Source organism: Centropristis striata, chromosome 15 (genome assembly GCF_030273125.1).
Source record: "Centropristis striata isolate RG_2023a ecotype Rhode Island chromosome 15, C.striata_1.0, whole genome shotgun sequence".
Classification (NCBI taxonomy): Eukaryota; Metazoa; Chordata; class Actinopteri; order Perciformes; family Serranidae; genus Centropristis; species Centropristis striata.
Window position 1 is genome coordinate 25931952 of NC_081531.1, and position 144179 is coordinate 26076130.

Genomic DNA, 144179 nt, shown 5'->3' on the forward strand with positions numbered 1-144179 from the left:
GAAAAGCAAAGTGAGCCAACACATTCTTTCCAAATTACCACAGAGTATGTGTCACATAGTATGTCCAAAATATGAAGACATTTTAGTATGTCCAAAAATCCTGAAAAAAAGTACTATGTACTACACTGCCTAACTGCAGTAACTACGCAAAGAGTAAAACTGAGAAAAACTGCTTTAAAGTTTTTTTTAACGTTTTTTAACTGGCCAGCCAAATGTGTTATAGGTAGGTCAGTGATATGACACTTATTTCTACATGTAATGATGATATAATTTTTATGCTCAAAAATCATGATGATTTAATTGACCTTTGACCCCAAAAATGTAGTTACTGCACTCTGGTTTTGCTGTAAAAGCTTCTAATAGTAATGATAAACAGAGCTTTTATATTTTGTTTTCAGTGAATTAACATTTTAAAATTGATTTTGTTATAAGTGTATTTAAAAGTGTTTAACAACTCTATTCAAAGATGTGCGTATTTTAGACTAATTATAGAGAAATAATATTTTTATCTCACTTTTTCTCACTTAATCACTATGTAGATAATAATTGCACTTTCAAATAAACTTATTATTTCTATTATTTTTATGTTTATTATTTTTTTATTTAAATTAGTATATATATATCCAAAGCAGACCGTGGTAAGTGCAATTACTGCTTGGTTGTGAGTTGGATTTTGTGGTTTTTGTATCATTATTTCTCTGAAATAAAGCAAAATATAAATCTAAAACTTTGTCACAAAATAAAACAGACATCAAGGAGTTCATTTTTAGTTATAACTCAATTTCGACCAAAAGTGTAGATACTGCAGTTAGACTTTGTAGGGCAGTATAGTATGTCAAAAAAAATGTCAAAAAAAAATGTTTTAAAATAGTTTGCGGATCATGTTAATAATATTTTACATCCAAGATTATTTTAAAAACAACCGTATTTTAGTATGTCCAAAAATCTGGGGGAAAAGTCATACATATATATATATATTTAATATGTTGAAAATGTCCAAAAATGGTCATTGTGTCCTTCGTCCAAAAATGCCTAAATATGCTTCAAAATAGCATGGTGGTCATGTTAATAGTAATAAGTAATATATTTTTAGAAATATATCAAAAACAATGATATTTTAGTTTGACCAAAAATATTGAAGACATACTATATATAGTATGTTGAAAAATGTAGTTCGTCCAAAAAGGACTAAATACGCTTTAGAATAGTACACTGATAATGGTAATAGTATGATTCGTCCAAAAAAAACAACCCAAAAAAACAATGATATCTTAGTATGTACAAAAATCTGGGGGAAAAGTCATACTATAGCATGTAGAAAAATGTCCAAAAATGGTCATTGTGTCTTTTGTCCAAAAACTCCTAAACATGGGGGTTTGGGTTCTCAGAGTTGTTTTTTCTGTAGGTGAGAACGCAGTCTGATCCAAAGGAAGGAAGAAATGTGAGAATCAACAGCAGCACGGTAGCAGCAGGATGAAAAATGTCTCTAGTGATGAAGTAAAGAGTCTCCAAATATGGTCAGACGATCACAGAACACACACAGAAACAACAATGTCTGAACAGTGATTTAGCCACAGAACGGTGGCTGATGGATCAAAAACTCACCAACAATACATTAAATTACTGAATTTCCCCTCGGGGATGAATAAAGTAATTTTGATTGATTTGATTGATTAATCAAAAAGGAAAGGTCAAAGGTCACCACACAAAAAACATACTTACGAGAAAGAAAAATAACATTAACAAAAAAAACCCTCATATTTATGAGAAAAAAAACTCTACAAAAGACATTTACAAAAAATCCTCACAAGTTATGTAGTAAAAAATCACAGACCCCCCCCCACCCCCCCCACACACACACACACACACACAAATTCACAATAAAATAAATTATGAGAAATATAACACATTTACGAGGGAAAAATCATCGAAATTACAAGAAAAAAACTCATATTTGCGATAAAAAACTCACAAATTCACAAGAAACAAATACAGATTTACCAGAAAAAACTCCAAAATTTATGAGAAAACAACTGTCATTCAGCAAGTCAGCTCCAGAAGTATTAGTAATAGTTGGTTCCATTTAGTTAAAAGGCTGCAGTTTGGTTAAGTTTACACTACAAAAACTCTTGTTTTAACACAGAATACAAATGTAAAAAAATGGCTAAATATGGGAGATAAAAAAGTCATATAGTACTATATGAGTAAAGTACTATAGTAGGTAGCCCGCGTCTTTTATTTATCTTTAATTTATCTTTAATTTACTTAACAAATACTTACAGAAATATAGAGAAAAGTGTTTTTTTATCAGGAAAGCAACATTTTTATAATTTTATAATAAAACTGTGTTGTAGTTCTGCCTCATCACATCTCTTCTTAAAGCTTTATAATAAATAATTATAGTTAAACTACCACATATTTGTTGCCTTAGGAAGCGTTTGCAGCTCACAGTTTATCTGCTTTACACAACTTTACGGTGTGTCAGTCAGTGAGGTTAAAGAATCTGTGATAACCCGGCTGATGCTTTTGGAGTCTGTATCAGGCACCTGTTGGACTTTCAGCTTCCTGTCAGCTTCACGTGTTCCTGCTGGAAAGAGAAGTTGACATTCAGATGTTCTGTCAGTAGCATTTCTAAAAGAACAATGGGCTTTTTTGACCTTTTACTTTTTTATTCAAGCTTGTTCCTCGTCCATAGTGTACATCACTGATTTACTTCACATTCAGACACTCCAACACAGAGATACAAATGATTCATTCCTCCTTTCATTTTATTTTTCATGCTGTGGAACAACTTAAGTGATTATTATTTTTAGTAGACTAGTTTTTAGCTCTTTATGCTGTGACGGTCCCCGTCTAGAAAATGATGCTAGAAGAAGAAGAAGAAAAAGTTGCATTAGAAACATTGTGTGGATAGTGTTTAATAGTTATTTTAAGGAAAACTCGACTGGACATTGAATAGAATAAAAAAATATGCACTCATCCACCAATTCTCTTTATTTCTCCGAGTTGGCCTGTACACCCTTAAAAACAAAGTTCAAACCGAAAGTGGTTCTTCATGGTGATGTCATTGGAGAAAAGAAAAGAACAAAGTAGTGATTCTTCAAAGAACTCAGTGAAAAAAGATTCTTTCTAAAACCTTAAAAGGTTCTCCATTTAACCCTGTTGAGTCTTGGGCTATTTTGTCCGCTTTTGAAATGTTTGCAATGCCATGTTGGTATATTTTTTTTCAGCACAATCTCACCTATATGACCGTATAATTATTTTTTCACTTCGACTTACTTTGTCAACATTTTGAACAGCAAAAAACACACAAAAAGCACACTTTCAAAGCATAACCATGCTCCATGAAGCATTTTAAATGGTGGTAAATACAACATATAAGACGTAAAATAAGGATAACATCTAGTTCTATATTTTTATACTAAATATATTCAACTTTATCTCTGGTTTTACTTGGCCTATAATCATCAAACAAAAACTGGCATGGAGTTTCAAGCCAGTACTTTAACGGGAAGTTAACGGCAGGGCTTCGTTTTTATATTGTGATGACATGAAAAAGTCATGTAATTTGATAATGCTGGTTGGATCTGTGACTCCAGAGGGCTAAAAAACGAATGTTTTTTGTTAATAAATGTTTGAAGCCCTAATACAATCCGCATGAGGAACCATCCATCCATCCATTTTCATCCACAGGGTCGCGGGGGCAGCAGGCTAATCAGGGTAATCCAGGCACCCCTCTCCCCAGCCACAACGTCCAGCTCCTCCTGGAGGACCACGAGGCATCCCAGGCCAGGCCACAGATCTAATCCCTCCACCGTGTTCTTGGTCTTTCCTGGGACCTCCTGGCAGTTGGACGTGCCCTTCACCACAATGGTCCGGTACAACGCCCACATCACTGCTGACGCCGCACCAAACTGCCTGTCCATCTCACGCTCCGTTCTACCCTCACTGCTGAACAAGACCCCGAGATACTGGAACTCCTTTGCTTGAGGCAGTACCTCTCTCCCCACCCAGAGGGGGCAGTCCACTTTTGTTTCAAACTTGAACCTTTATTCATTTAAGGCCCTGTTTACATGAGGTCGCTTGCGGGTGAAAACAACAAAATATTTTATGTGAAGTGCCTTTCGTTTAGATGGTGATGTTTTTGGGGCTTAAAAACGTAAAAATCTAAAACCAGCCTCCAGAGTGTAAAACTGTAATCCGCTCCGCCGTAGCGTGTCCGTCTACACTGCCAAGACACAAAACTCTGATCAGATCTGCTCACGTCACGTACGCGTTTACGTCACATTTTTTTTGTGTGCTCTTTTTACATTTTACTCACTGTGTCCTTGTATTTCACTGCAACAGCTCAAACAGGTGTTGCAGTGGAACAGCTCAAAAAGGTGTTGTTTGAAGTACAACACAGTTTTTAAATGTTTTAAAAGAGAAGTAGAAGAAAGTGATTTTGACAGAAATATCAAAATTTTAAGTTAAATTTACTTTTGGTTACATTTTCTTTCTGTACAAGGACCGTTGGAAAGTTCAAATTCCAACAATAATGCTTGTTTTCACTGTTCCTTTTGAAAATAAACAGTGTCATTTTGGTGATGTTTTAAAGAAAACATACTTTTTTAAACACGCTGACTGGTTCAGAGAGCATGTTGATCATGGTAATGGTACATGTCCAAAAATATGAAAAACAAATTAAAAAAAATATTTTAGTCATACTATAGTATGTCAAAACATGTCAAAAATCTGTCATAGCGTTGTTTGTCCAAAAATCCCTAAAAGAGTAAAAGAACCCCTTTGTGTGTTCAGTATTCAGCATATAAGATTAGATAGATTATTCAACAGCACATAATACTGCAGCACCTAACCTCAATAATTTCTCCATTAAAAAGCATCAAAAGTTCTTTAGAGGACCTTTCAAGAACCCGTTTTTCTCACAGTGTATCATGCATCCCCCTGGCCTCCGTCTCATGCCATCGCTATGGTGACAGCTCTCAGCGTGCTTTGTCCCAGCAGACACGTCTCCCATAGCAATGAATGTTTGGAGACGCAACGATGGGAGGCCAGGCTCTCCCAGCCCACAGACTGATGCTTTGTTTTTATCTTCCCGGATATGAGGAGCCAAAAGTCTTCTGCACTGATCACAAAACTAATGGTGATAGAGCAGAACAGGACAGACAGACAGACAGACAGACAGACAGACTGAGGGGTTAGATAAAACAAGAAACTGACATATGGTTTATAGTTTTCTAATAGCTCCTTTGGGACTCTTGTGCCTGTGTGACCAATGAATGCCTCAAATTAGTCATAAAGATTAATAAATTAATATTGAGTTGTACATGCAGTGTTATAAAATTCACAGCTGATAAGATCCATACAACTCAACCTACAAAGTGTGAAAATGAGGTGTTGAGACCAGGCAAAGAAGAATAAACCATTTTACATACACTGTAAAAAAAAAAAAAAAAAGAACTGTTGTTTTTACAGTAAAAAAACGGCAGCTGTGGTTGCCAGAACTTTACCATAATAAATACGGTGCAACTTTTTCTAATATTACGGTAAAATGATACTCTTGATTTAACGTTTAAGATTGCCATTTTAGTCCATATTTTACTGTAAAAAATAAAAAAAAGTTTTCCCATCAAAAGAAACGCTGTTCTGCCATATGATTGACAAGAAAATACTTTATAAATGATGCATAAATTTGAATTTCACCATTAAATATTAGAGTATATTTTTGTTAGAGATATGATGTTTAGTACATTTAACAGTGAGAAAAAGCATTTTTACAAAAAATAAATGCAAAAATTAAAGTCATGGCTTGTATTACAGTATATTTTTTGTTACAAACACGGTGCCAGAGTATTTTACAGTGGAGTGTGTTTTGGCTGATATAAACATTTAGGTGTTTCATTGTTACTGAAACTGAATTAACCCATTTATCATTTTCGGTCTTTTACTGTCATGGTTTAGCAGTTTTTTACCGTAAAATCTACAGACATTTTATTTACAGTGTATAATTAAAGAACATGTCAGACTTGTTTTACAAAGGATAGAAGCACTGTCACACACACACACACACACACACACACACACACACCTACAGTTACAAGATAAATACAGAAAAGTCACAAAATACAATAGGCAGTATAGGGCTGAACTTTAGGAACCAGAACTTTAGGAATTGTCTGAACATTTAATACCCAAGGGGTAAATCTCATCAGTGTCAGTGAGCAGATCAGCATGCGGCTTGCTGGTACCAAGATCTAATAATGCTGATGATTGGCTGCAGCATGGACGAAAACACCAGGCATTATTATAAGAGACTTGACTACAGTAGTTGCATCAGCTGTTTTCACAGTAGGAGCAGCGTTTCAGTAAGGAAGTCATTTTGTTGAGGTGAGAAGCTGGAGCCTATATTGTATCGCTGTGGCGCCACCTAGTGGCTAAACAGAGCAGTGTGCAGGCTGTACTTGTTTCTTCTGAGTGCAAATAATTGTAATAATAATACAATATATAGTATATAATATGTAATAATAAATAAATAGTAACAATATAAAATAAAATTAAATAATTATAAATAAAATAATATGATATATAATATATAAATATATAATAATAGTAATAGTAATAATAATAATAAATAAGGCCGGTATAATAATAATAATAGTAGTATATTAAAGTATATAGTAACAATAATAGTAAAGTCAGCAACAGTATATATAATAATAATATAATTTATCCAAAAATGCCTAAAACAATTTCACATTCGCACGTTGATCATATTAACAGTAAAATACGACCAGAAATATTTTAAGAACAATGATATTTTGTGATGTCCAAAATCTTTAAAATAGCATGTTGATGATAGCAATAGTATAATATGTCCAAAAATATTTTAATAACAACGATATTTTAGTTTGCCCAAAAATCCTGAAAAATGTCAAAAATCAGTCATAGTGTCTTTTGTCCCAAAATGCCTAAACATGCTTTTAAATAGCATGTTGCTCAAGTTAATAGTATAATACGTTTATTATATATATTATTATATTTAAATGCCGAACCATGATCCATGGGGATGATGATAGTAGATAGTGATAGTAGTATGTCATTATAAAAAATGTATTCCATCAAAATGTTGTAAAAAAAGAAAAGAAAAAAAGGTCAAAGTATAGTATGTCATCATACTTTCGTGAAAAAAGTAATGTCATGAAAAAGGTCATAGTATAGTATATCGTCATACTTTCGTGAGAAAAAAAGTCGTAGTATAGAATATAGTATGTCTTTCAAATTTCATTATGAAAGTCATAGTATAGTGTGATGTCCAAATTTCATTTAAAAAGTCACCAAAAAAGTCATATTATAATATCTTGTCATGCTTTCGTGAAAAAAAAGTCGTAGTACAGTATGTATGTCTTCAAATTTCACCAAAAAAGTCAGAGGATAACATGTTCATAAATTCCATAAAAAGTCATATTATATATCCTCCAAATTTTGTGAAAAAAGTCATAGTAAAGTATGTCGTCCAAATTTCGTTTAAAAAGTCATAGTAAAGCATGTCGTCAAAATAAAAGTCATAGTATGGTATGATGTCCAAATTTCATAATAAAAGTCATAGTATGGTATGATGTCCAAATTTCATAATAAAAGTCATAGTATAGTATGATGTCCAAATTTCACCAAAAAGTATGCCGTTCAATTTTTTGGGGAAAAAGTCTGTATAATCTGTTGAAAAAAAGGAACTCATTTCGAATAAAGAAAGAAACAAATCCAGAGCCGGAGCCTGGGAGACTGAACCCAGGGACGGAACACAGCTTTTCACCGTACGTTTTACGTCATGACGCAGCATCAGCTGTTGACAGGCTCCCTTCACTCTCGACCTCCGTAGCTCAGTGCATGCACATTCACCGGACCTCCGTTGTCATTGTGGCCGTTTTTGAACGCACATGCCGTTTGATGACCGCCCGGTAACGGAGCCTATGCTGCCATGAGTGCTTTGTGTCGCCTGATCCAGAGAGGACTGCTCGGCGGCCGGCCGTCGTGTCGTTTATTCCCCGGACAGCGGGACGCTCCCCCGGTGCGGACCGCAAGCTCCTCCAGCAGGTAGCTCCCCGGCTAACCGATGCCCTCTGTCCGCCTCAGCTGTAGCGAGCCGAGGTGCTGCTGCCGAGACACGACAGCTTCAGATCTAGAACCAGCAGTTATTTAACTGTTGGGACTGTAACCGTTCTGTTTCAACCGTTAACTTTAAAATGAATGACATTCACACGTCTGGTTAGCAAGAAACGGCAGTTTAGCTGCTATCAAAGAGGATTTTAGATATATAGGGTCTCAGATTATATCTTATTTTAGCTAATTAAACCATAATGTATATTTACGGTATGCTATGCTATGCTATGCTACATGCACGTCAAATTACCAGATTGTAAGCCAGCTAAAATGAATGCTTTCCAATACAACACTCCCTTTAAAAAAACACAAATTTATGAATATGACACCGTTGGGTTTTTATTGAAACTGAAAAATAAATAAATAGGTTTTGTTTTACTGAGAGGTGTGCATCTAATGTTCAGTATTACATTACATTACATGTCATTTAGCAGACGCTTTTGTCAGTATGAAGGTAATATTTATTGCAGGGCTTTTGTACTAGAGTTCAATAGATTTAGCTAAATTTTATCTAATGCAATAGATTTATTATCCATTAATTCTAAATCCATGAAGTGTGTAGTAGAATAAGTTGATTTATAATTTATATTAATGTTTGCTGCTTCCAGCTTTTCAAATGTGAATATTGTATGGTTTTCTCTGGTTTTAGGACATGTAGAAAAAAATGACCAACTTTTTTTTCACCTTTTAAGGCAACTCATGACCAACACATTGATATATAATTTTCATATTTTTTTCATTATTATTGGTCAATTTTAGACAAATACACAAAATTAGGCCTCATTTCAAGAGAAAAAAATGGGATGGGAATGTACAGAGTAGGTTGTGTCAGCTTTTAGTGAAACTTATGTTTTGAAAACATTGTTCATTTTTATTCTATGGAAGTTAATCTTTATGTTCAAAATGATTTGGGGTCAAAAAAGACCCCAGGAGTACAGGAGGGTTAAATTGATTATTTCTGAGTTTTAGGCCCCTGGCCGAACAAAATAAGTCAGTTGAGACTGTGATAGGTTTTTACCCTATTTTGACATATTTTAAAGAATGATCAAATTAACAGATTAATCAATAATGAAAATATTTGTTGGTTCCAGTGTTCAGTTTTTGTTGAAATTGATATAAATAGGGATTGTTTCAACTTAATAGCTGTAAAATGACTTTATACTGAGGTGTTTGCATATTTTGATTTATTGCAGAGCTGTTTTATTAAAAATAATTTGATTTAGCTAATGCAATCTAATATATTAACCCCCAAATCTATAAGAAGTATAGGGTTGTTGTTGTTGTTGTTTTTTAAAGATAGAGAAATATTCTATGGCTGCAACTAACGATGATTTTCATTATCGATTAATCTGTTGATTATTTAAACGATTAATGGATTAGTTGTTTGATCAATAAAATTTTGTTTCCCAAACCACAAGATGACGTCCTCAAATCTCTTGCTTTGTCCACAAACCAAAGAGATATTCAGTTTATTGTCATAAAGGAATAAAGAAACCAGAAATATTCACTTTGAAGAAGCTGAAATCAGAGAATTTGGACTTATTGCCTCTAAACAATTGTTGCAGCTCTGAAATAATCGATATAATCATAGTGTGGTCAAGTTAGTCAATATATAAGATGTTGACATTAACATCATATCATACATTAACATCTGCAGTTGTAAATTTACATTTACTTTGTTTTTATATAAACCATTGTTTAAACTTAATCTGCACGTGTACTTAATGCACCAGCAGATGGAAGCAGAACAGAACAATACTGCCAGTATTCCCTATGAATAATATCCTCTGATATTCTGTTTGAAATTGAAGTTTTATTTCTTGTTATTTCTTAATGTACCTTCAACAGTATTCTCACCCCAAACATGACCTGTAACTACTGTTGAGAAATACATTGAGGAAACCTTTAAAATTAAATTATCTGACTCCAGCACAAATCCTCACCTATTTCTCTGCGCTGATCGTTTGATGGGGAATGATGAGCAGGAGACGTCTGAGTTCTCAGTTTAACTTCACTTTATTACAATACGTCAAGAAATGTGCAGTTTACAGAGTCTCTGGGTTCAAACTACACTTCCCTGATTACACATTAGGCTGATCAGTTCATGAAGTCTGGACCAGTCTACTTTCCCTAAACCCAGTTTTCAAATTTATAAGAATGTAGGTAGATCTCTCCAGAAGTCGCCTCCTTTCAATCTGGTGATTTGTCATTTTATTCAATACGTGGACACGTCATGTTACCAAGCAGAGAAGACAGTTATCTTTCTGCTCAGCACATCATGTCTGTGACCTGACCTGAACACAAACTCCTGCCTTGATATGACCTGCAGAGATATTATCGGAGACACAGATTTTGCAATAAACAATAAAACATAAAATATATATTTTTGTGATTATAGAATCGTACTCTAAGTAGGACAGAGAAAGTAAATGTATTTAGTTTAATCATAGTTTAACAACAATATTAGCACATGATCATTGTATCAAAGCATCTTGCATGATTAATCTATAAATGCACAGAGAGAGGATACATACACAGTTAGTTTATTACGCAGATAGTGACCTACGTCAATCAGATAGTGACCCCCATCCACAGAGACAGACAACAGAGAGAGAATAACAGATCATTCTAACACTACTCAACATGTTTGTTTTTTATTCCCCAGTCCAGTCAGCCTGACCTACGATGTCTTCGATGGGAAGGGAGAGAGCACCCCCCTGGTGTTCCTGCACGGCCTCTTTGGCAGCAAATCTAACTTCCACTCGATAGCGAAGTCGTTGGTGCAGCGCACAGGTCGAAAGGTAATGCAGTGATGAAGACATCACACCTGTCACACCCAAAACACTTCACCTGTATGCTCTTTGTTCTCAGCTGCCCTTTTTTTTTTTTTTTTTTACAAAGGCAGACAACTAACTAGTGTGCTGCCAGTCATTTGATACAACTCAGCTGTAATAAACACTGAGATAATCTGTGTGAAGACAACTCATCACCTCATGAGCACAATGCAGTCTCTGTTAGTGTTGTCACTTTCCTGAGCCGGAGCCAAAAAAAACAAAATGCTACAGCTGACATAAGAGTTGTCTTGTTTCAGCTCTGTCGGTTCCCACCATTCCCAGTGTCCTCTAACTGTCCTTTGTCCAGTTAGGTGCTGACTGTAGATGCCCGTAACCACGGCAACAGCCCTCACAGCCCGGTGCTGACCTACGAGGCGATGGCCGACGACCTGAAGCATCTCCTCGCCAAGCTGCGCATCGAGAAGTGCGTCCTCATCGGCCACAGCATGGGAGGGAAGACGGCCATGACCACGGCCCTGACGCAGGTCAGACACCGACCATTATCACTTCACTCACGGGAACTCACACTTTCAATCAGACTTAATTTGTATAGCACTTTTCATACAAGAGAGATGCAACACACAGTGCTTTACATAAAAAAGGAGAACGTAATAATCATAATAATAATAACAAAACATAGAAACATGCAAACACCCTCCGCCCATCCCCAACCCTCCACCCTGACCCTCCATCCACCATCCTATTAAAAACAAAGCACAAACTGAAGAAGCTCCATCTCAACATGGAGCAGTGAGGAAACGCTGGAGGCAGCTTAGAAATGAATTCGATAAAATAAAAAAATAAAAAGTAAGTTAAGATAAAATCAAATAAAAAATAAAAGTAAATAATAATGACAATAAAATGAATTAAAAAATACAATAAAAAGTTAAGAAAAAAGAAAAGCTTGATAAAACGATGAATAATTAAGAAGCAGAGCATGATAAAAGAGGTGTTATAACACTAAGATGCACGGGCAGAAAATCTCTAAAAATGGTTCAGGTAAAAGCCAAATTAAAAAGACAAGTCACTGTCACAAATGTTTTTATGACGGTAATAAGTTCACATAAATATATATTTAGCAATTGGATTATTTTAATTGCTGTTTTCTCCCTCCATATGTTGGACATTCTTTAGGAAAATGCTCGAGTTTATTTCCTCTAAATTCTTCTTTAAAAAAAAAAAAAAAAAAGAAGCAGCTTAATCCATATATTAGACATTCTTTACAAAAACGGAGTTAAAAATGCATTTTTTAGAATTAGAATTTCTTTACAAAAAAGAAAAACATAGAATATATTTCCATATATTAGACTTTTGCCAAAACAAAAAATAAACAAAAATTGTTTAGGTAGAAATGTAATCTATTTTTATTAGCTCCATATTTTAAAAATCCTTTACAAAAACAAGAAAAACACATATTTAACATTTAAATAATCTATGTGATAGGAAGTAAAACTAACCTTAAAAATATTTAATTTAATTTAAACCTCACAGATTACTGTAAATGACTTTATGTACACATAAGTTTTCCGGTTCTATCCGGAGCTTCTTCATTAGCTCTATATTTTAGATTTTCTAAACTGCCATAAATCGCCTCGACAGGTAATAGAATAAATCAGGTTGGATCCAGTGCTGACATATTTGGGTAAACTTAAGGTTGTGCCCACTTAAAGCCACTTAGCAGCCCTCTAGCATTTGAATTTACACTTGACATTCATTCATGTGAACTGTAGTGTGTAGTACACGACATCAGCAATGGTGAGCCTAGGTTGTTTTTTTTGTGTGTGTTGTTTTTCCTTACTTTAAGTATTATTATTGTTATTGCAATGCATACAGTATCCTACATGTTTTGTTTAGGTTTTGTTTGTTTCTTTTTTTTGGGGGGGGGGGGGGGGGGGGGATTCATACAAAAAACAAAAAATGATGTGAGCATTGGTCCAAAGTTTTCTTTTGTGAATGTTGTATTTTTGTACATGTCCTGTACTATCAGCGCTCAATAAAAATAAATGTAAAAAAAAAAGAATAAATCAGTTTTCTGGTACAGATCGGTTAGTGAAACTAATGAAACTTAAAATTCCTCTGCACCTTGCCGTCCTGTTCTCATTTTATCATAGCTTTTTTACCCTCTTTCCCCCTGTTCACCCCGCTCTGTATGCAGTCTGGTTTAGTGGAGCGGCTGGTGGTGGTGGACATCAGCCCGGCTCAGACCAGCACACGCACCAACTTCCGCTACTACATCCAGGCCATGCAGGACATGAAGATCTCCAGCGACATCCCTCGCTCCACCGCCAGGAGGATGGCCGAGGATCAGCTGCGCTCTTTGGTCAAGGTCAGGACTGCTCTTTGATTTCAAACTGTTCACCGTTTGAAGTAAGAATATGATACATACAGTGGCTTGCAAAAGTATTCACCCCCCTTAGATGTTTCACCCTTTTGTTGCTTTTACACATGAAATCATGGTAGATATAATTTGGCCTTTTTAAAAAGAATTTTCAAAAAAACCCTCTTTAATATCAAAGTGAAAACAGATTTTCACAAAATAATGTCAATTAATTAAAAAATATATAAGGTAAAATAAATGATTGTATAAGTATTCATCTTTCCCCTTTAAAGTAACTGACCTAATTCAACAGAGTTCCAGCTAGTTGATGCAGCAGTGTCTCAGGCCACGTTTATACATAGCATGGTATTTAGAGAAACAAATATCTCCCCCCCTCCGTTTTCAAAAAAGTGGTCATTTACATCAACCAGCATAAATACACCGTCGAGCGCCATTATAACTATGCCAAACCTAGGGGCGGCGGTGTAGGGAGAAGGATAAAGCCATGCAAGCCAATCAGAATCCTCAGAATCAACAACAATGAATAACACAAGCCACTTCCTGTTCCTTTCAAAACAACTAGATAGAATGAGCGTGAGAACCTTAAACCCTGTTTCTCCCAGTTGACGACAACACATAACCGGAGTTTTCCAAATTCTCCACTTTTTTTAGTTTTTAGGAATAATCGTTTTCTGTGATAAAAACGGGGTTTTCGTGTAAATGAGAGGCCAAACCGCATGGAAATATTTGCGTTTTCCCTTCTTGTAAACGGGGCCTCAGTTAGTGAAATGGAGATCACGTGAGTACAGTTGATGTGTGTCAAGTGATTATAGTATAAAAACGTGTGTCTGGGAGGTCCAGTCTCTGGTTCATCACTATTCCTGCTACAATCACAACATGAAGACAAAAGACATGTTGCAGTTGTAGCAGGAATAGTGATGAACCAGAGACTGGACCTCCCAGACACACATGTTTTTATACTATAATCATCAACCGTACTCAGGTGATCTCTATTTCACTAACTGTGACTCTGCTGCATCAACTAGCTGGAACTCTGTTGAATTAGATCAGTTACTTTAAAGGGGATGAATACTTATGCAATCATTTATTTGACCTTATATATTTTTAATTAATTGACATTATTTTGTAAAAATCTGTTTTCACTTTGATATTAAAGAGGTTTTTTCTGCAAATTCTTTTTAAAAAGGCCAAATTATAGCGACCATGATTTCATGTGTAAAAGCAACAAAAGGGTGAAACATCCAAGGGGGGGTGAATACTTTTGCAAGCCACTGTATATATCAACAATTCTTGAGAAGTGAAACAAATTATGTCCACAAAAATTTACAAGTAGTACTTCTAAACTTCTAAACCTGCGCTGTGCCAGAAAACACCTTTGTCCCAGACTGAATTTCATAACTTTAAACAATAAAAAAATGTCTTAAAATTCTTCAAAATCTTAAACTAACAACCTACATGTGTAAACTTTTACTATTATAATAATTATTGTTTTCAAATTTATTTTTGGGCTTCATGGTGGTTAGAACTAGTCAGCATGGGTTCTCTCCGGGTCCAAAAACATGCACTCAGGTTTAATTGGTGACTCTAAATTGCCCGTAGGAGTGAATGAGAGCGTGGTTGTCTGTATCTATATGTCAGCCCTGTGATAGTCTAGAGTGCGGATAATTGGTTAAGGATAATGAATGAATGAATGAATGTATGTATGTATGTATGTGTGTGTATTTTTATAGCCCATTAAAGTTGTGTTCCAGATTTTTATTAACTACCTAAAATTTTTACACAAACATGATATATTCCGATATAAAGGGTTATCTATATCCTAAGTCTCCACTGAAAGAAACCGCTTCTCATAAGTAGTCTTGTGATTCACTTTTAATATAAGAACATTTTAAGTCAAACTCTGAGCCTAGAAATGAATGAGTGTGTAAATCTGTCCCCCCCCCCCCCCCCTCAGGAGCGCTCAGTGCGTCAGTTCCTGCTCACTAACCTGGTGGAGCAGAACGGTCACTACGCCTGGAGGGTGAACCTGGAGGCCATCTCTGCACACCTCGAGCACATCATGAGCTTCCCCACCTTCAACACCACCTTTGATGGACCCACACTGTTTTTAGGTGGAGCCAGTTCTGCTTATATCAGGTATGAAACACTGTCGACTAATGGTCGACCGATACAGGGTTTTTAAGGCCGATACCGATTATTAGTTTTAACCGATCCCTGATATGTGCTGCTGATTTTCTTGGGCCGATTCTTGAAGCCGATATTGCCTTTTCTCCCTCTATTTACATGATAAAAAAGACACAATGATAGCAAATGTTACACAAGTCTCAATTTAAAAAAAAAAAAGAAGCATTTATTAACAAAACAAACATGTTAACAGTTGGACAGCAAACAATGTGTATGTTGTTCTAGGCCTGGAGGTGGTGGCGCCTCAGATGTAGGTAGAATATCCCTGAGAGAGTAAATAGCAGCTTACCTGTAATGCTTGTTTCTAAGTAAGCTTTTCATGTTTCTCTCTGGATATAGGGCTAAGAATGAGCAACAGAACTCAGTCTAAAAACAACCTGTAGCTATTTCACTTAATGTTGTTACATACCTCGTCATGTCGGCCCTGATCCATATCCTTGAGTTAGAACTTAATTTTAATTTTCTGTTGCCCCTTGTCTCTTAATCAAAACGACATGAGGAAGAGTTTGATGACATTGTGAAGTAGTGTTGAATCATGGGAGTTGAGATGTTAGTGTAGTAGTATGGCATTAAATGTGAAAATGAAAAAAAGAAAAAGGCATAGTATAATATGGCATAAAAAATATAAGAGAAAAGGTTTCGTTCAGTATGCCACAGAAATGCAAAACAAAAAAGAAAAAAAGAAAAAACATAGTAGAAAAGATAGCATGTGGCAATAAGTCACAATATTGTATGCCATGAAAATGTAAAAACAAAATGAAAAATAGTATGCCATAAAATGTAAAAAAGAAAAAAAGGTATAGTATGCCATATTTTTTCTTAAAGAAAAAAATCATAGTATAGTATGCCAAAAAACAAAACCAGTGTTACTACGCATATCAATTAATGAACTTCTTTTTTATTCAATCTTTATTTAACCAGGAAGTCCCATTAAGATTCAGAACCTCTTTTTCAAGAGAGACCTGGCCAAAAATAGCAGTCAAAACTCAACACAAGTGTCAAAAAATTAACATTTACAATAAAACAAGTGCAATATAACACAATATTAAAACATAATGAGCCTTATAAGCCTTATTGTAAGTCGCTTTGGACAAAAGCGTCTGCTAAATGACATGTAATGTAATGTAATGTTATAAAGAAAAACATGCACATGTCTCTATCACCAGTCTTGATGGTAGCTTTAAATTCATTGATTGATATCAGACTTTCTAGTTGAAGCTTTTTCTGTAGATTGTTCCATTCCCAGGGTGCTGAGTAAGACAATGCCATTTTTCCCAGTTCTGTTGTTATATTAAAGCCCTCCCTCTCCTCCTGTTCTCTCCTGGTCCAGCTCTGATGATTACCCAGAGATCCAGAGGCTGTTCCCGTACGCTGATATCCAGTACATCCCTGACGCCAGCCACTGGATCCACGCAGACAAACCTCTAGACTTCATCAGCTCCATCAGCTCCTTCCTCCAGTCCTAGCTGCTCCGGCCTGCACTCAGAACTCTTTAAAGCTCAGCAGCCCTGACAAACATGACGGTTAGTGTTCAGCAGCTTCAGCCAGAGCCAGCGGAGCCAGTAATGATGCTAATATTCGCCAACACTGGACCAAACTCACCCTTTTACAGCAGTCAGTGGTTTTAACAACATTAGTGTAGTGTCTTTTTCTTTTGTTTAGTCTGTGCCAGACAGGTAGTGCTGCTAGATTGGCTGGTTTTTATTGATTTTAGAGGTAGAAAATATAACGGGGCTGTTTTGGAGGTGATGTACTAATCCAAAGAAACTCATTTGCACAGTGCTTACTTTGTTAAAAACATTTATGCCAGTATAATATAAAAGTGGCGTTAGCGGCTGTTGAAGTGGACCAGCAGTGAGATGGTTTGGACAGCACTGGAATGAATCAAATACTGGAAATCTGAGTGAAAAACGTGCTAAGGAACAGCCTGCACAAGGCAGTTTGGTGTTTTCTATCCGGAGGGTGGAGCTCTGTAAGGACGCTGCAGACTTTAGGTGTACAGATGGTTTGTTGTAGAATCTAATTTAATGTTGATGATAGTGATATATTACATATTTAAAACGTTATTCCTCACGTCCTCTCCTCTGTGTACCCGCTGTATGTCAGAGAGACGAGCATTTACAGGTCAGTGACGCACACGTCACAACTCGAGGTCATCGAGTGCGCTGGTCATATTTTTATGGCAACATAAATCATGTTTAAAAACCAAGCTGAAACCCTCAAATGCAGTACTGTCACAATCACAATCTGTTTCCTGAATATCTCAGGTTACACGATGATATGCTAATGGTTAAACTCTTCTTATTCTGCTGTCTGTCTGGCAATAAGCTGTGGTAATGTTGTTGTGTCTTTGTATTTGGACAGTCCGATCAGTGTTTTGATGATTTATCTTTATGACTAAGGTGCAAGGCTCTATGGGTATCTCACAAATATATGCTGCAGCAATGTATCTTGTTACCTAACTGTAATAGTGTTAATATATTTTCCGTTCCCATGGGTTTGTATGGTCCAGTAGTGAAACTGCCATCTGTATGAATAAGCAGGGTGTTGTAAATGTGTGCCTCTTTTGTCCAGAGCTCCTTCTGTAAAACTTGATTAAAAAAAACCCAACTTTTATTCTACAATAATAACTATTAGATTGGCAGCTGGGTTGCCAGTTCTGACAGATGAGGGTGTAATCCCCCTTCGTGGCGCTAGATGTTTACAGCAATCAGTGTTTTATGTTTGTTTGATGTGAAATGCAGAAGTCTAAAAAGGCTTTAAACTATCAGAATTTAGTTTTTGTTCTTTTTCTAAAGCTCTGTTTAGTGGAGAAGCACGCCCTCGTCCTCTTCAACCACAGGACACATTAGTCCTGGAGCACAAGATGAATAGATTGTTGGGGGGAGGAGGAGGAGGGTGTCCCTGACATTTGAATGCAAGCCCTTCTTCAGCTTGTGTAGTGTTGCAGCGGGACAGGAGGAGGGGAACTCTGTGTCACAGGGCTGCACCCAATAGTTCCAAGCTTCATTTTAATGTTTGAATATGAAATAAAGACGGGCCTCAGAAGTAAATTACTTAGTCAAAAGCAACTTTATTTGAACAGAAGTGAACTGGAGGCAAATATTCTGCAATTAAATTAGCATTTGTTTGGCTGCAGCCTGACAAGTGAAGTAGATAACGCCATCTGCTGTTTAAAAAGAGAATCGCGATTCATTTTTAATTTCAGCGATTTGTATCATGCATGAACTGGCTCTATCCCAATGTCAAGGATCCTTCCTTGGTAGGATCCTTCCTTCAGAGTCTGGTCCTCCAGAGACGAGGCCAGAGTCCTTCCTTTCACTGTAATAACGCACAAATGAAACAGCCTTCAGAGTGTGTAGCTGTGCGTCATTGCGTAATTGGACGTCCTGCTTATATTCAGCACTGCAGTTTCAAAACCAGTTCAGACATGGATGTGGTTTTGGCATCAGCACTCTGACATATAATTGTGGAACTTTAAGAAGATGCTTTAAGGTTGAATCTCTACGATTTACCAAGTAAAAGCCACAAAGTGGATCAAACCTGAATATTTCACTGATCCTGGCTGAATTTGGCCGCTACTTAGTTTCATAACAGCAGCGGAGCATAAATATCATGGAGATGTTCTGTGATTTTTTTTTTAATTTTTAATTTTACAGTACAGTACAATAACAGTTATTTATAAATAACAATAAAGGATAATAGCCGACTGTCGGTCTGTTAATACAATAAACAAATGTATAACTTTCTGAATGGCATAGCTACATATACTTTACACATAGTACATCATCGTCTGATTCATATCAATTAATTAACAATAACTTTAGCGACTGAGACGGCATTAATTAACTTAACTGGCAACGTACCAAGATTACGTTTATCATCTTTTAGCTAAATATTCTGTCATTTGTATGTTTTTGCTTGACTTTGAACACAAGTTTTGTAAGTGATGTGATAAGAAATATTTAGTGTAAACTGAAAATACTTATATTATATCTATAAATACTTATATATATTTAAATGCATATTATGCCGCCGGCGTCGCAGTTTCTTCGCTTGCCACTTTTAAATCTTCTGGTAGACCAGTGTGCGCAACACACATGCATCCTTGGAATTTGGGCAGAAGAAGGACTCTGTCCTCTGGAGGATCCTGGACTTTGGGACAGTCCTTCAGCGGGTGTTGATGACGTAGTATCCTTCAAATTCAGCCGTTTGGGGATCCTTCCTTGACTTTGGGATACAGCGACTGTCTCCTACCTGTATTAACAGACCAGCAATCTAACAGCACCGTAAATTACATTCATATAACCAAAATAACAGTAATCCGATGAATCACTTTAAAACATGACAACAGATAATGAAGCTTCAGATATAATATAATATAATAAAGCCATTGGGTGTGGCTCTGGTGTAGAGGTGAACAGCTGTTTGAAGACATTGATCATGTTAAAGATTGTATATTGTTTCACTATGAGCATGCCTTCTCTCTCGTCATCAGGTGTAACTTTTCCGTGCTTATATACGTCTGTTTGTTCAACATGCTGCCTACAGGTGGCGCTCATTCTAAATAACTGCATATATACATTTTAAATTTGGGCAACAAGCATATGAGTGGATTATATATTATTGAAAATGTACAAACTGATATTATTATACAATAAAATGTTAAATCTAACACTGTTTACGCTGTTTTTTCTCTCTTGAAAATGCAACAAAACTGCAGACATTGAAGGATTTAAAGTGTTGACTCATTTATTTTTTATTTACAACAATATTTAGAGAAATGAAGTGTAAAAGCATTTAAGTGTTACATTACATGGCTCATTTATGATCAGTTATATTACATACATAAAGATCCAAAGCAGGTTTTCCCCAAAAACTCATGAAAGACCCTGCAGATGTTTTAAGACGTGAGAAATAATCTGCTTGGAATAATAATTTAAGGTTTTTCCATAAAGAGGTTCATAATAACTATGAATATGTAAATGTTGTTCATGTCAGAAGTTTATCTGCCGGAGTCAAGATGTCCCGATCTGAGACTCAGATTAACTAATTAATCAATTGTTTTTTCTTAGTTAAGAACATTTACCTTCTAGCAAAAAGATCCATCAGATTAAACAATAAATCAACTGATTAATTGATTGCTTGGGTAATTTATCAATTGATTAATTAATGGTCTTGAACGATCTTGATAAAAAAAAAAAGTCCATGCTGTGAGTTAGTTTCCCTTGCACAAATTTAGCCTAACTTTTTTTTAAATTTCAAAATAGTTTGTTATTAAATTCTTCCCAATAACATATCACAACATGTTTGGTACCAATGGATTTGAAAAAAAAGTCATCATAAAAAATGTGGTAGGAAATAGAAAAAGATCCGTTCGGATGCAGAGAACAGAACTATTCTGTTGGACTGATTTTAATGTAGGGCTGCAACTAACTATTATTTTCATTATCGATTAATCTGTCGATTATTTAAACGATTAATCGATTAGTTGTTTGGTCAAACAAATGTTGAAAAATATCAATCAGAGTTTCCCAAACCACAAGATGACGTCCTCAAATCTCTTGTTTTGTCCACAAACCAAAGAGATATTCAGTTTGTCATAAAAGGAACAAAGAAACCAGAAATATTCACATTGAAGAAGCTGAAATCAGAGAATTTGGATTTAAGTCTTTTTTTAAAAACTGCTAAACCAATTAATGATTATCAAAATAGTTGGTGATTAATTCAATAATTGATTATTATTGTTGCAGCTCTATCTTAGTCATTTTAATGCACTTGAAGTGTCCACAGTGCAGTTAAACTGTCTATAAAAAAGAAGTATCTGATGGTGACTGGTTGGGATCAGGACATCCCTGCTGCAGTGACAAGTCTCAGTGTTTGTGCAGCGGAGTTCTCAGGTTTCCACCTCACACTCGTTTACATTGCATTCTGGGCCATGTGCACGTGTGAAACAGCATCAAGTGTCAAACATGAATGCTGTGCATGTGAATAAACGTTCTCAGTGCAATTTGATGTGTTCAGTCGAGCGATATGACCTGGAAGCCGTCTGGTTCGGTCCCCACTGCGTCCTGCTCCTCCTGCCGCCCGGTCCTCCTCCTCAGCTTGTCCCTCCAGTTGCTTTTGGTCCCGGTGGAGGGAGGCGTGCCGGGAGTCGGGGGGGCGGCGGCTGCAGATCGGGGGACAAAGATCTGGTTGGAGTTGGTGGTGGGAGCGGCGGGCGTGGGCGGCCGCTGGACGGACGGCTTGTTTCTCCGGAGGATCCCCAGACGGGACGGCTTCCTCTGAGCCTGCTCCGCCTGCTGCTGCTGCTGCAGCTGCTGCTGGATGATCAGCTGGACGTCCTCCTGAGGACATAAACTCACTGTTAGACACACTGACTAAAAAAAAAATCTCAAACTTAAAATCTACAAGCAGAGATCAGACATTTGAAAAAGAGAGGCAAGAAAAATGTGAGGATAAGTATTTTAAATCTGTGAAAGAGAGATCTTTGTTTTCATTTGTCTTTTAAAAAATTGAGAAAAATGTTCTTTCTGCCTTTGTGATGAAAAAAATAATAATTTAAGTTATTATGATGAGGAACTTTCTCTTAACCTGACTTTACAAACATTTTTAGGTCAGAAAAGTAAGGACAGTAATGGATTTTTAGAGAATTTTATATTCAATTGAACCCAAAATCTACATTCCTCTCCACCTACATGGCCGACGTGTCCGTGATGAGAAACACAAAACATTGAAATTGAATGAATGAATCCAGAACTTTGTTGAGAAGTTATTCTACTTTAGTCCTTTATTCTCTTATTTATCTTTTTATAATAAGAGTGGCTGGAATATTCATAATTTAATGTTTGCCCTAAATGTACCAACTCTAGTGGTTTTTTTTTGGTGACTATTGAAAAAAAAAAAAAAAAAGGGTTATATTGCATTCCTCCACTAGAGGTCAAGGGAACTGTGTTCATTTATTTATTTTAGGCAAAATTGTCCTGATGAAGGTCTAGCAATAACTGTCCGTTTTGCAAAGACAGAAAAAACAGCTGCAGCTGCACTGTAAAAAAAAGTTATTTTACAGAAATGTTCTGTTTTGTTTGTTTTTCCTGTTTTTGTGCAAATGCCATAAAAAGGTTAATTACTTTTATTTCCATAGAATAACCATAATCATAAAATAAAAGTTGAAATCTGTACATTGATATAATGGGACATTATAGATAAACATTTTTCACAGTATTATTAATTTGCATAATGGTCTTGAATGTAAAATTACAGTGAATTCACTATAAAAATAAAAAAATTACAGTAAACTTTAAATTGAATGTTTAACCCTCTGGAGTTCATGAAAGCGCCGGAGAGCCCTGCTGTCAGCTTCTCTCTAAAGTTCTGGCTTTTCCAGAAGTTTCCATGTCCGCTTTAACCGAGTCAACTCTTTTTCAGCAAAGGTTAAAACCACCTCGACCAAATTTAACAGGATTCTACATTTTGCAGAGATTTTGCAGTCTGCATTCAGCATTTCAATGCATTTTATGCAGTCTTTTGTGTGTTTATTGCAATTTTTGTATTTTCTTGTTTTTTGTCATTTTTTGTATAATTTTTATGTGTGATTTTTGTCTTTTTTGTGTGTTTTTTTGTCATTTTATTGTGTTTTTGTGTTCAAAATGTTGATCCAGTAAGTCAAAATGAAAAAATAATAATCAGGTCATATAGGTGAGGTTGTGCTGAAAACAATGATACCAACGTGACATGGTGAACACTTTTTAGATTGTTTGTGCAGGCAGAATGAAAAGGAGTCAAAAACCAACAGAATAGCCCCAAACTCCAAAGGGTTAAAAATATGTAAAAACACTCACTGTCATATTAAAGTTTATATATATATATATATATATATATATATATATATATATCTCACACACTCTCTGTCACACACACACACACACACACACTCTGCATGTGCTCAATAACGTGTGTACATTTAATTATAACGTGTTTGTTGTAGCTGAACACTAAGTAATGTGTGATTACTGTGTCTTGCATTATAATTGTCTGTTATAATTGTGTCTGTTTTGCTCAGGGCGACTCCACATGTCTCGTGTGATTGTTAAAAGCTGAAGTGTTACCTTCCAGGACTCCAGCTCCAGCGACAGCTCCAGGCGTTTCTGCACGGCCTCCAGCAGCTGGTTGTTCAGCAGCATCAGCTCCGTTTTGCTCCGCAGCAGCTCGGCCTCCATCGCCTTCTTCCTGCACGAACAACCACACACTCTTTAAAATACATTCACGTCCGTCCGCTTCCTTCTTCTTCCTCAGAAATCCTGATTCATGCGTTATTTAGACACTACTCACTTCTCTATGGCGTCATCTCGGTCCCGTAGCGCCTGCTGCAGGACGCCACTGTCCACCGCTCCTTTCCCTGATTTGGACTTTTGGTTGAAGCAGAAAAGGAGGCAGGTTATTGACTTGCTCTCAGATACAGCAGAAACCAAAAAGATGTGATAGTCATGTGTAAACCTGTCTAACCACATATCAGGAGAACACGTGGGCCTCCTGCGTGATATCTTTGTGCTGGCTCACAGTATTTTAACTGCCTTAGTGACGATTTAAATTCCTCACTGTGCTGCCAAAGAATGCATGAAGAAGTCTTCAGGTATTTGATAAACTTTAAACTGGGTGGGTGCTATGACTAATATCACTTTAAAGGAACACTTCCACTTAAAATGACACTTATTCACCCTGTGTAACCTGGAATTATTGATGAAATCTTTGTTTTTCTCACATGCCTTCAAGTAGTGTTGGGACAATGAAGGTTCGTGAAGCATTTATTTTTACATTTATTTTTGACCCCACCAGATGGCGGTCCTGGTTTTAAAGAAAAGGCTTCAGCAATGATAATTGTGTGTTTTCACCTTTGTTAAACAAAGAGCGCCATCTCAGGCTCTGCTCACAAAGCATTGTTGTCCCAACACTAGCTTCAAGGTTTATTTATTTTTGTTTATTTATTTCAGGCGATAAATGTATTTCTTGTATGTTGCACGAGGTGTCTCTAAAAACAAGATAAAAACAGTAAATCTGAGGGAAATGATCTTGCTGCATGGATAGATAATTTCACTTGACAAGATTTCTTAAATTAAGATTATTAAATCTAGAAATAAGCATGTTGAACGCTTAAAATAAGAAATGAACTCTTAAAACAAGAGAAATTAAAGCTGCAAGCAGCGATGAACTGTCCCAGTACTGACAATTATTTGTTTCTTACCAAGATAAAAAAAAAGTTTCGAATTAGAAGTGTTACATAATTTATCTTGTTTCCTCTTTTGATCTTTATCTGTAAAATGAATGTGCAAAGTTTTTCCTCTTTAGAGCTTCTGTTACTCACCCTGTGCAACCCTGAATTCTTGATGTAATCTTTGCTTTTCTCTCACACTTGAAGGAGGATAAATAATACAAAAAACGAAGGACATTCTTTATGGATTAAAGTAAATGGGGGCCATGTTTAACATCAGCAAAACTATATAGAAATATTAACTTACAAGCTCTAACAGGACTTGTCCAGTAAAGTCTCATTTATGCAGTCGTTTGCTCAGTGTTCCCAAACAATTTCTGCAAAAACCTTACTATTTAAAACACCTCTACCACAGGTGCACTGAGTCTATGAGGAAGCGTGAATACATTTTGACATTTTAAGTTTCTGCAAACCACAGATAACCTCAAATATCCATATTTTTAAACCAAATGTATGCTTAATATGAACTTTTTTGAACCACTGCTGCTATTGTAATTGTGACACGTGACTGCAGTCGTTAAAACTTTCTGCAAACACGTGGCAGCTGCAGTTTTAAACACTGAAGAGACTCTGTAAGAAGTTATGTCTGTAATAAAGTCTAATTCTGTTTAAATAACCTTAACTTAGTGGTTTTGGTGGCTAACTTTACTTTAAATAACCTTAACTTAGTGGTTTTGGTGGCTAACTTTACTTTAAATAACCTTAACTTAGTGGTTTTGGTGGCTAACTTTACTTTAAATAACCTTAACTTAGTGGTTTTGGTGGCTAACTTTACTTTAAATAACCTTAACTTAGTGGTTTTGGTGGCTAACTTTACTTAAAGAGACAGAAAACCAGCATCCAAACACCCTTTGGCCGAGTCACTGATCCTCGTAAAACTTAATTTTATAAATCCTGATTTTAATCTCTTGGTCTTTTGTGTACTTTAAATTATGTTTTCGTCAATCAAACTGCTTGTATCTGAGTTTTTAAAAGTTCTTCATAAATAAAGATTATTATAGTTATTATTAATATTGTTATTATTATTATAGTTGAGACTTGGATGATACTCCTCGAGCATGAGAGTTTTTAGAACGGGTGTTTTGATTTAGTTTTGCTGATGTTTAATGCAGCTTATTTAGTTCAGTACATTAACAGTCTACAGCATTTTAAGAATCTCAGTTCCCTGTGGAGGAATGCAAGAAAAACAAAGTTTTCTTTAAGACTTCAAGGGAACACAGGGTGTCTTATTAATGTACAAATGTTTCCTAACTGTTCCTGTAATACACTTGTGATTTCTGTTGTAAATAATGAGTGACCTCTGTCACCTCTCTGGCTGTTGTGTGCAGAGCAAACATCTTTTGTGGCTTCAACACTAAACTGTGCTGACTGCGGCTGATAAGCAGCGTTATGTGAGCGGGCGTGGTCCTCACCTGTATGGTGTGGTTGATGGCCAACTCTCGGGCCACGTTCTGCAGCTGGCCCAGCGCTGCGTCCAGGTGCTTCCCCCCCAGAGACGGAGATGGAGACGGGGGGCTCGACTCCGACTCGGTCAGCGGGCGCAGCAGCCGCAGCACGGACAGAACCTCCTCCGTCACCTGACAGGGAAATAATCATACCCAAAACAAGAAATAAATAGAAAAAGAGATCCAAGAGACTGCAATATATATATATTATATATATATATATATCTTTATACAGTCTATGATATATATATATATATATATAAATATAATCTGTATATTATATATATATATATATATATATATATATATCCATTTAAGATATGTTTTTCAATAATAATTTAAAGTAAAACAATATTATAAAGTAAAACAATTATTGTTTATATTTTTAATAAAAGTAATTTACTTTTATTACGGTATTTGCACTTAATATAGAAAAAAAACTCCAAGAAAAATCATGTAGAATTATACAGTAAATTTTTGAGAAATATTTTTTTCTACACAGTAAAAAAACAGAAAAAATTTTGGCAGCAAAAGTTGCTTGGGGGGGATTTTTTTTTTTTAAATTCACTGTAATATTTTACAGGGTTATCTACACAAGTCCAAATGCCATAATATGCCATAATAAGGATGAAAAAATATATAAAATATAAATATCTGGTAACACTTTACAATAACCAACTAAGTGATGTTTAACCATTTACAAAGTGCGATACATATTTAATCTTTAAATGTTTTCAACCAATTTCTTAAATGTATATGTACAATTTCAAAATTATTAACATACTTGGAATGGAATTAAAAATGTTAAAATGAGTGCAACTAAAACTATTAATAAACTATTAATTACATATAATTGTTTGTTAATGGTAAAGTAACTATAAACTTACATTAATATACCATCTATTTGTGATTTATAAATAATGTAGTTAGTTAAACATTAATAAATCATGTATTCACCATTCTAAATGGCCTATATACGGTTTATAAATGATGATAAAACATTAACTATAAACTGTTTACCATTTATAAATGATGGTTATTGTAAAGTGTTACCAAATATTTATATTCTAAAAATAAAAATACTTGATTCATACTGCTGATGTTTACCTAATTGACTGAAAAGCATCTATAATGTTTCATTTGTTTATATACGTTATAGTTTTTTTTTTACAGTATAATTTAATTAATTAATGTCTGAATGATTAATTACAGTGAATTCTATGAAAATATACAAAAAATACTCACACACAATCATATTGCTGAATGTAAAATTAAGGGAACTTTGTTACACTTGCCATTATATTAAAGTAAAAAAAAAAATTATTATTTTTCATTCATTACATTTTATTTTTATTTTTATTTTTATTTTTATTTTCAATACAGATATTTACTGTATATTATCTGGATTTTTAAGGGAAAAAAAATCTGAAATTTACTGTATAATTCTACATGATTTTTCTTGGAGTTTTTTTTTTTTATTAAGTGTAAATACCGTAATAAAAGTAAATTACTTTTATTAAAAATATAAACAATAAAATTAAGGCAACTTTCTGCTACACTTGCCATTATATTAAAGTAAAAAATAAAATATTATTCATTACATTTTTATTTTTATTTTCAATACAGATATTTACTGTATATTATCTGGATTTTTACAGAAATGATCTGTAACACAACAGTTGTTCATTGGTATTTAACAATAAGTGTTTGTTACTGTTTTTTCATGATATTTTTGACTATTTTTGATGATTTTTTCCCAGTGTGTGTGTGTGTGTTTACCCTCTCTCTGTCCTGGCTCCAGCCCGCTCCGTCTCGTTTCTCCTGCAGTTTGTCCACCTGAGCTTTGAGCTTGATGCTGCGTCTGCGGGACAGCTCCACCTCTCTGCGCACTTCTTTAAGCTGCAGACAACAAACAATATCAGCTCATCTTCTCTCTGCTCAGCACATAATTGCACACTGTGACATTTTCACACAGTGTAAACAGAAACTGCTATTCTAGATTCCTGAGTGAAACTGTAGACAAGAAATCCAGTCGTACCGGCTGCAAACATGCATGCACAAATCATCTTTAAACACTCAAAAACATTCACACTCATAACCACAAATCAAACTGTGTTATCTTCAGCTGTAAAATCGTGAAAGTGTTTATTGACATCAAACTCAAAAGAGGGAGAAGTAATCAGATTACTTCACTGCAGTAAAAATAGTAGTATCACACTCTGAAATGACTCCACTACAGGAAAAGTCCTGCGTTCAAAACTTGTTAAATATTCTTTAATAAAAACATTTTATTTTAAAAAGCAGCCATCTGAGTTCCTCTTTTATTTTCATTCCAGCTCAGAAACTCTTTAAGGGCTCATTTTAACTACTTAATATGCTATTTTGAGTTATAATTTATAACTTTTATAATTTTTTTTCATGTTAAATCTCGACCCTGAAAAGTAACATAAAGTAAAGTTGTCAGCTAAATGTAGCGGAGTAAAAAGTACAATATCTGCCTGTAAAATGTGGTGGAGTAGAACTATAAAGTTACATAAAATGGAAATACTCAAGTAAAGTACATGTGCTTAAATCTTAAATGATTTAAAAGAAAGCAGTAAATCCTCACACATGAGAATCTCCTAATGGAAAGCTTTTGCATTAAAAACAACAAACAATTAAAAAGATGCTTGTTAATTTTCTGAGATGTTTTGTTTGCAAAAATCTTCTTTTGCAAAGTAACTAAAACTGTGTAGTGGAATAAAGTACAATAAGTACAATATTTACCACTAAAATGTAGTGTAGTAGAAGTATAAAGTTAGTAAAACCAAGTGCAGAACTTGAGTAAATGTACTTAGTTACATTCCACCACTAAAAAAACTTTCATTTAAGGTTATTTTGCAGCAGTTAGTGATTTCTTTGCTTCTTTATTTTGTGTTTTAAACGGTCCTGAGTGACAGTTAGGATGGCCTCCTCCCTGAATTACAGGTTTTTTCTGTTTGGCTGGCCTGTTTGCAGCAGCAGAAAGATGACACCAACAACAAAAAATGTTAAAACGTGACAAGTAAAAAGGGATGTGTTACCGTGTCTGAGACGTGTCCCACCGTCCTGCGTCTGCTGAGCGGCCGGCCGCTGTTGATCAGGTCTGGTAGAGACGTCCTGGTGATGTAGCTCGTCTGGTAGGAGCTCCCATCGTCTCCATCCATGGCGTCGGAGCCTGAGGCCTCCCCGCTCCTCTGAGAGGACAGCTCCCCTGGAGTGTCCTTCTCCTCGGACGAGGACACGCTCCTGTCTTCATCCGCCAGCTCCTCTCCTCCAAAATCCTTTAAATTTAACTCGGTGATGAGGCATGAGTGGCTCCTCAAGTCAGAGCAGCTTCCCTCATCCGAGACCAAGTCCTCCGGCTCCGAGTCGTCCTCAGGTTCTGTAATGGTCTCGGAGACTTCAGGTTCTGGTTCAGGTTCAGGCAGGACCGTGCCTCTGTAAGGTGTGGACCTGGTCCGGAGCGAGCCCAGCTGTCTGTCCTCCAGCCGGGTCAGGGAGGAGTAGAGCTGCTCGCTGGTGGTGAACTGAGGTCTCAGCCTGTCGTTGAGCACAGAGAACGGCTGGCTGAAGTCCATGATGGCTCACTGGAAGTGTCAAGAAGAAGAAGAAGAAGAGTCGATTAAAGCATCTGGAGACTGTCAGGACAAATATAGACAGCACAGAGCTAGACTGAAAGAAAAGAAGGGAGGGAGACAAAAACAGAAGAATGTCTCCAAACTGGTTTTTCCTGAGTGGCGTGCGTCCTCACAGGGAGGCGACATGACATGATTTGATGTCACAGGAGGCCGTGGCTTCGTGTGGCTTCGTGCGCCTTCTTGTGGGTTTCTCTTCCTCCTTTCAGCTGCTGTACAAACACATGACGTGCAAACATACCAGAGCTGCAGGGGACAAAGGGAGGAGCCGACGGGCCTCTCACACAGACACATTGTTCACATCTGACGCAGTACTCCTGATTTCACCTGCTGCTTCATCACACGCAGCAGATATACACAGTAAATAAACAGACAGGGAGTAAACACAGAGCAGAGCAGAGACTGTAAGCACAGAAAACAACTCAACAAGTTTTCATCAATAAGTCCAGTCTGACTGATTTATTGGCCTCTTATAAACTAGGGTTGTCAAAAGTATCGATACTCAAAAAAGTATCGGTGTATCCGGATACAATACTCATTTTCAAAAGTATCAAGTATCTGAAGCTTTTTATCATAGTTGCAGTTTCTTTTTGCACAACTGTTTTTTACTATAAATATTTAACCTGTGGTTCTGTTCATTTTTACATGTTGCATTTTTCTTGTTAATAAGAATATTTCTGTTAAATTTTGGGGTCTTTGTTTTTATCCTTGTGGAATCGAAAATGGTATCGAGTATCGAATATTTTCCTGAGTATCTGTATCGAGTTGAAAATTTTAGTATGAGACAACCCTATTATAAACACATTCATGTTTTTCTTCTGCACATATAATGCAGAAAAGGACTTGAGGTGATTTAGAAAAGGTGTTTATATTATTTTTATTTATTCTTTAATTAAATGATTAAATAAAGCATACTGAACACACTAAATTGTTTTTTATTTTATTATTACATTTTCCTTTGGCTCATATGGCTGATATTTACTTAGCCATTTTGATCTATTTATTTAAATAATCAGAAACTGATAAAAAATATTTATTTTTTATTTTTTTTAAATTATCTCAACAATTGACTTGTGAACAAAAATGACCGGTGTTTATTTAGCTATTTATTTATTTTTATTTAATCTATAATACTAAATACTGAAAAACATACACTGATGTTTAATTATATATATATATATATATATATATATATATATATATATATATATATATATATATATATATATATATATATATATATATATATATACACACACATATATATATTCATTTATTTTTTATTTCAATCTTCAGCAACTGACTGATTCTGAATGTACAGTTCTGGTGTTGATTTAGCTATTTATTTTTCATTTTTTTACTATTAAAATGGTTTGCAATCCCTGAAAAAATAGTTCTGATTCTTATTTAGATTTTTTTAATTCTTATTTTTCCAGAATTGCTTGACAATGTGCTACATTGTATGTATAATAATGTTAAATATTCTTTAATACAATTATTTAATTTTAAAAAGCAGCCGTCTGAGTTCCTCCTTCCTTCCTTTATGGAACCTTGTTTTGTTGATCAGTAAATGTTTCCAGTCGAGCTCAGCTCACACGGGTTATTTCCTTCCAGTCATTCATTTATTTTTGGAAATTAAAATGTTTGGGGAAAACACCAGTTTCAGTAATTCTGTGGAGGAGTGAGCAGTTAGTGACACATCACCACGTCCTGTTTCATAACTCCACACGCTGAAGTCTGTGCTGCAGAAAAAGGAAGTTTAGATTTTTAATTCATGCACTTTGATTTAAAGGTTGCAGCCAATAAACTGCACACCATTTATCAGTGATTTCACTGTCAAATAAACAAACATTTCCAGTTTATTTCCTTGTTTCAGAGCTCCACATGCTGCTCTCAGCCTTACATTTCATCACGTTTAATTTTAATTTATGTCACGTTTTTCTCTCTGCTGTTTATCATCTCATTAAACTTTAATTATAGTGATTTTACTTAGAGCTGAGCAGAAGTAGGTCACAGCTTATTAAAGTGGGTGGAGCTTCAGAGGAAGACTGTTGTTGTTCTCCTTATTGTAAACAGGTCCAACTTTATGAGATTGTGTGGTTAACTTTCTCTGCAGTGTTTATAGATCAGGTGATCAGGTTTTTAGTCTCATATTCAGCCTGCAAGACTTTTTTATTAACACAGAAAGATTATTGTTTCATTGTTGTCTCGACTCTTGTGCAGAAAGTTTTCAGTTGTTTCAGTAAGATTTTAGGAAAAACTGTTATTAACTGAATCCAAAAATATCTCATATACTAATATCCTAAAATAGTTTGAGGCGGACGTGTGGACAGGTGGAGGGAGACATGTGGACAGGGGGAAGTGTGGACAAGGGGAAGTGTGGACAAGGGGTGATGTGGACAGGGGGACGTGAGGACTTTTATACATTTCTAACCACTTTTAAGCAGTGCCACGACTTCACAATGTTTCTGTTGTTTCATTAACTTTTCAAGGAAAAGGGTTATTTAAAAGAATAAAAAATGCAAAGAAAATGTATAAAGAAGAGAATAAATTCCAATAAATCAAAATAGGTTGATTTATATTCAATATGGGAGAAATATTGTTACACTTTTGGCAAAACTCTCCACCATGAAGCAAATATTACGGGTCCTGCACCTTTTCAAGCACTTTTCAAGCTTTTCCAGCATTTTCCAGCTGTAATGTTCAGTGTTTAGAGTAAGTTAGAAAAGAGGAGAAAAATTATATTAATTATAAAAATGGAATTTGGACACTTATTTTGCCTCCTACACTGATTGATATTGCAGTTATTTCTGTTGTTTCAGGGATTATAGCCATTAACAAGATTGAAAAAAGTTACATTATTGAAAGAAAATATTTCATGAAGAGAACTAATTCTTAACATTTGTCGGAGCAGGTTGGTTTATCGACTAAACTCTGCACCAGAAAGTGAATCATTTCAACTTTTGGACTCAGTTTTTCCAGTGTGGGCCGATCTAAAAGTCTCTAAGCATCCAGATTATGAATCCCTGCAAACTGTTGTGTAACACATGCAAATCTGCCCGTCCTGTTTACATCACAACACAAACTAGCAGCAAACTGGAGTTGTGATACAAACAGTTTGTAACAGAATGAGTGAATGAGCCGAGAGAGAAAACAACAAGACAAAGAGCGGATTAAACCAGACTCATTCACTCTCCGCTCACAGAAAATACTCGAAAGAAAGAAAGAAAGAAAGAAGGAAGAAGGAAGAAGAAGAAGAAGATTTTTAAACAGCAGTTGGCACATAACAAAACAAACAGTTACTTATTCAAAAAATCAGTTTAAAAATTATTCCAGTTCTCCACTGATCACCCAGTACAAAAGCTCTTTACGAGTCTGTCCCTACGAATCAGGTAGATTGATATTTTGGCTTCTCCAATTAAAAAGTTTAGGAGTTGACACGTTTCTCTTTCTGTCTTTTTTTGTCTAACTCCACAAATAAAACCAGGGATAGTGAAAATGACACCAAATAGGTTAAAAACATGATTTAAAACATTAAATTCCTGTCAATCTCCTGCACTCAGTAAAAACATTAAAAAAAATTTTCGGTCAGACTACAGAAAGGGCATTTATTTAACACACTGTGATTAAAAAGGTATAAAGGCATTGGTTGCAATGGTGCCATGTAAAATTCTCCATTGGAGAACTAACTCTCTTTTTAAAGGAGGTTTGTACCAGGGTTATTATAGTTAACGAAAACTAACGAAATCTAGAATTGAAATTTTTTTTTTGTTAACTGGAATAAAAATAAAAACAAGAGTTTTAAAAAAAAAACGATAACTAACTGAAACTGTATTGTGTGGTTGCAAAACTAACTAAAATGATAGTGAAAATGTCCTTCGTAGAAGCAGAAGAAGAACTTCATACTTACTTAGTCAGCAAGTGTCTTCATTCAAGCTGTAAAGTTATCTTCAGTAAAATGTGCATAACTAACTTACAGAAAAAACACTAACAAGGAACTTTCATTCTTTTAAAAAAAAGTTTATTTCTTGGATGTTAGTTATTAGTAAGTTTGTGTTTATTCTTTAAATTCTCCACAGGAGAAATTCAGCTTCAGTCATCAAAGTTCATCGTTAGTAAATTACAAACTTGGTCCCTTTTTGGTGGTTTAAAAATACATTATTGTATTTTTCAGTGCAGAGAAGATAATTTTTTCTGCTGACTGATACTGTCACAATATTTTGGTGACAATTCCATTCATGTGCTGCGATTTTTGCAAATAAGGCGATTCAATATTGTGACTTTTATGCAATTTTTTGTTACATTTTCAACTCTAGAGCATGTAAAGATTGACACATATTTTCAAAAATAATGCACATAACACATCTGACTTATTCTGACTAGGGCTGGGCATATATCCATATAAAAGATATATCGATATCATTTTAAATGTGATATGGAATTAGACCATATCGCATATATCGATATAGTTCAACTTTGCACTGTGATCCTTGCTCCAGGCAAGCTGTGGCTTTTATTTAAGATATTTTTTTATTTAAATGTGCACTTTATGGAGCTTGGATTTAAACAGTTATATATATATACAGTATTTATGTTCACTTAAACAAACAGTTTCAATAAAACTACTTGTGACATGTCATATTTGACTTTGACTGAACATTTGCTCCCACTTTGCGATATCGGGATATATATTGTATATGGATATTCAGCCTAACTATATCGGGATATGACTTTTGGTCCATATCGCCCAGCCCTAATTCTGACTTATTTCAGCAGCATCAAGAATAAACTGCAGAGAAAAGTAGAAATAAAATGAAGATACTTTTTGAAGTAAAGTTCTCATCAGTGTTTTCATCCATTGAATTTTTTTTGTTGCAAAAAATATCACCCAGACAGCCACATATTGACCTTCTATTATTATTATTATTAATTACTATTCAAAATGAGTAAAATCCTATTCAATTGTAGAGTCGTGTTTCTCTGAACATTCTGAAGATTCTCACGAGAAAAGATTGATGGAGACGATCTTCCTGTGATGAAAGTTTTCTCTTGAATTTAAACCAACGTCTGATTCTTTCTGCAATCGACCAGCTGCACAATCATGTGTGACGAGTTGATACCAGTTTATATTTCTCACTTCTTGTTTTTTCCTCTACAGCTCAGTGTTGTGCTTGTTCTTCCCTCCGTGTCCTTCGCTGGCAGCACACCTGAAGCCCAGGTTATCAGAGGCCGAGTCAGGAGTGTTTCCCATCCTGCAGACAGTGTTTCACATGTTTAGTCTGATTAATAAATCAACATGTGTGGTCATATAAACCAGTCGACTTCAAATTTAACCAAATATTTAAATTTTTAATCCTAAAATAGTTTGAGGTGGACGTGTGGACAGGGGGACGTGTGGACAGGTGGACAAGGGGACATGTGGATGGGGGACATGTGGGCAGGGGGACGTTTGGACAGGGGAAGTGTGGGCAGGGGGACGTGCGGGCAGGCACTTCCTGATTTGCCACCTTGCTCAGACCCGGAGGTTGCCGCCTGGTGTAGACAAGGGGACGTGTGGACAGGTGGATGTGTGGACAGAGGGACGTGTGGACAGGGGGACGTGTGGACAGGGTGACATGTGGGGAGGGGGACGTGTGGACAGGCACTCCCTGATTTGCCACCTTGCTCAGACCTGGAGGTTGCCGCCTGGTGTAGACAAGGGGACGTGTGGACAGGTGGATGTGTGGACAGGGGGACGTGTGGACAGTCACTGTGAGGACCCAGACTGCAGAATCAGCTTACCTGGTTGTGATTCGAGCCTTGTGATTGGCCGAGCCGTCCACCGTGTCGATCCAGGAGCCGCCACGCAGCACGAACATCGTCTGAGCTGCAGGAAACGGCGAGGACGTCCACTCCCACGTGTTCCCCAGCAGGTCATACAGGCCTGCAGGAGGAACCACTGATTATATTCCACATAGAGTTTTCTTTCCACCTGATAGGATGAATGAAATGTTCCTCTCTTTGGTTTAACATGTCTGTCTGTTAATCCCAATAAAAGACATCTCAATTATCATGCAGCACGCTTCATCTTATGTCATCTCTTGATGAAGTTACCGTAGCTGTTCTGTGGAGGGAATGCTGTGACAGGAGAGACTCCGTGGTATCCGTCCTCTGCTGTGTCTCCATCTGGAAACGATCCCTACAACACACACAACATTCACTCATTACAAAGCCTTGTTTTATTTTAGACATTATGCATTAGAGTTGAAGTCTGACCTGCCACAGGTTGGTTCTGCTGCTCTGGAACTTGTTTCCCCACGGATACGTCCGACCTGCAACCAAAGAAGCAAGACGGAAAGAAAAACATTTAATTATACAGCAAAGGTCATGAAAACGAGTCTGTATTTACTCTTTAAGTCGTGTAGAGATGATGCAAATTAAGACACAGTTCAACTGTTGGATGGATGTCAGACAAGAGTAGATGTGGAAGAAGAAAGTAAAAAACTCTCTCATAATGTTGGCAGTATTTATTCATGTGTTCAGTGTCTAATAATAATAATAAATTGTATCAATATAGCGCTTAAAAAGGAACTCAAAGACAAAACAAAAAAAATAAACAGAGGAAACAAAAATGGTCTTAAAAAACAGTTGTAACAGCTGCAGGCAGTAAAAGTAACAATATAAAGCTACGAAAGGAGACCAGGGGCCGGATTCACAAAGCATTCTTAAGATTAAAAAAATGCTTCTTAAGTGCCACTTTTTTCTTGACCTTGCTCTCAAGACAAAATTTAAGAAGAGTTGGTATTCATGAAGAAATTTTCATCTTTTCTTTAATCGTTTTCTCAACTTTCTTCTTAAGTTTTTTTCCTAAGATAGAACTTGAGAACAAATGAGATGCTTGAAAACAAAGTTCTTAGATTTCTTCTCAACTTTAAGAGACTTTAAGAGAAGCCCTCAGCAGCCTTAAAACAGCTACAGTGAAAAGAGAAGTCTTGATATGGATTTACTTGAACAAATTTGTGTGACATTTATTTGATTTCTTTAATATTTAGTTTAGACAATGTGTTAACAACTTTTGCTCATTGAAGTTGGTCAGAGTAGTTTTTTTTATGAATGTGTCACATAAAGATTATTTTGGCAGTTGACATATAATTGATGTCCTTTCAGTCTGTGTGACATCCTAGATTACACTACAATGTACTCTTAGTAAATCACAGTGTTCATCACAGTAAATCACAGTTGTTGTAGTCGATACTACTAAATTAATCACTATGAACATATAATTTAAGTAGGCCAAGTTACTGAAACCACGCGAGTGATCTTAAGTTAAAAATATAAGAACATCCTGAGTGAGAAAACTAAGATGTTCCTAAGACATACGACAAATCTCAAGAAAAAAATGGTGAATAGCATTTAAGAACATTATTAGGAACATTCTAGTTTCTTTGTTAAGAATTTTCTTAAGTGTTATCTTAAGAACAATTTTTTGTGAACAATTTCTGGGACTAACGGAGGACGGCCTGTACCTTGCAGCCCTCCTCGTGCAGCCCACTCCCACTCCTCCTCAGTGGGAAGTCTCTTGCTCTTCCAGCTGCAGAACGCCTGAGCGTCGTTCCAGCTCACCTGAACCACCGGGAAGCCCAGGCGCTCCCGGATCCCTGAGCCAGGTCCTGCAGGCTGAGCACAGAGCGGCAGAGAAGGAAACACAGGCGGGAAGTGAAGGAATGTTGGGAGAGAAACAAATAAAATATATAAAGACTGAGACTCACCTGCCTCCAAGACACTCGCTCCACAGGCAGCCACCAGGGAGCAGACTGCAGGACAGGAGAGGAACTAATTATTCACAAGTGGTAATAATTAATATTCATAACGTGTGTTTTATTGAGAAGTGGTTACAGAATGAAGGACATGAGAACAAATAACTGCACATACAACAAGTCGTGTCAGTATAAACAAAGAGGCAAAAAAATGGAAAGCACCAGAAAATGGTAAATGTACTGAATTTCCATTTGTTTTTTGAGGTTTAAATTGATTTTATTTAAGGTTTACACCCAGTTTCTTTTCAGAATTGAATTTTATAAATCCAATTACATGTGAAAGACAAACAAACAAATCTTTCAAGAGCCAAGAAATATTGTTAGTGAGTAGAAACAGAAAAACGTAATTTATCCTCCTAATAAATAATCCTTTAATATTGAACTGATAGACAAATAACAATTATGTTGTGATTAATTTTCTTAAATATGAATTAAAAAACCTTTACCTCGATCCTCTGTGTGACTTTGCTTTTCAGCTCCTCCGGCACAAAGTCCTGAAACACGAAACTCCAACCAAACGTCTCGGCTTCAGTTTTGTATTTCTTGGCTCTGACAAAGTCTCTGTGGTGAACAAAGAGTCAGCTTTATGGCTTCATATTTATTTTCAAACACTCCTAAAAACTCTCTGAACCCGGGTTTGTAAAGTACTAAAAAGATCAACGTTGAGTTTGAATTCTCTGACTTTCCTTGATGGATCATAAGTAACCAAAACAAAGCTTAAAATAGTGATATTTCTGTCAGAATCACTTTATTCCACATGTGTCATTTAAAATGTGTCCAAAAATAAAGGATCCTCACGAACCGGATCCTGATAAAAACATTAAATTCTGCTCCTCGGAGACACTGTGAAGACATGATTGATTCTGCCGAGATCACGGTCTCGGCAGAACGGTCACGTGACAAATATTCACTAAAAATAAGTTTACACAGAGCAGAGAGGAGAGGACAGGAGCGGCTGAAACATGACAATACTTCAATGTGTACAATATGTGGAGAAACTGTTTTTGGTCATTTTATGTATTTTTTTTGTGGTCATTTTGTGTCTTTTTGGTGATGTTACATCTTTTTGGTAATTTTGTCTTTTTTTTTTTTACAATGTTCTTTTCTTCTCTTTTATTCATGAAACTTGTGGGCACTTGGAAAATAATTGCATATAAAAATCACTTTTTTCCCCCCAATGTATTCCATTTGATTTATTAAAAAAAATATTTATCAGATAAATTCAACTTGTGTTTTTTCTTTTCAGGAATCAGAAATAGTTTATTGATCCTGGGGAAAATTGCTTTCCTTACAGTTGCTGCTGTAAATAGAAATAGAAATAAGTAAGAATACAAACAAAATAAAGATTAAAAAAGTGCACCGTACAAAATATAAAACAACAATATGAAATACAAACGAAACAAGTCTTAAGTAAATAGAGGTATGTAGAAATAGAAATAAAAATAACTTCCTGTTTCTTTATCTTGTATGTGAACATGTTTAAAAACAAAAACAGATAAAAGCAAACAGGCCTTAAGCACAATGATGTAATGAACATAAGAAAGAAAAACCTTGATGTCAGTCAAGGCGCTTAAATCTAAAGAGTTCATGTTTGAAAAGGAAGACATTTGAAGTTAAAAGAGATATGTACAAATATATGTATTTCTAGAACAGTGTAACTAAGTGTGATATATATTTAAAGATTTTATGATATCATTATAACATTATAACTTCTCGCCATGATTGTGCTGATTCTAGGACTTATAGATTTTATATACTGTAGTGAATTACAAGGACACAGTGAGTAAAATGTGCTAAAAAAAAAAAAAAAAACACAAAAAAGGCCCTAAATCTGCTTGTTGGGGTTCAGAGCAGAGGAAAATATAAGTATAAGTTCATAAAATGAATTTTATATTCAGTAGGCTATTCAGTTTCATGATCCTAAAAACCCAGAGTGTCCCCCATACCAGGATGGTTGGACCCAACCTGTCATATGCCACCTGGCATTTTTACTACATTAGTTTGAATCACTACATTTTAGTGATGAGAAATATCTGCATTAACCCTTAATAGGGCACTCATTGAAATACTTGCAAATTCCTAATTTCAACCCTAGAGAATATTATAAGATATTACATACAGCCAGAATGTGTAAAAAAAAAACAAAAACAAAAAAACATACGGACCGGGGGAGGGGCGTAATATTTGAGAAAAAAATTACAAATTTGTAAGAAAAAAATCTCAAATTAATGGTAAAAAAGTTTACAAGATTAAAGTGGCAAATCTACGAGAAAAAATTTTGCCGATTTATGAGATTTAAAGTGGTGAATCTGCGAGAAAAAAGTTGTTGTTTTTTCACTTTTTTCTCATAAATCTGTGACTTTTTTCACACAGATTTGCCACTTTTAATCTCTTAAATCTGCAACTTTTTTTCTTGTAAATTTGCCACTTTAATCCAGTAACGTAGCCTGATCTTTGCTGATTAGCTGAAAGAAATCCATGTGGTTCTACGACCTCACAGAGAGACATGGGGACCACATTTAGATATCCACTGAAGTTACCAAATATAGTTCTTCGCCCGATAAAGGGTTAAATTTAGTCATGGATTATTAACATTTAAAATGTTTGAAATAGGTTTTTTTTTTCAAATGTTTGAATTTTGTATTTGTTTATCAGTTCCAAAGTTTAATAAATCAGACACTGATGGCACAGCGCTCTGTTTTTAACCCATGAGAACCCAGACAGTTATCCTAGTGGCAACCTCTGCCTGGAAGCTCCTTTGTTTCATTGGCTTTGGGACACTAGGTAGTTTACAGTCATGGCAGTAGATCAACCATGCATTAACAAGACCTAACACGATTGTAACACATGCATCAAGGAGGTCTACCCCACCCATGAAAGTGTTGTACTTGGCCTGTTGACCTCCACAAATGTCTTGTCTGATTTACTCCAGCGTTGAGCTTTGTCCTCAATTGCACAGTAGGAGGAGATCAGGCTAATATATATATTATATTATATATTTGTTTTATATTAATTTGGTCAGGAAATTTGGTCAGAACAGGTTAAATGCAATATATGGGTCATTGACAAATAAGGGTTGGCAAGATGTCAAATGGTTTAACCACAAAAAATGATAAATATTAAATAATTCATCCACCTACATTGTATTTAAGTGGACTTATACATAGGATTACTTAATTTTAAAAAACATCAAATGAAATTTATATTTTTTATTATTTCTACATTTACACATTTCGTAAATACTGAGTAGAACATATTCTGAATACAACCATTTTTTTCAAAAGTTTTGACAAATTATGTAAAAAAAATATACCATAGTGTTGCAATGTAAACGTGGATTGTATTTTTTCTCATATTGGTTCACATTTATTTCCCTGTATATAATCAGATTTTTATCGGAAAAAAATTACTGGTTCACGTCATTGACCCATATGACACCTTATTAATGGATAAGAATTGTGAAATGGGTTTTGAAATTAGCTACTTTTTCACATTTCTGTTTCCAGTCACAGCCACATTTTGGAGAAGTCACTTCTTGTCACAGTCACATGACCACCACACCAGGGTGTTGAGTATGTGTCGCTTTGGGATTTAATAAGTTTATGTCATTACATTACATTACATGTCATTTAGCAGACGCTTTTGTCCAAAGCGACTTACAATAAGTGCATTCAACCTGAAGGTACTAGACATAGACCACAGGAATCAAGTATGTACATAACTTTAAGAGCTAACTGTCATCGCTAAAGGAGTGCTATATGTTAAAGACGAAAAGAAGAGAAAAGAATAAGAGCTTTTTTTTTTTTTTTTTTATATATATATGTTAGGTGACCATGACATAACCGAGGTATTGTTGGAAGAGATAGGTCTTCAAGCATAAAGCTGAATATGGGAGATTCTAGAACATTTAAAATGTTTGTTACACAGGTGTCACCATGGGTTCTTATGGGTTAAGTCTTTTTTTTTTTTCAACCAAAAATGCTTTGCCCTGGTTAGGGGGTACTTGGCTGAAAACATATTTCACAGGGGGAACATCACTGAACCAGTGGTTCTCAACCTTTTTTCAGAGGGTTAATTGAATATTTTAAGTTATATTTACCTGAATTCAGCATTAGTAACGGGGTATTTATCCATTTCAAAGGGCTGAACTTTGACCTCCCTGCTGGGTGATTCTCCATCTCTCCCATCAGCTGCACTGGTTCCCATTAACATCCTCCCTCCTGGGATATTCACCATCTCATCTGCTGCTGGGAGAGCAAGGAATTCATCTTTATTCAACATTTAATGGGCCTTATATTTGGTAAAATGTATGTTTTGGTATTTTAACATAAAATGTGTTTTCTTACCTGCCACTGCCAGTAAAAACAGCACAAACGTCACAGAAGTCTTTTTAAAGGTCATATTTCTAACAAGGTGGTTTAAACTAACATTAATCTAACATTACGTGCATTTATTAAGCGTTATGCGAACACAAATTTGAGAGTTAACGAGCAAAAAAACTTCTCAAACTTCGATTCAATCAACGGGTACATTTCTTTGTCGGACACATTTCACTGTGGCAACAGAAATTTGTTCAGCCGATACAGCTTCCGTGCAGAAACGGGAATAGAAACGTTCCGCTTTATGTAAATCTTTTTTGTTAAACTATCTTTCACAACTCTTTTTACTCAAAACATATTCATTATGAAGTGTGGTAAAAACAGACAAAAATGATATATAGTAACTCTTGATGTATGCATAAATGATAAGAAAAAATAATATTAACATATAAAAATATTTTTGTTATTGGAACCTTAAGTGGTAATCGGTAATACTAATGTTTAATGTTTCATACAATTATATAAATAAATAAATAAATAAAAGATAAAATATATCTCAGGAGGTTTAAACTCTTAGGTATATGTTTTACATAAATTGGTGGTTTTGTTTTACAACGTTGATTTAAGCTCATATTAATTTTATATTTCGCATATTAATTTAGCGTAATACGAAAACAAATAAGAAAGTTACACTTTTACACAAATTACACCTATTTTAAAGTCTGCATTGGCTACCTGTGCGTTTCAGAATCGATTTTAAGATTCTTTTACTGGTTTATGAAACTCTTAATGGTCTTAGTCCAGCCTATTTATCTGATTGACTTTTATCCTATGGACCCTGGAGGACCCTCAGGTCTTCTGGGAGTCTTTTAATATAACCAAAAGTAAGAACTAAAACCCACGGTGAGGCGTCATTTTCTCACTGTGGTCCATGTTTGTGGAACAGCCTCCTGAAGACCTGAGGCCATCAGAGAGGCTTCAGATCTTTAACAGCAAACTTAACTTATCTTTTTAATTTGGCTTTTACTTGAACCATTTTTAGAGATTTTTCTGCACATAATATTTTAGTGTTATAACATATTTTTTTATTTACTCGCTACTATTTATTAGTATATATATACTGCTCAAAAAATAAAGGTGACACTAAAAATAACACATCCTAGATCTGAATGAACAAAATATTATTAAATACTTTATCAAAAGAATTATCAATGGAAATCAAATGTATTAACCCATGGAGGTCTGGATTTGGAGTCACACTCAAAATTAAAGTGGAAAAACACACTTCAGGCTGATCCAACTTCGATGTAGCCCTTAAAACAAGTCAAAATGAGGCTCAGTAGTGTGTGTGGCCTCCACGTGCCTGTATGACCCCTACAACGCCTGGGCATGCTCCTGATGAGGTGGTGATGGTCTCCTGAGGGATCTCCTCCCAGAGCTGGACTAAAGCATCCGCCAACTCCTGGACAGTCTGTGGTGCAACGTGGAGTTGACCATTGGCTGAGCCTTTGCCATTCTGATTATTCTTCCATCCATTTTGATGGTTTTCTTCCGTTTTCTGCCACATGTCTCTGGTTTTACTCTCCATTTTAAAGCATTGGAGATGATTTTAGCTGAACAGACTATAATTGTTTGCACCTCTCCAATCAACTTTTTAATCAAAGTACGCTGTTCTTCTGAACAATGTCTTGCGACCCATTTTCCTCAGGCTTTCAAAGAGAAATGCATGTTCAACAAGTGCTGGCTTCATCCTTAAATAGAGGCCACCTGATTCACACCTGTTTTTTCACAAAATTGATGACCTCACTGATTGAATGCCACACTATTTTTTTTAACACACCCCTTTTAATTGCCCAATTGCACAACCTTAAGAGCTGCATATCACGAATGCTGGGTCTTGTTGGTTTTTTGAGAATCTACTTTATTGGTACCTTGTTTGCCATGCAGCAATACAAAATATACTAAAAACCTGGATTAATCTGGTTAGTCACATTGGACTGCTATTATTTGGAACACTACTATATATATGCACACACACATACATATATATGTACACATATGCATATACGTATATACACATGCATATATATGTACACATATGCATATACGTATATACACATATGCATATATATGTACATACACATATTATATATATACATACATATGCATATATATGTACACACACATGCATATATGTACACACACACATATGTAGTATGTGTATATATACATATACACACACATTATACAGCTTGTATTGGAGTAAAATCAGCATTAAGAAGCAGCAGAAAATGGAAATGCTCCAAGAGCACCAAAAGAATGGTACTAAAGTTATATTCCACCTGTGGTTGTTTAGGATGTTTCATGATATTTATTCACTCTTCCAAGCAGGTAAAGGGTTTTCTCTCTGGAATTTTATTAAATTGATCTGATCAAAGAAAACAAACCAAATGTTTCAAGAGCCAAGAAATCTTTTAATGGGTAGAAACAGAACTGAGTGGTAGAGGTCAGTGCTTTTAACAAAATCTCATAAATAAACCAATCAGAGGGACGCGTTGACAAATCCATGAAAAAAAACAAAAACAAACCCATGAGTAGCATGAACGATGTTTCTGACAGATGCTGTGATGATGGCGGGGTGAACAGCGGGCCGTCCGTCAGACTGGGGGGCTTCAGAGTTCCTGAACCGGAACAATCCCCGCAAGAGTGACAACTGCTGCGGCTTCTTCAGGGTCATTTAACCTTTCAGAGAAGACATTCCAGCTCGCATGATCTCATCCACTAGCAGGATGTTGCTGGCAATGACCGTGCTGTGAAGGAGAACGAGGAGTTAAAGCACAAGGAGAATTTTAAATATTTAATTTGTGTTGTGCAGTTTAGAAAAGTGAGATCTCACCATGAATGCAGAAGCTGTTTCTTTACGCTGTAATTATCCCAAACTCCTGCTTCTCCTGCCACCATGGGCTCCCCTGAACAACAACAAGACTCAAATCAGTAACAGGATCGGGAAAAAAGTGCTTTTTAAAGAACTCTGATGAAGTGGAAACACACTGTAAAAGGGTCAAAGTTCATTAAAACATTTTGAAATTAAAAGAGATAACGAGCAGCAAAACTTATTCCTCTGTCGGACATATTTTACTGTTGCAATGGAAAAAACATAAGTTTCTCTTTGTGTAAAAAAAATTAACATGCAACGAGTGTTCATTTCTTGCACTATGTTATACATTTGACAGAAATTTGTATAGTTTAAAAATAATCTAATTATATCCATGGTTGATTTGAAAAAGGACACATATCAACATCAAAACGTCTCATCTAGCCAGAAATAAGATTACTTTTACTCAAATTAGTATAAAAAAAACACTTGACTATTTAATATCTGACATTATGAAAAAATATAAGGACAATTAGACAATCTTCACATTTGAGAAGTGGAAAAATTAAAAGAAACTTTTTGATAATTGTCACAATTCAATTTAAAAAGTTGCCCCAATAGTAAAGCTCATGTTTTCTGTGCAAAAATGTAATTATTTAGTAAAAGCTTTCATAAAAGTTCACTTCAAAACATCTTGTTCAGTGTTTGTTTGGCATCGACTGTCCCTTGTGCTGAAGATTTATCTCGGATCAGTTCTGCACATGCACTTGTTGCAAAAAAGGAAAACAGAGTTCACAAACCAAGAGCAATTTTTATACTGCGTTTCACACTAAAGCACTGTAACAAGCTCTATAATATTTTATGATAACCTTTACGATCCAGCTGGGTATTTGGGGGGAAAAAAAAAAAATCTAGGTCGCTGTAACTATGTACACTTGTTCAAATGTGCAGGAACAATTAATTAATCAAATAATAATCAAATTATTACATTTTAGTCCCCATCCTGTGTCAAATGTCATTGCTATCGAATCATATTTAAGAGTGATCACTAAATACCGTTTCTGATTGGAGGAAATTATTTTAATTGCCCCTCATTAACATCATCAGATGAAACTGAGATGAAGACATTTTTCTTTATACATTTAAGCAATTCTTTGGTTCTGTCAAAGGTATTTTTGGATGTTGAGATCTTCGGTTAACATTAAAATGACACGGACGTCGTCACAACATTATGTGTTTGTAATGGAAAAAAACAACAAAAAAACAGTTCTTGAACATATTTCATCCTAGTTTTTGTTAAAGACAACCGGCTCTGACCTGTGCTGAGGTCAACTCCAACAAGCAGCCCGCAGTCTTTGTACTCTGTTTGCAGCTTCAGCAGAGTCTCCTGAGGGTCGTAGCCAGAGTTCGAGGCCAAAACCTGCAAAACAAAAATCAAGATCAAAATCAGCGAGGGTTGATACAGTAAGAGTTTTTTTTACCTTTTTGTCTGTCTAATATATATATATATATAATATATATTATCAGTACCATAAGATGTTTCTGTAACTAGGCTGGTACCAAATAATTTGAATTTTCATTAATAACAGTGAAATTGGAATTCAAGCTTCACGCAGCTTATTAAAGTGAAATTCAAGCACTTTAACAACATTTACTATACCTAAAGTTTGGCATACACTGTACGATTTAAGAAATGTTTAATGTTTTATTCCAACTCATACTGTACGAGTAAAAGTCAAATTTATTGTTTGTTATTAATCATCAATTCTGACAATCCCTGTGAATCCTACAATATTCAAAAGCTGCAGACCATATTTATTTATTTTAATGTTATTTATTCTGTTTACAGCTCTGCATTTCTACAAAGTTGAAGGTCGAGGGACACAATTACAGTGTACATACAAAAATACTTCAGTTAAATTTAATTCCTTTTTTAATACCTTCACAATATTTTTTAATACCAACATAACATTGATCTGCAACTGTAGCAGCAATCTTTCCAACTTCAGTGTTTGGGCTAACTAACTCTAAAGTAGCAGAAGACCAGAATTTAATACCATGTCAGATGACGTTTATTACTTTTTAATAGAATTATTTTTGGCTAATTTCATTTACTACCTTTTAAAACCCCACAGACACTGATACTATTTGTATTCTGCCACTTGTAGCCACAAACATATCAGGTAATTTTATTTAAATTTAAAGACTTCTTTTGAGGGCATTTAAAGCAGTCAAACCTCAACAGAAATGTAGAAAAAAAAGGGTTAGAGTGCTCTTCAGAACACAGAGAGAAGCAGTGAAAGCCTGGAGAGAAGGAGAAGACTTTTACCTTGGGGATGACCAGCAGAGCATCAGCGAATGCCTGGACTCCCAGCTGAGCTCTGCCCTTCACGTTGGGCTTGTGTTTCACCAGTGCGTCAGCCACCGCCACCTCAAACGCTCCTGCGCCGGACACAACGCTGCCTGAAGTGACAGAGAAAAGGAAAACACAGGTATAAGCACTTTGAATCAATATAGGCGAGAACGCTGGAATAAATGGAGGGACTACATATACGAGAGGTGATTTCGATTTATGGAGCTCATAAAAATTGATCAAATCATGTGCATATATCACACAATGTCACCAGTTTTGTTTTCATTCCCGTTTGTTTACAGAATAATTTTAGCCATGATGACAGAAGAAAGAGCAGGATTTGTAACCAGAATTTTAAGACTGGTGCTTTTTCACAGCACAGATAAACAGAAAAAACACAGCTGAGGTTTACAAATGTCCTAACTATGAGGAACTGGATTTGCAGTACATCACCTAAGTTTGTTCTGATCCGCTGAATACATGTAGGGGAGGAAGGAGCTCCTCTAATGCAGAGGTACAGATCAGAGTTACTGTAGCACAGATACAAGAGCAGGGGGAGCTACAGTAGCACCCCTGGGTGTTCTCTGTGCATATTCTGTGTGGGAAAATTTGTATTTTTTAAAAATGTATTTTTATTATTGTATTTTTCCCCTGGGTCAGGAGCGTTTCTCCCCTAGTATAAATATTAGGGCCGGGACTCGATTTAAAAAAAATAAATTATCTAATTAGAGGCTTTGTAATTAATTAATAAAAATTTATCGCATTTTAATTGCATATAAATATTTGACCTGAGAACAGTGAGAAGTAATTTTTTAAGCTTAAGCAACAAAAATATTGTTTACTTTTGTTCAAGTCCAACAGACCAGTGCAATTTTTGCCATCAAGTGTAGCAATAGCATATTTAGAAATATAGTACATTTCAGAAATTCAGGTAGCCTATAGGTAGGTAGACCTTCTGTAAACTATAATACTTTGGTTTTTTAAGTAAAACACAATACTTTCAAGTACATTCAGAACATTGGAAACCCTGACTATTTGAGGCTCGATGTGCTGCGGTGATATGTGAATTCCTTGTTGCATAGCAACACAACCATGCTCTTATCGACGCTTCCATCCGTTAGTTTTTGTAACAAAATGTCCCATCATCCTCGGGGCCAACCAAAGCGTCTCATCAGCTTCTTCCTTCATGTTCACTGTGGTTTGTTGTTGTCTGAACTCATGAACGCTAGTTGGTGCTCCAGTATAATCGGTCCGCCTGAAACTCATCCAGTGAGAAACGTTCCGCGGTGCAAAAATAAGTGCGATTAAAATGCGTCAATTTTTTAACGCGTTCATTTTTGTGTAATTAATCTTAATTAACACGTTAAAGTCCCGGCCCTAATAAATATATATATTCCATTTCCGCTTGTTATGTTTTTTTTTGTTTTGTCAGTGGGAAGCACTGATCACTTTTTCTTTAATAAATCACATTTCAGTAAAACAAAGAGTCAAATCGTACCGTCTTCAATTGCATTCTTGACCGCCCGCAGACCGTCCCTGACGGCGTCTTTGATCTGTGTGAGGGTGTGTTTGTTGGGTCCTTTCACCAGCAGGGTGACGGAGCGAGGGTTCCCACACTTCTCGATGAACGTGAACTTTTCCTCTCCCTGCAAACACGATTCAAGGTTAAAAATCAACTCTGCTTCACCATCTAAAGGCCTACATAAATATATAAATAAAGATCCAGATAACCACTCACCAGTGTGTGTTCATAAACCAGCCCAGCGAATCCCAAGCAGTCAGGTGTGAGGTCATCCACTGAGTTCATGGCGATGCCACCGCAGGCCAGAGTGAGCCTGCAGAAAAAAAACACTGAATGTGAACCGTGATTTATGAGGGAAAATATGACGCAGCTGTGATGACTCAGCACTGTGAAACAAGCAGCCTCTTCTGCACTTACTATAAATCAGTGCAAAATGTTAATTTGAACACATTTCAGAAAGAGACTGAAACTAAACATTTAATTTACACAAATTTAAGAAATATTTGCTTAATAGGCCTGCAGGGTGGAGAGGTTCCATGCCATACCCTGACAACATTTAGAATATCTGATAAAAAGAGATAAGATGCAGAAGCCAATGACACGTTATACAGATCATAATAAATCCCTGCACATCTTTGATGCAGGGATCCCTCTAGTGGAAAAGCGAAGCACGAGCATTGTGATGTTGACATTTGAATGGGCAGATTTTTCCCCTCACTCCACTTAAATTTGGCATTTCTGCAATTCATATTGATTAAAGGAAGTTGATTTAATATACATTTCAATGAATCCAATGAATCACAAATTACGTCTTTATAGAGATATCACGTCAAAATACTAGTCAATAAAAAACTTTGGTGAAACGATAAGGTTTTATAATGCACAAAGATAACTTTACACTTGAAGTTGCTGTGACACTGTAATTTCCTGTAAACGATTAATCAAGTATCTATATATCTATATCCATCTATGCCCAAATTAATAAATGTTTAGTTGGTTTTTTTATAGAGTATAGATCTTAAAGCCTTTTTGTTTGTTTGTTTTTTTCCCCTTCTTGTAATAAAATGCAGTAAATTCTACTTTCACACAGCTGCTCACAACAAAAAAAATCCCAGTGCATAATTAATATTGATGGCACAGAAAAGAGCAGTTATATTTGTAACAGAGAAAGAATGTTAGTTTCTCACCTCTCCATATTCCTCCTCTTCGCCCTGCGCAGAGCGACGATGCCCTCCTTGGCGAGAGCGTCGAGGGAGAACGGGTCGATACCCTGCATATAACGCACAAAACATCAACATCCATTCAAGGAATAATTCAGTGTGTAAGTTTGTTCTGATCCGCTGAATACATGTAGGGGAGGAAGGAGCTCCTCTAATGCAGAGGTACAGATCAGAGTTACTGTAGCACAGATACAAGAGCAGGGGGAGCTACAGTAGCACCCCTGGGTGTTCTCTGTGCACTGAACAGGACTGATTACACATTGATTTTCACTTAATAAGATGACTCAAATATCCTTAGTTCATATAAAAATTTTCGTTAAAGTTTCAAATCATATGCAACTTGCAAAACCCCTGATTTTAGCTCCTTTTCTGCAGGATGTCGAAGGTAATAAAGAGACAAATTAAACAGGAAAACTTGATGAGATGATCTCAGTTCATAGTTGTGATTTGTGAACTATCATCTACACATTATTCAGGTGTGACAACTTGCTGGAAACTTCCACCATTTACTTGAGGAAACTGAATGCTGAACTATAAACAGATTAGTACCTTAAAAAACAGATTGGTGGCTCGTTTCCTGTCATCCTTCACTATTTTACATGACTTCTTAATCACCTTGTGTGGTATTATTTAGCTTCATATTGCCTGTTTTTTAACACTGGAACAGGACAGTCTAACAGATCTTTTTTTTTTTTATTTTTTTTTTTTAATAATGCAAATAACTGTTTAAACAAAAAGTACCTTGCATTAAAGTGGATTTTTTTTTGGAGGCTAGGAGGCATTAAAATAAAAACCTGCAAGATTTCTGAGCATTTCTGACCTTATGTCGAATATTGTAAGCTACAAATAAGTTGCATTTTAGTATTAAATTTGTGCATGCAGTTGCAGGAAAAAACTCCATGTACATAAAAATATTTTAACATAAATTGGCTTGGGGTAGAGAAGAAGTTGCTGACCCTGCTCTTTGCTCTGTGATATTTTGTTTGTCATTATTGCAAGCAATTTCAAATAAATGCATTAATAATGTGCTTGTGAAGATGACAGTTTGTAGCGGGCGGTAGAATCTTGCTCTCTTTGCAGAGACAAAGAGTTAAAGTTCTACTGCACGAGTGGTCTCGGAGCGTACCTTCTGGTTGATGACGACGAAGCCCTTCTCCCCGCTGGGACACACTGTGTTCTTGAAGTTGATGATCTTCTGCACGCGGTCCTCAATGAACTTCCTCTCCGCGGCCACAAGCTTCTCCCGCTCCCCGGCGCTCTTGTAGAAGAAGCCGGAGTTGACCTCCGTCTTTTCGTACTCCAGAGAGACGTTGCAGGTCAGTACGTAGGCGTCCTCCACCCTCTTCTTCATGTCTGGGTGTCGGGCGCCGTGGTCCAACACCAACCCTCTGATCAGCCTGAGGGAGAGGGAAAGAAACAACGTTTTAGATGTCTGAGGTTCACCTCTGCATCACCATCTGTAACAATTAATAAATGGATGAATTTCCTCTTGTTCACAGTCTTAAACTCACTGTGTGTCACAGTCCGTCTTGTGCTTCATCTCCATGATTTCCACCATGTAAAGGTCAATGGGCTCGTTGGGTTTAGCGATGGCCAGCACAGCGTCTACTACAGCCTGCAGACAGACATATCACACACCTGTCACAATAATCACAATTTCGACTTATGGAGCTCATAAAAATTAAAAATTATCATATATCACACAGTGTCACTAGTTTTGTTTTCATTCCTGTTTGTTTACAGAAGAATTTTAGCCATGATGACAGAAGAAAGAGCAGGATTTGTAACCAGAATTTTAAGACTTGGGTGCTTTTTCACAGCACAAATAAACAGAAAAAACACAGCTGAGGTTTACAAATGTCCTAACTATGAGGAACTGGATTTGCAGTACATCACCCAAGTTTGTTCTGATCCGCTGAATACATGTAGGGGAGGAAGGAGCTCCTCTAATGCAGAGGTACAGATCAGAGTTACTGTAGCACAGATACAAGAGCAGGGGGAGCTACAGTAGCACCCCTGGGTGTTCTCTGTGCACTGAACAGGACTGATTACACATTGATTTTCACTTAATAAGATGACTCATAAATATCCTTAGTTCATATAGAAATTAAAGTATTAAACCATATGTGACTTGACCAGCAGAACCCCGATTTTATCTCCGAAGAACGTTAGCAGACATGATGACAGAAGGGCAGGATTTTAACCCAGAATTTTACGACTTGGCTGTTTTTCACAGCACAAATAAACAGCAAAAACACAGCTGAGGTTTACAAATGTCCTAACTATGAGGAACTGTATTTGCAGTACATCACCTATTAAAGAATGAATAACTCTCTATACCCTTGTGCAAAATATTCAATATTTATTTAAGTGCATTTTTTTGGCTAATTTGACGTATTGTTTTAGTTGTTTAGTTTTATTTTATCAGCTTTGTTTATATAGAATACTTTAAAACTTAAAACATTCCAATTTCATCCTCTGAATTTTACTAATTAAAAGTTAATTCCTCTTTGACAGGCTGAACTTCCATTTTTTGCTTTGTTTTACAAAATCCAACTGAGAAACTATCATGAGAGGATTATATCATCCCAGCCTTTAAAGAATTTTTTTTTTTTAGCTTGAAATGTAACTTCTGCAGCTTCTCAGCTGATATCTACGTCCAGATGTATAGAGTTAAAAGTCATCAGTCCCTTAGTAGAAATGTCAGTTAGTGTTTAAAATGTCTCTTTGACCGCTCAAAGAGTATTAAACATGCTGGTAACAGCAAAAGAAATGGTTTGGTTCCGTCAGCTCCATCCCATCGTGTCTCACCTCAGTGAGCAGGTCTGCCAGCTCTGCGTAGACCTTGGTCCTGAGGGAGGTGCGTGCGACGTTGATGAGGGTCTCTCTGTCCATCTCCCGGGTCACCTTCATCTCCTCCAAAACAGCCAGAGCTTTCTCTTTCGCCGCCTCAAAGCCCTCCGCGATGATTCTGGGATGCAGACCCTGCAGGACGAAATCAAACGGGGTGATGGGAGGAAAATATATGCAGTTCTAAACGCTGGATATCGATCTGTATTCCTAAGAGAGCCACCTTCCAATTTAGATAAAAATTACCTCTGACACGTAGAGGTCGGCCTGCTTCAGCAGTTCACCGATGATGAGGACATTCGAAGTGGTTCCGTCTCCCGTGATGTCATCCTGCGCCGTGGCCACCTTCGCAATGAGCGACGCTGTCGGGTGCTGAATTTGCTAAAAAGTGGAACATAAAAATAAAGTCAACATGTAAAACCCATCACAGATTACAGATAATTTCAAAAAGTATTTTAATATCAGAACGAGTTATTGTGGCAGATTTTCCAAGAGTCCATTGGAGCTGCTGTGCATTTATAGAAACTTGGAAATCAAAGAAAGCGTGACAATACATTTCAGATAGAAGCAGCAAGTTTGTGATGCAAAGCCTTTGAAGACAAGTGCATAGGATTTAGTGAAGAAAACTTTTTTCATCAATATATTCAATGTGATAAATAGGTGGTTTTGTGCAAGATTTAGGTAAATTTCTTGTTGTACCCTCTAAAAACTGAGTTGTCATTTTAATAATCATAATTGTATATGCCTTCCTTTGATCTGTTGGAGATATTAAGGTATTTGCAAATAAACTAGTCTCAAAGTCCACCATGGAATTTGAGATTTTCTACCATGGAATCCTGGGGGGGCGTGTCTAATATTGCCAAAATCATGTTTTCAGTAGTGGCCTGTTCTTCATTTGCTGATGTAAATTTTTTGGATAAAGCGGATGGCCAATGGCAGATGTCGATTATCTGAAAATGGCCCTAATTTATCGATCAACCACTAGTTTTCAGTTTCCTATTTCGTAAAACAAAATGAATCATTTCTTTCCTGCAGAGAATATAACAATAACATGTGGTATGGATATATGCAAAACTGGATTTGAATCAACAGATTAGCATAAAGAAGAGAGACAGTCTTACAAACCGCAACATTGGGATCAATATGACGGGATGATAAAGGTTAAATGCATGAATCAATAAATCAAAAGGTATGATAAGAGAATGTAGAGTGACCTGAATTAAAAAAAATATATATATATTTGACTGCTGGCTGCAATAATTAACAACTTTCAGACATTACTTTGCAATTAATATGGATGTTTATGCCAATATTTGTATGTAGTACATATTTATCCCCACTGCCCAGATTGTAAGGAGGTGAGGCCCATGAACTACAGTCACTGTGGCAGACCATTAGGCCAGTGATGTCCACTGAAAAGAACACACTGAATTTGACAAGTCTGCAAAACAAGATTAGTCCTCCATCAATGTGTTAGGGGTGTCACATTACATCAATCTGGATCTATATACAGGGGTAGAATGGGAATCAACAACAGGTTCTTTTGTTAAAACTGGCTCCCAGTAATTCGATTCCAAGGAATTGTTTGTCTGCCTAGTTTATGATCCAGCTTATTGGTTCCTCCTACGTCTGTAAGACAGTCAGCAGCCACTTCATTTGCAGAGTGGACGCTAAGAGGTTAACATCTCCTGCTCTCTGACTGCTGCGGGAGGACTGGGACATTTGATTGATTTGGGACGGGAGAGAGGCCCACGCTTTTTTTTTTTTTTTTTTTTTTTTTTTTTAAATAAAGAGACCCTAGAGCAGGCATGTCCAAACTATTCCACAAAGGGCCGTGTGGCTGCAGGTTTTCGTTTCAACCAAGCAAAAGCACACAGTTTGACCAATCAACTGTCTGAAGACTGAGATCAGTTGATTAACTGAGTCAAGTCTGGTGTGCTGCTGCTTGGTTGGAACAAAAACCTGCAGCCACACAGCCCTTTGTGGAATAGTTTGGACATGCCTGCCCGAGAGTAATGTGAAAAAGTCGTTAAATTAGCAACAATGGGTAGCTCTCGCGCACCTTCAGCAACCCCTTTCATCAAGCAGGGAAGAGTAAAATGACAGGGGAGAGGAAAAAGCGAATGTCACAGAGCAGTGACCAGATCTGTGGTGAAGGGTTTACACCCTTTTGCCACAGCAGATGCCTCTGAATTTCAGTAGGTTAATTTACTGCATATTTTCTGGTAATCTGCTCAATTGAAGCATAGAATTGTAAAAGTTGCATGTTGTTTTAACCAGTGTAGTTGAAAAGTGCAGTTGTATTTTTGTTTAATATGTTCATTTTTAAAGAAGCATTTGTTTTATGTCCAAATTATTTTGTGATCAAGTTGAATGCAAAGCACTTTATTTTTCTTACTTTATTATTCCCAAATGTCAGTAGCCAAAGTGTATTATATTGTATCTTGTTGTTGTTGTTGTTGTAGTATCAGTTGGACTTAAAAAAACCCAAATTGTATTTTCTCTGGACCAATAAGAGTGGAACTTAGCCTTTATTAGTGCATGCTGGATATGCTGTATCTTCTGTCTAAAGATGAAAATATTGAAGAATTAATGCAAACTAACCCCTTTGTATTATTTAATTCCTCACCCATTGAGAATTGATAATAAAGCCGATAAGGAATCGTATTGATAAGCAGTATTGATAATGGAATAGGATCGCTAATTTTTTTTACAATTCCCGAGCTTTAAAAGTAGGTATACAGTACGGATTATTCCAGAATTATAAGAGCGGTGCAAAGATTAATTTTATACTGGAATTCAGTTAATTAGTTACAAACATTACTATTTTTACAGGAAATTTTTGCTGATAAAGACCGTGTCAGATTATGCATGTGTCCACACCACACTCTACTAGCGGAGTGTGTGAATGCCTGTTTTGAACATATGGGGGTTTAATATATTTATTATTGACCTGTTTGTATCAACAATAAAATGTGTTTTGTGCACACGGTTTAAAAAATATATCTTATATATATATATATATATATATATATACACATACATACATACATATATAGAACACGCACACACACACACACACACACAAACTTACCAGCAATGCAATATTTTTGCTAAGGGAAACATTTGATACATAACATCTTTGAGACATGTAATAACATTTTCTTGAGCAGAAAGTGGTGAATCTGTACCCACACAGCCTTTGTACTATCAGCAAATATCGTTTTTTGTCCAATATACCAGACTGTGCTAAATATATTTACAGAGGCTGAAACAGCTCCTACATAAATGAGGGGTGTGGTCGCTCCAACAACAAAGACGGATGCACAATAAAGTTTAAACACATCCGGACCGAACATACACAGTTTCACAGATAAACAGATACATTTCTTACCATCTCGTGTAACAAGACGTTTCCATCTTTGGTCAGCTTGATGTCTCCTGCACCAGAAACCAGCCTACACACACACACACACACACACACACACACACACACACACACACACACAAAGAGTTAAAAGACCTGAACCACAACCGGCTCTATCTATTAGTATGAGTCAACAAATAGTCAGGAGAAGTTAAAGTTTCTAGGTAGCCATTAATAAATCTGCTCACTAACTGACAGATGGTTAGCTCGCTAAATAAACTTCCTGAATCCTCCTGACGCTGAACAAAAAGTACCGTTAACTCAGCTATTAAGTATTAAACTCGTTCATTAAAACTACTCATTAAAAATAAGGCCACATAAACGGACTTTTGGTCCAAACATGAGTGAGTTTTATCGCGAAGATGTAAGCGTTGGCTTTATGAGATAACCGGCTGTTGCTAAAATGCTAATATTGGTATGCTAAGCTTATGCTAAGATGCTAATATTGGGATGCTAAGCTGATGCTAAGATGCTAATGCTAAGATGCTATCGTTAGCCCGCTGGTTGTCAGAGCGGGTCGTGACGATGACTGGGCAGGGCAACGTGCGCCACGAAAATCCGTTATTAGTGCAGCCAGTGGAGGCCTAAACTGGCACAAATGGTGGATAACGTACTTTCAGTTAGTATTGGGTGCTTATAATGTTCAAATAAATGTATAATAAGGTGTCGGCAGAGTGGTTTTAGTGCGATATGCGCAGACATTCTGCCGGTGAATTGTCGCTAGCGTTAGCCCCTTAGCTTAGTTAGCTTCAGCACGCATGCTGCACAAAGAGCCACACTCACATCTTCATGGTCCCCTTCGGTCCCAAGTTACTCCGCAGCACGTCCTGCAGCCCCCGGGCGGCACTGATATTGACCGCCAGCGCGGCCTGGGCCCGGGCGACCTCTGCTTTGGGGTTCAGAGCTTTGACGGCAGCCATGGCGAAGCAGCCTCTAACCAGCGAAGTCAAAGTAAAAGGAGCCGCCGGTGAGGAGTCCGCTTTGCTCGGACGCTCTGGAAAGAGAGAAGGCTCCAGAAAACTCCAACACGTGTTCTCAGTGCTGCGTTCAGGGAGCCTGTCTGGGCTCGGACGTCACCATCCCCACCTTCACATTACAAAATCAATCCTGCCAGATAGGATTATAAGTGATCGTACCCAGTGTTGGAAAAATAGGAGAGCAGATGACGACGGTTAGCCAAGATTTTAACCCTCATGTTGTGTTTTGACCGATTTAAAAGTTTTATCTCTGAAAAATGTAGTTAATTGGATCCCATTGACCTAAGATTTCATGACTTTGTCTACAACAAGGATTTTGTGAGAAATAATCTTTTATTCTGTCTCTTATTTTGTCTCTGTTGTCTGTCTGTGTGACGAACGCCACTATCTATGCATGCGTAATTCACTATATGTGTGTGTGTGTGTGTGTGTGTATATGTGTATGTGTGTGTATGTGCCTCTCTGTGCACACAACATGAGGGTCATCCTCTTACCTGTGCCAATCGAGGTCATAGATATGGAGCTAAATCAGAGCTAAAAGTTCTGTTCATTTGAAAGAAATGAAGAAACTAGTTTGAAACTGAGAATGTACGTTTTAAAAGGTATTTGATGCCTTATTTTTTTCTTCTGATGGTTTTCTGTTTTAATATGAGATCCTGAAATATGTAAAAAAATAAATAAATAATAATAATAAAGTAGTAACAATAGTAAGATCTGACATCAAATATCAAAACATGTATGAAAGGAAAAAAATGACATTCATTCAAAAGAATACATTTTCAGTTCAGACTCGCCTTATTTTAAAAAAAAATGTTTTTTGATTTTACATTGTTTATTTTTTATTATTTACGATGGAGTGTTAGGGCCACATTTAGAAAAAAAAAATAATTATGAGAATAAAGTCGTAAATATTGAATAAATTACGAGAAAAAAGTCAAATATTTAATTAATTACGAGAATAAAGTCAAAATATTTAATTAATTACAAGAATGAAATGTTTTTAACTTTATTCTAATGATTACATTTTTTTCCCCTTATTATGGCCTTAATACTCGTCGTTATTATTTTATTGCAAAAAGTATTCTCCTGTTCAAAGTTTTTTTCAAATAATTTAGTTAGTTTACATTATTATAATTTTGTATTTTTTTCATGATCAGAATCCATGTTAACCTGTTTATTAGGGCTGCAGGATTTGGGGCGAAACAATCTAATTGTGATTATTTTTTTTACTTATATTGTTATTACAATATGTTTCACAATATTGAAGGGAATAATAATTTTTGCATCTTATTCTAATTTTCATTGAAAAATATATTTAAATGATAATGTTGTGTATTTTGCAACGATATCTACCAAAGAAAAACATCTTTTGATATTTATATCAATTTATATTTCGATCTTGGGGACACAAACTGCCTTTCCCAAGTGTAATACACCAAAAAACGTTTTGCAATGATCACAAGCTTATTAGAGACGCCCATTGTGTGCTGAAAAGGGTTCTTTTGATTTCCGACATACAGTGAAGGCAGCACAAGTCACACCCAAGACGACGCGCAGACTGGGCTCGTTACGTCACCTTTTGTACCCGTTGACACTTGGTTTCCAAAATTGTACTTAACTCAATGGAGTTTTGGGCTATTTGGTCCATGTTTGAATCCTTTTCATCCTGCCTGTATACACCACTTAAAAATGTTTAAATGCCATGTTGGTATATTTTTTTCAGCTCAACCTCACATATACGACCAAATAATAATTTATTTTTTATTCTGACTTACTGGATCAACATTTTGAACCAAAAAGAAACAAAGAAACAAAACAACATAAATGTGATCTTGTGATTGTGTGTGATCCTGTCATCCAACTCTGGTTTTTATTCTAGTGTCACTCTATTTTATGTGTCTTGTGTGTTTAGCGTAACAATTTTGGTCATTTTGTGTATTTTTTAGTCATTGTGTATCTTTTTTGGTCATTTTGTGTCTTTTGTCGTGTCTTATTTAGTCATTTTGGGTTTGTTTTGTTGGTCATTTTGTCTCCTCATTTTGTGTCTTTTTTGTTATTCTGTGTATTTTTTGGTCATTTTGTGTCTTTTTTTTGTTATTTTGTGTCTTTTTTTTGTCCTTTTGTGTCTTTTTTAGTCATTTTTATGTCTTCTGTGGGTTTTTTTTGGTCATTTTGTCTCCTCATTTTGTGTCTTTTTTTGGTCATTTAGTGTCTTTTTTAGTCCTTTCGTCCAACATAAAATGTGATTTTGAATCTTTTTTACTTTCAAAAACACTATCATGCTCAATAAAGAATTTTAATGTTGCAAATGTGAACAAAGGTTGCAACATATAAGAGGGTTACATCCAGTTCTATAATTTTATTTTTATTTTTCCAAAAAATATAATAGAATATATTTCACTGTTTCCAGATGTTAACAAATGTAGAAATGAAATACATGTTTTATGATTGCCCATATTTTACTAGTTTTTGGAAACTTAATTATATATAAAATTATAATTATGTAACTAGTTATTTCAATTACCCATTTTTGACAGTAAAAAATGTCAATTTATGCACTATTTTTTACCTTTGTATCTTATAGGATCCTTTCCATAAAACTGAATTTCTTAAATGTACCCCATAATTAAAATTGTTATTTTAGTTGAAATTATTTTGACTACCTTGATTTTAATTTTAAAAAAGTGTCAGTTGCTAGAACTCACATGTTAAGTCCTTCACCAAATTAATTCTAAATAAAACAACAAAAAATACATTTTTTTTTAACTTCTCAATCTTTTTTTGTTTCACTTACTAATCCTTTGTACCATTGTGCTCGTACCATCATTTCCCAAATAAATAATGAAAAGAGTCAGGTGGGTTTTTTTAAATTTTAATCAGAAGTTTAATTCAATATGTACAACTAATCTTATTAAAGCACTGCAATTCACATGAGATGTTACTCCTTTCCTTTCTACTTTTTTTTTTTTTTTTTTTTTTAAATCAACAGATAGTTGAGAACACCAAACTTCATTTACAAATACAGGACCGATATATCTCTGTCTCGGTCAATAAACGCACTATGTATATCTACAATGTGACTGTTAATAAAAAAACATTAATCTCATTTAGAGCACACAATCAGCTGGTTGGCATTCATTGATCGATAGAGGGAACAGATCAAACTAGTCAGTGTACAGCAGTGTGTAGATAATCATTAGTTGTGCAGAAATTAATTAAGGAAAATGTAATTATTTGTATCATCTTGTCCCCCTCTCCACAGCTGGAAGAGCCAGATGTGTCATGATGTTAAAGTCAGAAAAGTAAAAATAAAGATGTGGTCAGTTTATCAGTTTTAGTGACTGTTTTTGTTGGATTCAAGAACTAAAGAAGAACTGGACTTTAATTTCTGTACGTCTCCATAACCGTAACGTTATGAATCCTTTCATCCAGCCAAATTATTTTTCTGGCTGGATCAAAACCGTGTAAACATTAAGCCACATTTTTTTGTTGACTTTAAACCTTTAATGATTATATCTCCAACCCTCAGATATAATGTCCGTTTAAATACTGATTTGTAAACATCTTGCTCTTTTTGTAAAATCACCTGGAATATTTAAAGATATTTTCTAACTGGCAGTGAGCTCTGCAGCACTTTTTCTGTTTCTGTTGTTGTATTAGTTATTAATAATAGTGCAAGAAGTCATTTTTCATTAAGACAATTTTTTCAGACATTTTGAGCCCGTGACCAGCACCAGAACTGTTAAATGTTTGATCTCCTCCTGGTACCTGAACACTCAAACACTGATCATGATGAAGAAATAAATGAAAATCTGACCCTTTAAAATATTTGAAGAGAAGGGGGCGTGTCAGATTATATTTATCTACACAAAGCATTTCATGGATCAGTAACACAGTGACTGCTGTAACAGAGAACCGTTTAAAACCTCATCATCTGAAATAAGACTCTCTAGGCCCACACAGAAAACTGGATTAAAGAAACAGAGAAGAAGAAAAGAAAAACCGACACAACACGTCCCCGGCAGTGCACGCTTTGATGGGTGGCGATCCGTGGAGAGATTCCCTCGCTGCTCGTCGTTACTTCAGGGGCGAATTCTTCATGGGAATCATTATTCTGGATTCCATGTGCTGAATAAGAGGGACTGCAGGGTGAGGGAGAAACAAGGGTGTTACAAACACTTCTCTCTCATGCAGTTTTGTTTACACACAACCAAGGTTATTATGGTTAACGAAATAACGAAAACTAGAATTCCCCCAAAAAATTTAGGTAACTGAAAGAAAAGGAAAAACGAGATTTTAAAAAAAACGATAACTAACTGAAACTGTATTATGTGGTTACAAAACTAACTAAAACTAACTGAAATTATAGTGAAAATGTCCCTCGTTTTCGTCAACTTTTTTCATACGTAAACGTTTTTGGTTGATATGGATAAATTCAATCTATCTGGTTTTATGACTTAATAAACGTATTGGGGCTGAGGTGGATCAGACAAAGGAAATAAAGGCAACATTTATTGTGACTTTTTTTAATCTGGCACCCAACAAATCCCCCATTACAAAAAAACTAAAAGTAACACTAAAACTAACAAAAACTAAACTAAAACTTAGCATTTTCCCAAAAATACAGACAGAAGACAGAGATTGACCTGTGTAATAAACGACCTCGTCCCAGCCTTCACGCCGCCAGGCCGAGTTTCTGGTGTCTTCTCTGGACTGAAGGTCTTTGTACGCTGAAAGAGAAAAGATATTGTTAGGTTTTTGTACTCTATAACCCAGTAGTTCTCAACCTTTATGAGTCGCGACCCCCAATTTAACATGCACGTTGTCCGCGACCCCCGCACACTGAACAGAATCTCACACGCACAGTTCAGATCACCCAAAAAAGAAACAAAATGACCAAAAACAGGAAACAAAATGACCAAAAAACATACAAATTGACCACAAAATGACCAAAAAAAGACACAAAATGACCAAAAGAGACACAAAATTACCCAAAAAAAGAAACAAAATTACCAAAAAGACACAAAGTGACCACAAAATGACAAAAAAAAGACACAAAATGACAAAAAAAAGACACAAAATGACTAAAACACATTAACACTTTAACACAGTGGAGACAGAGCTGACTTCCAAAATGATTTGGCGACCCCCAGAAATCATCTCGCGACCCCAATTGGGGTCCCGACCCCAAGGTCGAGAATAGCTGCTTTGACCCACTGAATTCATAAAGATTTGAATTAAGTAATACTGATTGACTTAGAAAGACTTACACATTCTTGTGGAGAAAATGCCCAATACAGAAGGGATACTCAAACTGACAGGTCAGTTAATGACCAAACAATAATAATAAGAGCTTCACCAGTCTAACACATCTATTTTTGCATCATTATCCTCATTTTCATTAAAAATATATTTAAATGATCATGGTGTGATTCTTTAATGCTGCAATTTCTGTAAAATTAATTTCAATTAACTGTGCAACCCTATGAATATTATTTATCAGACAAAATCAATAAACCTTGGAAGGCCCAAACAGATCAGGGGCCGGATTCACAAAAGTGTTCTTAAGATAAAATTTAATAAAATTCTTAAGAAAAAAATAGGATGTTCCTAAGAACGTTCTTAAACGCTATTCACCATTTTTTCCCCCTTAAGAATTGTCGTATGTCTTAGGAACTCCTTAGCTTTTCTCAGTTAGGACCTTCTTAGATTTTTATCTTAAGATCACTAGATCATTAATGAAGTAGTATCAAATACAACAACTGCCTCTGTGATTTACTAAGAGTACATTGTAGTGTCAACTAGGTATACAGACTGAAAGGACATTTCAATTATATGTCAACTGCCAAAATAAGACTTGATAAATTCACAAAAAAATACTCTGACCAACTTCAATGAACAATATTTGTTAACACATTGTCTAGGGCTAAACTAAATATTATCACTGTAGCTGTTTTAAGACTGCTGAGGGCTTCTCTTAAAGTCTCTTAAAGTTGAGAAGAAATGTAAGAACTTTGTTTTCAAGAATCTCATTTGTTCTCAAGTTCTATCTTAGGAAAAAACTTAAGAAGAAAGTTGAGAAAAAAACTAAAGAAAAGATGAGAATTTTTTCCATGAATATCAAATCTTCTTAAATTTTGGAGACAGTGCAAAGTTAAGAAAAAAGTGGCAATTAAGAAGCATTTTTTTCTCAAGAATGCTTTGTGAATCTGGCCCCAGGTCTAAGCAGGGGTATATCCAGGATTTTTTCCATAAGCAAGCTCTATTTTTACACTTTTGTAAAGTCTGTATAAATTTTGCTCACCCCATAAGTGGTGCACCGTGTACAGACTTCCAATCTGGGAGAAAAAGCCTCCAACCGCCTCCTGGTTGTGCTGACGAAACTCGATGGCCCGCGCCCTGCAGAGCAGCACACAGTTTGGTTACAGAAAAATCATTTTTTTAAAAACACCAACAATAAAACAATAAAAGTGTTGCATCAATTAAACCGTCGGTGCAAATTTGCAGGTTTTTTAAATAATAAATCTGACATTCACAAAAAATCCCAACCGTCCAAAACATAAAATTTTGATCCCAGAATTGTTTTAAGGATTGTTTAGTTTGTATTATTGTTGAAACAGGCACATTTTCCAATCGTCATAACCAATTTAGATTTGTATGTATATTAAATACAGGGTCAATTATGCTTGAGATTTGCAAACAATGTGCGATTTATCTTTCGTCATGCTTTAAGGAGTCATGCATACATTAAAAAGTACCGTCGACTCATCTGCTACAATCTGTGAAACCAATAAAATAGTAGTGAGGGAATGTTTGAATGATCATAACAATAATAATAATAATAATAATAATAATAATAACAATGGTAGCTCTGTAATAACAGCAATATAGGGAGAAAGTTTAAGAGCTTCTCAGGCTTTCTAATAATACATTTAACAAAAGTTATGTCTTACCAGTAGTTCCCCCACTCGATCATGGTTCCTGGCTGAAATAAAAATGTAAAGAGCGGAGAGAAAAGGGTCAAATATGTTGCACACATTTATGCACAATGGGAGGAAGCTGGTTCTCTGTAGTTACCCTGAGCTGGTACGACCGGAGCTCGTAGATGTTGGGTCCTGGACGCGGGACCGGCTCGTTCCAGAAGCTGAACTCCAGCAGCAGCTGGTTCCTACGAGACAGCAGCATCTTCCCGCGCTCTCTCCTGTAGTCTGTAAACTCCTACAGCAACGACAAACAACAGCAGCACAGCACTCAGTGAGTCTGCAAACATATTCAACTCTGGTCAGATACAACCATTAAGAAGACAGTAAGTCAGCTGCGCTGGTTGAAGAATGTTTAGGTGCATCTATGTTTTTAACACCTGGATCAGTAAGAGAACACTCAAAACTCTTTCATCTGTTGTGAGAGGTTAGCATCCAGTACCAACACACACACAAAAGGCTCTTTTATTATCAGATATTGTCATTTTAGGTGGAATTTGTGTGAATTGAGATTGTGATTAATTCTGCCATTACATCTCAAGTAATCTGGGTTACTTTTGTTGGAGCATGATTAGTTTTTTTGGCATCATTGAGAAAGTTTTGATAACCACCTTTTAGGATGTTCTAACTAAACCCAAAATGTATGGCAATTATGGCTATTTAAAAATATAATATATATAATATATTTGAGCTCATTTTCATTTCATTCATGTTGCGTTTTTAAAGTTTAGAAAAGTTATTCTTTGGAAGGACTTCAGACTAAAATCAACACAAATAAACAATAAAAAACTCTCCCAACATCTTAAGATTATACAACATGTATGAGGCTTGATTGTATCCGATAACTGCACTTACCTTGTTTACAGTATAAAACTGCATTTCTGTAAATAAACTTTAAAGATTACTGCACCAAAATTACAAACACACCAAACAGCTGGAACATCACACATAAAGACGGTGAAATAAAAAGGGTGGACAAATGTTCTGAGGGTCTAAGTTGAGGGTGCATTTCCAGAAAAAGTGGCCTACAGGTCACAAACTGCCAGTAAACTGAACTAACCCGAGCACCCGTTACCTTATTCTGTTTGAGTTTGTTCATGACATCGGTGAGAGCCGGGTATCCTCCCCGATATCTCCACAGGTGAACTAGAATAGAAGGAGAGGAAGAGCCAAAAATAATGCAGCCCTCGAATATATAAATATATATTCTTGCTGTGTCTGTATTATTTTAAATCAGCAACTGCAGTTTAATAATTACTCTGGCTAGAACACCTGTGATCTGAGCGGTTATGATGAGTTTGAGTGCAGCAAACATGAAGTCAACTTAACAGGAAATCATCTTACCACCACAATTACAGCGGGTAAAATGGAAGTTTCTGACTGGCTGCTTCAATGTAGATTAACATATTCATGGGGCAAAATTTCTTCCTATCATGTAGAAAAGTGTTTACTCTTCTATGCCACGACATAGTGGTATGATAGGATTCAGCTACACCAGAGGGCTGTACCAAAGATGCTTTACTGCCGATTTCAACTTGAAACAAAAACATGGTGATCTAGTCCGGTTAAAAAACAGAACCTCGAAACAGGAAACTGACTGTGGTAATGAGAAAACATAAATAATTCAGAAATCTTTCAAAAGCTTGTTTAAAACTAAAATGTTATTGTGATTTTTTTGGCACATAACAAAGTGAATTCACCTTTTTATAGCCCGATGTGAGCCGGCTCACTGGGCTTCTCTGAGAAGTCAGAAATTAATCAAGCAGAACATTTAACCACTAGAACTAATTTTTCTGTTCAGAAATGTAAGTAAATCACTATAATCTGACATCTTAATCAAGAAATATGTGTTTTACTATTTTTACAGTTGTTTTGTAAAACAGTAAATTTGAAAATTCATGGATAACAATAATAATTATATCTAGCATTAAAATAGAATTTAGTTTGAAGAGCTTCTACATACTGCTGTATTAACCATTACAGAAAGATAAAAAAATATTTTTGTAATTACTAATGCTGTCAATTTAGGACGGCTGTGGCATAAACCAGTGGGCTAATACATTTGTTAAGCACTGTACATTGTTAACACACCTTGCTTCATGGTACAGCCCTCAGATCAACACCACAATGCAGGGTGATAATGTACTGGAACCAAGGTGAAAAATACACCAACAACTTAAAACTGCTCATTTCTCAGACCAGGGACATACAGGTAAGAAACAGATAGCATCCTATCAGAGAGCAAGAAAACCAGGTTTCCTACAGTTTGAAACAAAATCCCTCAGAACGTAATACTGTTTATCATTTCCCCACTGCTCACAGTGCAAAAGTGTTTTATTTATGCAGCCTTTAACCTCTGCTAATATTACTGTGCTGTAACATTAGAGGCGGATCATGACTGAGGAATGGAAAACGCCACACCACACGGACAAAATGGACGGCAGCCAAGAACAGTGAAATACAGTCAAAGCTATAATTAACTAAAATATAAAAGTCAAAAGTGCATTTTTTACATCCTTATTGTGAAACATGAAGAAGAAATAGTAATATTTTTCATTCTATTCCCCAGCAGCTGCAGCAGCAGCAGCAAACTGAGAGAAAAAAGTAGTTTGCAGCTCAATGAGACATATTTTTCAAGAAACTTTTTGGAACTTTTACGTTTTTAAATATTAAATTTACAATGATACAGAACAGAAAGCAGCAACAGATTCTGTGTGATTATTGTTGTTGGTTATTTCTCTGTTGCGAAGTTAATCAACTGATACTTTGAGCACTAACGTCTGTGTCTTTTAATTGTAGTTATAATACGTTTTCTCTCTTGGAAAGGAAGTTTGAGTTTCATTTAGACTACCTGCTTGAACCAATTAATCAGTCGAATCTAAATGTACACACAGGTTTATGACTTGCACATGTGTAGTGACCTTGAAACGTGATGGCGCTCGATGCATGATGTTACCTGCTTGATCCTGCTCTCCGTACCACGTATTCCAGGTGCCCACGAGCTCACAGGGGTATTCAGGGTCAGCATGAATGGAAGGCAAGACATCCGCACTGAAGATGCACAAACATGTACAAAAAAATGTGTTTTAAAAAAACTACTGCTTACCGAACTATCTGCCAGACAAGACTTTAAATGAACGTAGAAAAGAAATGCACATCAAGAATTTTGATGAGGTCTGATCACTGGAAGTTGCACACTCTGGCTCCATATACATTTCTCTATTTATATGATATCGCTTCGGCCCAACAACCAAGTTATGTTTGGACAAAACAGGTGTGAATGAAATGTGATTGAAAAAACACAGACAGTAGTGATAAAAGGATCAGTTGATTTATCAATAAATAAAGAATGAATTCACAACAATAATCATGCATTTACATGAAAAAGCTGCTTCCAGCTTCTTAAATTAGAGAACTTGTTGCTGCTTTCTGTTCTGTATGAACTTGAATATTTCTGGGCTTTCAACTTATCTTTGGACAAAACACAGAGAACTGTACTGTACACTCTGAACTGAACTTTTCAATATCTTCATACACACATTAATAAATAATAAGTACTTTCTAAATAATATAAGTAAATAAATGAATAAATATTCAGCAGATTAAGTGATAATGACATTTGTTGGTAGTTCAAAACCAAAATATTATCAAATAAAAATAGAAAGGCATATAGACCTAGAGTGTGCAACCCTTTTCTTCTACTTTCAAGACCTCTAAATAATTATAATAATTTAGATGTTAAAAAGTGAAGACAAAATCTGGGTAAAATTAATACAAGGAAATGAAGATGCAAAATCATAGCAGACAGCATAGCAAATGCACAAGTAATATTTATCAGGAAAATAAAGAAATAAATCTGTATTCACAAACACAGAAATTCAAATAAATAGGTAGAAGCAATATAGACAATAATACAATAAAAAGATGATAAAAGAGGAGACGACATCACATAAAAGTCAGATAGGAGACTCACCAGAGTTCATTGTAATCATCGAGGCACTCAGGCTTCACATTGTGAACTGCAAGAAAACCACAAAACATGAGTCAATAACACACAATCTAACCAATTATTAATGAGATTATTCAAGGAAAAATACATGAGAAACATTTAGTAAGGGTTTTTTTTCACCAGAAAAACACAGCAAGTCACAAGCAATACATTACACTGTATTTTGTACAGGTTGTTGTCTTCCTTCTTGGCGAGCAGGTGGGAGTGTGCGTCTTTTCGGGGGTCAACCTTTCTGACAAAAAGGGACTTGAACCAGCTGTCCTCACGGAAAGCTGACAGGCTCCTGAAACAAAACACAAACAGTCTGACCTCTTCTTTTGCTACACAGGGAAGAAATAAGCGTCAACAACAACAGAAAACCTCACCAAGTAGTGCAGCATATAATTATGTTGCCTGAACAACTGTAATTATAGAAAGATCTTTATGGTTTGGCTCCTCAGTACACTTCTGCTCAGCTCACTGACAAAAGGAGAATAAACTAGGCCCTTCACGATAACCATATTTTGTTGGATATTTTGTCCCAGAAATAATTGCAATAAACAATATTATTATCATTTTAAGACTATTTAATGCTACTTATATAATGATAATACGATAGCAAAGTCCAATGATGGGAAAAAACCCTAAACTTACTTCATGAGTCTCCATCTTTGTCTATAACTAAAATGAGACTTAAAAGTGCTTTGATCATAAAGATTTCATATGGAATAAATGCAATTTCCTGCTGATGTTATATGATATTTATTTATTTGATTTTTTTTATAAATTAGTGCTGTGGTGTTTATTACAAATGCAAATTCATGTTCATAGCTAATTTGTCTATTTTCTATTCTCTAATCTTATTTTATTTATATGTATGCATATATATATATATACACTTTTCATAACTTTTAGTTGACCCTTTTAGATAAACCTGTATTTTATGCATGTATGTTTTGTTTTTATTTACTTTTTCCATGCCTAAATTTAACCTATGAATAATTGCCCTATGATAAACCTGAATTTAAATGAAAATATTGGCTAAAATATTAAACATTTGTAGAGAAATTTTACTTTAACTGGGAAATTACACATTGCAGGAAATTAAATAAAGTGCAGATAAATTAAACATTTGCAAAAAATAGTGCAAAAGAATAGTACAAAACAGAGAATGAAATTGCCCATTGTCTATTGTCCTCACTGCCCTGACTGAGAGCTATTGTACAGTCAGATGGCTAGGAGGACAAAATAGTTTTTTTTAGTAATAAGTCAATACAGCCTTTTTAATTTCACAGTGTGGTATTAGTACTTTTACTGAAGTAAAGGATCTGAATTCTTCTTCCACCACTAGACTTGTAGAGGTATGACTTTAATGTAGGGCTGCAGCTAACGACTATTTTCATTATCAATTCATCTGTAGATTATTTAAATGATTAATCGATTAGTTGTTTGGTCAATAAAATGTTGAAAAATATCAGTGTTTCCCAAACTACAAAATTACGTCCTTAAATCTCTTGTTTTGTCCACAAACCAAAGAGATATTCAGTTTATTGTCATAAAGGAACAAAGAAACCAGAAATATTCACACTGAAGAAGCTGAAATCAGAGAATTTGGACTTATTGTCTTTAAAATAACTGCTCAAACCAATATTTCGATTATCAAAATAGTTAATGATTAATTTAATAATTGATTCATCGAATAATTGTTGCAGCTGTACTTTAATGTAAAGCATTAAAAGTTGAACTTTTGATTTAATGTGCTATATAAATAAAGCTGCATTGTGCCTCTTAATAAGACTGGAGAACAGTGTAAACAACAAGGTTATGTTGCATATTAGTATGCAATGTCTGCAGCAAACTAAGTACTTTGCACAAATATCTTAAGGCTGTCAAACTCATTCATTGCAAACGAAGCTGCAGCTCAGAGGCAACAGAGAAGGCTTTAAGCTGAACATACTTCACATAACCACAGGATTAGTCTGCATGGACTCTGAGCAGCCTTCACACAGGAACAGCAATTGATTTTCTGATAATGATCAGAATTTAAAAGTGGCAACAAGCAGCCCATGCTGTGTTGTTTATCAAGAAGCTGAGAGTTTGCCAACTGACGCAAACACAGATATTAGTTTACCCAGATCATTAAACGCTGTTATATTTCTGCTAAACCATGTTACTATTGTGAGATATAATCACAACATTTCAAACGTTTATACACAGCTCGGCGTAGCACACAAACACCTGAGGCAAAAAGAAACTGGGTCATCCACTAATCAAAACAAGTTGTGCAGCGATTCATTACATGTTGACCTTGAAGTTTGGGACTGACAGAAAACTCTGTTTTATACTTTATGTACGTGGCAACAGTTCGTCCACAAACTGACTTATTAAGCTGGCAACATAACCCACTAACTCAACTTGTTTCACAACTTTCTAACGCTGCAGGGTGATAATTAGCCTTAGCATAAAGTTAGCAAGTTTGGAGCTAACAGGCTAATGCTAACTACGTAAACGTAGCCAACGTCCTTACGTTAGCGTTAGCTTAGCCACTTAGCATACCAGAGTTTTACCGTCGGTGTCAAACTCTGCAGACGCTTAAATGATTTAAATAGCAACTTTTTTTTACAGGTGTGTTAGCAGATACCACTTTTAAAAGTCTAACCTTACGATAACCGTGACCTGTCCGTTCGTCTGAAGCCCGTTTTTCGACTGTTTAAGTCCATTGCCGACTCTTTGAAGGACTCGGGTCGCCATCTTTTCCCTTGAAAGCTGTTAGCTCCTGGAGGCGCTAGACTGGCTGATCCCGGTGCAGCTGACGCTACCTACACTAACGTAACCCCGTGTTAACTTTATGTACCGGAATCAGTCAACGCTGGGCTGTTAGTGTGTTAACCGGCGGGGCAGGTTAGAGTGTGAACGCAGTGGTTTCATGGGTTAATGAAGCAGAGACATAACTTTTTATTTTCCACCTGCTCTTCATTAACCTGCTCATCCTGAGCTGGGGATGTTCAGACAGCAGATCACAGTGATAGATGACTGGAACCTGAAGATTAATCTGAGATGCAGCTCAGCACTGTGTCAGACACGACCAACGACAGAATAGTATATTTTTAATGGTAATAGGATAGTTTGTCCTTTCTTTACTGCACTGTAAATAAAAGGTTTTTTTTTTTTCAGAAATGGAAAATTGGAAATTATAATAAATTAAATTATTTTACAGGGTTATTTTTTCTACATTAAGTGAAAACGCAATTTAAAAAAGGTAAATTACTTTCATTACAAATATTAACCATAAAATACAAGTTGAAATCTGTAAATTGATATAATGGGACATTATAGATTTTTTTTACAGTATTATTTAATTGCTTATTGGTCTTGAATGTTGATGAAAATTCAGGTAACTTTTTTTAGTAAAACTTAAAATTGAATGTTAAAAAAAAACGTAAAAAGTCATAAAAAAGTAAAAAGTCTGGCAGCAAAAGTTGCCAAACACTTACTGTAATATTAAAGTAAAAAAAATTTTTTAGTTATTTTACAGATATAAATGAATAAAAGCTATTGACAAATAAAAGTGCATAAAACAAAAGTTGAAATCTGCAAATTAATATATATATATCTATGAAAAACTTAATATCATGGTATGTCCCAAAGTTGAAAAAAATCAAACATGTATTTCCACACATTATACTACTACTTCACTACATTTTAGAGGTAAATATTGTACTTTTTACTCCACTTCATTTAGTTGACAGCTTGTTACTTTTTACAATTTAAAATAATTACAAATTTTTATAAATTAACCCTCATCACAGCATATTATTGATAAGTGATCCCTACCTTGACGACAGTAAAACACTGCTTATGTAAATGCATCAATAATAATAACCAAATAATATATTTGTCATATGTAAAACAATCCTGGTATTGCCATTCTGCATAACACATACTTTTACTTTTTACACTTTAAGTACATTTTCTGACACTTTTGTACTTTTACTTCAGTAAGTTTTGAATGCAGGACTTTTCCTTGTCGTGGACTAATTTCATAGTGTGGTATTAGTAAGTAAGGGATCTGAATATTTCTTCCACCACTGGTCAAAAAGTAAAAAAAATTGTCTTACTCTAATTTGTCCAAAATTGCCAAAAAGCACTGGAGAATAGTACATTGAAAATGGTAAAGTAAAATATGTCAAAAAACGTTAGCATTTTCATAGTCAAAAAAAAAAGTTTGTCAATGTTAGGCTTCCTGAAGTCCATTCTCATGCTCAACTAGTTCTTATAAGCAATTTCTGGGTTGATAACATTTATTATACAGATTTGGGGCTAACTTGTACCTTTTTGTTTACTCAAAAATCAATTAAAGTGTTGAAAAATCCATTGAGGATCCCACAATCAGACACCGAGACCTTTAGAACAGCACAGAAAAATCCATGCTGTGGTTTGGTTTCAGAAACTTTGACATTTAGTAGATTTCTGTATTTTGTGCAATTGTATGTTGAGCACTTGTGTTGTGTTGCCTGCTGAGAAAGCACCTTATTGTCAATATAATGTGGAAAGCCATCTATCCTCTGAATGCTCTAGGTCTCTAGTTTGTGGTTGAGTCTGTGATTATCCTAGAGCAGGGATTCCCAAAGTGTGGTGCGTGGACCCCTGGGGGTGCGCGAGAGAAATGTAATGGCGGTTTGATAATTACATAATTAAATTTTTTCCCCCACACACAATAAAGCAGTGAAAATAAACATTTCCCTTGCAAAATGTAAAATCAAAAACTGTAATATTAAATAAATAAATGCAGGCTATTCAAAATGCAATTCATCTTAAAATGAAGCGTAGGAGTTATCTTCTTCCATTTTTTTAACCAGTGTTATGATGACGGCGTTGTGTTAGCTCCACGCTCATTTAAATTTGCTGCAATTTTTGTTCAACGCAGCTCAAAATATAACATTTTCCCAACTTATGTGCTTTCTGCCTCTGATCCTGAGCCTGTCATCATCCTCTTTGCTCTTAAAAGTGGAAGCTTGTGCATAGCTTTGTTGCATTATATTGAAACTGTCTTACAATGGGGCTACACGGTGGTGTAGTGGTCTACGCCTCACAGCTAGAGGGTCGCCTCCCGCCTGCAGCTCTTCTGTGTGGAGTTTGCATGTTGTTTCCCATGTCAGCGGGTTTAATTGGTGACTCTAAATTGCCCGTAGGTGTGAATGAGTGTCTGTCTCTATGTGTTAGCCGTGACCCGAATGCAGATAAGCGGTTAATGAATGAATGTCTTACAATGTTTCAGATTAATTCAAATGTGAGAGCTCATTGTTGTGAAAGTGATTATTTTATTATATGGGTGAGCTAATATGGCTATAAAACATTTTGGGTTTTTTGAAGGTGTGGGGGATTGGGGGTTTGTCAACCCGGTTGGGACATAGAAGGGGGTGCACGGCTAAAAAAGTTTGGGAACCGCTGTCCTAGAGGTGTCAGCAGCTCATTTTATACACTGAGCTAAAGTTTAAAAAAAAAAAAAAAAACGCTCACATTAATTGATTTATATTGAAATGTATATTTACATTAACACCTGAAACATACATGCAGAGACATTTAACATTACTGCAGAAAAAGAAATGCAGATTTCCATCATGATGTGTGAGTTTGTGGTGCTGAATCAGCTGCAGCAGAGATGTTTAGCTCCTGCAGTTTCTCTGTTAACGTGGCTTCCTCTCCCAGGTCGGTCTGCAGGTCAGCCAGCGGCTCCATGAACTCCATTCCTTCAACTCGCTTCCCCGTCAGCGGGTCAACCACCCGGCCCACTTTGTGCACTATCTCGGACAGTTCGTGCTTCACATGCTTGGTCCGACGCTCCGGCAGCGCCTTGAGGAGGACGATGTCTCCCATAGTGCACTGCTGCAGAGCATCATGGGCAAAGTAGGTCTTCCTCTTATTGTAGTACTGCAGAGAAGAAAAGACAACATGAGACTTATTGAAATATGGCAATACACTGCAGAAATAAATCATAGATGAGGTTTATCATGTCCTACATGAAGCTATGGGGAGTGAATTTATTATTTGTGCAGAATCTTTAACTACTGTCAAATTATTTAGCAAAGTGTGCAAATCAATATAAGATTTATCTATCCCGCAGTGGATAAATTCAGTCATCACAGCAGCTTAACCCATTGAAGCCTGGAAAGCGGATATGTCGTTTTGTAGTATTTGTATAAGCTCTCAAATACTTTGTGAATTTAATTTCTATCTGCTACAGAGGCTGAAAAATCTATTATTTAGTAGAAGCGTTGACACTTCTGTTGAATTTCCAGAAAAACTTCAGGTTTTAGGGGCTGATTTTAAAATCGCCCAGAGGTTTTACAGACAGTTTCAGGCGTCAATGGGTTACAGATACAGACAGAGGAGTTTAGAAGATATAAAAATAAAAAATAAAAGATTAGACATGTACACACACATAATATACATACATCATATGCACATTATATATATACTTAAAATACTTATATGGCTGATATTGGACATTTATTTGGACATGTGTTTTCAATATTGCACATAGGGTTTTTTTGTTTAGTTTGTTTTTTTTCCTTACAGTATTTTGTATTTCACAAGATATTGCACATTAAAGAAAAATGTTATGTTTAAATGTTAAATACATTTTTGTGTCGTATGTTGTAAAATGAACAATAAATGAAAAATATATAATTATATCTAAATATAGATACACTGCAAAAAAGGCTGTAATAATACGTTGATAATGGTCTATATAGAATGTCCAAAAACATTTTTTTTTTTAAAAACACCGTATGATTGGGATTTTGGGATTTCCAAAAATTGAAAAAAAAATATATATTATAGTTTGTCCAAATAATATGTATATATATATATATATATATACATACTATTTTATCTCTAAGAACAACAACAACCTAGTATATTGTTTCGATTATTATACTATGACCGAATAGAACAACAACAACAACAACAACAACAACAACAACACCCTAGTATATTATTTAGAAAAGTCAGTCGTATAATTTGACCAAAATTGCCCAAAATAAAAATGCTGTAGAATCGTGTGTTCATAATGGAAATAGTATACAATGTCCATAAATACATATATTTCAAAAAGAAAAACCATGTTATAGTAGGTCAGAAAAAAAATCATAGAATGGCACACCAATAATGGTCAAAGTATAGTGTGTCCAAAATAAAAATAAGACTATAATATGTAGAAAAACGTAAATAGAAAAGGGTCATATTTCTCAGATGCTTTTGAAAAATTAAAAAAACACTCCAAATTTTAAGAGAAAAAAACAACGAAAAATAAAAAATATTTTATGTTGGTGGCTAAACTGTAAAGAAAAACATTTCTAACATTCTGCTGGACATGATACAGAAAGATCTTCTTCTGTATACTCTCTTCTTTGCAAAGAAAACTACATGAGATCCACCTGTTCAACTCAGCAGTGTTTTAACAGGCTCACCTTGAGCAGGTACGGGTCCAGCACCAGCCGCGTCACTCTCACTTTAACAGTTTTAATCATTTTGGTCCCGATCACTCGGCCGATGATCCACTTGGCATGAACTGAAATGCGATTCGCCGACATCCTGGAAATCTGTATTTAACCCTGAAATACAGAAATACAGTAATAATCTGACACATGAAGACCAGCTGAAGGCTCAGATGCTCTTATTTTGAAACCAAATATCATGAGATCGTAATAAACTAGTGTTAGAATAATCTGTTATTCTGTCTCTGTGGATGGGGGTCACGATCAATGCATGCGTAATTCACTAACTGTGTATCTATCCTCTCTCTGTGCATTTATAGATTAATCATGCAAGATGCTTTGCTACAATGCTCACGTGATAATATATTTTTTAAACTATGATTAAACTCAATACATTTATATCAAAATCAAATCAAAATGACTTTTTTTTTATCCCCAAGGGTAAATTCAGTTAGTCTGGTAGAATCTCTGTTAGAATGAGACAGCCTGATGGCTGTAGGAGAGAAGGATCTTTTGTATCTCTCTGTCCTGCAACGGAGAGATACATGTTTACTCCACCTGCTTAAACTTCCTCTGCCCTATTTAGAGTAAGATTATATCATGACAAAAAGATATATTTTATGTGAATGTTTCTTGCAAAATCTGTGTCTCCAATAATATCTCTGCAGGTCATATCAAGGCAGGAGTTTGTGTTTTGAAAGTTTTGTTAACAGGTCAGGTCACAGACATGATGTGCTGAGCAGAAAGATAACTGTCTTCTCTGCTTGGTGGCATGACGTGTCCACGTATTGAATAAAATGCCAAATCAACGGATCGAGAGGAGACAGCTTCTGGAAAGATCTACCTACATTTTTTATAAAACCTCTGTAAAAAAGGGTTCAAGGAAAGTAGTCTGGTCCAGACCTAATGATCTGATGAGCCTAATGTGCAATCAAGGATATGTAGTTTGAACCCAGAGACTCTGTAAACTGCAAATTTCTTGACGTATTGTAATAAAGTGAAGTTAAACTGAGAACTAGGACGTCTCCTGCTCATCATTCCCCATCAAACGATCGGCGCAGAGAAACAGGTGAGGATTTGTGTTGGAGTCAGATAATTTAATTTGAAAGGTTTCCTCAATGCATTTCTCAGTAGCCTCTATTTAGCAGTAAACAAAACAGCCAGCATAGCTGCAGTTATGGAATATCATAAACAAAACACATATATACTATACAAATCATTGGATATAAATACTCATAATACCACAGTTAACAAAGAAAATTCAGTTTATAAATGAAGCTAGCGTTAGCTCTGACTTCCGACCCGCACTCATTCAAAAGCAGCAAGAAAACAAAATACACATACAGTTTATAAGATTAATACAGACTGACACTGAAGTTTAATGTTAAGAACAAACTCACCGAAACTACTTTAAATTAATATTTTCAGAAGGTCAAAAAGCTTCAGAGCTCCTCCATGCTGCTCATGGCTGATGACGTAACTACGGCGACTAACGAGGGACAAAAAGCACAGAAGCGAATAAACCAGAAACTCGGACACGTTACTCCACTAAATATAGGCTGCCAGTCACTTTAACAGCTGTAGACATGCACTAATAATAACAAGTGTTTTTATCTGTTTAACAAACAGCTGCACATATAATAATATACAACCTGCACTGTGTATTTATACTGTGAACTGTTTCCTGCTCAGGGGCAGGGGAGACAGATAAGACACACAAGACAGATAACTAATTAAAGTCAAGTGTGTCACCACAAGTTTTATATTTTATTTATATGATTCGCCTTGTAGTTAAAATCTGTTTTATTGTGGCTCTGAACAACAAAAGGGGGGTAATATTTGTCCACGCTGGGTCCGTCCGGTACCACAAGTGCAAGCACAAACACACACACACACACACACACACACACACACACACAGACACACACACACACACACACACACACACTTTGGAGATGAATAAAGATTCCCCAAGCCCAGCCACCATGGCACATGTAAAGACACATCACATGAGAATACCCATGAGGAATGAAGGCTGGGAACAATAAACCTGCTGCTGTGAAGAAAGCTTAGACGGACGTGACACACTGTAACTGTGGAGCAGAGGAGGGTCGAAGACAGCGCTCTGTGTGAGCACGAGGAGTAGGGGAGATATGATGAAACACCCAAAACAGAGTGAGTCATGGAGAAGCGGAGACATCCCGCGGGTAGAAACGCCATGGTGGCTGGGCCCTTCTCCCCTGGGTCCCTATTTATTAAATTTTTTCATACATGGCCCTAATACACCGTCGTAGTAGACTATCAGGGTGATAAATTCATTATTTAATATCCCAGAACATGATTGTTTCAGCTGAACACCGGCCAATGTTTTATTAGGTTTGTGTAACACTTTATCATTCCTGTCAGAGACTCACTGATGAGACTGCAAGGCAAGCGGAACTCCAAACCAGCTACAGTGATCAGATGAGACAGTGTCACAGTGGACCTCAGATGTGAAGGAATGGGCAGCTGATAAGTATGACCAAATAACAGAAAACAAACTATATCCTTTTCTAATACTATTGACTGACTTTATTCTATGGATTATATCTATGGATTAAAACAGATGGTGACCTGCCACCAGCCAACAACATGTCACTATTAGATGTTATGTATATTCATGTCATGTTTATCATAACTTCCAGTTTCCCTACAGGAAGCATATATACCAAGTTATACAATCAGGTTGGGTTAAAGGGATTTGATATGTAAGACCAAGTCAAACATTGAAACTGTTGTGTGTTGTGTTATTTTCTATCACTATTATTTCTACAGAGATGCCAAAGGCATCTGATAGCACTGAGGACACCGCACACACGGGCCTTCAGCCGTCTATCTAATATATATAATAGGTTGATGAAATCAAATTGCTACATTTAAGAATTTTGTTAACTAAATAGGACGTACTTTATTAAACTAAATATATTTCACTTTTATATGAATGAACAATACAGCTATAATGAGGCACAATTCATTGTTTTGTGCTAAAATAATATTTTCTATATTTTTTAACCATTACCGTAATGCACCCAGAAATAAAATGTCATGGTTTCCCCACACTTATACACAATAAATATTTAATAAACTTTATAAAAATAAACATTTGTTTAAAAATGTATAATTTAACAGAATATGATCAAATATGATGGTTTTTAACAATGTATAGAGAACAAAATCTGAATGAAAATTGATGAGAAAAAATTGTTAAATGTTATGGTAATGATGGAATTCTTTGCAAAAATATGTGTATATTTTAATAAAAATACATTTTGGTGATATCAGCTACCTTTGAGTATATTTAAGTGCTTGCCAAAGAAAAAAAACAACTTTCGTTGTTTTATTGAATATAAAAATGTGTTACGGTAATGAATTTTGCTCACAGTGTCTCTAAAAATGTCAGAAAATACCCTAAATTCATATTTAACAGTGACTTTAGATTTTATATGTTATAAAATATGTATTCTTGGATTTTTACTATGAGCTGTACATGAGAATCACCCAGTTGCTGTTAAGCTAATTTAGTAAATTATTAAATTCTGGTCTTTAAATGACCGACTGTGTGCAGTGCATTTTTGTTGTTGTTGAACAGCTCTGTCACAAGCCTCCAACTTCTTTTCATGTCTTTCTAGACAGCAGCAAACTTCACCATCACATTCGAAGGAAGCTGGTGGAAGACAAAAAGGTCCTTTTTCAGGAGATTAACAGATACAACCGTCTTGCCTCTGCCACAAATATTGATACAGCCACATTCCCTGACTGGAGAGAGCACTGTGTCCCCAATATGGCCATGGGTGGTTCATGGTAGCGGTATGTCAGTTTTAAACGCTTCATACGAATTTTAAAACATTTAATAACATTGTTTTTTAGGAAAATTCTACTTAGTATGGCTTTAACTGAGTCCTTCAAATAGCATATGGAGTGTTTTAATTTTCATCTAGTTTATGGACTTATTTTCAGTTTCCTATGTATCAATTTTCTACAAAGTACCCGTTTATAGTTTCAAACAATTTGTAATGCTATTATACCAGACAGTCTCATGTGTGCATGTAATGTTTCTGATTTTTAGGTAACATCAAAATCAAGAAGCAGCTGCATGATCAAGTGATGTTGACAATGCGAATGCGAGAAGAGAAAAATGTTATTGTGTTGGAGATGGCACAACACTGCACATGGTTGCAGAACATGACAGTGGTTCTCAACAACAGGGTGGCTGAGGAGGGTAAGTAGAAAAACTTAGCAAACCATTTAAAGTATGTTTCAAATGACAAAAAATCAGACCAAATCAGCCTTAGTCACATCACTTGGATGCAGAACATTAAAGGCTTTGTTTGCCATGTTCATTTGGTTTGTGCATAATAAGATGGCAATTATAGTTGCTTGCTGGAGAGATATTCAGTTCAATATCTCAGGACACTTTTCATATAGAGCAGGTCAGACACATGGCTGCCTCTTTGGTCCTTGCAGCAAAACCTCTCACTGTTTAAGTCACCTCCAACTGTAGATTTGGATGGGAGGGGCCTCTGTGCTACTATCTTATGATGTAGTATGTGTCTAATGTAATTTCTTGTGTATTTTCAAATGTAGGCATGGGAAGTGAAGGACTTTGCTGTGTCTATACGACTGAGAGTTTCAGAGGTGTTGGACAGGTTTCAAGTGGTCCGGCAACATTACAAGACTGCGTTAGGTCCTGAGGCCTCTGTCCTTCCACATATCGAAGAGGAAGAACACCTTAGCAGTCCAGACACCAGTGAAGATGAAGAGCAGAATACAATCTAGGTAATTTACGTATGTATCTTTGATTGTTGATTAATCCTCAGTTATTCACAAACCTAGACCCGATACTCTTGAAGGATTGTTTTATATCATGGGTTTAAAACTTGCGGCCCGCAGGCCAATTGCGGCCCTCGTGACGATATTTTGTGGCCCCAACCTTGATATGAAAGTTTAATGTGAGTTTTATATGAATGGCAATTTACAGTGTTGTGTGTGGAAGGTCCCTTTAATTTACTTTTTTTGTCATTTTGTGTCTTTTTTGGTCACTTTGTGTCTTTTTTAAGTGATTAAGGTTTTTTTCTGTCATTTTGTGTCTTTTTTTGTCATTTTGATTCTGCCTCCAGTGGCCCCTAGGTAATTTGAGTTTAAGACCCCTGCTTCATATGAATATATTAATGCTTTACACAATTTGTTGATTTTGTTTTTCTGTATTTCCACGTCACAAGGATATACACACACTATGATGTTGACCACTGAAGTTTTGTGACAATCATCTTTCTGTTTATTCATGCTCTGAACGCTCTTCTGTCACTGTGCCTCAGATGGTGGCCTGAATTAGCTTCACTTGTAAAAAAAACAAAACTACAAAAAATGAAACTATACACATACAGTAGTGTATAATGCAGATGCACAAAATGGTACACATCATTTTTTGACAAATTTTGGTACCCAAAGCTTTTAACATGAGCTTCTCAGTTTTTCCACAATGTGCTTGTGAAGAACTGTAAGAATAAATGTATGAACTAACTGAATGAATGAATTTCTAAAAGATTTGTCTGTCTACAGTGCTACTTTTTATTATACTACTGAGATTTCCGATGCAAATTCTCCACAGAAACAAACCGAAAGTAAGAACATCAGAACTAAATTGCAAACGCAACACACACAACACCGAGGGTCAAACTATTTAGTTCACACTGTGTGTGCTAAAAAACTTTGGGTTTTATGCCTCCAATTTAGTAAAAGTGTAATTTGTGATATATCCATGTCCCTTTTTCTTTGAGATACTTTTGTTAATGGTTCATCTGCATCTAAAGCTCTACATTTGAGCACCAACCTAAATGTTTCATTTGTGTAGAGTATATTAGGATTTTTCCTCATTTCATTCATTGACTTGTACTTTGCAAATTTCATGTCTAATTAGTATATATTACTACAAAAATGTGTATGTGTTATAATCAGTATTCAGCTCATTCAGTTAGTTAGCAGTATTTGCACATTATCATTTAACTTCCGCTGCTTGAACTTCACTTGAATTTCAATTGTTTTGAAAATAATTGATCCAGTGTTGTACTAACTATGTTGATTATATTAAAATGGGAACCTTTCCTAAAATTTTACTATCAAGGAGGTCAGTTGATGATTTAATCTAAGTTTTAAGGGTGAACCACGTTTTTAGGATATAAACATTGATCCAATCTTTTGCATAAAAAGAAAAAAATATGGTGCATGCTTCTCACCTTCAGAAGTATTCATACAGTAGCCTATTCTTTGAAGGCAGTCCAGTGCAAAGTTCCCGGAGGACACTTCTTCTTCTTGTCTGTTACTCGAAGCAGAAGTGGTTTGTAATCAGCTGTTTTGAGTTTCTCCAGCTGTAATGACAAAAAGACGAATTTCCGAAATAAATGGAAAAAGCAACAGCAGAAGTATCTCAGCATATTAATTATTGAGGAAATACAACACTATTGGTGAAAGTATCCAGGTAAATGCCATTTTCAATTATATTGACTTCATGGTGGGTTTAGCCATGTATGATGATGTATGTGTAAACAGGAAAGACTCATAGTAGAAGCATAAACCAACTATATGTTAACAAACAGCTGTGTATCAGGTGTGTATCTGTATCAGAGCAGACCCTGTCTGTATTTTATTTTGCTTTGTCAGTTTACTGGTACCACACACATATTTGCTATTGGTTGAGGCTGTATTTAAGAATAATAATAAATAATAATAAAGAATACCTGGGTATCACTTTGATTTGCTGTTTGTTCCAATTTTGCTGTGAAAGATAATATTCATTCATTCATTCATTCATTGTCCTTCTACACTTAACCGCACTCTGGTCACAATTTTTTCCCAAGTTTCTATGTATAAATTATTTCTGTAGAGTGGAATTTGTTGTGGAATGTAGAGTGGAATTGTGAAATTTTTTCTCTCCCTCTACACTCTGGCGATGATGTCACACACTGTGACACGAACATTCCGTGCAATACACGCCCATTATAATCTCAGAATTTCTAAAATGAGCATGGTCATTGTACAGGGATTGATAAAAAAGTCCGGAAGAGGAAGATAGGGGATAGGGTGGGACTATAGTAGCTACTCATTCGTACAGGCTGCAGGCTCGTACCGGGTTATTCCAGGTCAAACCGGCAGGCAGTGCAGGCAGCAATATAAATGAGCTGCGGCTCCACTTTCATCAGAAGGATTCTGAACTCGGACCAGAGGACGTGGAAACATCAACTCAAGGTAATGCATAATATTTTTTTTATTCCGAGTAAAGAGACATTTCAACACTATAATAAATCAGCTTTTCTTTATGTTTTAACAAAAACATGAGGAAGTTGTTGATGCTCATGCTGTGTTGCATGGAGCCTGTTATCATGGAGCCACAATGCGTTTTTTTTTTTTTAAGATTATTTTTTGGGCATTTTACTGCTTTATTGGATAGTGACAGATAGAAAGGGGGAGACAGAGGGGAAGACACGCAGCAAAGGGACCTCAGGCCGGATTAGAACCCGCGTCCGCTGCAGCAAGCACACGGCTTTCGTGGTAAGCGCTCTACCAGTGTGAGCCACCGGGACGCCCCCAATGCGTTTTCAAAGGTGAGGTTCATAGTTAGGGCCACGGGCAATCGCACCGATTTGCTAATGACCACCATATAAGGAGGTGTGTAGAGGCATCCTGTCGACCTGTCAGTCATGGCACAAAGAAAAAAAGAACGAGAAAGAAAAAAGAATTTTTCCGAAGCGGAGATTGAAATTATTTTGGGAGAAGTGGAGTCCAAAAAAATTTTTTATTTTCATCTGTTAGTAGTGGTGTGACAGCTCCTGTGGTGTCTGCGGGCTGGCCAGTGGGGTCATAAGCCACTGTGGATTTTTTCTTCTTCCTCTTCTGGACGAAATTTCGTCCCTCTACTAGTCCTACAACTTGAAGAGTTGCAGGACAAATTATATATCAAAGCGTGCGGTTTTTAAAGCTTCTGCATAGGGCCCACATATCTCCATCTCAACGTCATAAATTTAATCCTAACTCATCCCCACTGTGCCCCAAATGTAAAATAGAAACTGGCAGTCTCACACATTGTTTGTGGCACTGTGGAAAAATACAGCAGTTTTGGAAGGTCATTGGGCAGGTAATTAATAAGATTCTATCCACTAATAGAAATAACGACCCCTTATATCTACTACTCGGCATATCTGATTTGTCCATCACCGACAAATTTAAAAGAAAACTTCATCAAACACTTGCTTTCTGTGCTAGAAAGTGTATTCTTTTAAATTGGATAATGGATAAAGCTCCTTCTAAGGCTCAATGGCAAAGGGTGATACTTGAATATGTTGCTTTGGACTATCTGACATGTAGACTGCACAGCAGGGATGATGTTTTTCGTAAAACATGGGAACCCTTTTTGTCATATATTGGTTTGAATATCTCTACCATTCTTGCAAGAGGGTTTGTATCGTAGCTGAGAAAGCTCTGCCTTGTAAGTGACACCCTACCGTTTAATTGATATGTTTTTGTTTCTGGTTACCTTTCTTTGACCATGTGAATGTATCATGCATGGCAGTGCACACTTGGTTTGTTTTACTTGCTTATCCTATTTGTGTAGGATGACTCCTGAATCTCTCGCCTAAATCTGAATTTAAATATGTATGTGAGCCAAATGTATTTTTTTTGCTTTTGTCATGTATGTGTTGCTGTTTTGTCTTTTGAAAATTTAATTAACACATATTTAAAAAAAACAAAAACGTGCGGTTTGATAGGATCGGTGTGCTATTACTTTTCTCTACAGAATACGAATTTTACATATGCTTCAAACACGCGCGCGCACACACACACACAGGTAATTTTATGTTAATTTAATTACACAATACACACACACACACGCACACACACAGGTAGGCCTAACTTTATGTGATGTTCGGTATACACACACACAAATGCACCCCGTAAGCGTGCACACTCCTCCAGATACACGTTTCACAGACACTCTCACACACACACACATTTTGAGGTTAAAGGGCATACTTTGAAATCTCTGAAGAATCTCATCATAGTGTACACACACCGGCAGTAACCCCCGTGGCCTTTTCAGAATTTCCCCAGAGAAAATTTTCTATTACTGTAGTGCCCTTGCAGCGTGTGGTCGGGTACGAAGCTAGACAGCCAGCTAACCTCTACAAGTCCTCCAATAATCACACAGGACGAGACTTTTCTTGTATTTTAATGAAGGCTTGATGACTTGAATGAATGACTGATCGATTGACAGTAAAACTGACTTACAGACATATATTCTCCAAGGCAAAAGCGTATTGATATATATTTTTCTACAACACTCTTTCTCGTCTTCATGCGCTCAACTGAGGAGCCGGGACACTGCTCACTGAGCGCTTCTTAAAAAACACAGTGGGCCTCATTCATGAAACGTGAGCAGAACGAATTTGTGTGTAAACCGTTCGCGGAACGGAAATTTACGTGCATCTCCGCATTCATCAATATTTTAGTAGCTCCAATTTTTTCGTAGCTACTAACAAAATCTACACATGCTGCTGACCACACGTAGTGCTTGTGTAAATTTAAGAACGCATATAAATAATGCTCGTCACTGTCGGAAATTACAATTTTAATTCATAATGCATTCTGTTATGTACACAATACGCAGATGCCTTTGAAACATGTGATATAAACATGACAAACGATTAAAAATATAACATATTTAGTTAAATTAGTTGGCAATTGGCGGGATTAAGATTCAGATTAAAGTCATAATTGTGAATTATCTATGTAAATTGACTCAATAGATTACGCGTTATTTTCTACATGTTGAATGATGATAATAAAAATATAGGCTAATAATAAAATCACAAAAAGGATGTAAACCATTACCATATCTGGATCACTCAGGTGGTGTCAATTCTAATTAAACCTCCCACAGTATAAAAGGCCCTCAGTCCTAGTTAATGGTAACCATGGCTGAACTTGCACTTCTACATGATTTTGCGCAAGGCGCTATTTGGAGAGAGCGGTACTTCAGGGATCGGGCAGATCTGTTGGCTGAGAATGATGAATGGTTGATTAGTCGTTTCAGACTACCGAGACCAATTCTGTTGCATTTATGCAACATTATGGAGCCTAATCTGACGAGGCCAACAAAACGCAGCCATGCCATCCCTGCACACCTACAAGTGCTATCTGTGCTTGGCTTCCTAGCCACAGGGACGTTCCAGCGGGAGATAGGTGACAGGTCCGGCATTTCGCAACCATCCATGAGCCGCATCCTGCCTGCAGTTCTCAGAGGTATCATTAAATTAATGCCAGAGTATATCCAATTTCCATATGGCGCACAACGGCAGACAGAAGTAATGCAGGGGTTCAGTGCAGTTGCAAACATGCCAGGTGTTATCGGTGCCATAGACTGCACACACGTACGCATCAAGGCTCCATCCGGTGATGCATTTGCTTACATTAACCGGAAAAACTTTCATTCCGTGAATGTGCAACTGATCTGTGACGCAAAGTGTGTGTTGTTAAACGTTGTGGCACGGTGGCCCGGTGGGACGCATGACGCATTCATCCTGCGTAATTGCGCAGTTGGCACGCGTTTGGAGGATGGAGCTGTGAGAGACGGCTGGCTCATTGGTAAGAATATAGCCTGCATAATCACATGTGTGTGTTATATATGGACTTACCCTGCTATATCCATAGGGGATAGGGGTTACCCACTGACGCCGTGGCTTATGACCCCACTGGCCAGCCCGCAGACACCACAGGAGCTGGCATACAATGAGGCGCACGCGGCTACTCGGGCCGTTGTAGAGCGCACCAACGGGGTATTAAAGGCGAGATGGATGTGCCTAGATAATACAGGTTGCACTCTACTTTATACACCTGCGAAGGTGTGTCACATCATTTTAGCCTGTTGTGTTCTGCACAACGTGGCAATCCAACAGGGCCTTCCCCTGCCTGAAGTCCACAACCTCGAGGAACAATTGCCTCCGGAACCAGATCTTGGCCCTCGAAATGCGGCTGCTATCCAGACACGCCAGCGACTTGTAGAGCGATTTTAAGGTAAGTGTTGCCAAGACAGGGACGGAATAAGCTATGCACATTTTAGGCTGCCATATTTTGCAAAAAGTTAGTTTCATTTTTCTTGTTTGATATTTATATAACATCTTATTTCAGTAGGCTACATAGGTTCATTTTAATGTCATGCTCTTGTAAATGTATACAAATAGGCTATATTTAATTATCTGAAAAAGGAGAGTAGCTTGATTAACTTAGTGTTTTCTCAGGATAACCAGACATCACACAATACTGATAAGAGGCTGACAAGGCTTTATTTTTGAAGGCGCACAAGTGCCTCACATATTCCCTTCAAGCTGCTGTTAATCTCTTGTAGGTTTGTGTTTATCTGATTGACTGCTGACAGCAAAGCCTCTTTATTCCTCAGGACTTCTTCTGTGAGGGCAGGCGGATCACCTCTTCGGCCTCGGTACCTGGGGGCAGCAGAGGCAGCAGAAGCAGGAAAGGCCACATCATGGGAGGAGCACTCGCCAGCTAGAAGATTTAAGACAACACATTCGTTTTTTTGGTTTTGTCTTTGATCATTTGAAAGAAACCTTTAATAAATCTGATTTTGAAAAATGTTTAATTTACGTTGGCTGCAGACTGACTTATTTGGAGCTGTTTTAAATAGAGCTTTAGGCTATTAAGATTCAAATAATTTGAAGACTATGCATACAAAACTGCTGTGGGCTATATGACATCCGTATCCTTTGTTGAAAGAAATGTTAAGTAGCTCTATATTCCAACAGCCATCACTGATTTAGATTTTACCCATTAGCCTATATAATATGAATCTTGTTTGGGACTGTACGACCTAGGTTAAAATATACTGACCGCTAAGCTGTAATATGATACAACCCTTATCACCTTACCGTCTGATGTTGACTCCAGTGCAGGCATGTCGCTGTCTCCTTCAGGTATAATTCCTGACAGAGACGTCTCACCAATGATCCCAGCGATGCGCTCGTCTGCAACTGACAATTTGGACTCTGAGCGTCCTCCTCCTGTGGCAGATGTACTTTTTTTGTGTGCGCTAATGCGTTTCTTTGCGTCAAGTTTAATGTCAAACCATTTACGTTTACAGTTTTTCACAACCGCTATGACCCGTTTGTCAGAACCTTAAAAACTTTTTCAAAACTGTTAACGCACATCACACTTGATACACTCAATCCCCCAAACAGTTAATTTCATGGTCAAAATCACCCAGTGTAACTACAGTTTTTCACAACCGCTATGACCCGTTGTTCAATACTTTTACCGCTTTTTCAAAACTCTTCACACAGTTACCACAACATCAGCCTGTGTGGGCGATACAATTAACACAATTCTTCTTCTTTTGACACAAAATACACACATTTTACACATTTAAAATTAGTTTTAACTCCTTTTACACACAAGCTCAATCAAGACCAAAACAGTAGATGTTAACTGGTGAATTTTCAATTGTTTTCACACGGTTTGTCAAAACAGAAAACCTCATGTTCAAAACTAATGAATTGAAGATTACATTGATCACAGCTTCTGCTCCTTTTTCTTTTTGTCTATTTGGCAATACAGTAATGAATGACAGCTGATTTTTTTTTACCTCTTTACTCTACTGTAAGTCATTTTAATTTGCAATACAGTAAAGTGTTTACTGCAAATCCTGTCATTCACTATCTTCTTCTTTCATACGTAAACATTCTGCAAAGCTGCTCTGACACGGCTCGTTCACTTTCTGTACTGAGTGTTGTACAAAAAAGGACCAAAATTCATGGCCAACAAATGAAAAATGAAGAACATCATCACAAACATTGTCTCTATGGAGGCTATTTTGTCCATTTTTGAATCATTTTCATGTCTTTTCATGTCTTTGTAAGTCATTTTGTGTCTTTTTTAGTCATTCAGTCCAACATAAAATGTGATTTTGAATCTTTTTTTCTTTCAAAACACTATCATGCTCAATAAAGAATTTTACAGTAAATGTTGCAAATGTGAACAAAGGTCGCAAATACAACATATACGTAAGAGGGTTCCATCCAGTTCTATCATTTTATACTAAATCTATTTGAGCTTGTCTCCAGTTTTACTTGGTATATCATCATCAAACTGAAACTGGCCTCATGGAGTTTACAGCCAGAACTTTAGAGGTAAATTTACAGTAGGGCTCCACGCTGCTTTGTTTTCTAGTCTGGATGATGAAGAAGTCATGCTTTGGAGCTTTTGGAGACTCCAGAGGGTTAATTTACATGTATGATCAATACAATAATCTGTTGATTGTAAAAGAAAAAGGAAAAAAAGTAGATAAGAAACATGCAAAGTGATTCGGTTTGTGTTCTTCCATCAGTTGTCAGTGTTTTTTATGACACGGTGCTGTGACTGACTAAATGTTTCTGTTGGAAGACAACGTGTGTCAGTGTTTTGGTAGATTTGGTGAATTGTGTTAGTGTATTATTGTATTTTGGAAGTGTGTGTCTGTGTTTAGTTACACTGGGTGATTTTGACCATGAAATTAACTGTTTGGGGGATTGAGTGTATCACGTGTGATGTGCGTTAACAGTTTTGAAAAAGTTTTTAAGGTTCTGACAAACGGGTCATAGCGGTTGTGAAAAACTGTAAACACAGACACACACTTCCAAAATACAATAATACACTAACACAGTTGACCAAATCTACCAAAACACTGACACACGTTGTCTTCCAACAGAAACATTTAGTCAGTCACAGCACCGTGTCATAAAAAACACTGACAACTGATGGAAGAACACAAAACCGAATCACTTTGCATGTTTCTTATCTACTTTTTTTCCTTTTTCTTTTACAATCAACAGATTATTGTATTGATCATACATGTAAATTAACCCTCTGGAGTCTCCAAAAGCTCCAAAGCATGACTTCTTCATCATCCAGACTAGAAAACAAAGCAGCGTGGAGCCCTACTGTAAATTTATCTCTAAAGTTCTGGCTGTAAACTCCATGAGGCCAGTTTCAGTTTGATGATGATATACCAAGTAAATCTGGAGACAAGCTCAAATAGATTTAGTATAAAATGATAGAACTGGATGGAACCCTCTTATGTGTTGTATTTGCGAAATCACATTTTATGTTGGACTGAATGACTAAAAAAGACACAAAATGACTTACAAAGACATGAAAATGATTCAAAAATGGACAAAATAGCCTCCATAGAGACAATGTTTGTGATGATGTTCTTCATTTTTCATTTGTTGGCCATGAATTTTGGTCCTTTTTTGTACAACTCTCAGTACAGAAAGTGAACGAGCCGTGTCAGAGCAGCTTTGCAGAATGTTTACGTATGAAAGAATAAGATAGTGAATGACAGGATTTGCAGTAAACACTTTACTGTATTGCAAATTAAAATGACTTACAGTAGAGTAAAGAGGTAAAAAAAAATCAGCTGTCATTCATTACTGTATTGCCAAATAGACAAAAAGAAAAAGGAGCAGAAGCTGTGATCAATGTAATCTTCAATTCATTAGTTTTGAACATGAGGTTTTCTGTTTTGACAAACTGTGTGAAAGCAATTGAAAATTCACCAGTTAACATCTACTGTTTTGGTCTTGATTGAGCTTGTGTGTAAAAGGAGTTAAAACTAATTTTAAATGTGTAAAATGTGTGTATTTTGTGTCAAAAGAAGAAGAATTGTGTTAATTGTATCGCCCACACAGGCTGATGTTGTGGTAACTGTGTGAGTAAGAGTTTTGAAAAAGCGGTAAAAGTATTGAACAACGAGTCATAGCGGTTGTGAAAAACTGTAACCTCGGACGTAGTTCTTTGCACTACAGAAACCACATTTACTGCGTCCGTCACCTCCCTCCACGCTTTCGCTTTGCCTGTCCCTGTCACACCACTACTAACAGATGAAAATAAAATATTTTTTTTGGACTCCACTTCTCCCAAAATAATTTCAATCTCCGCTTCGGAAAAATTATTTTTTCTTTCTCGTTCTTTTTTTCTTTGTGCCATGACTGACAGGTCGACAGGATGCCTCTACACACCTCCTTATATGGTGGTCATTAGCAATTCATGGGCGGGGTTCATGCTAATTGCTGATTACCGGGAGCGCGCTGCCACCTTACGATGGATTGGCATTCATGATCATACACACGTGTTTACGATCAGATCTGAGTTTCCCGGGCGTTCATGAATCCGGAGTAGGTTTTAAGTAGCGTAGGCTTTTATGTGCAAATCTACGCACAAATCTACTAACATTTCATGGGTCTAAAGTGACCCGACAGAGTTTTTATGTTCTATATTTTTGCAATAAATTATTTTCATCATTCAGTATGCCAGGTTTTCCTCAATTAGGTTGTTTTTGATTATCATACATCCTAATTTTATGTATTTATTTAACTTTATTCATTTTTGAGTAAAATCCCTTTTTGTGTCACTACTCTTCTAATGCACAACATGGGTCAAAATTGACCCATATCCATTTTTTAGCTAAGTAGCTTGCTAAGTTAACTACTTAGCTAACTTCTTGGCTAAGTAGCTTACTAAGCTAACTTCTTCACTAAGTATTTAGCTTAGTAGCTTGTTAAGCTAACTACTTAGCTAACTTCTTGGCTGAGTAGTTAGCTTAGTAGCTTGCTAAGCTAACTACTTAGCTAACTTCTTGACTAAATAGTTTGCTCAGCTAACTACTTAGCTAACTTATTGGCTAAATAGCTTGCTAAGCTAACTACTTAGCTGACTTCTTGGCTAAGTAGCTTACTAAGGTAACTACTAAGCTAACTTCTTGGCTGAGTAGCTTAGCAAGTTACTTAGCCAAGTAGTTAGCTATGTAATAATACAAAAACTTTTTTCTTCATAAAGTATGAGAGGCAAAATAATGATATGTTGTTATCAAAAACAAGATATTTAAAGAATAGGGGGGGGGGGGGGGGGCATCAAAGGGTTAACAGGTCACTTTTAACTTATTTTTTAACTAATCATAAACATATGTAATGAACTTATACATTTACTCAAGGCAGCACAATTACTGATGCATTTATGGAAGCAGAATGTTTGTATTGTTCAAGTAGGGTTATTTTTTACAGATTAATATCCAGTTAATGTGGTTTAATGTTTATAAAAATGCTAAATTACTTTATATCATGCTTTTCATTTTAAATATTCACCTCAAAGTAACTAAAGCTGTCCACTAAATGTAGCCTAGTGGAGTAAAAGTGTAAAGTTACATTAAATGGTTAATAATGTGACAACAGCCTGCAGGTTCCTCAGGGTTCCTCCTGCTCAAACTTGTTTCCTGCCATGACACAGACTGAAGTTCAAATAAGCACAACTGTGTCCCCTCTCACAGGGAGAAGATGACCTGCAGCATCCTGCTGCTCCTCCTCAGCCTGACCTCCTGTGTCTCTGGTTAGTTTACGCCTTCACTTTATTATCCACAAAGAAGAATAAAGTCTGTCTGGTCCTCACTTTCCATCTCTGTCTCCTCAACATGAACATTTGTAGTGAATGAGACTCAGATCTTCTATCAGGCAGAGGAGAACCAGAACATCACACTGGAGTGGACCTTCACCACCAAACCTGTCACTTCCCTCCACTCCTTAACTATCTTCTGCCAGCTGTTAGCTGAACACAGACGTTTATTCCTGATTGATCTACGTAAAGGTGTTGAGGTCCCAGAGTCTCAGGATCAACAGTTTGCAGGACGAGTCCAGTTTGACAAAGACATCCTCAGAGAAGGACGACTCAGGCTTCATGTGTCCAGACTCAGCATCAATGACTCTGGACGTTATTTGTGTGTAAAGGTCAATAGGAGAAACATTTCCAAATGGCGGCTCAACGTCACTGGTAAGTTGATCCAGTAGAATTTATTTTCTCAATTTTTTATAAAAAGCTGAGACGAAAATTATGAAGGACTTTAAAAATCCTGAAACTTGCTTCTCCTTCAGTAAAATGTTTTTTTTTTCACATGAATGACTCAGATCTGTTTGTTCTCTTTGCAGCAGCGAGGGATCGGCCTGAGCCAGAGACACCAAACACACCAAGTCAGGGAACAGATCTTCATCCAACAGGAAGTGGACCACAACCTGAGAGTCGAGGAAGGATTGGCCTCTACTGTGGACATGGGACTGACAGCAGCAGCTCTGTTGAGTCTTTGTTTCTGTTATTTTCTGCGTAAAAAACAAGATTTCTGCTTCAGAGGTGGATTTGATCAAAGTTACAGTCCACCAGGTCAAGTAGAGTAAATTGTTTCATCAACAACTTCAACAAATTAAATGTTATACCACACACAGAATAGTTGTCTGGCAGGTCATAAAACTGTAAGTCTGAACACATCAGCAGATATCAATAACAACAATTTGATGCTTTGCAGACAAGATGAGAGAAATCATGACTAAATCGAAAAAAATCAATAATTTATCATAGAAAGAAATTGTACATTATTGTCCAAGTTCTACCTTTAACCAAAACAAAGGTTAAAAATGTGTCTTTAGTCTTTAATCTCCTCGCCCCCACCACTGTTAGCTGCCCCGTCCTCGCCCCCACCACTGTTAGCTGCCCCGTCCTCGCCCCCACCACTGTTAGCCGCCCCGTCATTTCTGTAGTGGCATCACACATGGGGTACATCTCATGTCTCTTATTGTATGTCTCCTCTATCCTCGCTTCAACCGGGAGTTCTTCCGCGTGTGGCATCTTTACGACGATCCCCATGCTCAGAGGATAGAGGATAGAGGATAGAGGAGGCATATCGGAGGCGGCACAAGCGAGGATACATGCGAGCATCCCATGCGGAAGTCTTTTAGCGGTGGCCCCGCCCCCTGACTTATTGATTAGATGCTGCAGCTGATCAGACTGATCTTATACATCGCAATATCTCTGTAGTCTTCCTGTAAGTCGCTTTAAATGACTAAATGTTAATGTAAATGTAGTTTCATTCCGAAGTGAAGACAGATCACAGATTAAATTCAAGTGTGTCACCACAATTTTTATATTTTATTTATATGATTCGGCATGTAGTAAAAATCTGTTTTATTGTGGCTCTGAACAACAAAAACAACACAAACATATTTCTACATTTATAATAAATTAAAAAGAAAGATCGCTCTAGAAGCTTTTTCCCCTTTTGTGATCTGTTATTTCCCCCATTAAGATTTATTATGGATATTATTGAAGTTTAAAAACAAACAAACAGTAGAGAGTTTAAGTCTGTCCGTCAGCAAGGAACACTTTTACATCATTTGTCATTTCCATCAGTCCCACGTGAGGCTGATCGTTGCTGAGTGCAGGTTTGATCTGAGTGACATCATTTACATTTTACCTTAATCATCTAACCTAATAAAACATTGGTCGGTGTTCAGCGGACACAATCATGTTCTGGGATATTAATTTATCACCAGGATCGTCTACTATGACGGCGTATTAGGGCCATGTATAAAAAATAAATAAATAGGGACCCAGGGGAGTTCTGCAACAGGATAATTTTTTATTTATTATTATTTATATTTTTGTCTGACCTCATGATTGTAATGTTCCTTAATTGTCTATAAAGATTAATAAATACATTTGCTTTTACCTTTTTTCAGATGAATCTAATTTGCACTTTGGCCACACGGTGGCAGCAAACACCACGTCCTGAAAACGGGGGAACGTGGAATCAGGATCAGAAACTACAGTTTTTCACAACCGCTATGACCCGTTGTTCAATACTTTTACCGCTTTTTCAAAACTCTTCACACAGTTACCACAACATCAGCCTGTGTGGGCGATACAATTAACACAATTCTTCTTCTTTTGACACAAAATACACACATTTTACACATTTAAAATTAGTTTTAACTCCTTTTACACACAAGCTCAATCAAGACCAAAACAGTAGATGTTAACTGGTGAATTTTCAATTGCTTTCACACGGTTTGTCAAAACAGAAAACCTCATGTTCAAAACTAATGAATTGAAGATTACATTGATCACAGCTTCTGCTCCTTTTTCTTTTTGTCTATTTGGCAATACAGTAATGAATGACAGCTGATTTTTTTTACCTCTTTACTCTACTGTAAGTCATTTTAATTTGCAATACAGTAAAGTGTTTACTGCAAATCCTGTCACTCACTATCTTCTTCTTTCATACGTAAACATTCTGCAAAGCTGCTCTGACATGGCTCGTTCACTTTCTGTACTGAGTGTTGTACAAAAAAGGACCAAAATTCATGGCCAACCAATGAAAAATGAAGAACATCATCACAAACATTGTCTCTATGGAGGCTATTTTGTCCATTTTTGAATCATTTTCATGTCTTTTCATGTCTTTGTAAGTCATTTTGTGTCTTTTTTAGTCATTCAGTCCAACATAAAATGTGATTTTGAATCTTTTTTTACTTTCAAAACACTATCATGCTCAATAAAGAATTTTACAGTAAATGTTGCAAATGTGAACAAAGGTCGCAAATACAACATATACGTAAGAGGGTTCCATCCAGTTCTATCATTTTATACTAAATATATTTGAGCTTGTCTCCAGATTTACTTGGTATATCATCATCAAACTGAAACTGGCCTCATGGAGTTTACAGCCAGAACTTTAGAGGTAAATTTACAGTAGGGCTCCACGCTGCTTTGTTTTCCAGTCTGGATGTCATGAAGAAGTCATGCTTTGGAGCTTTTGGAGACTCCAGAGGGTTAATTTACATGTATGATCAATACAATAATCTGTTGATTGTAAAAGAAAAAGGAAAAGAAGTAGATATGAAACATGCAAAGTGATTCGGTTTGTGTTATTCCATCAGTTGTCAGTGTTTTTTATGACACGGTGCTGTGACTGACTAAATGTTTCTGTTGGAAGACAACTTGTGTCAGTGTTTTGGTAGATTTGGTGAATTGTGTTAGTGTATTATTGTATTTTGGAAGTGTGTGTCTGTGTTTAGTTACACTGGGTGATTTTGACCATGAAATTAACTGTTTGGGGAATTGAGTGTATCAGGTGTGATGTGCGTTAACAGTTTTGAAAAAGTTTTTAAGGTTCTGACAAACGGGTCATAGCGGTTGTGAAAAACTGTAAGTGTTCCTAGATTATAAAAGAGGTGGGGAAAAAACTATAAACTATAAACTAAAGACAAAATAATCTAGATATTATCATGTTGCAGCCTGAGTGACACTGAGCTGCAGATAGTTAAATATAAAGTTTAAGTGATGTAACGAGGACTGAGAGGAGCGTCCTAAACATAAGAATAAAAAATCTCATTATCATGCAAAACATTAAAAAAGTTATGTATGAGAAAAAAAATGATCATGACATATTTGTTCTTACTAATTCTTCATAAATCCCTTTTTTGAAAACATTGCCACATCTGACCTAATTTTTCTTATTATTTTTTATTCCCTCCTCATATTGTTATAGTTTTTTTGCCATATTGTTTATCTATTTATTCATTTATTTTGATGTTGTTATCATGCTGTTATTCCATTCTGTCTGTTCACCTTTTGTGTGGGTAAAAAAGGAAAAAACAAGTCTCTGTAATACATGAATACAAATATTCTAAATATATTTTCTTGCCATCTGAGAATAACAAAGTTGTTTCTTTAGTAAACATTTTTTTCCCAGATGCTGTGGGTTGTTCAACATCTAGAGATCTCATCATTGATCCAGCTGTTATTGGCGATAAAGTAACATGCACATTTGAATGTTAATCTGCTGTTGGCACTGGAAGAAAGTCAGAGGATCAGAAGGATTCATGCTTCAAAACTGTCATGTATATAAATCTATCCATTATGAAGATATTTCCGCCTTGATTAAACTGATGGATCGAACATCTTTATCGTGAAAAGCATCAGCCTCAGTCTACTGCTGGAATAATGAAGACTTGAATAATAAAATGTTTTCTTGAACAGGCAAATTCACAATATTATAGTTTAACTGTATTAAACACACATAACATTTTGCAGCTTAGTGCAGTTTGTCTCTTTTCTCTGTGATTGTAATTATCCATTTGATAAAGTATAAATGTATCAGTTACGAGAGGTTAAGCTGAGTAGACTCATGCAGGTATTGTGCTGTTTCTTTTAAATTATTTTCATTATAGACTGGGCTCGGCTCATTTAACTGCAGCAGAAACAACTAGAAAATTTCCTCTGGGGAAATTTTGAAAGGGCCACGGGGGCTACTGCTGGTGTGTGTACACTATGATGAGATTCTTCAGAGATTTAAAACTATGCCCTTTAACCTCAAAGTGTGTGTGTGTGCGTGTGTGAGAGAGAGAGAGAGAGAGAGAAACATGTATGTGGAGGAGTGTGCGCGCATACGCGCGCATTTGTGTGTGTGTAGCGAAAATCGCATAAAGTTACCTGTGTGTGTAATTAAAATCACAAAGTTACCTGTGTGTGCGTGTTTGAAGCAGGTGTATGCATGTGTGAGGAGTGTGTGCATTTACGCGCATGTGTGTGTGTGTGTGTGTATCTGTAACTGTAATCACATCAAAGATCAAAGGCAATCAGATCAAAGCAATCAACTGAATTAACTGACACCACCTGTTAAAGTTCCGAAAGAGTGACAGCAGCCAGAGGTGGACTGGAATTTCTGGCCTCGAACAGAAAGCATTTTTGGCAAAACCATAATACCTATCATTGATTCGACTTCACTTTGAGCGTCCTGAGTTCTTCCTGAACGTCTACATATGTTTTTATTTCAGAAAAATGAAAAAATAGCTTTGTTAGAGCGATCTAAAAAAACGTTTCCATATCCCTTTTTCAAATATCTCCCTGCGTTTTTAATATAGGACCCAATGAGGCTGTTGGTGGTGTTGGTGCCGCATCTGTGCGTCGTACACCCAAACTATAACTCTGACAGCTTTACCAGAGGATTGTGAGTGAGAAAAAAAATTTTTCCTACGTTTCTATGTATAAATTATTTCTGTAGAGTGAAATTTGCCGCCTGGAGCGCAGTTTTAAAATTAATTTTTTGACAGTTTTACCTCTCCCTCTACACTCTGGCGATGATGTCACACACTCTGACACGAACATTCCGTGCAATACACACCCATTATAATCTCAGAATTTCTCCAAAAATGATCATGGTCATTGAACAGGGATTGATAAAAAACTATATGACGTATCGAAACGTGGATTAATACACCGATACACAAGACTTGTGTCTACTGTTTAAAGTTTAAATGGAGTCTCTAGGTGAAATTATGCCGGAGAAGTAGACGTTTAAAAATCTCCAATGATTGTTCTTTTTCGCTCATTTTTTGTCGGCCGTCCCATTCATTTCAATGCAAAATTTTGAGTTACGTCGCGAAAAACGACTTACGTCGCGAAAAATTCGTATTCTGTAGAGAAAAGTAATAGCACACCGATCCCGATCAAACCGCACGTTTTGATATATAATTTGTCCTGCAACTCTTTAAGTTGTAGGACTAGTAGCGGGACGAAATTGCGTCCGCAAGAGGAATAAGAAGAAATCCACAGTATAACAGTAGTGCTCGGGGCTTTGCCCGAGCACTGGTCCCTACAGCTATTGCTGTATGGGACCAGTGCTCGGTGCGATTGCCCCGAGGCCCTAATAAATGTGTCTTTAGAGATACAAGAAACTTCAATTTAAATCAAACATTATCAGAATCTAAAGTTAATTAAGTGCCTGTGTTCTTCAACAAAAAATGAATAAGATATATAAATATCAACTTATTATGGCCTGGATGAGACTCAGTTTACTATGTTATAGGAAATACAGTGGCTTGCAAAAGTATTCATTCCCATTGGATGTTTCACGCTTTTGTTGCTTTTACACATGAAATCATGGTCAATATAATTTGGCCTTTTTAAAAAAGAATTTGCAAAAAAACTCTTTAATATTAGAGTGAAAACAGATTTTTACAAAATAGCATCAATTAATTAAAAGGTAATTAAAGGTAAAATAAGTGTTTGCATAAGTCTTTCCCCTTTAAAGTAACTGACCTAATTCAACAGAGTTCCAGCTAGTTGATGCAGCAGAGTCACAGTTAGTGAAATGGAGATCACCTGAGTGCAGTTGATGTGTGTCAAGTGATTATAGTATAAAAATATCTGTGTCTGGGAGGTCCAGTCTCTGGTTCATCACTTTCCCTGCTACAATCACAACATGAAGACAAAAGAACACTTAGCAACTCAGAGAAAAGATCATTGAAAAGTGGTAAGTCAAGAGATGGTTACAAAGAAATGTCAACTCATTGGACATCCCACAGAGTTCAGTTAAACCATCATTAAGAAATGGAAGCAGTATGGCACTTGTTTAAATCTGCCTAGAGCTGGCCGTCCTCACAATCTGAGTGACCGGACAAGAAGAAGACTGGAGAGGGAAGTCACCAAGACACCTAGGACCACTCTGAAGGAGTTATAAGCTTCGGTGGCTCAGATAGGAGAGACTGTGCATACAACAATTGTTGCCCAGTTTCTTCACCAGTCGGAGCTGTGCGGGAGAGAAAAAAAAGTGCATCCAATCTCACCTGGAATTCACCCAAATGCATGTGGGAGACTCCAGGGTCAATTGGAAGAAGGTTCTATGGTCTGATGAGACAAAAACTGACCGTTTTGGCGATCAGACTAGACCAGGCATGTCCAAACTATTCCACAAAGAGCTGTGTGACAGCAGGTTTTCGTTTCAACCAAGCAAAAGCACACAGTTTGACCAATCAACTGTCTGAAGACTGAGATCAGTTGATTAACTGAGTCAAGTCTGGTGTGCTGCTGCTTGGTTGGAACGAAAACCTGCAGCCACACGGCCCTTTGTGGAATAGTTTGGACATGCCTGGACTAGATGCTATGTTTGGCCAACACCAACCACTGAATATCACCACAATCACACCATCTCCAGCATGAAGCATGGTGGTCGTAGCATCATGTTCTGGGGACGCTCCTTGGCAGCAGGCCCTGGAAGGCTGCAGGACCAGTCTTCTTCTTGTCAGGTCACTCAGATTGTGAGGACGGCCAGCTCTAGGCAGATTTAAACAAGGTCCATACTGCTTCCATTTCTAAATGATGGTTTAACAGAACTCTGTGGGATGTCCAGTGAGTTTAATTTTTTTTGTAGCCATCTCCTGACTTATACTTTTCAATGATCCTTTCTCTGAGTTACTAGGAGTGTTCTTTGTCTTGATGTTGCAGTTGTAGCAGTAATAGTAATGAACCAGAGACTGGACCTACGATCACTGCACTCAGCTGATCTCCATTTCACTAACTCAGCGCAGTGACTCTGCTGCATCAACTAGCTGGAACTCTTGAAGTTACTTTAAAGGGGGTGAATATTTATGCAATCATTTATTTTACCTTATGTATTTTTAATTAATTTATACTATTTTGTAAAAATCTGTTTTCACTTTAATATTAAACTGGGTTTTTTTGCAAATTCTTTTTTTTTTTAATTATATTGACCATGATTTCATGTGTAAAAGCAACAAAAGCTGTGGGATGTCCAGTGAGCTGACATTTCTTTGTAACCATCTCTTGATTTACTACTTTTCAATGATCTTTTCTCTGAGTTGCTTGGAGTGTTTTTTTTGTCTTCATGTTGCAGTTGTAACAGGAATAGTGATGAACCAGAGACTGGACCTCCCAGACACTTAGTTTTTATACTATAATCATCAACTGTACTCAGGTGATCTCCATTTCACTAACTGTGACTCTGCTGCATCAGCTGGAACTCTGTTGAATTAGGTCAGTTACTTTAAAGGGTACGAATACTTATGCAATAATTTATTTTAACTTATATATTTCTAATTAATTGATACTATTTTGTAAAAAATCTGTTTTCACTTTGATATTAAAGTTAAAGAGGGTTTTTTTTTTTGCAAATTCTTTTTTAAAAGTCCAGATTATATCTACCATGATTTCATGTGTAAAAGAATACTTTTGCAAGCCACTATATATATATTTTACAAATTTTAAATATTTTTTTCATATTAAATAAACAGTCTTCATGGTTTTGTTAGCCTGTGTATTCAGGATTGTTGGAGAAAAAAAATGTAATTGCGACTATTTTGACTGCTATTGCAATATTTAAGAACCTGTGGCTGTTCAGCCTCTGGATCTGCAGTAAAGCAGAGAGATTATCACACGTTAGCGGTCTGGTCCCGGACCTGGACCTGGCTGGGACTCAGAACCACCAGAGGCGGACCGGTCTGGTCCTAATCAGAGCCGTGCTGCAGCTCAGGTCTGGTCTGTTTTCCATTTAAGGCAGTGCAGCGCTGGAACTCTCTGCCAGAATTACAACATTCACCAACTTTAGTCTCCTTCATACAAAAACACTGAGACACTTTACTGACTGTTTTCTGTTAAACCTGTCTGACAGTCTGCTGGAGAAAATCCACACATCTGAAATGAACCCAAGAGAAGTTGTTTCCTGACAATTATTGTGATTTAAATCTCTCCTATAGGATTAGGATTAAAATTAAGATATGCAGTAATTGCCATCATGAGATAATTAATTGCAAAGCAGTCCAGAAATCTATTATAAATCAGGCAGCATTTTATCATTAAGATAATCTGCATAATTTAGGTTAAAATAAATGTGTAAAAATCATGAGATGACTTTAATTTTAGATTTTTATCTTTCAAATTAACCAATTCAGACCCACTTTTTTGTATTATTGTTTTTTTAAATATTAAATATGTTTGTTGTTATTTGTTATTATTAAATAATATATCAGTAATATATATTGTGATTATTTTTTGTGCTTATTTATGGATTACATTCCTTTTCTTTTTGAGGTAAAAAATAAATAAATTAAGCCTTGAGGGTTTTTTGTAATCTCGACTGCACAACTTGTTTTTTTTTTCCTTCTTTCTTGTTGTTGTTTCTCTGGTTGTTTTATTGTGCAAATAAGAATGAACAAATAACTCTTAGCAACCAAACTGAAATTCATCCACTAACAAACACATACACCTCCTCGAAGACTCTAAAATGTTTATCAAACAGCTGAAATACAACCATGTCCTGATTTTTCAACATTGTTTACATAACATTCATTTCCAGTTTTCAATTAATAGTTCATTATGCTAATTACCCTAACTGCCCAACATGCTATACCTTTAGATGACATAAAAGTTCATATGTAACATTTATGTAACTTTATACCTCTACTATATTGTACTATTTAGCTTACAGCTTTACTTACTTTTCAGGTCCAAATTGAACATTTTTTAAATTCATTACACATTTTTAAAAATTAAAGCAAATGCAACAGTAAATTACAGTTTTCTCAGTCGCTTTGGTGCATTTCTCACATCACTATTTACATTTGCACAACAGTTAATGCATTTCTCAAAATAATTAGTACAAACTGCAAAACCTAGTTGATAACTTGCAGAAATGTGTCACTAGCTCTAAATGGATGGCTCATTCCTCAAAAGCAACTATTCATGTCAATGAAAGTGTTAGTGACATCAAGATGGAAAGTCCTGACACCATGTTTATGAACAAGATAGTCAAATGGCTCTGTCATGTTTTCATTATGACAGTTTACTCTGGAAATGTTTTCAATGCAAAAAAAGTCAGATCTTGGTGACGCTACCTGAAAATGCCCCAGACAGCACTTTATACTATTTACACAGCCATTTGAAAACTACAGTAAAGTTACACATTACTGTATTTAGTGAGGTAACTGAGTACAACACACTGAATATGTATGTTTCATATTTTACTGCATATGCTCTTTGCAATTCTAATCTGTTAACAGTATTGTGCAAAAGGAAAAAAACACCCTTATTTACAACAAACATGACGTCCCTTTGGGTAGAGCTGTGACAGTCCAGTGTCACAGTGTTGTATAAATGGTCCACTCTATGTCCTGCTGGTTCATATATGTTGTAAAGTGTTTATGGATTCAGCTCTGAGTGATTGTAGAGAGGTGGCTTATCATTGGTTCAACTAATGCTTCACGCAGCCCTTCTCATCAGTGAAAGCTGAGGTTCACCTGAGAGAAATTGTTCAATTTAGGAGACATTTTCAGAAAATAAAGAGTAAAAAAAATATATAACATTTGCTTGACAGATTTTGACAACGAGTTCAACATGTTTGTATGTAATGACTCAAGCAATGAAATGAGGACTAGTAGTTTTATATGTAATGACTATTCAGCATTCACAAGTATAGTAATTTTGACTGACATGACATAAGCAATGATAATGTAATAAAACAGCAGAGAGTTGTATGAAAGCACTTGATGCATGTCCAAAATCATTTGCTATTTGTTGTAAGGAATGAGAAACTGTTACTATGATGAGCACAAATGAATAAATGTTGTGGAGGTTGAACTAACTGTTGTGCAAATGTTTATAGTGATGTGAGAAATGCACCAAAGCCACTGAGAAAATCTGTAAATAGTTCAAATGAAATGCTGCTTACATAAATGCACCAGTAAAAATAATCTAATAATATATTTGGAATGTATAAAACAATCTGCATAACGAGTACTTTCACTATTTTCGCGAGTACTTCTACTGCAGTAAAGTAATCTATTTACTTCCTCCTCTGTTTTATGGGAATATAAAGTTGTTTTATTGCACTTTAACGCTGTGAAAAATCTCAGAAGCATCTCCAACATGAAATGTGTGTTAGTGCAGATCATGTTATCAATATTTACCCAGAGATAATCACATACATGCATAACTGCAAATGTTTTCACACATGAGAAAGTTATCAGCTGGATCATGTGAACGCTGCGCTGCTGTGACAGCAGACAGAGTCCTGACAGTGTGTGTGTGTTTTCTGTGATAACACACTGACCTCCTAATCTGCACACTTTATATTTTCATGCTTGATTAACATGTAAGAACAATGTTGGCCGGCGTGTAAGTTATTGGTCTCTAGATATGACATTTCTCTGCAGATTAGAGCGGAGTGTTTGTGTTAGACTCTGAGTGTGTCTCTGAATTAAAATCAGCTCAGAGGAGCGGTGCATGGGGTCACCCTCAAAGCTGGGAACGAGTCGAGCAGCAGTGTTGTGGAAATACTGGGAGGATCTGGTTATGAGAAAATGTTTAAAAAGGTCACAATATCCCACAGACTCAATGTGGAGCTTTTCAAACCTTTACAACCTGGATTTAAAGAAGTTGGGATGCTGTGTAAAATAAAAAGTGTGCATCAAAGTTAGAATTAGAATTAGAATAGAGTTTATGTTCACAAACACAAGTTTATCAGTTTGATCAATGACCTCTTAAATATGGAGTAAGGTAGCTGTCATAAAGATGTGTGCATGATTCCAACCATTCATATTCGTAATGTTAAACATTTGTATGTCAATAAAATAGTTGAGCACAAAATTCTGCTTTCATATATGTGAGTCTGAGAAATAGTTTGGGTTAGGATTGTTTTTATGTGAGTATGAATCTAAAAGCTGTTAGTGCAATGTCTTGTGAATACAACTCTAATTTCTACGACTAGGAAGTCTTCACTGTGAACATGAATTCAAGTCAGGCGGCAATCTCCGTGTCTGAACATGGAGGCCAACCAGGAAGTACCTTAAGCCTGCAATCTACCAAAAATTCCAGCAGGGGGCGCTAAGTTTGGCTGCAAAAAAAATCTTCCCATTGATTTCAGTGCAAAATTTGCAAACTTCTCACTTGATTTATTACCTCAGAATTTTTTTTTTAGGACAACACTATGGTCTCAATCACTAGTAAAAAATCATCTTCAAGACAATTTGATGTCAATAGTTCTAATAATGGCCCCATTTAGAAGAAAATAGAAGATAAAGAATCATATGATTTGGGGCGTGGCTACCTTTGATTGACAGGTCACAACAAGGCGAGCCATCATCAGGAGAGATGCAGAACAATGCGTATCCACGGCAACGTGTCAATAAAGTTATATATAACGTTAAATAGATAGAAAAGAGGACGTTTACCGCTTTGGTCTCATAACTTTGAGCCTTTCACTGTATTTTCACTTAATGACAGTTTATTTGAACGTTTTGTTCAGTAAAAATGTCTTGTTCAGCATTTGGTTGGACTAACAGACACTCCGAGCTTGTTTTTGTTTTTTTGCTAGCCAAAACTCGCATCCCAGTTAATGCTCCAGTTAATGCTAACATGAATTAGCAGCAGCTTCTCTCAGTCAGGTTGAGGTGTAGAGAGGCTGTAGTCAGTGATCAGATCCCTCTCCTCCTCCACAGTCCAGATATGGTCTGCTCCCCGTATCGGAAACAAGATGGCGACGAGTGTAACGATGAACTCGAGGCTTCCAACGGGCCACAAACCAATGGGTGACGTCATGGTGACTATGATTCAAGTTTGTGGGTACGAGTAGAAACCTGTTGAAATGACGTCACATAGGTCACGGGAAAAAAATCGAACCACGATTTCTCCAAACGCGCCAAAGCCAAAGATGACTGACAGCAGTGGAGTGGATGGAGCTGCCAGCTCAGGTGAAACATCACAGGTAAAGTCAATAACGTGTATATCCAATATTTATTTCACACAATTGTACTTTTTAAAAATAATATACAGTTCATGGACTTACAAACTTACTGCTTTAGCTTGCAAGCTAACAACATGCCGGTGAAGCTAAGTTAGTGCTAGTATTACTAGCATTATTTAGAAGTTGGCTTGTGCTAACGTTAGTTAATTAGCACTGTCCTGCAAAATATGAAATAATTAATAATAGTAATGTTGATCAAGATACGACTTTTATCGATTTATAAATTGTGTCAATTGGCAAATAAATCTGTCCATCTTATAAGTCTGGTTTCTTTTCCTCTTTGCTAACCCTCCTTTCGGTCATGTGCATTTGTTTACAACGAATCCGGGTAGGTTTAGGGAAAGAGGAAGAGTTATGATTAGACAAAAAAAACATTGATCCAAGCTTATAACAGAAGAACTGTGAGGCCAAAATACATACATGAGGCTTCATTTGAAAGGTCACATTTTGTAGTTTCTTCAGTTTGTTCAACATGTGGCTGGAACACAACCCAAACTACAAATAACCCAAAAAATTTTGTTGGTCTAACTCAGGAGTCGGGAACCTTAAAATTAAAGTAATTTCATTAAAGTTTACAGGCAACATCGGAAACATAAGCAAGCAGCCAGACACATTTTGTGTCTTTCTTTGTAATTTTGTGGGGTTTTTTTTCTAATTCTGAGTCTTTTTTTTTTTGTGGTAATTTTGTTTCTTGTGTCTTTTTTGTCATTTTAAAAAAATAATTTCATTAAAGGTCACAGACAACTCTGTGACATAAGCAAGCAGCTGATGCCTCGTCATCCTGACAAACATCAGAACAAAAACAAGTTTCACAGATATGAAGCAGCCAGTCTGCCTCCACTGAGGGTTAAAAGTTGAGAGAGATATCACAGTGAAGGCAGGAATGAGCGAGGGAAGGGCGCGGAGTGGCGGACAGGAAGGAGCTCGACGTGAAAGAGCGGTGAGTCATCGAGCGGAGGGTTAATGTGTTTGTTTTCACGCTGGATCACTGCAGGGTTAATGAAAGTGTTCCCCTGTTGGGCCGCAGGTTACACTCAGATGGTATCTCTCTCTCTCATCCTTTGTTCTCCGTATACGTGTTGGTTTAACCTCTGAGACGACAGGCGGCACGTGGAGGATCAGTCCTGCTGTAAGCTCTCAGTTTGTTGAGCTTGTTAATTGTTAATTCCCCAAAGGTTATTTTGTGTCTCTTTGTTGGTAATTTTGTAGGGGTGTTTTTGGTCATTTTGTGTCTTTTTTGGTCATTTTAACATATTTTTATGTAACAAGGCTAATTGTACAGAAATATTGCAAATAGGAGAGTAGATATTTAGATGTGATTTCTTGTATTATAATTACCCAAAATCTGTATAGTTCTTACCTGACATGTTATCCTCCTTAGTCTGCTTGTGGAAAGTTTTAATTAAGCTCCTGTAATCCACGTCACTTTTGTGTGTCCTTCTACTGTATGTATATATATATATATATATATTGGGTCCTCACGCTTACCTCTCCCCTTTTGTCACTGTCAGTGGCGGTTCTAGACCAGTTCTACTGTGGGGGCCAAGGAGGGGCCAGTGTTTAATCAGAGGGGCACATTAAAAACAGCAAAGATGATATTTAAGCATTCAAAACCTTTATTTTAGCTTTTTTTTTTAAATCTCATTGAAATATATTTGGAAGATACAAAAACATTGATTGAAACAGTGAGACTTACTAACAATAACAACTATTTTTGTACGACAATGACATTTCTCATTTTTGTGCACAATTTTTATTTTTATTTTGAAAGTGCAGCACAGTGAGTGAGTTTTTTTTATGTACAAGCTTTTATTGCACAATTACACTATCATACAATGTACACATTCTGGGTTCCTTTTGTGTACAATGAGATATCGTTTGAACAAAAAATAGGTAAGAATTGTTCAGTCGTTCGTCATTATAAATGTATCATTTTATTATTAATTTGACACAGGGGCCACAGCAGGGGCCAAGGGCTTCTTCACAGGGGCAGCAGCCCCTGGAGGCCCCTGTGTAGAACCGCCACTGGTCACTGTTAATGGGAGAGGTAAGCTGCATTTTTCCCTGTGTATGTTTGTTCATCTTAAATCGACCGTTATGCTTAAATGTTCTATAATACACTTTTGTACATTTGCGTAGGAACTGAAGTTGAGGGCAGGACTGACTTGATATTGTTTTTGTTTATTGTATCTGTCAGGCTGTCAGAATAAACAGAGATGGCCTCCAACAGGAAATCTGGTCTGAGCATCAAATCACACAACGCAGAGTAGCCTCCACTGGTTACATTTATACGTCTCCTGGTGAAAGTCCTGGGTTTGTTTGACCAATCCATCCACTCTAAGTGACATTTTTGTGCTTTATATTCTGCTTCGCCATCATTCACAACTACTACAGCCACTAGAGGGCACCACTAACTCCAAACGGAGACATGGGGACGGATTGGCGTATCATATGCACGCAGAACTGGATTTTGGCATCTGCATTGCACGTAATTTGAAGGTGTAAAGTCGTGTTTGTTGTACACAGATCGGGGAGAAGGAGCTGAATAAAGACTCATACCTCAGCTCGTATCTGACTGAGTCACAGGTGAGTATTACCATCACAACACATGACATTTTGTCTTTTTCTTGGCCTTTACCCTAAACTTCCTTCATACAGACTGCAGCGTGTTCTCACTCTGCTGCCTCTACAAACATCTGTTTCCACAGCTCATTACAGCAAATAAACGTTTATTTCATATTCTGCTTGTGAGTGAGTTGAACGTGTCACCGTTCTTTTTGCTGTCTGCAGCCTGACGGATGTGAAGTTCAAGCATCAACACGGAGCAGTGATTCCTCAGGGAGGAGGAGGAGGAGTATTCATCAGCATGTATTTAACCAAAGAACATGCAGCTCTTCTGGATGTCTGTCTGTTGCTTTTCTGTGATGATGGAGCATGTTTGTTTTCAGAAACATCTCTGAACATTTTACTGTGGAGTATAAGACACATGTTAATGCACTTGTGTTGACTTCCAGCACTGTGGATTTTTCTTTTTCTTCAGTGTGTGTGCAAAACTGAAAAATTAACATAGAAAAAGAGGACTAAAAAGAAACAAATCATGAGTTATATTGTCCAGCTGCAGCACTCAGTGTATTAGACAGTGGTGGAACATAACCAGATCCTTTAAGCCAGTGTGACACAAACTTTTATTCTACGGACGCACTTTTTGACAAAAAGCTGAATCAATAAATGATGAGAAGAGCAAATTTGAGCATAAATGCAATTCTGAAACAATTCTGCCTAATAATTGTAACTGCCATTACTGCATCCTCTTATAGGTAAAAAAACAAACAAACAAAAAAAAACAACAGATATAATATAACAGAGATAAGTTTCATATGTGGGATATAAAACACAAATCTTTACAAACAAATGTATTTGAGTTTTTTTCCTCTCATATTTTGAAGGTTCAGTATTAAAAACTCCAATTATCAGAAAAATGCAAACAAAGTCATTTTTCCTGCAGAAAAGGCAGAAAATGCTGTTTTTAGCCTCTAAGAAATGTAGTCCGTTTCTCCTTAATAATTTGATATTTTAAATAATATCGTCAAATCTTTGTGTTTTAGACTGACAAAACAAGAGATAAAAATACTTTATTTATTTTTTTTTTTCATTTTTTACTTTTTCTCACATTTTTTTATAACAATGAATCAATCAACTGAAAAAAATGCAAATAATTGCTAATGAAAACAATCATTATTAAGGTTAAGGATGCTTACCATGAAATTCCAAATTTTCCAAACATTAGTGTTGCATTATGGAAGAAATGCAGCAAATTTATTCAGCTACACAAAAAGATCATAAATAAAATGTCTTAGGGAATGACTGTTTCAGGCTTCTAAAAACTTAACACCTAAGTTGACACAAAGTTCCTCTGGTGGGTCATCAGACCGCACCAACTATGAACAGATAAATAATCAGCAATATTCGATGAATCAAAGTAATTTCAATGCAAAAAAATGTCAGCCTCTTAAATATGAAGATTTCCTTCTTTTCAATCTTAAATCTGAATAAACAGAATATCTTTTTATTTTTCTGACATTTTAGTAACCAAATAGATAATTAATTAATAATTAATTAAAATAATCAGTAATGATTAGTTGTTGTAGTTGGGGCATTTTGGAGGTTTAGGGTGCTTACCATAAAGTCACAAAATCCAGTTTAAAATCAGCTCTGGATCATTGTTGCCTCTCTCTACTCATTTCCTTTCTGCTCTGTAAAATAAAGACAGAAGGAATCATGTTTTTTATGTTATAGTGCACTGTAAAACATGTCTGTAGGTTTTACAGTGAAAAACTGCTAAACCATGACAGTATTTTTTTACAGTTTTAAAAAAATACATTACTGTAAATTACACTGGCAATATACTGTAATATATATATATATATATATATATATATATATATATATATATATATATATATATATATATAAGCCATCACTGTAATTTTTGCATTTATTCTTTTGTAGAAATACTTTTTCGCACTGTTAAATGTACTAAACATCATATCTCTAACAAAAATATACTGTAATATTTTGTGATAAAATCTTTAATTTAAGCGGCATTTATAAAGTTATAAAGTATTATTTTTTTGTCAATTATATGGCAGAACAGCGTTCCTTTCGATGGAAAAACTTTTTATTTTTTTCTGGCAAAATATGGAATACATTTTTTTTCCCATTTAATTTTATTAACTCTTCTTTTCGAAAAATCTTAAACAGGAAATCAACAGCGCTAATATATCTTTACCGTAATGTTAGAAAGAGTTGCACCGTATTTATTACGATAAAGTTCTGGCAACCATAGCTGCCGGTTTTTACAACATTTTGTTTTACAGTGTGGTATAATTTTGCTAATTCAGGCCTTATGTTTGTAAATATGTATTTGTCTTACTGCATAAGGACTAGAAAATGCAAATATCACGCATATATATATATTCAGAGTTTTATGTGAGACAGCTGAGTCATGTCACTCTGCAGTCGTGCTCACTGCCACATGTTGCATTAAGCATTAAAGTGGGTCATAGGTAACAATGTGGTATCACTTTGTGTTAATGTGTTGCAAATTAAACATCAAGTCGGGAGGGATTCAGGGATATTCCCCGGGCAGTGACATCACCTCTTCCCGTCTCTGCCGCCCACCCCCCTGACCCCGTATGGGACACACCATGCTGGAAGAGAAGACTTCCTCCAAACGTTCAGGGCAGGAGACGTGTCCGTCCATACCTGCTGCAGAGACGCTGTCACACCTCACCACAGTACTGTTATAAATCCCTCAATGTGTTTCATATTTACAGCTCATAACTCATGGTTGAACAATGTCATCGGCTTTATGAAGTTTAATTCCTCAACAGTCTGGGCTCAGGCTTCACATAATACAAACAGTGTGATCTACAAAATACAGGCAGACAAATAATTAAAGTTTAAATTCACTTAAAGTACAAGCAGGTGGGAAGAATAACATTTTCCCCCTCCAAACACGCAGATAGAAAACAAAATAACAATAAACATAACTTTAGACTTTAACAAACTTCTCTCTGATGACAGGAGCCGATTTTTGAGGTGAATAGTTTTACAGATTTTAGAGGCATAAACTTCATAATCGTTGGCTGATATAAAATATTTTTTATCTGGAATGAAAACAGACCTTTTCTATGTGGATTGTGCACTAATGCTTCATTAATACCTCTGTGTAAAGGTACTCAGAATGCTGCTGTCTTAACCCTCTGAGCCCTAACAAGCTGTTTCAGTGCATTATTTACTCATTCTTCATTTAACTCACTGTATCCATGTATTTCACTGCAATATATAAAATCCATATAAATCTATAAGTCCTGCAGCTCTATGGAATCAGCACAATCATGGCTAGAAGTGGGAACAACTCAAACATGTCTTTGTGCAGTATAACACAGAATGAAAACATTTTGAATAAAATGGAATTTATATCTACAACACTTTTCCAAGTGTCCAAAAGTGTCACAAATGTTGTAAAACACACACACACAACACACACAAAATGACAAAAATATAAATACTAAAACCAGTTTTCTCCACATATTGTACATATTGAAGTATTGTCATATTTCCAGCCTCTCCTGTCCTCTCCTCTCTGCTCTGTGTAAACAGATTTTCAGTGAATATTTGTCACGTGATCGTTTATCTCAGCAGTAGTGTTGGGACAACGAAGCTTCGTGAAGCATTTGCTTTTTTTTACGGAGCCCAAGAGATGGCACTCTTTGTTTAACAAAGGGCTGAAAACACACTCAATAGGGCTGTTTCCACTACCGGGTAATAGCCAGACAATACCCAGAATGAGGCGGGTCTCACTTGCTGAAACGCCCCTAATTTGAATACGAGCAGTCAGGAGTGGACTTATGTCTGGACTTTTTTCGTCCCTGTAGAAGAGCAGGATCTTTTTTCTCCCCTGAAAACAGCCTGGTTACTGATTGGATAGATCGCTAAGCAGGATGTGACGTAGTACTCTACACAACAACAACACACGCCATTTGTAAAAGCTGGCGAAGCAGTGTTCCCAACTTAGCGACTTTGTTGCTGAATTTAGTGACTTTTCAGATCCCCTTGGCGACTATTTTTCAAGAAAGCGACTGGAGACAAATCCAGCGACTCCTTCATACTCTTCTTATCGGCAGTTAGCTACAGTTAGCTCTGTAGCAGTACAGTGTGTATGTGCTGCTGCTGCAGGAGGTGTTCACTTAGTGATCTCTGTTTGTTTACAACAAGCACCAGACACTCTGTGCACAGTTAGTGATGCCGTTAATTCACAATCGCTATGTTTATGATCAGCAGAGACTCTGTGCATAATTAGCCATGCTGCTTTCAGCTGCTGATGTTGTGCACAGTTAGCGACGGTGAAATCCATACGTCACCTCCAGAGTCTCTAAATCCCTCTGGGGGCTAACTTGTAATGGAGACACACAGAGTGAGAGGACTTATGAGAGGGCGTGACCTGAGACTTTCCTGGTGGACACTTTCCCCCTAGTCGAAACACGACTAATTATCATTGCTGAAGTCTTTTTTTTAAGCCAAGTCCGCCATCTAGTGGGGTCAAAAAATAAAGTAAATGCTTCACGAAGCTTCATTGTCCCAACACTACTCAGCAGAATCAATCATGACTTCAGTTAGTTACAATGCTTTATTTTTTAGGACACGTTTTACATGAGAGATATTTAGAAGAAATGTCACAATTTTTAGCCACTTTTTGGTTACATTTTCTTTCTATGATAAACTGCATATTTTGGCTTCTTTTTGTTTAACAGAAAACATACTGTTCAGAGGGTTAAACAAATAACTTTCCTAAAGAAATATTACATTTTTATATTACAGTGAACCTAGGCCTGAGGATCAATTCATAAACAGCTTTGTCCTCTGTGAGTCTATCAGGGTTGGGTGGCTGATGCTCCATAGACAGTTTCAGGGGAGTGTTTCTTTAAGAGTCAGTGGGAATCCCAGCCGTCATTACAGAGTGAAAACATGATTGAATTATACATCGATGGAGGTCGAACACCACGGACACTGACTCATGGTTTTGGCTCAAGCATTGTGGGACCTCTGCAGATAACGACAGCTTCATGTCTCCACCGGACCGTCTGTGATAGAAAAACATGGAGCACATTTATAGAGGCGGCTTATTAGAGAGCGATGACTGCAACGTAAAAGTTTAATAATATTGATAATTGGGATTTTAAAGAGATGAATCAGCATTATAGATGCAAAATAACAGAGTGAAGAAACTCTCACTGACAGGTCCAATGAGTGGTGGAGGACTCACAACAAGATGTTAAAAGGCGTTTCTATATCGCTTTATGGTGAACTGTGCAAGTGGAAGTGAGCTCAACAATGATTGAGACTGACTAAACAGAATCAGGCGTACGGGCAGCTTTATATATCCGATGAGAATTACAATATTTTCCATTTTTTCCATTTTTATTAATTCTTCTTTTCGAACCAAAAAATAAACAACAACATAAACTACAACAACGTAGGCTAGTTGCATATACATATACATACACATACTCACAGACACCATTATCCAGATGTACATAAACATATAAACATTTACACACATACAGTATATATAGCCCCATACATATACATGCATCTGCCCCATCTAAGTAATAAGAAAGATATAAGAACCAGTTAACGTAATATTCAATATGCATTTCCGTATATCATTTTGGTCTGAAAAAAAGGGAGTGGGCTGAAGTAAAAAATACTTCTCTAGGCCTCTCCCCTGGTACTCAACACTTCAAATGAGATAGTTTCTCTATAAAGCCACTTAATGTCAAATAAATGTATATGATTATTATTATTTTTTTATTCATTTTCTTATCAGTCAACCATAGTATATCAAACAAATTAGATCTGAGAATTTCTATTACTCCCGCAAGGAAAACAAACAAACAAACAAATAACAACAAAACAAAACACTGAAGGCAGTTACACGAATGTCCTCATCCAGTTTTCAACCTATACAATGATACTTTGAATTGGTCTTTATCATAGGCGTTTTCAGGAAATATAACAGTGTTGGAAACTACAATACTCAGCAGATGATTGGATAAACCATCTGTCTATGATCTATTAATTCTACAGTTCAACCATGTCATTTATCATCTTTTATCCAAAGAGACGTACATTTGAGAGTTTATACAACACAAGCAAAGACCAAGTCAAAAGACAAAACATGAGTAAATGCCATGGAAGTACCATTCTCCCCTCAAAAAAGACCCACATTTATGTTACAGACTTTCCTCTGCCACCGTCTTGCTGACGTAGTAGTCATGATTGACGATGATGTGGAGTTTAAATGGCAGATGTCACAGGTGGGGAGGGAGGGTCGAACAAACAGTGGACTGTGTGAAAACAAACGTAACAACATTTTTATGTAATTCAGTTCTTAATGTAACTTCTGTGGCTCACGTCACCCTCATGTCTACTTCGCTTACATTATTTCCTGTTTAAACTGTCTTTTATAACGTCGAACCAGAAGGTTTTTAGCCCTAAACCGAGGTCAGTGATTTTGTAGCCTCAACTCACAGAAACTGCAGCCTATTTTATAACAGCGAACCATACATGTAGGCTATATGTTTAATGACCTGTGTGCTATTTCTAGAACGCTCCGCTCTGTACTGTGAGCTACCAAATGCTCATTTGAGTCTATGGTTTGTATTGACAAACAGTCCATTCTGACGAGAAAAGTTAAGTTTGAGACATAGGGCCCTGCAGCGGCAGAGGAGCCAGACGTCTTTAGAGCGTAGTGAGGGAGGGTGTGTGGAGCTGAATAAAGGAGTTCAGGGAGACAGGAGCTGTGCCCAACAACATCTCCAACCTGATGCAGTTGGATTGTTCACCGATTAATCGTTATATTGATCTATCGTAACACCCTGAGTGATCATAGCGTTAAACTTCCTTCATAAGGATGAGATATATTGCAGGACTGTTTCTTTAAACTACATGAGTTTTATCTTGTTGCACTGGCTAAATAAGCTCAAAATAACATTGTGGTTTTGCAGTATGCACACTGCAAAAAAGCCAACTTGTATTTTTTGGCCTAAAACAGTGATTTAATTTGGTAAAACTTGGAAATATAAATTACTGACATTTAGGGCAATAATGTAAGTTAATTAGCACAACAAAGGAAGCCAGTTGTCTGCTCAAAAACAAGTTTGTGAGTTGTTGTTACTTATATCTTTAAGTTGGGGTTCAAAACAAGGGACAATAGTTCTGCTAACTCTTATTTCTTTGTTGTGAAATTCGGTCATTAGCGAAAGCTAGCGGCTAACTGCTGCTAGCGGCTAACTGATGCTAGCGGCTAACGGATGCTAGCGGCGCTGCTTGTTACAGCTACAAGAGTAGCCATTAGTGTATCATTGCTAACTCAAAATTGTGGTCACAACATTAGCTGACATTTCATAGCGGTGTACAATCGTGCCAGAGAAATTCATAGTTGAGCAAACTCAAAAACAAAACTTTAAATATTTAGTTTAATTGTCCAACTTAAAATTTTATCGAAGTTTGTTGCCTTGAAATTTTGAGTTCACCCAACTTTTCTTTTTTTGCAGTGCAGTTGGGATGTTTGAAGCGTGACTGTTGCTGTTTGTAAACATGATTTTTCACATCCACTCTGCAGCCTTTACAGCTCAGACCTGCAGAATGTGAACAGATCATCAGAGCTCCTTTAAAATTCATCCAACAACGTCAAGAAACTGCTCCAGTGTCTCCAGGAAACCAAAGCAACAACAGCAAAGCATCTCCACCACCACTGCTGCCTGTCAGAACCACTTCCCCCCCGAGTATAGCTGCCATCGAAGGCATTCACCAGCGATGATTAATGGCACTCAGACGCTCAAGAGAGTCTATAAAAAGATTACAGTAACTTCATTACTTTTATTTTCTCTGCTGCCTCGAAGAAACACCCTTCAGCGCTGTGAATACTTTCAGCATTTAGGTCACAGCTTCAGCTGCCAAAGTGTCTCAGCTGCGTGTTTATACCCCGGCGGGCTGATTGTGGCGGGCTCTATGTATGGTCAGGAGGAGAGCACGGCTGCAGGTGAACCTGCTGCGGAGTGGCAGCTCCGTCACGTCTCTCGCTTTCTGCAAAGTGATTAAATTCTCCTGTTGCATTCTGGACAGGATTCAGAGATCAGACACTTTACAGTCATGGCTGTGGCATGCAACACACACACACACACACACACACACACACACACATACACACACAAAGACAAGTGAGGTTCATGTTTGCGCTCTGGTCTCGGCTCAGACTATCTGACTGGAGAGAGATAATTGTAATTGTTGCATTAAGTCATCTCACAAACTCTGCATGTCTGAATTTAACCCACTTTTTAATGATATCATTAGTTACGTGCTCTTTAGCCTCAGAGTGAAAGACAAACTTTCTCTCAACTCTCGACGAATACCAGCATAATCATCTCTTCATTCATGTCATCACACAGTCATTTGATTCTTTCTCTAATAATTCACTTCATTTCCTTTCACGTTGTTGGCAGAAGCTTCAGAAAATGCCAAAAAAGTCTGAAACAGGCTCCAGATAGTTTATTTTCAAGTAAAGTTTTGATCCTCGAGGATCTTCTTCAGGCCCGAGGATGATGTCCAGAAATGTGCAGACTTTGTAAAGTTTTTTGCATTTGGGTTTTTTCTCTCTTGCATTTGAACAATTGTTTTGGACGTGCCTTGTAAGACTTGATAAGGATCTCTCTCAGCAGATTCCAATCACTTCATTTCATTATAATGCTGTCCCCCTTCCAAAAAAGTCAGTAGTTGGAGCATAGACTTCTAAAAACATTTTACTTTTATTGTAATTCAGTTAGTCTATTAGGCCTTTATGTAAAGCTATACTTATGAAAACTATACAAATCTACTTAGAGAGCAGCCCCTGAATTGTGCGTGCAAACATAAAAACCCTGCAGAAACGCTCTGTATACAGCCAGAGGGACAATTTAAAGACGTGATGACACACAAACATGCCACAGCAGAGTCAGACTTTAAAAGGAAAAGAGGGTTTCCGGATGAACAGATGCTCTTGTTTTCTAATGAAGCATTTAAAAAAAAGTGCAACAAACACACAATGCAAACAACATCAGGGTGATTAAAATGAGTGACGAGCCCAAGCGGTTACTGTATGGTGCATGTGCAGAGATGCAGGAGGAGAGGTGGATTTTTCAAATTCTGGTCGAATTTTTGCTTTATGATGTCAAATATTTTCGCCTCCCTGAGCTTTAACTAGAAGCTAAATCATCACCATTGCCAGCTTTCCGCAATTAATTAGCTACTTATGCCAATGAGTTGAACTGCCCAACATGCAACTCTTACGCCTGGATTCCACTGGATGCGTAACGACTCTGACAGGGGTCTGTCCGCAACGGCTGCGTATCTACGCAGTCCGTCAACACCCACCGGATCCGTCTGTGTCGGAGCTGTTGCGGACAGCAGAGTCCCGAGGACGCACGAGATCTCGCGAATTCACGCCTAATCAATTGATATAACTGGAAGATAATCAACATCTCCTCATTAATGACTGGAGACAAATCCAGCGACTCCGTCTTAACGAGCGCTAACGAGGTCGGCCGGCTTGTTAACGAGCCGGCCGACCTCGTTAGCAAACCCGAGGTATTTTATTTTGAAAATATACCGGTGTTTTATTTTGTGTCTGTGCAAGACTTCCTGTCCGGAACGATCTGCTCTGTGCTGAATGTATGCGTAGTGCTCCGTCGTCCGACAAAAATAGAAGCTCTGCGCAAGTGTTGCGAGGGCTGTCGGATGGCCCTGCGTTGTCGGACTCATTACGCAGCGGATCTACAGTCGGTGGAATCTCACACATTGATTATAATGGGTGCGTAACGGCTCTGACGACGGATCTGCAGCCGTTACGCATCCAGTGGAATCCAGGCGTTAGGCTCCGTTTACATGATGAAGCAAAAGTGTGTGAATGTCATTGCGTATGCATGCCAGGCGGCATCACTTAAAGCCATAAGAGCATCTTTGGGCATGTGGAAGTTTTCACGCCACGCATTTTCATCAGCTACTGCTTCCACAAAGTTCTCCACCATCCACTAGATCTGCCAGGTCTCGTCCAAAGCCGTCTGGCTCGCCTCCCACCAATTGGTGCATCCAAAATGTGATAGAGGTAATTCCAGATCCTTCTCTGTTCACTAATACTATCTGTACATATCCTGTCCATTTGGTGGAAAGACTCCTGTAAGTTTATTAGAGCTGCCAGAGCAGCTTGAAGGTCCGACGCATGGAAATAATCCCACATGTTTGTTTATTTCCCTGTACTGGAGCATGTATGTGATGTAAACGCGTACGTGACGTGAGCAGATCTGAGCAGAGTTTTGCCGTCACCGTCTAAACGAAAGGCACTTCCAATAAAATATTTTGTCGTTTTTACCCGCAAGCGTCCTCGTGTAAACGGGGCCTTGGTAACCAAATTTAATCTCATCTGATGAGACTGTAGATGCAATCATAAAAGTTCGTAGGAAACCACCATAAAAATAAAAGGTTAGTCTGGCAGCAAAAGTTAATAGTAAACAACCGTAAGTAATTTTACAGATAATTTCTTAAAAAATACAGATAATATACAGTTAATATCTATATTTCAAAAAAATATATACATGTAGAATAACTAGTTTTTCTATTGTTTTCTTTTACTTTAATATGGCCATTTTTTTTCAATTTATTGGGTTTTTTAAAACATTTTTTTTAACAAAATATAAAGTTTCCTTAATTTTACATTCAGCAATATGACGTATATTTTTAACATATAATTAATTTTAACTTAACATTGAATTTTTTTTATGGTTAATACTTGCAATAAAAATAATCTACCTTTTTATAGCATTTGAACTTAATGTAGAAAAACACTAAAGTAATACAGTGAATTCCTATAAAATAACATTTTTTACAGTAAACCAATACATTTCCAGTAGTTTAAAATATGTTCCCACGGCACATTTAAAAAAAATAACTGACACACTCATTCCTGTTGTGTGAACACTCAGCAGATGTCAGGTACCTGAGTGTTTCTGCTCCGTTTCATCACCGTGACGTTCATTTGTTATCTCAAGTTTCTCACATCGGTCCCCAAGCCTCCTTCTTTAATATGTTCCTATCAAAAGAAAAGTCTATCTTTCTCACAGTAGTTAAGACAACAGCGAAGCAGAAATTAAAACAGGTTCCAGCGCCAAATAAAACGTGTCCCTGTTGTGTATGAGTGATGCGTGTTCTGTATGTGAGTAATGTGTTACGATACAGTGAGAGACTGTGTAACGTCACAGAGTCGGACCCCCGGGCCCCGACACCTGTCCACTGCAGCGGTGGCATCGAGACGACATTAATCACAGCGATAAGGAGCTGACACTCGCAGGCCACTTGGTTAATGTTCGAGTCCACAGAGTCAGTGTGATTGTATGTTGAGCACTTGTGTTGTGTTGACTGCTGAGAAACCCCCTTATTGTCAAAGTAGTGCAAAAAAGCAGGCGGCAACCTCCGGGTCTGAGCAGGGAGGCAAACCAGGAAGTGCCTTAAGCTGCATTCTACCAAAATTTCCAGCAGGGGGCGCTAAGTTTTGCTGCAAAAAAATCTGCCCATTCATTTCAGTGCAAAATTTGAAAACTTCTCACTTGATTATTAAATTTTTTCAGGACAACACTATGGTCTCAATCACTAGTAAAAAATCTTCTTCAAGACAATTTGATGTTAATAGTTCTATTAATGGAATCGTATGATTTGGGACGTGGCTACCTTTGATTGACAGGTCACTAACAAGGTGAGCCGTCATCAGGAGAGAAGCAGAACAATGCGTATCCACGGCAACGTGTCAATAAAGTTATATATAACGTTATATAGATATAAAAAAGGACGTTTAGCGGTTTGGTCTTTGAACCTTTCACTGTATTTTCACTTAATGACAGTTTATTTGAACGTTTTGTTCAGTAAAAATGTCTTGTTCAGTGTTTGGTTGGACTAACAGACACTCCAAGGAGTCGCTGCTCAGTTTTCTGAGGTCAGTAACAAACATTTTGTTTTTGTTTTGTTTTTTGCTAGCCAAAACTAACATCCCAGTTAATGCTCCAGTTAATGCTAACATTAATTAGCAGCAGCTCCTCTCAGTCAGGTTGAGGTGTAGAGAGGCTGTAGTCAGTGATCAGATCCCTCTCCTCCTCCACAGTCCAGATATTATCTGCTCCGCATATCGGAAACAAGATGGCGACGAGTGTAACGCTGAACTCGAGGCTTCCAACAGGCAGTCCACAAACCAATGAGTGACGTCACGGTGACTACGTCCATTATTTATGTACAGTCTATGGCGAAAAGCCATTTACTGCAGGAGAAACACTGCATGGGTTCTGCCCCAAACAGCATTTGATAAAGTGCATAAAGTGGGCATGTCACACCTAAAACAGCCCAAATAGATTTCATAAAGTATCATATGAAAGAAGAAAAGCAGGCAGTGGTCCGACACAGATTTTCTCGTGTTGTGTCTCCCGATTTATGCAGCTCACAGACTACACAGGACCCCAGCATGCACAAATATTCACATACAACACTGCCCTACAAAGTTTAACTGCAGTAACTACATTTTTGGTCAAAATTGAGTTCTAACTAAAAATGAACCCCTTGATTTCTGTTTCAAAGTTTTGACAAAGTTTTATATTTCAATTTTGCTTTATTTCAGAGAAATAATTATATAAAAACCACAAAATCCAACTCAAAACCAAGCAGTAATTGCACTTACCACAGTCTGCTTTGGATATATATACTAATCTAAACATTAAAATAATTATAAAATTATAAAGTTTATTTATATTATAAGTTTATTTGATACGGAATTATTATCTAGATAGTGATGAAGTAAAATAAGTGAGATAAGATTATATTAAGACTAAAATATAACATTTCTTTATCATATAAAGTCAAAAATGTACATGTTTGAATAGAGTTGTTTAACACTTATTACAAAATCAATTTGAAAATGTTTATTCACTGAAAACAGTGTAGTTACTGCAGTTAGACTTTGTAGGCCAGAGTAGGACACAATAATACATTTTACTGCATGTTATGAGCATAAATCGGGCATGTCTGTGAAGAGACTCGTGGGTACCCATAAAACCCATTTTCACTCAGATATCTTGAGGCTAAAGGTCAAAGGAACCTTTAAAAACACCATTGCCAGGTTTTTAACTGTGGAGCTGCATGGGATTAGCACAAAGTGGGCATGTCTGTAAAGAAGAGACTCATGGGTACACATTCATGGTTTGTTTTCTTCTCACAAACCTGCATTAAAACTCGGTTTGTTTGCACTTTTGTAAAGAGTTAAAGTTGTCAGAAACAGAAACTGGACTTACATGTTAATTTTCTGTGTTTCGTACTGCAGCATGAAGAACCTCTGACCTCTTCATGATTTTTTACCTTCCTTGGTGTTCGTTCCCTGTAGTAAAAACATGTGGCAAATAAAAAAGATTAATACGAGCATCATGAATCATTTTTACACTCGACCTTCCAGCATGAGTAATAACTGGCTATCAGATGTCAGAGTCTTGCCTCCTTATGCCTGTAAAACGGCATGTTTGACTGCAATTTCCTGTAGCTGGTACAATTATGTTCTCACTGCTTACGAGCTGCGCTGCGGTGCTCTTGGAAAGGCACCAACAGCTATGTTTTCAGGTGGTGTGGATACAGATTGATTGGCATTTTTAGCAACTGACCAAATGAAGAGAGTCGAGGGAGAAGCTAACATAATTTCAAACAGGCTCAGTGCGAACACTCAGACATACACACACATACACACACACGCACACGCTCACTGACTGAACGTTGCATTTCAGGCCCAAACAAAGCTGTCGACTTGCACTCGTCCTCATTGTCACATCACCAAACTCATCATCCTCTCTCAGACTGTGCCCAATCACAGAGGACTGCAGAAACCGTAAGTGTTAAACGCCGTCTGATCAGGCAGGAAGATAGATGAGCCTGCCGTCTAATTGGCCCCCCTCTGATGATGTCAGCAGCAGAATGAGATGATTTCGGAGTCCAAATTGCCTCCATCTGGCCGCCTTGGTCCTGATGCTGTGGTGATGACAGAGACGGACTCATCACCAAGGTTCTCCGCCCGGTGATCCTCACTAAACGGCGAGCTGAATGACCTCAGATTGCATGATGGGGGTTCCTGCTGCTGCGATGTTACATTTCAGACTTTAAGTATAAAAGTCTGACCCACTCATGACTCTGGGTGGATTACAGTCCTGGCACTCTGCTGGATAAACGTCTGCCACTGGATGTGGTGAAACAGGGAAAAGGGCAGGAGGTTAAAGAGTGAACGCTAAAGAAGAAGAGTACAAGACATATTTATGTTGAGTGTTTGGGGAGAGTTGATTTAGATGATTTTGATTCAAACCAGCTGGTTGGCTCGGGCTCCTCTGTGTGCAGTCTGCATGTTCTCCCCGTGTTGCCGAGGGTTTTCTCTCATTCTAGTTATGAACCGACAACTTGTCCAGGGTGTATCCCGCTTCCGGTCCAATGTCAACTGGAAGTGTAACTTTTAAAATGTATTTTTCAGAGCAAGGAAGGACGACAGTTGGGGTATCTTGGTGGATCAACAATGGGCCTACCATTAAAGCTGAGAACACACTACTTTTTTTTTTTTATTTCCAGTTGGGTAAAGTCTGCAGCAGTCTTCACTAGTTGGGGACAGTCAAACAACTGTTTGTGTGAGGGGAACAGACCCGACCTCAGTCTCAATCAATCAAACATGTATGAATTTTTTGGGGTCATCCGTATGTTTCCGGGGACCTATGTTCCCCGGGAACATAGGTCCCTTTTTTAGAAAAAAGGTCCTATGTTCCCCGTTTTTCCCGAAAAGGGTCCTATGTTCCCCTGTATCAATACATACCGGGGAACATAGGACCCCTTTCCAGAAAAAGGGTCCTATGTTCCCTGCAACCTATCGATCTTTACGGTAGACTCTCAGCATGGCCAGCAGGTCTACCGTCACATGGCCCACCTTAGCTCAATCAGCCCAAAACTTACATTTGCACAGCAGCTACTTTCTGGTTACTTTGCAGTTCATTTTTTGGCTTTTTAAACAGGGTTAGGGTTAGGCCTATTTGCCATGGAATTTGGCAGTAATGGTGGAAAAAGTAACCGACTGGGGAACATAGGACCCTTTTTGGGAAAAGCGGGGAAAAAGGGTCCTATGTTCCCCAGTCTCATACAAAGAGGGGAACATAGGACCCGAAGAACATAGATACGCTCCAATTTTTTTTTAGCTGAATCTGGATGGTTGGGTCGTGTGAACTGATGACCGACTCAAATGCGAACACGTGCTGCCCAAAGCCAATTAAAATGTAGAATATATTGACCCAAACCCGTTTTTTCTTGTTGATTCTTTTTTCCAGAGCAGTTAGCTGCGCAGACAACAGCAGCAGAGAGCCGATAGTCATCCATCATGTTTTACTTCTTCTTCTTAAAGTTTTATTGGCAACGATCAAATTGGTGCATTACCGCCACCAGCTGGTCTGTTTGTTTACCCTTTAAACTGTAGTCCTTGCAAGAATTTGCTGCGTTCAGTTGCTTTCGTCGGTTTGACGGATCATGCAGTCTGTGATCATCAGGTCAGTTGTTCAGTGTGTGATCCCCAGTCTTTCAGGTTAGCAAATAATGATCATTTTTTTCAAAATGAACGTCCGACTACTCAGAGTGTCTTTTACTCCAACTTAACACTAAATAATAAACATTTTTAAGATCAAAATGTTCCAGTTAACTTCCACAGTGCTCTGTGTTAGTGACCTGTCAATCATAAGGTTGCTCTTCCTGAAACCCTCCCTATTTTATCACCTATTTTAATCTACATGGGACCATACTTTTTCCAAATGAGCATCGTGCTGTTTGGATGACCTGAAACGAATGATAAAGACCATAAACTCATTATGAGAATGTTTGCTGAGGTCACAAATCAAGTCAGAAGTAGGCTCATATTTTTATTGACTTACATACAAATTCACTTCTTTCTGCAGCCAGTGTTGGGCATTAGATAGGATGCAGTTTTAAGGCACTTCGGCATTGGTTTCACACTTGCAAAGTTTTCAATTGTTAATAATTCTTTGTGGTGACTTTTGTCAATTAAGACGTGATCCACTGTGACTAGTTTAACTTTACACCGCACAAGAAGATAAAAAATGTCATGAAATAATCTGCAAAACTGTTTCGAATTTGTAAAATCATCAGTGAAGTGGTGCCTCTGCGTCTGCAAACACACATAGGTTTGGATGAGTGTGATGTACTCTATGAATATGTGAAGGTTTACATTAGGAAGTGTGTGTGTGTGTGTGTGTGTGTGTGTGTGTGTGTGTGTGTGTGTGTGTGTCAGAGCACGCCTGGCATGAAGTGGAGTACTGACCTCATCATTCCTCTTACATCAGTCTGCCTGAAGAAAGAGCAAAACGAAACATCTGCATACACACACACACACACACACACTTGTACTTCTATCTTTGTGGGGACCCTCCTTCACGTGATGCATTCCCGAGACCTTAACCATCACAACTTAATGCCTAACCCTCACCCTTTTTTGTCATACAAATGAGAAATGTAGTTTTTTTCCAGAACAAGGTTGATTTTTTTTAGCTTTCACACTGCAAATAAAGTCAACAACCAATCAGTGTTGTGTTATTTACTTAATAGGTTCATAAACAACAACACAGAGGCTCCGCAGTCTCTAACCAAGACAGTAAACTTCTAACAGCACCTATTAGATCCTTTTGTTCTTACCTTTCACAATAAAAGCCTGACACATAAACACTGTGTGCATGTTTAAAAGTACTAACTAATTCACTAAAAGGAAACTCAGCAGTTTATTCTCTTCAAAAACACAGCGCAGATCGTGTCAGTAGTTAGCTGGTCATCTGCCTGTGTGAATATATTCAAACTTTGAATTGAATAAACTGTTTCAAACTCAGATTGTTGCCGGTATGAATAGTTCTAATGCAATATACTCTCTGGCGAATATTTCACCTTTTCTTGTAGTTTATTAGTCATGCTTCTGGAGTGCAAAGGCCACTTCTTAAAGGCCTTACACACCGTGGACGTGACCAATAAGCATGAATAGGCAGAGGAGCTGTTGATCCTCATCAGGGTTTGAAAGAACAGAAGTTTATCATCTTAGTTTAGACTATTGGTGCCTCTACGTTGTTGTTTTATAATCATCAATGTTTGTTTGTTGTTTGTATCCTTTATTTATTGCATCTTTTTTCACTTAATATTCCCATTCTGTGTGAAAGTACTAAAAAACAAATGTAAAAAAAAAGAAAAAGAATGACGTGCAAATTAATCCCACGAAAAAAGAAACACCCCCTAGTATGTAAAGGCCTTTGAGGATGTAATGACCAGATAAAATGTCCTAACTTCCAAAAAATGGTCCTCATGATGTAGGAGGTACAAGAACACACACGCACACACACACACACACACATACACTTGAACTTCTATCTTTGTGAGGACCCTCCTTCATGTAATGCATTCCTGAGACCTTAATCATCACAACTTTCACACTGCGAATAAAGTCAACAACCAATCAGTGTTGTGTTATTTACTTAATAGGTTCATAAAACAACAACACAGAGGCTCCGCAGTCTCTAACCAAGACAGTAAACTTCTGACAGCACCTATTAGATCCTTTTGTTCTTACCTTTCACAATGCCTGACACATAAACACTGTGTGCATGTTTAATAGTAGGAATTCATTCACTAAAAGGAAACTCAGCAGTTTATTCTCTTCAAAAACACACCGCAGATTGTGTCAGTAGTTAGTTGGTCATCTGCCTGTGTGAATATATTCAAACCTTGAATTGAATAAACTTGCAAATTCCGATTGTTGTGGGTATGAATAGTTCTAATGCAATATACTCTGTGGCGAATATTTCACCTTTTCTTGTAGTTTATTAGTCATGCTTCTGGAGTGCAAAGGCCACTTCTTAAAGGCCTTACACACCGTGGACGTGACCAATAAGCATGAATAGGCAGAGGAGCTGTTGATCCTCATCAGGGTTTGAAAGAACAGAAGTTTACCATCTTAGTTTAGACTATTGGTGCCTCTATGTTGTTGTTTTATAATCCTCAATGTTTGTTTGAAAAAGAATGACGTGCAAATTAATACCATGAAAAAAGAAACACCCCTTAGTATGTAAAGGCCTTTGAAGATGTAATGACCAGATAAACTTAAACCTAACTTTCAAAAAATGGTCCTCATGATGCTGGAAGTACAAGAACAAACACACACGCACGCATACACGCATGCACGCACACACACACTCCATCATTCATTTATGCAAAAGAAACTTTGCAGGAAACGAGATTGTGTCGTTTTCATGTTCCGGTATCTGAGATCCTATCTGTGACATCACAGAGAAAGTATCTTGTGGTTTTTGCTGCAGGTTTAACATTCTTGCACAATCGCTCTGCAAATCTCATAGAGTATTCACAGGTGACACACACACACACACACAGAGACTCACTCTGCACCGCCTGACCTCCACACTCAGCTTTTCTCCTGCCCCCCTGACGCCTTTCAGTCTTGCTTCCCTCCCTCGCACTGATGGATGGTCCCCGCTGTACACCGCAGCACTGAACTGTTGATGTAAGGCGCTCTGCTGCTGTTGTTTCAAACCTCCGGGGAAGAGATGCCGCCCCCCCCTCTCCATGCCGGGGTCGTTATGAGTCATGGGAAGGGGCCTGTGGGTAACGGGCGACGTTATTGTAAAGCATCTGATGTCACACTCGTGATATAAAATGTGATTATGTTGGTATATTCTCCTCAGTCTCTCTGTGTGTGAAAACAGGTTTGGGGACTGTAAGTGTTCCCATGCTCACATGATGTAATTCAACCTCAATGTCTTAATTAAGCCACTTAAACAAAATGCTTACCGTCTTCAGTTCAAATGGTCTAACACATGTTGGATCACTACAAGCAGGGGCCTGTCCCCAATCTGCTCTGGCTCCGTTTCCCTGTTTTATAATAAACATATATACAAAAGCAGCATGAGATACCCTGTTGTGCAAAACAAGTATCCTGAAAACTGTTACAAGGAGAAACTTCTTTCTGACTGCTGCTATAAATCCAAGAAGTACTCAGTGTTTTTCTATTAAAATACTCCAGTACAATGTTGAAATATGTAAAAAAAAAAATAGGATTTGAATTCAAAAACTTGTTACACGTTTTAATGACTTAATCTGATATGTGGCAACTCAAAACTGTATTTAGTTTGTTCTTTAACCATATTTTGGAAAAACCTGCAGTTCTGACCCAACTGGAGATGAGCGCTTAAGTGTCCAGCTGTCCTGATTTTAATGCTGTATATGAATCCACTAGGAAGGTTATTTGCATTTTAATTGCAGGTGCTGGATCACAAATGACAGGTAAAATTATAAAAAAGAACTATAAAAAGCATACAGACTGGAATAAGTGGAACATCATACAATCATTTATGACATATTGTTTTTATAAGGATAGATGGTCAGATCAACAGATCTTTCACGTCAGAGAAGCAAAGTAAGCTGTTGGTTGTTGTTGTTGTTGTTTACTTTATACACTCAGTTTATCCATAGACTGTATAAATAAGAGTTTATCACAGGATCTCGCGGTCTCCCGTATGGTCAGGATTATCGCATGTTCTCGTTATCTCGCGTGTATACGGCTGGCTCGCTATGCTGCCGTGCCGCGGCTGTAACGGGCCCGGTGTGAATTGATGCTGGGCAGAAGACAGAGTAAAACCGCGTTGGAGCCGTTCCGCAGCTTCTCTCTAATGTCCAGCAGGGGGAAACTCAACTGGTTACAGAAAGAAGTCAGTTTGTATGTAAGTCAACAGGAAAATGAGCTTACTTCTGACTTGATTTCTGACTAAACGTTCTCACAAGCCGTGTTTCGACTAGGGGGGGAACTCCGGAGGTGACGCCGCTAACGGTGGCTCTTCTTAACAAGCCAGCCTCCGGCTCGTTAGCGGCTTGTTAAGAAGAGTAAGAAGGAGTCACTGGATTTGTCTCCAGTCACTTTCTTGAAAAATAGTCGCTAAGGGGGTCTGAAAAGTCGCTAAATTTAGCAACAACGTCGCTAAGTTGGGAACACTGCTTCGCCAGCTTTCACAAATGGCGTGTGTTGTTGTCGTGTAGAGTAATATGTCACATCCTGCTTAGAGATCTATCCAATCAGTAACCAGGCTGTTTTCAGGGGAGAAAAAGACCCTGCTCTTCTACAGGGACAAAAAAAGTCCCGACAAAAGCCGGTCTGGACGGCTCGTATTCAAATTAGGGGCGTTTTGGCGAGTGAGACCCGCCTCATTCCAGGTATTGCCCGGTAGTGGAAACAGCCCTATCATGACTTTATGGTCTCAGTCGTTAGTTTCAAGTCTTCTTCAATACAGCATGATGTTCATTTATTAAATTATCGTCCTATTTAGAGTCAAATAGAAGAAAAAGCAGAGGAGGGTTTAGGGCGGGGCTGCCTTACAATTAACAGGTTGCTACCACAGTGCAATGAACTGCTACACTCATGCAAAAAACTGCACACATGCTGACAAACTGATGTACATTTACGAGGAGACAAAGGAATCCCAGTTGGGCCGATTGTGCCCCTAACTATCCATTGAAAGATAATCACTTGCTGTTAAAAGTGTCTGGGTGGGCACAAGGCCTGCAGACTTATCATGAGATTTTCAGATGTAATTGTTTGGCACAGATCAGCAGCTCAGCAGATCAGTAGAAATGGATTTAACCCAGACGTGCAGCCTGATATTCACCAGCTCTCCAGCCGTTTTATCAAGTCGAACCAGTGCACGTCTGTCTGTTTTTCTGTCTGTCTGGGTCCTTCACTTCCCTTTTCTCCTCTATCGCTCCCTCTCCCTCTCAGAGGGGTAAATTACCCGTCTGTTAAGAGGGGCAGGGGGGTGAGAGCAAACCTCCTGCACACACACGCCCATATATAGGCAGCAGACGTTAGGTAAACCCTAGGTAGACGTTAGGTAAACTCAAAACACACTCCACTCTGTCAGCTACTTTATTTGTAACACCGATACGCCTCTCTGAGCTGGCAGAGGCCGGACACAGGCAGGTTGAGTGGATGTGGGACAGCAGGTGCATGTGTGTGTGTGTGTGTGTGTGTGTGTGTGTGTGTTTGTAGTGATCACACTGTTTACACACAGTACACACACTGATGGCCATATTCAGAATAACACCTTAACTTTGTTTAGAGAATTGTTGGCAGCAGAGTCAGCATTTCTGTGCCCGTTTCTTTTTTATCCTTTTTTTGTTGAGTGGCCAAATGCAGACAACATGATGTCATGTCTACATGTTTCCACTGAAACTAAAGTATAACACAGTTTGATAGGAAGAATAATAACAATCCATTTAGACATTTAAACATTCTCTGCTTTCTCGACTTTTTTTTTTTTTTACCGAAGTAAAACCAGAGGAGGCAGAAATCCTTCGTAGAAGAAACAGAAATCAGAAGCTCAAAAATCAATATTCTCACTTTTTCTTAACTGGAGTCTTATTCGGGATGCATTACAGCTTAGTAAAAACATGTTTATGTGGGTTAATAGTTTGATAATAAAGAGGTAATATAAGGCCCTTATCAGAACAAGTCTCACATGATTGTGCATCACGTCGGTTGCAGAAGGAATCAGAAGAAAACTTTAATCACAGGAAGAGTTGTAATCATGTCGTGTTGAACCCAAAAGCTACAAAAAAAGTCTTCATTTTATACATACATTATTATTATATACACACAGCATTTCTACAGTAAAATAAAGAAAAGGTCTTGTGAGTAAGTTGTCTTTTTTGACAGCTTCTTCTCTTGGTGATCACAGTAAAAAATAATTTGTGCATCTTCTTTAAAAAATTATTGTGTTCTTTTTTAGGCCATGCTACACCCTTCCACTTGTCTGGCTAACACCAGACTATATCACAAATGAGATTAGTTTGGAGACCACCTGTTAATTTTTCCATAGAGGAGGCGTGTTTTAAGATCCTCCAGAACCGTTCATTGGGCGCTATGAATATCTATCATAAGCGTCTGTACGTAGCTCTTAGCCAATCATATCAATTAACAACAACAACAACAACAACAACAACAACAACAGGACCTGGTATTGGCAACTCTTGATTGCATTCTCCTCCTCGGGACCGGACTAGATATCGTGTTGGGCTGCCTCCTTTATCTGGTCCTCCATCAATGTGATCAATGGCGGGACGACCACAACGACCGGGGTCTGGCTAAACCCTGTTAGCTTAGCCACTAACGGGGCTAGTTGGTAGATTAGGCTGTTGGAAGCAAGGCTAAAAAAACCTTTTTGGTGGTGATGAAGGAGTGTAAAGCCAAACGTTGTTCTTCTTTTAAAATAAACTTTGGCTCTAAACTATCTAGAAGACTGTCTACAGCTAGATCCAAAGAGAGCTTCATGTCTGCTGCAGCCATGTTGGATCTGTAAGCAAACTACAAAACTACAAGCTTCCGTCTGTCCAATAGTACGCATCATCGTCTTACCGTCCCTCCCCGTTCTGTGATTGGATACCAAAAACAGGGCTAAGAATCGGCCAAGGAAACCATACTGTCTTGCAGTTCGAAACAAAATCGAGGGCGCAAGGCAGCATGGGTAGACCCAGGCTACCTTTCCACCAAGTTTTATTAAAATCAGGCTATAGTTTTTGTGTGTGTACAAATAATTGGTATATTAAAAACAAAAGGTGAATAATGGCAAAACACAAGCAAAAAAAGCCCCATGAAATTCAACAGAAACAGAAGGTTTTGCATTTTATTACACATAGACTTACCACAAATTCAAAGTCACAGCATTAAACTAACGATTATTTTCATTATCGATTAATCTGTAGATTACTTAAACGATTAATCGATTAGTTGTTTGGTCAATAAAATATCAATCAGTGTTTCCCAAACCACAAGATGACGTCCTCAAATCTCTTGTTTTGTCCACAAACCAAAGAGATATTCAGTTTATTGTCATAAAGGAACAAAGAAACCAGAAATATTCACATTGAAGAAGCTGAAATCAGAGAATTTGGAGGTATTGTCTTTAAAAAACTGCTCAAACCAATTATTAGATTATCAAAATAGTTGACGATTAATTTAATAATCGATTATTGTTCTAATTGACTCTAAACAAAAGTGAAAAACATTATCAATATCAGGTTGTTACACAAGTATTGGTCAGGTAAAACCCTTTTATTGGTAGCTGCTAACCATAATATCACTGCACTGTTTTTATATTTAAACTTAATTCACCAATTTAATTTGGCCACTTATTACCCAGTTAAAGTGTCTGCACACAGCTCTCAGCACGGCACAAACAAAACTGCAACAGTGAGAACAGAGCGAATAGTGCAACCTGAGGGAGAAGCAGCAGGTGGCTGTTATGTTTCCAAACCACGGCATGTGTTTGGAAGGAGCTATATATACATAAACGCTCTGAAAGCACAATACTACAGGTGCAATGAATTGTGCAAGGCATTTATGTGAAAAATATTGACTAGAAGGTCACTTCAGAAACTGCTGCCAAGGCATGCACTATCTTGCATTGTTAACTTAAATTTTTTGATCAACGAGTCAAAGCGGCACAGTCCTCCTGCAGCAGTCTCACCCAGCTGCAGAGCCGGAGGGGATTTTAACCTCTTAGAGTCCAGTCTGCAAAATGCTAATAGGCTAACAGTTAGCTCTGTAGCAGTACAGTGTGTATGTGCTGCTGTTGCAGGAGGGGAAGCACCTGACACTCTGTGCACAGTTTGCGATGCCGTTAATTTACGATCACTTTGTTTTTGATCAGCGGCATGGCTGTGCATATTTAGCCATGCTTCTTTGTTTATGATCAGCTGCTGATGTTATGCACAGTTAGCGACGGCGACGACAGTTGTGTCTCCCGTGTTTAATCCGTCGCGTATGTGATCACGGTCGAAACTGTTGCTTAGCGATTACACAACGATAGAAAACCATACGTCACCTCCAGAGTCTTGTAAATCCCTCTGGGGCTTATTGTAATGGAGACACACAGAGTGATCAGACATTTGAGAGGACGTGGCCTGAAACTTTCCCTGTGGCCACTCTTCCCCCTAAAGGAAACACGGCTACAAATGCAGCACATTTTGCAATATTTATGTTCCGACTTGAGGAGGCGTTTGCGTTTAGTTTTCCCATCCTAAACACATTTTTCTGCTAATTCGGTCACAACATGAATGCAGCAGAAATGCTGTGATGTGTCCTTGGTCAGAAATTATTTTTTTTCAGATTTTTCCAACAAGACCAACAGGACATGAATGCAGCACAAATGCCCTATCTAGCAATTTTAACATGCATACTTATTTATGTCAATTTTCAAGTTGAAAAGGGATTTTTCTGATTATTCCAAAACCACATGAATGCAGCACAAATTGTCTATTTCACAATGTTAATAAAAGTGAAAACGAATTAGTGTATCCACTCTGTGACTTGTATCTTGTGCAAAATGAAATGGGCTCTTTTTCGGCCCATGCTACACGCTTCCACCAAGTGTCATGATAATTGGGCTGGTAGTTTTTCCATAATCCTGCTGAAAAACAAACAAACACACAAACAACCAAACAAACTGCAGCAAACAACTGAGGAAACAATAAGTCAAGTCAATTGAAAAACATAACTCCTTGTTGTCTGTTTCTAGACTTTAAATCTGTTTTAATGACACAAAACTGTTTAAGTTAATGTATGCAGGTCTCCGCATATAGTTTCCATTCTTCATTCTTCGATCTGTTTGCCCTCAGCATTATTTCACTGCATAACTATGTGGTTCCATCAAACTGAACACAAAGCATACCAGGTTGAAAACACAGCAATAAAACCACACTTTAAGACCAATTATGGGTGCTCAGGTAGCACTGCGTCTCTCTCCACACACACACACACACACACACACACACACACACACAAATGCACAGCTAGGCAGTGCGAGCACACACACTTGTACAGAAATACAAATATACAATACACTCGTTTTGTAATTGAGCCGTTTTGGGCCGATCTCAGGGCCAAAAGTTTCTACATGATCACATCTCCGAAACATTTCAGACTGGAGTAACTCACATCAGTCTCTGCTGCTTCAGTCAGTCAGTGATAAAGTCTTTATTTTTTCATGCTGGAACTGGGTTATTGGGTAAGATAACGGCATGGCAAGTGGGCTTGATAATGAGATCGATGTTGTTACAGCAATTTCTGGGTTCATACAATATGTTGCACAGATTTGGAGCTAAATTATTACCATTTTTTCAAAACTCAAAAATGTATAAAATGTTTAAAAATCCCTCATTAAAACACCGAGACCTTGAACAGCAGAAAAAAATCCATGCTGTGATTTGGTTCCAGAAACCTTTAATACTTTCTGCAGGAATTTTGCATTTTGTATGGCAAGCACTTGTGCTGTGCTGCCTGCTTGTCAATCTAGTGTGTCAGCCATCCATCCTCTGAATGCTCTAGGTCTCTAGTTTGTGGTTGTAAAGTTTCATGAGGCTGTGATTATCCTAGAGGTCTCAGCAGCTCATTTTATACCCTGAGCTCAAGTTTCACTCACTAACATCATCATGCATGAAGAACACTGGGCTCATTGAATCCACAAGAGTCTCAGCTTTCCAGTCATACCCGATTTATGCAGCTCACAGACTGTTTAGGGACCCCAAGATGCACAAATATTAACATACACCAGGACAAAATAACACATTTTACTGCCTATAAAGCGGGCATGTCTGTAGAGAGGAGACTCGTGAGGGCATAAAACACATTTTCATTCAGATATCTTGAGGTCAGAGGTCCCCTTTGAAAACGTAATTTTTGTGTCAGCTTTTCTTTGATCTTTTATTTGTTTTCAGGCCCATTACCTTCAGAGTAAGAATATGTTTCAGCATGTTGCCAGACTCAGAGATTGGCTCTCGGGAGCTGAGGCAGCACCAGCCGACCCAAACATGGAGAAAATACCACTAGTCGAAAAAAAAAAAAACTTGATTGGTTGCAGGTATGGTAACTGCTGTCGCTGTCTGGCAGCTGGGACTCTGCTGGTGACATCTTTTATGATGGTGCAACTCTTTCTTATTTAGACATGATTACCACCTGTGTGAGTCATTAGTCAGAACCTGGCAGCCCTCAGCTCTGACAGAGTTCTTCGTCTGCTCCTAATTTTCCTCCCTATCCAGTCTCTCTTATGCTTTCTTTTGTTTGCTTCTCCCAGAAGTTGCTAGGATCCTCCCCCGCTTTCTGCTTAGTTTGACTCTAAATGGACCATAATTTACTAAATGAACATCATGCTGGATTGAATAAGACTTGAAACTAACAACTGAGATCATAAACTTATTATGAGAATGTTTACGGAGGTCACAAATCAAGCCAGAAGTAGAGTAATTTTCCTGTTGACTTACATACAAACTGACTCCTTTCCGCAGCCAGTGGAGTCGCCCCCTGCTGGACTTTAGACAGAATGCAGGTAATCAAGTGTTTGATGCTCATATTTTCCTGGTGGAGGACACCAAAACCGCAGCTTGGACAAAAACCTGTGACCTTGTAGTGTCATGTCAGTTTTGCAATATGTAAAGACGAAGTCGGCTTAAGTTACTTGAAAAATGTCTTGAGGAAGAGAAAAGAGCCTTTATCAGAGTAAACTGAAGGTATGTCAGTGTACATTTCAGTTGAAGATTTTCCATTCATCTAATTTAAAAATACAGAAAACTTTTATTTTTTCCTGATGTATGTTTTTCATGATGTACAATAAAGTGTACTGCAAGTAACTGACAGCGAGCAGCAGTTTTCTCTCTTTTTAGACATGAACATTTCCTCTTAACACACCTGTCTCCAAGATTAATGAATGTGTGCATTAACTTTTATAGTCAAGATTTCCATTTTATGTTATTTAAAAGGAGTAAAAACATTTTTACCTGATGGGCGAATGACGGAAATGTCGTAAACAAAGCTTATTGCAAGTAATTGTCAGTGTGCAGGAGTTTTTCTCTTATGCATCTGTGCAGTTTTTTTTTTTTTTTGCAATTGTTGTTTAACAGTCGATAAAGGTCAAATGACTGAAACATTAAAGTGTATTTTGCAAGCAACTGAAGGTGTGCATTAACTTTTATAGTCAATATATATATTTATATATATAATTTAGACAGACAGGCAGGCAGAAAAGAAAACATGTCTCATTGTTGTTTTAACCTGAGGAAAGTCAAATGACCAACACACTGAAAACAACAAAGTTTTCCTCTTATGCACCAGGACTGTTAAAGCCATGCAGTGGCTTTTATGGTCAAGAATTCCATTTATGTTATTTTATGAAAAAAAAACAACAGTTTATGTACTTTGCTGTAATGTTGAATCCTGCTCTGCTCTGTTATTTTCTTTTCTTAATATTATTCTTTCTACTGGACAGATGCTTTGTGAAATAACGATAATTACATTTAAACTAAAATAAGCAGCAATGGATTTGTCTTTTTCAGCCACATTTCATAAAGATTTATGATCTGTGCTTTAATGAGTGCTGCAGTGAGTGTTTCTCCTCCACTTGACAAACACGACTGGGTTGAAATCCATAAGAAACTTCTGGCATTGTTCCCTTACTTTCTTTTTTTTTTGACGTGTCTGGAGAGAATGAAAAGCAGGGACCCCCATTGTTTACAATTCACAGACTTTTCTCTCTCTCTCTCTCTCTCTCTCTCTCTCTCTCTCTTAGACCCCCTCCCTCCCTCACACTCCCTCTTTTCTGGCACTAGAGAAGCAAATAAATGCAGCCTAACAGTCATTGGGGGGTTAGAACAACCCATTTGGTTTAATGAGGTGATCCAGTGTTTTCTCTCTCCTTCTCTATCTTTCTCTCTTAGCCAATTACACCGTGTCCCTTCCTGCATCCTGCCTGTCTCCTCTTTTTTCACTCATTCTCCCTCCTTCTTTCTTAAGGCCTTGTTGATCCCTGATAAAACCTGGACCTTGGGAGAGGAGAGGGACATTTGGGAGCAAGATGGCGAGAGGGACGGTGGCAACGTACCTACATGGCGTCTTTCTGCTGGCTCTGTGGAAGTCCTCGCTGCAGGGAGGTGGGTACCCTTCACAGCTCTGAGTGTGTGTGTGTGTGTGTGTGTGTGCAGTGCTCTGTAGTGCAGCACCTGCATATCAGGTGTCACATGAAGTTTACACAGCAGCATCTGCAGGAGAGGGATGCATGCTCCTGATGTCTTTATGGGCAGTTCGGTGCCTTTTATGTTAGATTTGTGAATTTTGTGAATTCCTGAGCTGCAGCAGTGATGATACTGATGATTACAAAGATAACGAGGTTGTCTGAGGCAGATGTAAAGTTTCAGACGTATTCATTTTATTGATTAAATTCTAATCTAATAAATCTATCACTCTAAGAATCTGCAAATATGTTAAATATTTACTATATAAGTCCATTAGTCCTTATTTGGTGCTTTTTCATGCTGAATGAATTATTTCCAAGAAATGTATGATAATATTTCTGGTAGAAACAGGATTTAAAGTGTCTTTTGTGGAGAATCTCAGTTTTACAGGTTTAAACTAATCCGTTAGTTCATAAAAGTGTTAAGTTCATGTGTTCAAGTGTTAGTCGATTATGGTATTCTTTAGTCAAGGACAGCCCTACTAACATATTTCTCTTGCATATAACTAAGACTACATTGTAAAGAAAGAAAAAAAAGGTATTTGCCAGAAATCTCCTGGAAATTATATTAAATTAAATTATTTGACAGGGTTATTTTTTTCTACATTAAGTGGAAATGCAATTTATAAAGGTAAATTACTTTCATTACAAATATAAACCATAAAATAAAAGTTGAAATCTGTAAAGTAATATAATGGGACATTATGGATTTTTTTTTTACAGTATTATTTAATTTCTTATTGGTCTTGAATGTTGATGAAAATTAAGGCAACTTTTTTTTAGTAAAACTTAAAATTGAATGTCATTAAAATTGAATTGAATTGAAAAAACCTAAAAAGAAGTAATTAAAAAAATAAAACGTTGTCAAACACTTAATATTAAAGGAATATTAAAGTTAAAAATGCAGATTTTTTTGCAAAATGTTCAAATGCCATGAAAAAAATAAAAAATGACCATTATACCATTAATATTATAATACAATAAAAGTGCATAAAAGTTGAAATCTGCAAATATATATATATATATATATTCACTATAAAAGTTAATGCACACCTTCAGTTACTTGCAATACACTTTAATGTTTCATCAGTCATTTGACCTTCATCAACATGTTGAACATAGCAATTGCAAAAAAAAAAGAGGAAAACTCCTGCACACTGACAATTACTTGCAATAAGCTTTATTTATGGCATTTCTGTCATTCAGCCATCAGGTAAAATGTTTTTACTCCTTTTAAATAACATAAAATGGAAGTATTGACTATAAAAGTTAATGCACACCTTCATTAATCTTGGAGACATGTGTGTTAAATGTTCATGTCTAAAAAGAGAGAAAACTGCTGCACACTGTCAGTTACATGCAGCACACTTTATTAGTGATAGAGAGAGAGAGAGAGAGAGAGAGAGAGAGAGAGAGAGAGAGAGAGAGAGTTAACTGTAAAAAACAACAAAAAAAAAGGTGCTTGAAACTTTTCCAAGGGACATATATAGATAAGGGGTTCCTGGTATAGTTCCAGTCTTGTCGGGGTCTTTGGCTCAGGTCTTATAGAAATTAGTAGCAGCAGATTTTTGCCGATTACGGTGATTCTTGGAAAAGGATTCAATTTTTTCACCCTAAAAAGCACACTGCATGAAATGTGCAAAAATGCTGACCTATTTTTGTGGTTATCATGTGCAGTCATTATCAGTCCAGTATGAAGTTTTTGATTTTTCTTATGCAACCTTATGCTGTCTTGTACATTTTTTAATTGAATATATGAAGGAGGAGCAAATGATCACATTGTGTTTCAGTGTTTTGGAGTCAGGGTTGTTTAAACAGACTAGTCAGATTAAGAATATAATCATGAAGAATATTGGACGGAGCTTCTGGTAGAAACACTTCTCCTTCAGAGTCCTGCCAACTTCTCAGAGTGGAGAGCTTTTTCTTAATAATAAACAAAACGTTTTTGCTTTGTCAAATGATTTTAAAAACCTTGTTGCTGTAACTTTTAACACAGTTTTTAAAAAGGATGCACAGAGAGCTTGGTCGTCTTAATTTTCCAGATGTTTGGGTAAACTTTGAAGTGTATAAACATGTTAAATAAAAAGGTCAATCCTTAGACAAGTCACAGTATAACAATGCTTCTGTGTTTTCAGATGTATTTATCATGTCAGCTCTTCCTCATCTTTAGACGTGAGGTCAGACCCTGTCTCATTATTGTGTTTGAGCTTTGAGCTGGATGATGGAAGGAGAATCCCATCATCATTATCCTCCCCGTCTTGTTGGAGGAGGTGGTTCAAAAAGCTGAATTTATGCACAGTTGGAGAGTAAGGAGACATGTCATTAGCTGTTTAGTTTCTGTGTTTCGGTTTGACTAAAGTGGACTAAATTAGTATTGTAGTCTCAATCTTTTTGAACAGTCAGCTTGGAAGAAAACCTTTCAAAACAGAATATTCACAGCAACACTGTATACATTTCTATAACATATTCATTCACTGTATATATCTTATAGCATATTCTATTCATACCTGCACTATATTTATATACTCTGTTCATATGTACATACTCTTGCACTTTACTAATCTGCACCTCTGGTTAGATACTAAGCTGCATTTCATTGTCCTAGTACTTGTACTCTGTTCAATGACAATAAAGTTGAATCGAATCTAATCTGATCTAAACAGTGATGGTAATAATTTGACAATATTTAGTCTAAAGTTCATTAAAACCATGCAGCCCTGTCACTAGCAAATCATATTGGTACTGTACACATTTGGTAACCATATAGGTGATAAAGAAACATGACATCAAAGATCTGCTGTTGGGTGGGAGAAACAAAGCCGAGATTTTAAACCAGGTGATCGGTGTTTGCATCCTGTTGGTGAAAGTTTTGTTTAGGAGTGGCCCGTTGTTGGGAGTTATTTCTTGAATATGCATGACATGAAGTTGTATGAAATATTTGTGGTGGAATGGGTGACCTTTTAGTGTACGTAGTTTTGTGTATATTAAAACCTTGTAGTTTCGTGACCCTGCCAGCTTGCCGAAACTTTGACTCTACTTCTGACTTGATTTGTGACCTCAGTAAATATTCTCATAATGAGTTTATGGTCTCAGTCGTTAGTTTCAAACCTTCTTCAATAGGGAAGGATTAGAGAAACTGTTGGGAACACAGGAATGCCACAGTTGGGCTTTGTTCATTTGTACATACTGGACTGGTTTGAATGTAAAGGCAACAGTATGTCTCACTTCAACGTCTAAAAATGGTGTCTAGGTCTTCTTTGTTGGAGAACAAAGGGTCACTAACCCCCGAACTCTGTCCCAGCCCAAGAGTCAATCTGCATCTAGTAGGGGTGGGACGATACTCTCAGTTCACGCGACGAGACACGATATTGGGTTCACGAGAACGAGAACGAGACGAGACGAGATTTTAAGAAAACTACAGTGACAAAATATATGACTGGACCAACAGACTTTTATTTAACCGAGTTGCACATGCATTTTGAAATGTTTTAATATAACTCTTTACATGCATGATGTAAGCATGAGCTTTTAATAAACTTCTTCTTCTTCCACAACTTGAAACTAAAACTAAAATTCATAAAAGTTAAAATAAGAGGGATTAATGAGACTCCAGAGGTGAAGTATGCTAATCGCTTAGCGACAGTTTCAACCGTGATCACATACACAACAGATTAAACACGGGAGACGCAACTTATCATAAACATAGCGATCTTGAATTAACCAGCATCGCTCACTGTGAACAGAGTGTCTGGTGCTTGTTGTAAACAAACAGAGATCGCTAAGTGAACCCCTCCTGCAGCAGCAGCACATACACACTGTACTGCTACAGAGCTAACTGTTAGCCTGTTAGCAGGACTGTGCCGCTTCGGTTCCTCTTACTCTTCTTAACGAGCTGCCGGCCCCTGCGACCTCATTCTGGCTCCTTGCTGCTTCCCCTCCTTCTCCTCCTCTTCTTCTTTTCATTTTACTCTCCCCACAGGTAACAAATAGAAGTTTGGATAACTCACAAATCTCGCGAGACTGATTTTTAAAGCGACAAGAAATATCGTCTAGAGGTGTGTGATCATCGCATTGGTCAGGGAGACCTCTGACATCACATGGTTATAATCCCAACACAATTTATACATATTATATATAGATACTCATACAACTTAATGTCCAAAATCACAAACTATCCCTTTAACCCTAACCCCATTCTTCGCATTCTAACCCTAACCAAGTGGTTTTATTACAACAGATCATTATATCCTTTTTTCCTTTCATACTTTATGAAGAAAAATAGTTTTTGTATTTTTACATCAAGTTTACACACATGGGTCAAAAATGACCTTGTGCATTAGAAGCGTAGTGATGCAAAAAGTGATACAGTAAATTAACAATTTGAGTATATGTGTAACTTTGTTTGTCTTATTTTTAAGGTTTAACGTTAAAAGAGTTGTTAGAACCACCAGGTTACATTGGAAAATCACATATATTAACATTTTAGACTTATTAGAGCCATCAAATAATACCAATTTAACAAAATAGGATAGTTAATTTTTGTGTCTTCTTTGTCAGGTTTTAAATTGGTGATTGGTAAATTGATGACAACATATAAACACCTTCTAATGCACAGCATGGGTTTAAAATGATCTTGTGCATTAGAAGCGTAGTGATAAAAAAAGGTGTTTTATTCAAAAGTAAGAAATGAAAACAAAAAAATAGGATGTATGATGATCAAAAACAAGTTATTTGAGGAAAACCTGCAATATTGAATGATGAAATTAATTTATTGCAAAGATATAGAATATAAAAACTTAGTCGGGTCACCATGTTGTGCATCAAAGGGTTAACAAATGTGTTTGTTTAGTGTTTTCAGTGTGCAAAACAGGAATCATTATGTCAACAATGTGTTGCGGTCGGCACATGCTTGCAGCATGCAGAAACGCACAAAGCCAACATTTGTTGTTTGCTGGTTTGCAGGATGAACATGTGCACCAAGTTTCATAGAAACAATCTGCTGGATTAGCATCAGTAACTCAATCTCAAAGTGAGTGCTGATCAGCTCACAAACATTTAGATATTTCAGAAGATAGATGAGCCAGAGTCGAAATCACTACGTCTGTAAAAAATGTCATGGCAAACTGTCAAATAGAGTTAAATATTTCAGTCTGCCCCAAAGTGTCGGGCAGACTGACAAACTCTGAACCGCCAGAGTGGCTACTAACAATAATAGTTGTAGCATGATGTCATGATGAGTAATAAACTGATAATTCAATCATGATATATTAAAGTCACCCTAGAAAAACAGTCCTAAGAGCAGTAACTCTGGACAATCTCTGCATGTCACATTAAAGAAAAAAACATCTTAATTTGTTACATTTATTTTTTCAAGATATAGAAGATAATATATTAACAAGGGAGTCGGCAGTATTGGACCTCACCACTTTTTGTAGTCCAAAAAACACATTGCTTTCTGCTCTGCTCTCAGTCAACATTAGTTTTTACATATTAATATAAGAAAATAAAAAAATTTTACTCCTTAATTTACACATTTGCTTTACTGCACCAACTTTTTAGTTTGGTGCAGAGTTTCTTTATTAATTTGACAGCCTGAATTGTGTCTCTCTGACACCTTAATATTTAAAATCCTTCTATAATAAATACAGATATAAGGGCAGTGTTAGTACATTTTTTTTAACCTGGTCTCACAGGAATCCCTGAAATAGCCACGGATTCGCTTAACTCAAAATCCATGGAATAGCCACGGAATGACTCAAATTTCCGTGAAACTGACACGGATTTCGCTACAATGCAAGTTAATGACAGTCATATCCCGTGGCTATTCCATGGATATTTTTTCCTATTGGTTTGTTTCAAGTCACGTGACTTTCAAGGTCCCGGCAGTCAGAACAAAAAACATGGCGGACAGTTCTCTCATTTTTAGTGAAAAAAATCAATATTTTGACTTAGTTTCTACTTAAAAATGGATTTTGATCACATTTCTAGCGAGAAATATATGTTTTCTTTTCTAAATATTCACTCAGTGAATGTACATAATCACTTTGTATGTTGGAATAGCCAAGTGATATGACTGTCATTAACTTGCATTGTAGCGAAATCCGTGTCAGTTTCACGGAAATTTGAGTGATTCCGTGGCTATTCCATGGATTTTGAGCTAAGCAAATCCGTGGCTATTTCACGGATTCCCGTGAGACCATGTTGATTTTTTTACTCAAAATGTGACCATAATTTACTGAATGAACATCACGCTGTATTGAAGAAGACTTGAAACTATTTATTGAGACCATGAACTCATTAGGATGGAGGATAGAATGTTCACTGAGGTCAGAAAGCCAGTGGATAGTTTTATTTTATGACACATCTCTGCAGACTATGAGTTTATAGTCGTACCTGTCCAAAGATTCCTCCCAAAACAACAAAAGCCTGCTGGGGGAGGAGGATTGTGTCCCGCAGGATGGCTGAGCAGTGAGGTTATTTACTGTGTGTTGTTAATGTGCAGTACGTAGCATTTCTGTGAGGTCAGTTACTCACATTCTTCAGGATTCCCTACAGACCTCTTCTTTTCACATCTGGACTGTGGGATTTAAAAAACCATTCCTTTTATAGTTGTTGGCTCGCTGCATTTCTATTTTGGGCCATCGTGATTTGTGGAACAAAACAAAGGTGCAGAAAAGTGCAAGAATTATGACCAAAGATGCATGCCTTTTGGATGAAGGGGTGTTTGTTATCAGCTGCAGAGAAACTCAAGAGCACTGAACTGTTTCTCTCTGCTTGTGTGGCAAATAATCCCTATGTGTTAAATGTAATGCTTGTTTATTTGACTAATTAAATTGGTTTTATGAAGTGATGGAAAAGACAAATGAACTATGCCTCATCGGAGCTGAAAGATGACTCATACATCTGTTGGGAGTCTAAATAATGAAAACAACATTAAAATATTATGTTTACACTTTCTTTCATGGACAGAAAGACTAACTTCTCTGAACTGGTTTTGTGTCTCAGGCGTGTATATACCTGCTGGTGGAGCAGCAGGAGGCACTGGAGCCGGTGTAGGAGCCGGTGCTGGACCTGGAACTGGATACAGACCAGGTGGGACTGGAACTGGATTTGGCCCTGGAGGAGCTGGTGCTGGTCTAGGAGGCTTTGGACCAGGAGCAGGTGGAGGTAGATGTAAATCTTTAATTATTACTGCAGTTTTAACTTAGGAATGTGAGGACTGACATTTGTATTATAAAGAATTATATTTTATATTATAGAGAATGAAATCCAGATGTTTCACTTGAGAGTAAGACCCTGAGGAACACCATAGATTAGATTAGATTAGATTAGATTAGATTAGATTAGATTAGACATTTAGTAGATTTGTGTACAGGTACATCTCAATAAATTACAATATGATGGAAAAGTCCATTTCCAGTAGTTCAAGTCAAACAGCCCCAACAAAAGTATTGAGTCATATAGATGGATACTTTTCAGAAGCCAACATTTCTATATTAAACATACTTTTTAAAATTGGTATTTTGTAATATTTACATTTTTTTGAGACACTGAATTTTAGGTCTTCATTAAATGTAAGCCATAATCATTATAATTAGAAGAAATTAAATAAATGAAGACATGAAATGTTTCATTCTGTGTGTTATGGATCTATTTTCTGTTTTTAAATAAACTTTTCTATTATATTCTAATTCATTGAGATGCGCTTGTATTTGTGCGATTGTATGGCCAGCACTTGTGTTGTGTTGCCTGCTGAGAAACCCCCTTATTGTCAATACAGTGTGAAAAGCCATCCATCCTCTGAATGCTCGAGGTCTCTAGTTTTGAAAAGTCTCAGCCAGTCATACCCAATTTATGCATGTTTTCTGCCCCAAACTGCAATTCATCAGCAGAAAGTGGGCATGTTGTACAGAGGAGACTCTTGGGCACAATATAACAATTTTTCATGCAGATATTTTGGGATCAGAGGTCAAGGGACCAACAAAAGTTTATAAATATTGACATTAAATATTTTGTCTTTGTACTGTATTCAACTGAATGTAGGTTGAAAAGGATTTGCAAATAATTGCATTCTGCTTTAATCAGTGATTAATTTGTCTTCTTCGACATATGTTTTGCATCAACTCAAAATATCCCAATGACTTTATCAGGGGGCTATGGTGGACAAGGGCCTGGAGGGGTCGGACCTGGAGGTTTTGGACCAGGAGGAGTTGGACCAGGAGGAGTTGGCCCAGGGGGAGTT

At 36.9% G+C, this 144179-nt stretch overlaps 6 protein-coding genes and 4 non-coding genes across 12 annotated transcripts; 1 reads left to right on the forward strand and 9 right to left on the reverse strand.

The window, feature by feature from the left end:
• Positions 1–7770: 7770 nt before the first annotated feature.
• On the forward strand, positions 7771–20188 carry abhd11 (abhydrolase domain containing 11). The gene is made up of 6 exons (XM_059351489.1): positions 7771–8091; positions 10823–10958; positions 11303–11476; positions 13147–13317; positions 15284–15465; positions 16844–20188. The coding sequence occupies exons 1-6, from the start codon at positions 7976–7978 to the stop codon at positions 16977–16979; spliced, it is 915 nt and encodes a 304-aa protein (XP_059207472.1). The 5' UTR covers positions 7771–7975; the 3' UTR covers positions 16980–20188.
• A 784-nt stretch (positions 20189–20972) lies between these two features.
• Positions 20973–30008, reverse strand: bicdl2l (bicaudal-D-related protein 2-like). The gene is made up of 7 exons (XM_059351488.1): positions 29999–30008; positions 29289–29834; positions 28006–28125; positions 26194–26358; positions 23845–23921; positions 23622–23742; positions 20973–21860 (listed from the first exon to the last, which is right to left on the reverse strand). The coding sequence occupies exons 2-7, from the start codon at positions 29823–29825 to the stop codon at positions 21534–21536; spliced, it is 1347 nt and encodes a 448-aa protein (XP_059207471.1). The 5' UTR covers positions 29826–29834; positions 29999–30008; the 3' UTR covers positions 20973–21533.
• Positions 30009–33889: 3881 nt separating this feature from the next.
• On the reverse strand, positions 33890–42378 carry sumf2 (sulfatase modifying factor 2). 3 transcript variants are annotated; one of them, XM_059351649.1, is made up of 9 exons: positions 42025–42378; positions 41778–41946; positions 38125–38239; positions 37631–37675; positions 37388–37538; positions 36138–36193; positions 35976–36060; positions 35664–35805; positions 33890–35134 (listed from the first exon to the last, which is right to left on the reverse strand). In XM_059351649.1, exons 1-9 carry the CDS (start codon positions 42077–42079, stop codon positions 35035–35037), a joined length of 918 nt encoding a protein of 305 aa, XP_059207632.1. In that variant the 5' UTR covers positions 42080–42378; the 3' UTR covers positions 33890–35034. The 3 variants fall into 3 exon arrangements, with proteins under 3 accessions (XP_059207632.1, XP_059207635.1, XP_059207633.1); XM_059351652.1 differs by having other exon boundaries at positions 41778–41922; positions 42025–42373; XM_059351650.1 differs by having other exon boundaries at positions 41778–41925; positions 42025–42373.
• Positions 42379–44450: 2072 nt separating this feature from the next.
• Positions 44451–57281, reverse strand: cct6a (chaperonin containing TCP1, subunit 6A (zeta 1)). Its single transcript, XM_059352013.1, has 13 exons — positions 57028–57281; positions 56212–56275; positions 53064–53198; positions 52779–52952; positions 51479–51582; positions 51094–51364; positions 49935–50017; positions 48964–49060; positions 48724–48871; positions 47202–47335; positions 46190–46292; positions 44894–44966; positions 44451–44807 (listed from the first exon to the last, which is right to left on the reverse strand). The coding sequence occupies exons 1-13, from the start codon at positions 57162–57164 to the stop codon at positions 44735–44737; spliced, it is 1596 nt and encodes a 531-aa protein (XP_059207996.1). The 5' UTR covers positions 57165–57281; the 3' UTR covers positions 44451–44734.
• Positions 47683–47817, reverse strand: LOC131987299 (small nucleolar RNA SNORA22). The gene has a single exon (XR_009395767.1). It is a non-coding gene; the product is annotated as a small nucleolar RNA SNORA22 (small nucleolar RNA).
• Positions 50073–50207, reverse strand: LOC131987300 (small nucleolar RNA SNORA22). The gene has a single exon (XR_009395768.1). It is a non-coding gene; the product is annotated as a small nucleolar RNA SNORA22 (small nucleolar RNA).
• Positions 51868–52002, reverse strand: LOC131987301 (small nucleolar RNA SNORA22). Its single transcript, XR_009395769.1, has one exon. It is a non-coding gene; the product is annotated as a small nucleolar RNA SNORA22 (small nucleolar RNA).
• Positions 54129–54263, reverse strand: LOC131987298 (small nucleolar RNA SNORA5). The gene has a single exon (XR_009395766.1). It is a non-coding gene; the product is annotated as a small nucleolar RNA SNORA5 (small nucleolar RNA).
• Positions 57282–60126: 2845 nt separating the features above from the next.
• LOC131986722 (protein NipSnap homolog 2-like) lies at positions 60127–71042 on the reverse strand. The gene is made up of 10 exons (XM_059351819.1): positions 70849–71042; positions 68366–68493; positions 68175–68220; positions 67158–67252; positions 65277–65347; positions 64299–64439; positions 64175–64206; positions 63526–63620; positions 61868–61951; positions 60127–61363 (listed from the first exon to the last, which is right to left on the reverse strand). The coding sequence occupies exons 1-10, from the start codon at positions 70938–70940 to the stop codon at positions 61299–61301; spliced, it is 849 nt and encodes a 282-aa protein (XP_059207802.1). The 5' UTR covers positions 70941–71042; the 3' UTR covers positions 60127–61298.
• Positions 71043–73490: 2448 nt separating this feature from the next.
• Positions 73491–77234, reverse strand: mrps17 (mitochondrial ribosomal protein S17). Its single transcript, XM_059351884.1, has 3 exons — positions 77089–77234; positions 75662–75805; positions 73491–74120 (listed from the first exon to the last, which is right to left on the reverse strand). Exons 2-3 carry the CDS (start codon positions 75782–75784, stop codon positions 73809–73811), a joined length of 435 nt encoding a protein of 144 aa, XP_059207867.1. The 5' UTR covers positions 75785–75805; positions 77089–77234; the 3' UTR covers positions 73491–73808.
• Between the last annotated feature and the right edge of the window lie 66945 nt (positions 77235–144179).

What these genes read in the sequence shown, in the direction of transcription:
- abhd11 (XM_059351489.1), top strand. Translation starts at nt 7,976, where the DNA reads ATGAGTGCTTTGTGTCGCCTGATCCAGAGAGGACTGCTCGGCGGCCGG. An exon ending in TGACCACGGCCCTGACGCAG is followed by an intron (nt 11,477 to 13,146) that starts GTCAGACACCGA and finishes CTCTGTATGCAG; the next exon opens with TCTGGTTTAGTGGAGCGGCT. An exon ending in GCCAGTTCTGCTTATATCAG is followed by an intron (nt 15,466 to 16,843) that starts GTATGAAACACT and finishes CTCCTGGTCCAG; the next exon opens with CTCTGATGATTACCCAGAGA.
- bicdl2l (XM_059351488.1), bottom strand. Translation starts at nt 29,825, where the DNA reads ATGGACTTCAGCCAGCCGTTCTCTGTGCTCAACGACAGGCTGAGACCT. An exon ending in TGGGACACGTCTCAGACACG is followed by an intron (nt 28,126 to 29,288) that starts GTAACACATCCC and finishes TGTTGTCTGCAG; the next exon opens with CTTAAAGAAGTGCGCAGAGA. An exon ending in CGAGATGACGCCATAGAGAA is followed by an intron (nt 23,743 to 23,844) that starts GTGAGTAGTGTC and finishes TTGTTCGTGCAG; the next exon opens with GAAGAAGGCGATGGAGGCCG.
- sumf2 (XM_059351649.1), bottom strand. Translation starts at nt 42,079, where the DNA reads ATGACCTTTAAAAAGACTTCTGTGACGTTTGTGCTGTTTTTACTGGCA. An exon ending in AAGTCACACAGAGGATCGAG is followed by an intron (nt 37,676 to 38,124) that starts GTAAAGGTTTTT and finishes CCTGTCCTGCAG; the next exon opens with TCTGCTCCCTGGTGGCTGCC. An exon ending in AAGGCTCGAATCACAACCAG is followed by an intron (nt 35,135 to 35,663) that starts GTAAGCTGATTC and finishes CACTGTCTGCAG; the next exon opens with GATGGGAAACACTCCTGACT.
- cct6a (XM_059352013.1), bottom strand. Translation starts at nt 57,164, where the DNA reads ATGGCTGCCGTCAAAGCTCTGAACCCCAAAGCAGAGGTCGCCCGGGCC. An exon ending in AAGACGGACTGTGACACACA is followed by an intron (nt 51,365 to 51,478) that starts GTGAGTTTAAGA and finishes CCTCTCCCTCAG; the next exon opens with GCTGATCAGAGGGTTGGTGT. An exon ending in AAACAGCTTCTGCATTCATG is followed by an intron (nt 44,808 to 44,893) that starts GTGAGATCTCAC and finishes TCTCCTTCACAG; the next exon opens with CACGGTCATTGCCAGCAACA.
- LOC131986722 (XM_059351819.1), bottom strand. Translation starts at nt 70,940, where the DNA reads ATGGCGACCCGAGTCCTTCAAAGAGTCGGCAATGGACTTAAACAGTCG. An exon ending in CGGAGAGCAGGATCAAGCAG is followed by an intron (nt 65,348 to 67,157) that starts GTAACATCATGC and finishes CTTCTATTCTAG; the next exon opens with TTCACCTGTGGAGATATCGG. An exon ending in CACGGTGCACCACTTATGGG is followed by an intron (nt 61,952 to 63,525) that starts GTGAGCAAAATT and finishes TTTCTCTTTCAG; the next exon opens with CGTACAAAGACCTTCAGTCC.
- mrps17 (XM_059351884.1), bottom strand. Translation starts at nt 75,784, where the DNA reads ATGTCGGCGAATCGCATTTCAGTTCATGCCAAGTGGATCATCGGCCGA. An exon ending in TGGACCCGTACCTGCTCAAG is followed by an intron (nt 74,121 to 75,661) that starts GTGAGCCTGTTA and finishes TCTTCTCTGCAG; the next exon opens with TACTACAATAAGAGGAAGAC.